General features: G+C 48.6%; 7 protein-coding genes across 15 annotated transcripts; 4 read left to right on the forward strand and 3 right to left on the reverse strand.

Annotated features, from left to right (window-relative positions):
• The first annotated feature begins 5,858 nt into the window (after window positions 1–5,858).
• ARF1 (ADP ribosylation factor 1) lies at window positions 5,859–22,855 on the forward strand. Its single transcript, XM_064703759.1, has 5 exons — window positions 5,859–6,009; window positions 17,764–17,943; window positions 18,913–19,023; window positions 19,534–19,658; window positions 21,245–22,855. Exons 2-5 carry the CDS (start codon window positions 17,796–17,798, stop codon window positions 21,404–21,406), a joined length of 546 nt encoding a protein of 181 aa, XP_064559829.1. The 5' UTR covers window positions 5,859–6,009; window positions 17,764–17,795; the 3' UTR covers window positions 21,407–22,855.
• A 3,565-nt stretch (window positions 22,856–26,420) lies between these two features.
• Window positions 26,421–29,573, reverse strand: C2H1orf35 (chromosome 2 C1orf35 homolog). Of its 2 annotated transcripts, none has more exons than XM_064703761.1 (9): window positions 29,542–29,573; window positions 28,571–28,707; window positions 28,324–28,477; window positions 28,198–28,243; window positions 28,036–28,118; window positions 27,875–27,947; window positions 27,466–27,545; window positions 27,061–27,219; window positions 26,421–26,949 (listed from the first exon to the last, which is right to left on the reverse strand). In XM_064703761.1, the coding sequence occupies exons 2-9, from the start codon at window positions 28,662–28,664 to the stop codon at window positions 26,691–26,693; spliced, it is 948 nt and encodes a 315-aa protein (XP_064559831.1). In that variant the 5' UTR covers window positions 28,665–28,707; window positions 29,542–29,573; the 3' UTR covers window positions 26,421–26,690. The 2 variants fall into 2 exon arrangements, with proteins under 2 accessions (XP_064559831.1, XP_064559830.1); XM_064703760.1 differs by lacking the exon at window positions 29,542–29,573 and adding an exon at window positions 29,320–29,453 and having other exon boundaries at window positions 26,559–26,949.
• Window positions 29,574–29,670: 97 nt separating this feature from the next.
• On the reverse strand, window positions 29,671–32,305 carry MRPL55 (mitochondrial ribosomal protein L55). 2 transcript variants are annotated; one of them, XM_064703766.1, is made up of 4 exons: window positions 32,251–32,305; window positions 31,640–31,716; window positions 30,717–30,900; window positions 29,671–29,889 (listed from the first exon to the last, which is right to left on the reverse strand). In XM_064703766.1, exons 2-4 carry the CDS (start codon window positions 31,660–31,662, stop codon window positions 29,746–29,748), a joined length of 351 nt encoding a protein of 116 aa, XP_064559836.1. In that variant the 5' UTR covers window positions 31,663–31,716; window positions 32,251–32,305; the 3' UTR covers window positions 29,671–29,745. The 2 variants fall into 2 exon arrangements, with proteins under 2 accessions (XP_064559836.1, XP_064559835.1); XM_064703765.1 differs by lacking the exon at window positions 32,251–32,305 and adding an exon at window positions 32,203–32,250.
• GUK1 (guanylate kinase 1) lies at window positions 32,279–44,496 on the forward strand. Of its 5 annotated transcripts, none has more exons than XR_010439053.1 (8): window positions 32,279–32,406; window positions 37,618–37,731; window positions 38,452–38,493; window positions 39,691–39,787; window positions 41,735–41,910; window positions 43,082–43,166; window positions 43,444–43,529; window positions 44,318–44,496. XR_010439053.1 is itself a non-coding variant. In XM_064703762.1 (8 exons), exons 1-8 carry the CDS (start codon window positions 32,364–32,366, stop codon window positions 44,351–44,353), a joined length of 642 nt encoding a protein of 213 aa, XP_064559832.1. In that variant the 5' UTR covers window positions 32,279–32,363; the 3' UTR covers window positions 44,354–44,496. The 5 variants fall into 5 exon arrangements, 3 of the variants coding, with proteins under 3 accessions (XP_064559832.1, XP_064559833.1, XP_064559834.1); XR_010439054.1 differs by lacking the exon at window positions 44,318–44,496 and adding an exon at window positions 42,754–42,879 and having other exon boundaries at window positions 41,735–41,873; window positions 43,444–43,462; XM_064703762.1 differs by having other exon boundaries at window positions 41,735–41,873.
• A 1,335-nt stretch (window positions 44,497–45,831) lies between these two features.
• Window positions 45,832–102,541, forward strand: GJC2 (gap junction protein gamma 2). Of its 3 annotated transcripts, XM_064703767.1 has the most exons (5): window positions 45,832–45,967; window positions 47,472–47,631; window positions 48,112–48,191; window positions 51,502–51,617; window positions 92,958–102,541. In XM_064703767.1, exon 5 carries the CDS (start codon window positions 92,978–92,980, stop codon window positions 94,226–94,228), a length of 1,251 nt encoding a protein of 416 aa, XP_064559837.1. In that variant the 5' UTR covers window positions 45,832–45,967; window positions 47,472–47,631; window positions 48,112–48,191; window positions 51,502–51,617; window positions 92,958–92,977; the 3' UTR covers window positions 94,229–102,541. The 3 variants fall into 3 exon arrangements, with proteins under 3 accessions (XP_064559837.1, XP_064559838.1, XP_064559839.1); XM_064703768.1 differs by lacking the exon at window positions 47,472–47,631 and having other exon boundaries at window positions 45,834–45,967; XM_064703769.1 differs by lacking the exons at window positions 45,832–45,967; window positions 47,472–47,631; window positions 48,112–48,191; window positions 51,502–51,617 and adding an exon at window positions 86,938–87,039.
• Window positions 94,639–95,073, reverse strand: LOC135443525 (protein BUD31 homolog). Its single transcript, XM_064703770.1, has one exon. It carries the CDS (start codon window positions 95,071–95,073, stop codon window positions 94,639–94,641), a length of 435 nt encoding a protein of 144 aa, XP_064559840.1.
• Window positions 102,542–108,829: 6,288 nt separating the features above from the next.
• Window positions 108,830–115,560, forward strand: IBA57 (iron-sulfur cluster assembly factor IBA57). The gene is made up of 3 exons (XM_064703771.1): window positions 108,830–109,142; window positions 110,453–110,784; window positions 113,750–115,560. The coding sequence occupies exons 1-3, from the start codon at window positions 108,892–108,894 to the stop codon at window positions 114,139–114,141; spliced, it is 975 nt and encodes a 324-aa protein (XP_064559841.1). The 5' UTR covers window positions 108,830–108,891; the 3' UTR covers window positions 114,142–115,560.
• The last annotated feature ends 4,775 nt before the right edge of the window (window positions 115,561–120,335 follow it).

A 120,335-nucleotide genomic window follows, 5' to 3' on the forward strand; every position in this document is an offset into this window, starting at 1 on the left:
TTAATTATTCTTTTTAATTATTCTTTTCTCTACTTTTCTTATAGCTTCTCTCTTTTCAGAGGGCACATGAATACCACAGTCCTTGGTGCCCAGCTGGAGCAGGAATTGTTTTGTCTCCCTGCTCTGTGCACAGAGCTCACCATGCCCTGATGTGAAGCTCAGACCCACACACTAAAGCAGCACAGAATCTGAAAATATAAAAGTTGAAGCCTGAGGCATCCCAGCTCCCTCCTGAGGTGCCAGCACCAGCAGTGCTGATGTCAAACATCTCCTCACTGCCAGGTCACCCTGCACGCCACAGAGCCACAAAGAGCAGCAGATTCCAAGTGAAGGAGGATAAAAAATGAGGCAGAGAGAGCTGAGGCAATTTTCCCACCATCCCTGGAGGTGGTGTCAGGAGCACAGAGCTGATCTGCTCCCTCTGCTCTCAAAGGTTCTCCAGCTGAGTGGGTCCTTCTGCCACTTAAGCCAGCTCTGGGAGGAGAAACCACAGCAAAATAAAAGCTCTGCCTGTGAATATTCTTGATTTTCCTGCCTCTCCATGCAGCTGTGAAGAGCTTTTCTTGCTTTTCTCCTCTTTCCACCTTCCTTTCTCTTGCAGGATGGTGAAACACGAGCAGCAACATTAGATCTGTCATCTCTCCAACAGCCCAAGCCCATCTAGAGGTGACCCCAGGAGCACAGATCCCAGGAATCGTGGCTATTTGTGGTAGGCAACACAGCAAATTGCTGGAGGGGGGTGGAGGGTGCTGTAATTTCTCAGCTCCTGTGCGTAATTGCAATTCTCACCTCGAGGTGAGAGACTCAGAGGTGAGAAATCCTCAACCTGACAGCAGCCTGGAGCTCCAGGGCAGCAGAAAACAGAGCAGGGATTGGCTTTGGTGTCCTTCAGCCTCTTTCACCCTTTTGGGATGGGTCTCCACCAATTGCTTTACACACCAGGGATTAGTTGTATCGCTGCTCAGGCTTCCCACAAATATCCAAATATTTCACAAATCCTCACCTACATCACAACCAGGCAGCAGAAATTACTGTGATGGTCCCCATGTCTTCGCCTATCATTTGGGGTCTCCACCCCAAATTACTTTCATAACCACGGGGGTTTATGTGGACATCGCTGCCACCTTCTCAGGGGTCTCCACCATCCCAATATCTCCACCACCCCAATATCCCAAATATTCTCACCAAGAAATCCTCAACCTGACAGCAGCCAGGAGCTCCAGAGCAGCAGAAAATGGAGCAGTGATGGGCTTTGGTGTCCTTCAGCCCCTTCCACTTTTTTGGGGTCAGTGTCCACCCCAAAATTACTTTTCCATCACCACGACTCCAGGCAGCAAAAACAGAGCAGTGATGTCCTGTCTTCACCTTCACTTTTGGGTCAGTGTCACCCAAAATTTTCTCCACCAGGACTAATGTCAGCTTTGCTGCTCAGGGGTCTCCACCACCCCTTTATCCCAAACAACCTCACCAAGAAATCCTCAACCTGACAGAAGCCAGAACTCCAGGGAAAATGGAGCAGTGATGGGTCCCCATGTCCTTCACCCCCTTCCATCCTTTTGGGATGGGTCTCCACCCCAAAATTAATTTTCCATCACCACCAGAAGAGATTTCATGGTTGGAGATTGCTGCCATCTCCTCAGGGGTCTCCACCATCCCAATATCCCAAATATTCTCTCCAAGAAATCCTCAAACTGACAGCAACCAGGAGCTCCAGGGCAGCAGAAAATGGAGCAGTGATGGGTCCTGGTGTCCTTCAGCCCCTTCCACCCTTTTGGGATGGGTTTCCACCCCAAAATTACTTTTCCATCACCACCAGCAGGGATTTAATGCTCGGACATCACTGCCACCTGCTCAGGGGTCTCCACCACCCCAATATCCCAAATATTCTCACCAAGAATCTTCTCAATAAAGGCAGCTTACCCACCAAAGATTATTTTGGGGGACCCTGAAGCAAGAGCAGATCCAGCCTGTGGTGATTTTCCCTGGGGGAAGATGCAGAAGGAAAAGCACAGCTTGGGAAGAGCTCTGAGACTCCAGGTGATATTTTTATAACCTCAGAAACCTCCTTGCACAAACACTTATTTTTTCTTTTTTATTTTTTTAAATCCAAAAGGGCAGCGAGAACAGGGTGTAGCTCAGCTGCAGATTTGTCATCAGAGGCTCCCAGCAGGGAGGAAAACTCTCCAGCTCCAAAGGGGCCTTCCAGGAAAATCCAAGGGGTTTTTCTGGAACCCTGGGAGCACCCAGAAAAATCAGCTGAGCTGCCCTGAGAATGAGCAGATCTGCCCTGTTTTGTCCTTCTCCCAAAAAGAAAAAAAAAATTTTTTTTTTTCTTAGGATGGAGGAAGCAAAGGGCACTTCTGAAGAAGAAACTGAGGCCTCTTTTCCTTCCACGAATGCTGTGAGTCACAGGGCAAAGGGTTCCAGCTAGGAATGAATCAGAGGGATGAGACCTCGAGCTCAGCGTCCACTGAGGACGAGAATAATGAAATCAGAGGATGAGGATAATGAAATCAGATCTCCCTGGTGATGGCTCATGGGTGATAATGTGAAATAACCTCCCCTGAGCTGCTCTGCAGCTGGATTCTCACCCCAGTGGGGTTGAGCATCTTCTCCCCTGAGTGAGCTGAAAGGAGGAGCTGCTCTGGGTTAAAAATAAAGCAAAAGGAAAAAGGAAAAAAAAGGAAAAGAAAAGGAGAGGAGGGTTATTTTTAACTCAGAGCAGCCCTGATCTGGTTCACTGCCCGGGCATGGAGACAGGGCTGTGAAACAAGGGCTGTGAAACAAGGGCTCTGCTCAGCTGCGCCCAGCAGGGATTTGGGGATGTGTGACCGTGTTCACAGGGGTCTGAGGATGAGGATCTGACTCCATGTTTCACAAGGCTGATTTATTATTTTATGATATATGTTACATTAAAACTATACTAAAAGAATAGAAGAAAGGATCTAATCAGAAGGCTGGCTAAGAATAGAAAAAGAAAGAATGATAACAAAGGTTTGTGGCTCGAACAGTGAGTCTGAGCCAGCTGTGATTGGCCATTAATTAGAAACAACCACATGAGACCAATCCCAGATGCACCTGTTGCATTCCACAGCAGCAGAAAATCAATGTTTGCATTTTGTTCCTGAGGCCTCCCAGCTTCTCAGGAGGAAAAATCCTAAGGAAAGGATTTTCATGAAAGATGTCTGTGACACCCCTGGGATGGAATCCCCTTGAGGGACCTGGCAGACACGGAACAAATCAAAGCCATCCTGTTCCTTGCATGATTGAGAGGAGGAACTGTGGTGTTTGTGAGGGCCCCCAGGATGAGGTGAGAGATGAGGATCTGACTCCATGTTTCACAAGGCTGATTTATTATTTTATTATATATATTACATTAAAACTATACTAAAAGAATAGAAGAAAGGATTTCATCAGAAGGCTGGCTAAGAATAGAAAGCAAAGAATGAATAACAAAGGTTTGTGGCTTGGGCTCTGTGTCCGAGCCAGCTGGCTGTGATTGGCCATTAATTAGAAACAACCACATGAGACCAATCCCAGATGCACCTGTTGCATTCCACAGCAGCAGATAATCAATGTTTACATTTTGTTCCTGAGGCCTCCCAGCTTCTCCAGAGGAAAAATCCTAAGGAAAGGATTTCTATTTGGGATTTTGCTGCTGATTTGGAAGCAGCTTCCTCCTGTCACAGACACACAGAGCCTCCCAGCTCAGCTCCTGCCCCAGGGCTCACCCAAAATATCCAGCAAGGACAGAGGCAGCTCCTCCCCAGGAGCCCTAAGCAAGTGCAAAATCTCCTTTTTCTCCTTAAATCTCACTGGGTATTTTTGGTTCAACTCTTACAGCAGGTCCTGGGGGCTGCTGTGTCCCAAACAGGTCCCAAATCCAGGGATAACCAGGGACATCTGTGATGCCAATGGGAGATGTCCATGCCTGGGCATTGAGGTGGGCACCAATCTGTGCCCTGGAACAGCTCTCCTCTACCTGAACCCCCATTTCAGCCAGCTCAAAAACAGGATTAATTTGATTTTTCAGTGTGTCCTTGCTGTCACTTTCTCAGCCCATTGGTGCTGCTGGTGCTGAGTGACCCTCTGGGGAGATTTAATGCAATTTAGGGGCTTTTTTCAGCAAAATAATAATACAAATTTAAACCTGTTGTGCCTGGGGGTGGTGCCTCCCTGGAAGAAGCCCAGGGATGATTTTGCCTCCCGCCCAGGCTCCCTCCTGGCACCTCTCAGCCCTGTTGCTGCCATTTCTCTTGAGTGTAACCCAATTTTTTAAGGAAAAGAAGATTTTGGGCTCACTCCCATCTGCCTGTCTGCCTTCTGTGTAATTCTGGGTGATTTCAGCCCTGTTGGGCAGGGGATGGAGGTCTTTGAGGCACTCATTTCCTATGAGCATCAGGGGGAAATCTGCAAATAAGCAGTTTTGGTGGCTTCCTGCTTCTCATTAACAAAGGATTTAGTATTTAGCCTGGGACAGCACACTGCCTCGATTTATCTCAAAGTTAACCCAAAACAGAAAGGAGATAAACCTAAATTTATTGTGCACAGTTGTTTTTACAGCAACTTCTTGAGCTTTGGAACCATGTGAATCATTCCCTTTCCATGTGGAGTTAAGATTCTGCTGTGCTGACCTGTTCCCTCTGTGCTGTGTAAGGTAAAATGAATCACTATTAGTTTAAATAACAAAAATTAACTGCTTAGGTTAAAAAAAAATAAAAGGAATTTTCCTTGTTTGGGGAAACTGAGGCACAGAGAGGCTGGAGCAGCAGCCAGGGTGGGAGAGCTCAGAGAGGATCATTGGGTGATTTGGGAATGGGGCAGGGAATGGTGTGAGGAAAGTGGGAATGGTGTAGGGAATGGGGCAGGGAATGATGTAGGGAAAGGGGGACAGGGGGAATGCTGTAGGGAAAAGGGAATGGGACAGGGAATGGAGAATGGTGCAGGGAAAAGGGAAATGGTGCACGGAAAGGAGGAATGGGGCAGCAAAAGGGGAATGATGAGGGATGCAGGGAACAAGGAAAAAACGGTGAAGGGAAGTGGGAACAGCACAGGAAAAGGAGAAAGGTGCAGGGAAAGGGGGAATGATGAAGAGATGAGAGGAACGGTGCAGGGAAGAGGGAAGGAATGGGGCAGAGATGAAGGAACTGTGCAAGCAAAGGGGGAATGGTGCAGGGAATGGGGGAATGGTGTCGGGAAAGGGGAATGATACAGGGAATGGGGTAACGATGCAGGGAAGGGGGAACAGTGCAGGGAAGAGGGAAGGAATGGTGCAGAGAAGGTGGAGGAATGGTGCAGGGAAAGGGGAACGGGGCAGGGAAAGGAAGGGTACAGGGAAGTAAGAACAGAGCAGGGAAAGGGGAGGAATGCTGCAGAGAAGGTGAAGGAGCGCTGCGGGGAAAGGGGAACAGGGAAAGAAGGGTGAAGGGAAGAGGGAACAGCGCAGGGAAAGGAGAACGGGGCGCGGAAAGGGGAGGGCACAGTGCAGAGGAAGGGGAGCCGTGCAGGGAGGGCAGGCACGGTCCCGACTAACCCCATCCCATTGATCCGATCCCATCCCATCCCATTCCCGCATTCCCGCGGGATCCCGGCCCCGCTCCCGCTCCGCTCACGAGCTGCAGAGTGGGTGTGGCCATCCCGCAGGCCACGCCCCCGCGCCTTCCAGGAGTGGATACTCCCGCTATAGCCGCGCCCACTCGCTCCAGGCCACGCCCCCGGTGCAACTGATCTGTCACTCTCGTCGTGGCTACGCCCACTGCGTCTCTATGCCACGCCCCCCGCGCATCCCGGCCCTGCGGCAGCCCGGCTTGGCCACGCCCCCCGCGCGCAGGCCACGCCCCCCGCTCCCTCCTCGCCTCCCCGTGGTGCCTCGCGCGGGGCGGGCACTGACGTGGCCGCATCGCGCCGCCATCTTGTGCTCCAGGGCGGATCGCGGCCGGGGCGAGCGGGCTCCGAGCGGGACCCTCCGAGCGCAGCCAGACCCACGGCCCGCGCCTCCCGACGACGCCGGTGGGTTTGCCGACACCTCCTTCTTCCCTCTTTTCGAGCCTCTTTTCCCCACTCCGGCCCGTCGCGCTGCGCCCCCGCCCGCATCCCGCGGCCTTGGCGCTAAGGCGAGGCGGGCGCTGAGGCAGCGGGGCCGGGCTGTTCTTTCCTCTTTTTTCCTTCTCATTCCTTTTAATTCCTTCTCACTCCACCTCATCCTTACTCATTCCTTTTCCCCCACAGACCCTCCAGGAGCGGCGCTGCCCCATCCGTCCCTTCCTGCACATCTGTGGGGCCGGGGGGGGGGGGGGTCGGGCCTTTCGCTTCCCTCCCGTGGGTGGGATGGGGTGGGAAGGGCCGGGATCCGGGATAGGCAGGGCTGGGAAAGGGGAATCGCTCCAGCTCGGCAGCAGCTGCACAAGGCCCCTCTCCGCTCCCTCTAGCGATGGGATCCGACGGGATGGGTTTGTCCTCCCTTCCCCAAACTCGCTCATTCCGGCCCCTGCCCCGCCCGAGCAAGGAGCGGCGTTTCCTCCTTGTGCTCTCCCCCTAAAACCCTCAGTGGGGCGGGGAAAAGCAGCCTCGGATGGAGCTGCTGGGGCAGAGGTTGATTCTCTGTAAGCCCTCGGCTGCTGACTTGGTGCTTTTTTTGCCGGGCAGAGGAGTTGAGCTTTATCGTGGAGCAAACAATTCTTGTTTGCCGTGCATCGCCTTGCGTTCCGTGGTGTGGGAGATCAGCTTTCCTTGGCCCGGCAGCTCCCGGTGGGAGGATAAGGATATTATATTCTGCCTGAAAATACTCCATCGTGCCTCTGTGCGAGGCGAACGTGATACTTCGGGGCTGATAAAGTGATGGAGTGATAGCACAGCGAGGCCAAAACTCAGCCTGGCCATAGAAACTGCCCCAAATGTTGTTGTGGTGTTGGTTTTGACATTGACCTTGTGGCTCTGCCGCTCCGCTCCTGCCAAAGCAAATTCCGCAGGTTGATTACAGTCCCGGCCAGAGGTCTGCTGTTGAAATTGTGGCTTTGTCAATAACGAAAATTCCGAGTATTTGTTTAATACTTTGAGCTCTGTCTTGCACCCCTTGGCAGGGTATTCCATTAACCTGATTTTCCAGGAGGAGAAACTCGAGGCAAAGTGGATTTTTCCAAGGTCATTCAGCAATCTTTCTTGCTATTTTTGCTGCTGATTTAGAGCGCTTCTGGGGGGAAAAAAAAGGAAGTGTGGCTCAAGTGGAGGATTGCTGGTTTGCTTTAATTCATGGGGTTTATAATGGAATAAAACAGGAGTATGGATAAAGGGGTTCTCTGAAAGGAAAGTTTTGGGGGTTGGTTTGATGCCACTGATTTTTCTCTGCTACAAACACGTCTGCAGTGCTGCTGGGCTGCTTTCCCTGTTGGAATAATTGCTTTGGGTGAAAGGGTGAGGAAACTCACCTCGATTGAACCTCTGCAACTCCGCAGCTTTGCCAAGTCCCTTGGTGCTTCCTGCACCGACGGAACATCAGGAATTCAAATGGCTCAGAAGCAGAGCCGCCCTCCCCTCAGAAGAGCTCTGCGTTTGTGATGGAAATCCTGTTAAAAGTCAAAGCCCTGGGTGTAAATGGGCTGAGGAGGAGCTCGCAGGGCGCTCTCCGAGCGTTTCCTCGGTTGTGAAATAGCTGGAATGTGGAAGGGCCTGGCAGGAGCCGAGTTCCGTGTGAGTGTTAGTCACGCTGCCCGAGTGGGGGGAGCACCAGGCACGGCTTTGCGAGCTGTGTGGGAGTCGGGGCTGCGTTCTGCTCCTGGGAATTCACCAAACTCTGCACGAGGTTTGTACAGATAATTATCAGCTGAGCCATTGATGACTGAATCGGTGGAAGGAGGAGAAACTCCAAACGCAGGATTGCAGCTGAAATGGCAGTTGTTAAATGAAATTTCAACAACCACCTTTACACATCCCAGAGGCTTTTCTTTCTGTGCTTTATAAAGATGGGCTTTCAAGCGAGATTTCAGCAGCCTTCCCAAGCATCCAGCTTGCTTTCCAGTGGATAAATTTAGTGAACGTGAGCTAACTTTATCTGAAAAGAAATAGTTCTGATTCTTTTTTTAGCAATCTCTTGGAAGTTCTGCTCCTGGAATGCTACAGAGCTTGTGCTATTCCCTTTCTTTCTTTAACTGATGAGTAAAGAAGTTCAGAATCAGCTTCCTACTAGAGCAGCTGTTTTTTCTGTGTAATTCAGCATTTTTTCCTTTCCGATTTTATTCCTTATTTTGAACGCACGCAGACGTCGGAGGGGCTGTGCTGGAGCTTTGCTGATGTTTCAGTTCTCATCAAACCCTCGTGTCTGACAGCTCTTCTTCACCCCCTGCTCCTCTGCCTCTGCTTTGACATTTCCCCCAAACCAAAGCCAATTTCATTGCTGGATGGAGCTCTCCCGTGAGCTCTTGCCATTTCTGCTAGCAGTGTAAATGTTGATTTAATGCCCAGTTCCCAGGAATGAATAACAGGATATTTGGCTTAAAATTGGAGATTTTGAGCTCAGGAACAATTCAGCCTCAAAACTAAAAAAAACCACCCACCCCAACTGTGCCCTGCTTATCTTAAAGAAAAGAAATTCTCTGTACCCACCAGTTCTCACACCAGTGTACCCAGTGCTGAACTGGTGAGCAGAAAGCAGAAACCCCAAGGCCATTCTTGGGGTTCACAACTTCATTTTTGGCACCACAATATTTCCTGGTGGGGAGAGCATGGATGCAGCTCCCTCTGTGCTTTTCACCTGTCAGCCTGTCCTTTTTCAGATCTTTTATTTGGCTTTTATTCATGAGGTTTATAGTGGAATAAAATAGGAACACAGCCTTGTGGATAAAGGGGTTCTCTGCAAGGAAAGTTTTTGGGGTTGGTTTTAGGCACTGATTTTGTGTGTTGGGCTGCTCTCCCTGTTGGAATAATTGCTTTGGGTGAAAGGGTGAGGGAACTCACTCACCTGTGTCCCCTCTGGCTTGGTTTGTGTGCTCTCAAGTGCATAAATCTGTAAATAATTGGAAGTTTTGTTGTGAAACAGCAGCAGTTCGCTTTCCCTGCTTGAGGGTGAGAATAAGGAGTAATTCTGATTTGGGGTTTGAGTATCAAGTCAAGCAGCCCACTCTGATACTGGAACTTTTTATTCTGGGTGTTTTAGGAGTGAGTTTTGCTCATGTCTGAGAAAATGCATGACCCCAAAGGGAACTTTCCCCATTTTATCCTTGTTTTGAAATGTAATGAAATGTAATTTCACTTGTAAGTGAAATTATTTTCTGTTTTCTGCCCCTCCAAGCCCGGTGCTCCCAGGAGGATGTGGGAAATGTCCTGTGTGGGGAGGGTGTGTACACAGGGGGGTGTTCAACCTCCTTGGGTTACCCAAAGCTGCTGGAAAAGGAACTTTCCTCTCACCTGGAGTCTTGTCCTCCATCTGCCTTGCACAACCACAGTGCTTTTGGACTCTTTTTAGTTTGCAAGCCTTTGGTGGCCAAGTCCAGCAGTTCTGTGTGTTTAACTTGGATTTCACTGCTTTTCCCCTCAAATAACCAGTTGTGATCCTTCAGGACCTTTTCCATACCAAGCACCCCCAGTGTGAACTGGGCAAAACGGTGCCAGTGGTCAGTGTGGATCTCCACAATTAACACTCCTCTGGTTCTAATTATTAAAATTCTCAAGGAGCTAGGACTGATATTAATGAGGAGCTGTGGGAAGATGTTGTTGCCACAGCCAGAGCTGTTTGTGCAGGATCGTGAATCACCAGGTGAGCAAAGGGCCAGCCTGGGAATCCATCCCATCCCTCCTCGTGCTGATATGGCCCAAAGAGCTCAAATCAAAATTATCTCAGCTCCATTTCAGTCCTAAGGCCCCAAAGTGGAAGGGTTTGAGTGGATTTCATCTCTCAGCTTAGCAGATGTGCAAGGGCAGTAAACAATTTCTAAAAATAGTTGAATAGAACTGTACTGGGATAGTGTTGGGCCACCCTGGCTATATATAAAGAGGTGTTTCCAAAATTTGCTGTAACAGAACACTTGAATCTGTAAAGAAATGGTTTCAAGTTGAAGAGAACACATCAGTGCTGTTCCCTGCTGAGTGGGGGTGTGAAACTCTGGGGCTGTGCATTAATCCTGAATTTTAGCAGTGTTCTATTCTCGTTGGATCTCTTCTCACATTCTCCTTTAAATCACATTTTATATCGTTAATAACAAGCTGTCGGGTTAGATTTGCACTTTAAATTATTTGCCAGTTGTTCTTGAATGTTACACCACTAACAGCTGTTGGAGTTGCATGGGTTTTTTAAAAAATGCATTCTCACCTCTTATTTGCACATTGCTTTGCTGATTTCATGTGTGAATATTTTGCTTCTCTTGATAATTTAATTTAAAACATTCTAGAATGCTATAAATGAGAAAGAATGATCCAGTCCAAGTAGTGACAACTGGCTGAATTTCAAATCAATATTTCTGCTAAATAACAAATTGATCCATTTTTATTCCCTGTAACTGATAGAACCTGTATGTTAATACCTGGTTAGGAATTATGGATTTGGGGCTTTTTTAATTGGTTTAGACATGGAGCTGACAAGCAGAGATGGAATTTTGGTAGTGAATCCATTGCTTTTATAAACAGGCCAGTTTTACTTGCCAAGGTGCAGGAAGGAGATTTTTGTTAAACCTGCAGCTTTTGGGTGTTTAATATTTAACATTGAAGCTGTGTAGCTCAGTGTGCTATTGGTGTTTATCTCTCCTTAAAAATGGCATTTAAACAGAATAGGGACAGCAAATGCCCTCTGTCCTGTCCCAGCTGCTGGCCAGGGCAGGAACAGAGACTTGAACTTGCCTTGATTTTATCAGCACCATAAAATCCTGCAATGGTTTGGGTTGGAGAGGACCTTGGAGCTCTGCTGCTTCCACTCCCTGCAGTGTTGGTGGCTGCTGGGATTTTCACATTGCCAAAACCACGGGCCCAGCCAGCTGGATTTTAACACTTGCAGAGTTTGGAGCTTTATTTATTCACTGTGGGAGCCTCGTGTGGTAAGTGCTGTGTGTAGAAGTGAAATAAATTGAATTTTATGCTGCAGTACAGTTTGCAATAATGCATGTGGTATCCTCTCATTTTGGCTCTGGTGTGTTTAAAGAAATGGCGTAAATTTAAATGAAACAATTCCTGTCTTAGGGAAGTTTAATGTCTAACTTTTCCAGAGGTTTTTGGGAATTTTAAGGGTTTTTTTTGCTTTTTGGTCATACACACATGGAGATGTTCACCAGGCTCACCCAAGGAGTTTGCAGGTCAAGCAGCACATTGGACATCTCATGATACCAGCCTGAATGAAATTACTTTAATGCATTTAAATATAAAATTCTGCAGCATGATGAATTGTTTAGTGCTCTTTGGCCTTGAGTTATTCCTCAGAGCTCTTTTTCTTTTTAACCACCTCCAATTCATAAAAGCAGATTCTGCTTTTCCTCATGGGCCATATCACTTTAACAAGCCCGGGCTGCTGCTATTGCAGACTCTCATTCATTTTTAACTCCTCTCTGCTAAAGGCTGCCTGGAAAGGCTGCCTGTTCTCCTCATGGCTCCTCTCAGTTATCACTTACAGCTGAAAACGCTTTTGTTTCATGAAATGAAACTGCAACTTCCCCATTGAAACGCGCTGCTGTGCTCGGCCCAACCTGCCCGACGGGTTTAGCGCTGCTCAGGGGAGGGACAGACAGACGGACACTGCAGTGCTGAGGGAAAATCCTCGCTGCTGTTCGTTCAGATCGCTCCCTTTCATACTCAAATGTTCCCGCTCAGCCTGATGGATCTCTCTTTTGAAGATGTGCTCGAGCACTACAAGCAGCTCACAAATCGGAGTCTTTTATGTTTTCAGGAGTTTTATCCAACTTGTGCTCCTAAAAGGGTCGGTGAAGCAATTACTGACAGCATTCAGGAGCAACTTAAATTCAGTAAGGAATACAGGTATTGGTGAGACAAGGGCTGATAATGCCTGGAAGATAACAGGTTTTTTTGCTTGATAAATAAGAAAATTGAAGGCTTTTCAAGCCGTGCACTTTCTGATGGTGGGAATTGAAGGCACAGGGAGCAGTCCCGTGATCCCTCAGCTGAGCTGAATTAACCCAGGCAGTTCCTGAGGCTCTGCAGGGAGAGGAGGGAGCAGCACAAACCCTGAGTGTGAGTTCCTTCCTGTGGGAAAAGCAGGAATTTCTGCTCAGGGCCCCAGCCCCATCCAACAAAACCCTGATGGGAACCAAAACAATTTCTTTTACAGATGGATTTCTCCTGATTTTTTTCTTCTTTTAGACAGCAAGGATTCAGCTACTTTTTAGTCAACTTGTAAACATGCTTTTCTTGCAGGAGTGGGCTGTAAACTATACTGTGCTGCCTGTAAAAATAAATGTGACTTTTTGTAATGCCACCTACCCTGAAGTACCAAATAAAGTTACAGACTCGGTTTGGATAGCAGGGATGGGGAACAGAACAAGAGGGGAGCTGGAAACCAAGTGCTGAAATAGATCTTAACTTCTTAATCTTCACAAAAAGTAAAAATATAGAGGATGGTGGTGTAAAAGCAGCTTCAATGGCAAAGGGAATGACCTGGAAATTGGTGCCAGGAAAACCAGGATCTATTGCAGTGACCTTAGACGGTCACTGTGGTGAGAGAAGGACGAGAATCTTGTTTCTTGATCAGAAGGCTTGATTTATTGATATAAGATCTATAATACATTATAACTATACTAAAAAGAATAAAGAGAGAGCTTGCAGAGGCTGCTATGCTAAGAATAGAATAGAAAAGAATGAATAACAAAGTTCTGTGTTCAGGGAATCTCCCCTGAGCTGCTCCTGTGATTGGCCCTTGATGGTACACATGGAAAGGGGGCCAATCACAGGAACCCCTGCCACATTTTCACAGCAGCTGATAACAATTTGTTTACATTCTTTTTCTGGGGCTCTGCTTCCCAGAAGAGGGACAAATCCCAAAGAAAGGATTTCTATGAAGAAATGTCTGTGACACAGGATCTGACAGGATTCACTGCTGGTAGCGCCAAGTACCAGCAGCTCCTTCAGCAGCCTGGGCTTCTCCAGTGTGTGCAGAGCTCTCCTGGATGGAAATGACAGGATTTTATAGGACTTTGCTCTTTTTTACTAATTACTGTGATCAGTCCAAGCATCTGATGTAACCCGTTGTCCTGGTTTAGGGCAAATTTGTTAAAGAATCTGCAAAGGAGGCCCCTCCAGAAAGCAAAACCCACACGGCCCCTCCCCACAACCGGTTCGGGAAAAAATTCCTCGGAGAGAGGTGGAAAGAACCTGTTTGTTTGACAGACACAGCACCCCCAGCACACAAAATGAACAATACCCGATGACACCGCTCTGAGAAAGATGGCAAAATCAGAAAGTCTCTGTCGGGGGTGGTTGCTCTGTTCTCAGTCCCTCCGGCGCTGGGGCAGCCGCTGCAGCCGAACCTTCGGTGTTCCCGGGTCCCAGTGCGGAGCAGGTTCAGATGGTCACAGGAACAGGAGAGGAGAAACAATGTGGGCTGTTAGCTAGAGCTAGCTAATAAGCAGAGGCCAAAGCAGAGCAGAAGCAAAAGCAGCAAGCTGAAGCTGGAAATGAAAAACAGGCTCATGTACCACTTGTCTCTGTGTCCCTGATAAGAGAAACCCAAACAAAACTTCCACTCTTCAGAGCCGGTCTGAAAGGCACAGAACAGATGAATGGGGATATAGAAGCATCATAACGTCACCCCAGGACACTGTTATGCTTTTAAACGTGTGCAAAGCAAAGAAAGGCATTCACTGTGCAGCATTCTGAGGTTCCCTGGCTGTGAGAGCCCTTGCAGGCAGTTTGTGTGAGCTCTGCTCAAAGGTCACAGTCCAGGCCTGGCTGCTGCTTTCCAGATGAAGCAGGAGATAGAGGTGGCATGAGCAGCCAGACAAAGGGAAGCTTTGCAGCCTCCCTGCCCTGCAGCACACTGGGATGGGAGATTTCCTGCTGTGGAGAAACCAGGATTGCAGCAAAACTGTTTTCTCTGCTTCCTAATGAACCTTCCTGTTTATACAGCCTTCATCTATTCCAGTGGGGGTGGGATATCCACGGTGCTGTTGCAGAAATACAAAAGGAAATGGTGGAATAATAGAAGTTTGAAACCTCCCCTTTGGTTTTAATCCCCAGTCTGGTTTGTAGAGGAGTTGAGTTTTAAAGCTTCAGTCATACAAAATCAACAGATCTGTGACTCAGTGTGGGGATTGACGGCCTGGAGTGGACTCTGAACTTCCCTGTGCAGCTGGGATTGGTGAATGGGACAGAGTTGAACTTTTGGGTTAAAAATTGTGTCCAGCAAAGCTCCTGAAGTGACAGAGCTGCTGAGCCTCTCCCAGTGCAGGGGGGCAGCCAGGCCTCAGACTGGGCACAGTGGGGAAAGGAAAAAGCTTTGGTGCTGTGCTTGTCAGTCCAAATCCTGCTGTAGTGTTCTTACATAGGTATTCTGTAAAGATAAATAGATAGATGTTGTGTAAAGATCAATAAATAGATGTTGTGTAAAATAAATAAAAATATATTCTGTAAAGATAAAATATATATTCTATAAGGATAAATTAATAGATATTCTGTAAAGATAAATAGAATAGATATTCTGTAGAGATAAATAAATAGGTATTCTGTAAAGATAAATAGAATAGATATTCTATAAGGATAAATTAATAGATATTCTGTAAAGATAAATAAATAGATATTCTGTAAAGATAAATAAATAGATATTCTGTAAAGATAAATAGATATTCTATAAGGATCAATAAATAAATTGATCAATAAATTCTGTAAAGATCAATAGAATAGATATTCTGTAAAGATAAATAGAATAGATATTCTGTAAGGATAAATATAATAGATATTCTGTAAAGATAAATAGATATTCTGTAAAGATCAATAGAATAGATATTCTATAAGGATAAATAAATAGGTATTCTGTATAGATATTCTGTTCTCTTTCTAGGGAGAGTTCTGCTTCATCATGAAATACAGAACATTTCCAGAGATGACTCAAACTACACGTTATGCTTTAAATGTGGTTCGGTTTACAGGAAACTCACGCTTTGAATGGTGCATCTGGTCTGAAACTTGAATTTTCAGTTGGGCTCTATCTTTTCTTACCCTGCCACCTGAGAGCTGCTGTGGCAGCCTCAGGGAGGTGTGAGCTGTCCCTGTGCAGGGCTGAGCCCAGGGCACAGCCATGGGTGGGAATTGCTGGGGTTCAGCCCTGCTGGGACCTTGCAGGAGTGGCTTTGGAAAGGGGGTTTGGGCTGGGTGAGGTGCCAAGGGCTCAGCTGTCCCTGTGCTGTTCTAACGGCCTGGAAAGGCTCTGGGTGGCCTTGGGGCAGCCCATGCTCCAAAGCACGAAAGGAGTCTTCAGGTTTTTCAGTTCTTCAGGGTTGTTTATTAATTCTTATCTACAATATTTTCTCCTGGCCCGACAGAGGTCCCCAGCCATGAGCACACTGACTGCCCTCGGGGCAGTTGCTTATTTTTATACCAAAAACTGTTGCAATCTTCGCTGCAGTGTTGTTCTTGCCTCTCTGCTGGGGCTCTTCTCCATTCTCTGCAGCACAGTCCTTCCTGTCTTCTCAGGGGCTCCTCTTGGGCTCTTGACCCACCTCTATTTATTTCAGTTACCTTCATGAGCTACAGCTGCTGCCCAACTAAGGACCCTGCAGCTGCAGCTCGTTTGGAGCAACTCAGACCCACACAGGTCTTACAATACAACATATATTCAGGCCCCCACAAAAAACTACGTGTAAGATATTTACCTTTTCTCCCCAATACCTTTCACACCCTTATAATACAAGTGCAACATCCAGTAAGTAACCAATTTCACAAAATGCCACCATCACCATCAGAAGATGGGTCACAAGAAGAAGAAGAAGGACCAGAGGACATGCCCTGAATTCCTCCATCTTGTCTCCTAAATCCCCCCCTGATACCGATATTCCAAAAGCTGTGTTTCACTCTATAATTAATCTATCCCTTCACCACTTATCCCCATGTGACCCTCCCATCCTCACACAGGTGCTGTGTCCTGTGCAGGATCAAGGTCTAGGCACCAAACACTTCTGGCAACGTTCCAGGGCTTCTGAGCCCCTCAAGGGTTGTCTTGGCGACTCTGGACATCAGGAGTGATGTGCTGAGTTCCCTCACACAGGGAGGTGTGTGAGCCTTCAGTGCAGAGCAGCTCCTGCTGGTGTGAATCACCTCAAGCACAGGCAGGAGAGCCAAGTGCTCACCTCTGAACTGCTCCTTTCATGTGGCTCTTAATTCTCCATCGTTAACGTGATTAAATGTGGGTTTGTTTCCTACAGAAGCTCTCCCTCCGCTGTTAATTGTTGTAATCTTCACTGCAGTGTTCTCTCCTCTCTGCTGGGGCTCTTCTCCATTCTCTGCAGCACAGCCCTTCCTGTCTTCTCAGGGGCTCCTCCTGGCTCTTACCCCCCCTATTTATTTGTTACCTAGAGACTCTGGCAGGACCCTGCAGCTAGCTCGTTTGGAGCAACTCAGACCCACACAGGTCTTCCACCATATACACCCAATTTCCTTTCCTAGAGGCCACTCCACACCCATTCACTGCCCACTCTTCTTTTAGAACATACATTATATCATATCTAACAATACTGACAATTCAACCAGTCCCAGCTCCCCAAGGCTGCCACAGCTCTCGGCTGTCCAGGGGATTCCATACCTTCTTTCAATGTTTGGTTGTGTGTTCTTCCTCACACGGGGCACCAGTTGTTGTAATCTTCACTGCAGTGTTCTCACCTCTCTGCTGGGACTGTTCTCCATTCTCTGCAGCACAGTCCTTTCTCTCCTCTCAGGGGCTCCTCCTGGGCTCTTGACCCACCCCTATTTATTTGTTACCTTCACGAGCTACAGCTGCTGCCCAGCCAAGGACCCTGCAGCTGCAGCTCGTTTGGAGCAACTCAGACCCACACAGGTCTTACAATACAACATATATTCAGGCCCCCACATTTCCCCCCTTTTCTTTTAGCAGTTACACAATGACAATACACACACAGTCCCAGCTCTCAGGCTGCCACAGATCTCAGCTGTCTTTAACACACAAATCCCTGGATGTTCCAAGGCTCTTTTCCTTAAAGGCCATATTCTTACAGCTTTCTGCTGTTACAGCTCCTTCATTCAAAGGCCATGTTATGTTCTGAAGTCCCAGCTCTCAGCTGTCCTATCTTCTATAGTTAATGAGAGTAACTGCTCTGTGTTTGTGTGCTCTTCACAGACCATTTCCTCGGGATGGAGAGGAAGGAAACTCTTCTGAGTAGGAGAAAATCCAAGCTGTATTCAGAGTTTCCTTCCCAAAAGAATCACCAGCTATTGCTGTGCTAAGCAGAAATGTGTTATCTGCAGGTCAATTGGGAAAAGTTTGTTTAATGGTGACAATTTTCTGCAGATCAATTATCCCATAACAGTGGGGGAGCAAAGTACCTGAAGTGGTCAGCTGGGTGAATTTTGCAAGCAAAAGTTTGAGAACAACAATTAATGCTGAAATCTCTGAAAGAATATTTGAAGCACTTCAAGCTGAGTCATTTCATGAGCACTGAGGTTCATTTTTGTGTTGCTTCAATACAGGAAAAATGTTCAGTGGTGCCTGGAGTGTCTAGAAATGATTCATCTTATCTTTTACTTTGGGGTTTCTTTTGTGGTTTTATGTTGTTATTCTCACAACTGTTGGTAACTCATGAGTGATGCTCTGATCTTTGTTTCCTCCAGACTTCACTGGCCAGTGAGAACACATCTGAACCATGGGAAATATTTTTGCTAACCTCTTCAAAGGCCTTTTTGGCAAAAAAGAAATGCGGATCCTCATGGTTGGCCTGGATGCTGCAGGAAAAACAACTATTCTATACAAACTTAAACTTGGTGAAATAGTAACTACTATTCCTACTATAGGTAAGAGTTTTGTGTTTCTCTGACTCATGGCTTGGAGATTTGGGTCTCAGCTGATTGAAGGACTTGGCTGTTAAACTTGTTAAAGGTGTGGTGTGAAGGTGGCACAGCCAAATATTCTGTCATGAGGGGAGGTTGGGGAGTTTTGTTTGTTTGGTTGCAGGGGGAGTTTGTTTCTTTGGGGTTTAGTTTTTGGTTGTTTTGGGGTTTAGTTTTTTGGTTCCTTTGGGGTTTATTTTTTGGTTGCTTTGGGGTTTGCTTTTTGCTTTCTTTGGGGTTTGCTTTTTGCTTTCTTTGGGGTTTATTTTTCAGTTTTTTCGCGTTTATTTTTTTTGTTCCTTTGGCGTTTATTTTTTTGATTCCTTTGGAGTTTATTTTTTTGTTGCATTGGGGTTTGCTTTTTGGTTGCTTTGGCGTTTAATTTTTGGTTGCTTTGGGGTTTAGTTTTTTGGTTCCTTTGGAGTTTATTTTTTTGGTTGTTTTGGGGTTTAGTTTTTTGGTTCCTTTGGGGTTTAGTTTTTTGGTTGTTTTGGGGTTTATTTTTTTGGTTGCATTGGGGTTTAGTTTTTTTGGTTCCTTCGGGGTTTTTTTTTAGTTGGGGTTGGTTTTTTGTTTAGGGTTTTGTTGTTTGGGGAGTTTGTTTCTTTGGGGGTTTTTTTGGTTTTTTGGGGTTGGGTTTTTTGCTTGTTTATTGGGGTTGCTTGTTTGGGATTTTTTTTTTTTGTTTGTTGGGGTTTTTTTAAGGCAACACAGTTTGTTTTTTGTAGCTGCTCATGTAGCAATTCGATTTATCCATTGGGGTGATTTTGGGAGCAGCACAAGCTGGTTTTGCTTTGAAAGCTTCAATCAGGATTCTGCTGCTTTAAAGTCACTCCAATTTCAAGTGAACTTTTTTAAATGTTCACAATCAGAGAGTGTGCCCTGCTAATCAGCTGTATTTAAGTGAGATTTGTGGCACAATCTCTTTTTTAGGTTTCAATGTGGAAACAGTAGAATACAAGAACATCAGCTTCACAGTGTGGGACGTGGGCGGTCAGGACAAGATCAGGCCCCTGTGGCGCCACTACTTCCAGAACACACAAGGTGAGTGAGCCCCCTCCTCATCCCCAGCTCTCCTGGGGCTAGCACAGCTTTTGGGCTGTCTTCACTCAGTTCATTTTGCAAGTTTCTTGGAGGAGAATGGAAATATTTGTTATTCTAAAAGGTGTGTTTGTGTGCTGCTCGCTGCAGGTTCAGAGAGGGATGGGAAGGATTCCACAAACCAGTCTTCCTTGTCCTTCTGACTCAGGAGTTTGCTGTTTCTTCTGTCAGCATCACAGCTCTGCCCTCATTTCAAAGCAGAGTCTGTGCTTAAAGCTCTGCAGCCCCATGAACTGGGAGTTTGTCACTTGTGTCACTCCTGGGCCTTTTTGTGTGTGTCTGACTCCTGTCACAGCATCTCAGGGGCTGCTGCTCCCTGGAAAATGCCAAGAGGCTTTGTAGAAAAAATACCCAAGCTGCAAAAACAAACGCAAACCAACACCAGTTTTCACCAAGAACAGGCTCTCTCACAGACATGAGAGTTCAAGTTTGTTTATTTTTGCTTATTTCTAGGTCTGATTTTTGTGGTTGACAGCAATGACAGAGAACGTGTGAACGAGGCCAGAGAAGAGCTTATGAGAATGTTGGCAGAAGATGAGCTCAGAGATGCTGTTTTATTAGTGTTTGCTAACAAACAGGTATGCACAAAAAAGGTGTCTGTCTGTCTGTCTGAACCCTTGAGAACTTCCACCATCCTTGTGAGTGCCAGATCTTGACCTTGGTTTTCATATTTTCAGTGTAATGATAAATAACTCAGAGTAAATGGCCATTTGGGTATGTTGAAGGGAGAAAAAATGGATTAAATTCTCATTTGAAAGGATCATCCTTCTAAATAGACTTGGCCAAGAGAATCACATTGGGAGATTTTACAAACTGGGACTTGTAATTATATATGTGTTCATTTGCAGCAACACATATATAATATGTTAGAATTCGAGGTGGGTTTTACAAAGTTTTAGTTCCTACAAGGCCTTGGATGAACAGTCAGGTGTCAGCAGTCATTTGCCTTCCAGGAGTTTTTGAGAATCCTAAAGTCCTTCTCACCCAATTTTCATTATGCTTCAATCATTTTGAAATGTGGACTTGGAATTGTGAGCAGTGGCAGCACTGTGGGAATGGCTGGATAACACTCAAATATTCCATAATATTGATTTAGATTGGGTTCTAAACCTTTGAGGTTTTTTGTCAATATTGGGGAAATAGCTTGAATATCACAGTAATCCAGTGGGGTTTTCTGGAACAGAAATTCTGAGAGCTCTTTAAAGCTGGTGATGGAGACAAGGACCTGACTCCATGTTTGAGAAAGCTGATTTATTATTTTATGATATATGTTACATTAAAACTATACTAAAAGAATAGAAGAAAGGATTTTATCAGAAGGCTGGCTAAGAATAGAAAAAGAAGGAATGATAACAAAGGTTTGTGGCTCAGCTCTCTGTCTGAGCCAGCTGACTGTGATTGGCCATTAATTACAAACATCCAAGATGGGCCAATCCCAGATGCACCTGTTGCATTCCACACAGCAGATAATCAATGTTCACATTTTGTTCCTGAGGCTTCTCAGCTTCTCAGGAGATAAAAATCCTAAGGAAAGGATTTCTCATAAAAGATGTCTGCGACAGGGAATGACTGTTGTTGCTTCCCTCATATTCAAATATTCCATAATGTTGATTTAGATTGGGTTCTAAACCTTTGAGGCTTTTGTCAGTGTTGGGGAAATAGCTTGAATATCACAGTAATCCAGTGGGGTTTTCTGAAAGAGAAGTTTTGAGAGCTCTTTAATGACTTTAAAGCTGGTGATGGAGGAGTGGGGAATTGTGGCCGTGCTCACAGGGGTCTGAGGATGAGGGAAGGGAAGAGACGAGGATCTGACTCCATGTTTCAGAAGGCTGATTTATTATTTTATCATATATATTACATTAAAACTATACTAAAAGAATAGAAGAAAGGTTTTCATCAGAAGGCTGGCTAAGAATAGAATAGCAAGAATGATAACAAAGGTTTGTGGCTCAGCTCTCTGTCTGAGCAGCTGACTGTGATTGGCCATTAATTAGAGACAACCAACATGGGCCAATCCCAGATGCACCTGTTGCATTCCACAGCAGCAGATAATCAATGTTTACATTTTGTTCCTGAGGCCTCTCAGGAGATAAAAACCCTAAGGAAAGGATTTTCCATAAGAGAAGTGTGCCAGGGAATGACTCCCAGTTGTTGCTTCCCCCAGGACCTGCCGAACGCCATGAATGCAGCAGAAATCACAGACAAACTGGGACTGCATTCCCTCCGTCACAGGAACTGGTACATCCAGGCCACCTGTGCCACCAGCGGAGACGGGCTCTATGAAGGACTGGACTGGTTGTCCAATCAGCTCAGAAACCAGAAATGAAACCATAAACCTTCCTCTTCCCTCTTTTTCCACCCTCCCTCTTATCTCCTCCTACTCGCCCTTCGCTTTACTCTAATGTGGCAAACTGTGCTACTTTGTGGTATTGAGTGCCGGAAGCTGTTTTCATTTCTTTTTTGTCACAGTATATATTGCATCATGCTGTAAATGTGGCAAATACAAGCCTGAAAACAGTTAGGTTTCTTATTTAATGTAAATAGTTTTTGTTTCCAATGAGGCAGTTTCTGGTACTCCTATGCAATATTACTCAGCTTTTTTATTGTAAAGAATCGAGTCACTGTTTAGTACCTGGAAGGGAATTCAGTGGGTTAATAACTAAGGGTTGCCAGTGGTCCTTGTGCAGTAGAGCTGGATTCCATCTTGGTTGGGTTGTGAGATCTGTGAGATCCATTTTGGTGGTTGGTTTTTAACCTGAATTCTGTATTTTTTTAAATAGACAAGGAAAAGTAAAAACACTTAAAAACACACAAACGTTTGACATCGCTTCTGCTGCTCCAGCTCTAACGTGGTGACTCTTGATTCTTTTGAGAGGGTGAAGCAATGACTGACACCCAATTAGCTTCATCTGCTTAATGAACAGATCATAATTAGTAGATCTCTGGCTCTTTCTGTAGCTCGTAGTCTGTGCTCATCTCCGTTCACAACCGTTCAAAGATTTGCTGGGCCTGGTTTAGATGAGCTTTGCAGACTCATGCTAAACATCTGACTTTTGGTTCAGGTGAGATTTCTCGTTTCCATTGAACTTGAATCATTTCCAGAAGTCGACATTTTTAGCCTGTCATATTTGTCAAAAAGTGTTTTGTACTTTTCTTGTGCTTAAACCACTCCAGAAGGCAAAACCTTTCCACAGGAAGCACAGCCTGTCCTAGTCCTAAGCTCTATAGGCAGAAAGTACTGTACTTAACGTAAGAATTGCCATGAAAAACACCAAACATCTATGTATAGTGTCTAGGGAAAAAATAAAAACCAACAAAAAGCATGAGAGTTTGGAGAGTCATTCCACTCTACAAGTATTCAATCCCATTTTGGAACAATCTCATATCTGTATATGTGTGAAAACCCTTGGCATCCCTCATACTGCAAGGTTCAGATTTGCCATCAGAAAAATAAAAAAAAGACCTCTTTACTTTTCTTTTGTATTTTGATAAACACTGAAGAAGCTGGAGCTGTTAAACTTTAACTCGAGGAACTATCAGAACTGGTTTATTTAGTGTTGTGGAAACCTTTATTGCTTTCAATACACAACTAGTAATCAACTGTTTTGTATACTTGTTTTCAGTTTTCATTTCGACAAACAAGCACTGTAATTAAAGCTATTAGAATAAAAATCTCTTAACTATTTCATGTTTTTTATGCCTTGCTGTTCATTCGATCATCTTGGCAGAATCATAATTAAATACTTGTTGAATAAAAAGTTTCATGAAACTTGCACTGGTATCGTGTTGGTTTGTATCATCTTTCTGCAGAGGATCCATGTCCGGTTATCTCGGCTGTTTGAGGGGCCTGGAAAGGCCCGAGGTGGCCTTGGGGCAGCCCGCGTATCGAAGGACGAGAAGAGGCTTCAGTTCTTCTTTCTGTTTTTATGTTTATTAATTGTTTATCTAAAAGATTTTCTTTCAGCCGAACAGAGCTCTGCTCAGCAGCCAGCCATGAGCACACTGTCTGCCCTCCGGGGCAGTCACCTATCTTTATACCCATTGTTACGTGTACAATATTTATCATTTTTCCCCAATACCATTTATTCTTATTACTCGGTGCACTCTCAGTAATAACCAATCCAAAAGTGCCACCATGGCCAAAGAAGATGGAGGAGTAGAAGAAGAAGAAGAAGGACAGGACACACCCCAATTCCTCCATCTTACTCCTCTAAACCCCCCTGTACAGAAATCCTAAACCCTGTGTCTCACTCTCTAATTAACCAATCCCTTCACCATTCACCCCGGTGAAACCCTCCTGTCCTCATACAGGTGTCGTCTCCCGTGTAGGGTCAAAGTCCAGCCACCAGACACTTCTGGAACATTCCAGGACTCCCGAGCCCCCCAAGGTGGTCTCGGTGGCTCAGCACCTCAGGACTGAGATCCTGAGATCCGACAGATCCATGAAAATTTGCATGAAACTTTGAGGAAATCTGTGTTTTCCAAGAATGAATCATTGCTGGTTGGAAGCCTGCAGAGGGGGGCGTAAGTGGCCCAGAGTTCAGAGTCCGGCTAGCTGAGGGCGAAAGGCCGACGCCCCTCTGCAATTCCTGGCCAGCTCCCTTCGGTGTCTGAGGGCCTCGGGCTGTGCTGGCTGCGGACTGGCTCACACCGCTGGGATTGGGGAGGAACGGAGCTGACCATTTCCCGGGGGTTAAACATGGGTTTATTGAAGGTGTTGCGGAGTCCAAACGCGGGGAAACCAACCGGGAAAAAGTTTCTCCATAGGGGGTGAAACAGGATTATAAAGGAGGGGTGCAGAGGGGGGCATATGTGGCCCGAAGTTTAGAGTCCGGCTAGCTGAGGGCGAAAGGCCGACGCCCCTCTGCAATTCCTGGCCAGCTCCCTTCGGCGTCTGAGGGCCTCGGGCTGTGCTGGCTGCGGACTGGCTCACACCGCTGGTATAGGGGAGGAACGGAGCTGACCATTTCCCGGGGGTTAAACATCGGTTTATTGAAGGTGTTGCGGGATCCAAACACCGGGAAACCAACCGGGAAAAAGTTTTTTCAATAGGGGGTGAAACAGGATTATAAAGGAGGGGGGTGGGTACAGGCGGAACCAATCGGGAAAGGTGAGGGGATGAACTTCACAGAACTGACACTCCATGGAGACCAATAATCAAAAGGTAAAGGAGGTGTCCTGGGACCCCAGCCAGCCACCATCTCCAGAGAGGAGAAGGTTCTCGAAACCTGGGAGGAGAAAGGGGGTGATTGACTGGACCCAGGGAGGAAACAACTTTCACTTATAAGGGAAACCAGGGGAGGAGCAATTACATATCGGCAACTATGAATAGCGGTTACTATGGCAACTTAGCTGACAGGCTAGCAGTGGCGGGAAAAACTGGGGGAACGAAACCATTTTACACATAATAGGGGAGAACAATACATAAATTGGGGGAATAACACAAGAAACTTAACAACACACTACAACAGAAGCCTGCAGGTGAAATGGTGGCTGGGGTTTGTTGGATCCTGCTGGAGTCACTTTGATGCCTCTGGGGCAGCACAGCTTGAGTTTCTTGGGTTGTTCCTCCTGCTGGTCCCAGTTAATTACAGATCTGTGAATGAGCAGTTTTGTGAGGGGAAAAAAGGCATTCCACCTTGCTAAGTGCTTTGTTTTGCATTTTCCATTTCTGCAGTTGTCTGGATTTGGGACAGAGCTCCTCCTCCTCTGGGTGATCCTGCTGCCTTCCCTGGCAGCTCAGCTCAGGCTGCTGCCAGCTCCTGGCTGCTCTCCTGCTGCAGCAGCTGCAGATCCCCCCTTGCACTGGAAAGGTGGAGGATCAAAGGTCTGTCCTGCAGGTCAGAGAGCAAATTCCCTCTGGGGAAACCTGGGACAGGAGTACAGGGTAAATAGCACTGGGCAAACTGGGATCACAAACCTCCTGCAAGTCAGGAATCCACCTTGGAATTTCAGGCTGTGAATCAGGATATTTGCATCCCTAATAGAGCAGGACAGCTCTTTATTCCTGTTCTGGGAGGGAATTGAACTTGAAGGGCCAGCTGGGTTAGGATGCTGCTGCTCTGCATGCAGGATTTGCTGTGGAAAACGGGGAATGTGGTGATGTTATTGGAGCTGTGGGTGCTGTGCTCTGCCCTTTGCTCTGTCCCAGGCTCTCAGGCTGCAGTTTGGGCCACCCAGCAGCTGGGCAGGAGGTGGCTCAAGCCCAGGGCAAAGGATCCTGCAGTGCCCCAGGGACTTGGCAGCAGCTGGGCAGGGAGGTTTTGGGGTGAGGGATGGGGCTGGGCTCCTTTACCCTCTGCCCCCTCAGTTTTGGCTTCCCCTGTTTCTCAAATGATCTTGGTTTGAGTGTGAGACAGGAACAGGGAGAGAGGAGAAAGCCCAGGAGAGCAGAACTGAGCTGGGCCAGCAGTGCCAGCTCCCTCTGGGCACACCCACCCCCTGTCCCTGTGCTGAGGGGCTGTGGGTGCCCATCACCCTGCCAGCCATCCATCCAGAGCTTGGCACTGAAGGTGGGGTGTGGGAGCCCATGGAGGAGCAGCACTCTGGGCTTTGTGGGGTTTTTCTCTGCTTGCTGTGCTGTTCCACAGTGGGATGTTCCCAGGGGGCTCCAGCCAGTTTGGATGCCATGGAGGTGACCCCAAGCTCAGCCTGGTGAGCACCAGCAGGGGCACAGCTCCTGCCCAGGGAGTGCCCAGCTGTGCCCTGGGGATCCCTGGCATGGCTCAGGAGCTGCCCTGGTGCCAAGGAGCTGCCAGCCCCAAAGATCACATTGGGGTGGGGTGGGGATCACACAGGCTGTGACAGCTCTGCAGCATCTCCCAGTGCTGGGACAGAAGGGCTTTGTGAGCTCCTGAGCACGGTGCCACTGGGCTTTTGTCCACCAAGGCACACAAACCCTCCCTGTCTGCAGTTGCATCATTAATTACACAAATGAGGCCCTTGTGCTTGGCAGCTGCTCTGGAGCTGCTCGGGACAGCCCCTCTCCATTTGGATCAATATTTCCATTTATTGGTGTGAAATTCCCCTTTCAGTGTGCCAAGAACATCAATAATCACGTGCTGAGGGTTGGGAAGGGAGTTTGCTGCTCCCTGGGGTTTGTGGCCAGGGCAGAGCCTATGGAGGCACCTGGTCCCATCCACTTTGTCCCTGTAAATTGAGGAATTATTTATTATTTATTATTATTTAGGTGTCCAGGGCCAGGTTGGGACAGGGGAAGGTGTCCCTAGACAGGAGCTAGATGGGCTTTAAACTCCCACCCATGCAGCTGATGAACTTAGGGAATCTTTAAAGAAAACTCTTCAGCCACTGCACGGGCAGAGAAAGAAGACAAAACCCCATCATAATAACAATAATTATAATAATAATCTCTTCAGAAGTCTCTATCCATAAACACGAGGTATCCACAGCATTTTCAGCCCTCACCCACAGCATCCTCAATCCTGCCTGGATTTCAGGAGTGAGGAGAAGGGCGCTGAAGGGGCTGCAGGCACCGCAGCCTTAATGCCCTTTGCCACCCCGGCACCCGCGGGGCTGCAGCCTTTTTCATTTAATCACTTCAAAAATAGAAATCTCTGCACGATGTCCCTGAAACAGCGCCAGGCTCGCTCTCAGCCCTCCGAGTCGGTGTCGTGGCGCTGCCGGGCCCCGCGGGCCGGGGGGGAGCGGGAGCGGGACCGGCTCCTCTTCCTGCCCTTCCTCCGCGGGGACGGGTGGCGGCCGCGGCCGTCCCGGCTCCGGCTCCGGCTCCGACTGCGCCGCCGGGCGGGGCTCCGGCTCCGGCTCCGGTCGCTGCTGCTCGAGGATTCCGTGCCGGATTCCGTGCGCTGCCGCCGCCGGCCGTGCTGCGGCGATTTCCTGCGGTGGTGCCTGCGGGGACAGCAGTGACAGAGGAGACCCCAATAAGGTGATTCTGGGGGTGAAAAAGGGATTTTGGAAAGCCAGGAGGTGCCAATGACACATCCTGATGCCAGCCTCTACCTCTTATCCCGATCCGGGGAAGAATCAGAGGATGATGGTGCAGCATCCTTCTTGGAATGCTTCTCCTTGTCCTTCTTCTTTTCCTTCTTGTGTTTCTTCTTTTTCTTGTTCTTTTTCTCCTTCTTCTTCTCCTTTTTGGATTTTTTGCTGCTCTCAGGTCTGCAGGATGGATCAAGCAATGAGAATCCCTGCACTGTGCATCCCTCTGGCTCCAAAAGCTCATCCCCATCCCTTTTTCCAGGCACATCCCACCACATCCCTGCCCACAGAGGCTTTTGGGGATGATTCAGAGAGATGCAAAACAAGCCCAGTGCCAAAGAGAGCCATGGAAACATTTTGTAAAATATTTCCCATAAAAGCCAGGAATTTCTGGTGGTTTCCCACCAGAGTGGGAAAAATCCTCACCGTTTCTCCTCCACCTTCTCCTCCTTTTCCTGCTTCTTCTTGGAGACAGATGTGTCTGGGCTGCTGGAGACTCTCTGGTGCTGGGGTTGGAGAGGGGGAAAAATACAGAGTGAATCCACGAGCCCAGAGCTTGTAATTACAAGACAAAAGGTTTTTATCCCTTTAAAAATTAAACTTAGAAAAAAATGTAAATTAAATTCAGGGAAAAATGAGAATAACCTTAACAGCTGCTTCCAAATTAAAGCCCCACAAATGATCTCTGTGCCAACAGGACACAGGAAACTCCTGCAGGTCTGTGCTACAATACCCAGATGGTTTTTAGATGAAATATTCCAGGTGAGGGGCACTGCTTTTTGCCTTTTCCCATCCATTTTTGACCCTTCCAAGGACAGCGTGACCGGCACCGTACCGTGAAGACCGAGAGCCCCATCTTGGCTGCCTCTCTGTCCTCCTTGGAGAGCATCACCCTGCCAGCACTGCCACTGCAGAGAGACCACAGAAAAAGGCATAAAAACACTAAAATCAAACAAAATGTTCAGAAATTGGTGTGGGATCCTTCGCTGTCCTCACCTGGAGCTGCCCAACCCCACCACCCGATCCACGTCCTTCTCGTCCCGCTCGCTGCCGTCCCTCTTGCACACCTCAGCCAGGTCCTGTGGGGAGAGGGGACAGTGTCCTGTGTGTGTCCCCAAAACCAGAGCCAGGGGACACTGAGGGGATGTGTGGTGTTACCTCTTTGCTGAGGCCTGTGGGCTGCCTCTTCAAGCTCTTGTAGCCCCTGTAAGAACAAGAATGGGTGATTTGTGTGTGGGGACACGCACCTGCTGGTTTTGGGGTTTCTGTGGGGTGGGGACTCACAGTGCTGCCATCATGGCCTCCTGCTCGGCCAGGCGGACTGCAGCCAGCTCCTCCTCCCGGGATAACGCGGGCCCCGTGTCCTTCTTGCCCTTGGCATACCAGGTCAGGTCCTTGCCCTTCTGCCACCGCCCCACCGGCGCCATCAGGGAGTTCCCTGTGGGGAACAGCGACCCTCCCTCAACATCACAGCACCCCAAAACCACACAGGGGACAGGGAGGGTGGGACTGGAGCAGGATCAGCCCTTACCCAGGTAATTCTCACGCTGTTTGTCTGTCTTGACATCCTCCCAGCTGAACTGGTCCTGGCCCCCCCGGACCCCGCCCCGGGAGGAGCCGAACATGGTGGGGCCGCACCCTGCAGGGGATTCGGGGCGTTCTGGAGACCTGCAGCGAGATCAGCGCCGGGGTTACCCACTGCAGATCCTCCAGCAGCTCTGGGGGGGCTCCTGAAGGCGCAGGGAAGCAAATTTGGCTGCCCAGGAGTGAGTGGAGTAACCAAAGGCTTTTGTGGGGGTGTTAGAGGGGGATTTATAACCCGGAGGTGGGAGGGGGTGCACAGCTTAGGGAGGGTCCCAGCCTGGGGGGAGGTTGCTGGGCGAAGAGGGGGGCTTAGGGCAGCCCCAAGGGGGTTCATGGACTTGGGGACGTTCAGGGCCTCAAGGAGGGATTAGGGCCAGCAGCGGGGCAGTCACAGCTTGGGGGTTTCAGGCTCTAGGAAGGGGCTGCAGAGCAAGGAGGGTTCCCAGCCTGTGGGGGAGAGTTCAGGACGAGAAGTGGGAAGGCTCTGGGTCTGCGAGGAGGTTGCAGGGTTGATGGAGGGGTTAAAAGCCCGCATAGGGGTTCTGGGCTCCCAGGGGGAGGGTTCATAGAGGGTCTAGGAGGGGTTCACAGCGTGGATGGGATGAGCTGGAAGAAGGGATCATGGCCTGAGGACGGGCTGGGCGGGGAGGTTGCACTGCCCGAGAAGAGGCTGCACGGCCCGGGGTGGGACATTACCTGGGGGAGACTTTCAGGGTCTGGGAAGGGCCGGGGAAGCTGCAGGGCCTGAGGTGGGAGTCTGCCCGTGCCCGAGGCGTGTAAAAGCAGCTCGGGGCGGTTCCCTGCAGTCCGAGCCCCTCCGGGTTGGGGAGGACGAGGACCGAGCGGGCCGGACCTGCGCGGTCACCCAGAGCCCCAAAATCCCAAAATCCCGAAGCCGCCCCCGCTCCCCTCACGCACCTCCGGCCGCCGAGCGCGCCCGCCCCGCCGCTACCACCGCGGGCACGGCCGGGGGGGGGGCGGACGGGCGGTACCACCGGGCCGCCCAGCGCGGGGGGAGCCCCGCAGAGCCGCACCAACACACACGGCTGGACTTGTACAGTTTTATTTATACATTTATTTATACATTTATTTATACATTTAAACACTTCTGCTTTCAGCGCTTCACTTCTTCCAGAACTTCTTGTAGGTGTCCAGGTCGATGCCCTCGAAGGTTTCTTCCTCTTTGGCCTTAGGCTTGCTGGGGAATTGCCGGCGCAGACGAGCCTTGCGCTCGGCTTCGGGCAGCGTGTTGCTGTCCAGGGGCATCTGGGGACACGGGGGACACGGGATGAGACCGCGGGGACACAGTGTGACACCCCAAGGACACGGCATGACACCCCTGGGACACGGTGTGAAATCCCTGGGACATGGTGTGACACCCCCAGGACACAGGGTGAGTTCCTAGGGACAAGTTGTGAAGTCTTGGGACAAGGCATGAGACACCTGGCACACAGTGTGACACCCTCAGGACACAGGATGAGATCCCAGGAACATGGTGTGAGATTCCCCAGGGACATGGTGCGAGCTCCCAGGACATGGGGGCATGGTGTCATGGAGCTTTGGGACAAGGCATGACACCCCTGGGACATGGTGTGACACCCCCAGGACACAGGATGAGATCCCAGGGACACAGTGTGAGCTTCCAGGACATGGTGTGGAGCTTTGGGACAAGGCACGAGACTTGTGGGACATGGTGTGACATCCCTGGGACATGGTGTGACACCCCCAGGACACAGGGTGAGCTCCCAGGACATGGTGTGAAGCCCTGAGACCTGGCATGAGACCCCTGGGACATGGTGTGACATTCCCCAGGGACAGGCATGAGTTCTTAGGACATGGGGTGAGATCCCAGGACATGGTGTGAAGCCTTGGGACAAGGCATAAGACCTCTGGGACATGGTGTGAGATTCTCCTGGGACACGGTGTGACACCCCCAGGACATGGTGTGACACCCCCAGCACACAGGGTGCAACCCCATGGACACGCTGTGACCTCCCAGGCCCCAGGACAGGCTGTGAACCCCCTGAGCCCCCTGGGGACACACCACAAGCCCTTGTGACACCCCTGCTCCCAGCCTGTCACTGTCCCCGTACCATGAGGATCCTCTTGGGCTCTCCGTAGCGCAGGCGCACGGTGGAGCCGTCGGTGCTGACGAGCAGCATTGGGTACAGGCGGCCATAGCGCTGCCGCTGCAGGTGCCCGATGGCCGCGCGGTTGGAATTGCTGCGGGTGCAGGCACAGAGCGGCAGCCGGGACGGGGCCAGGAGGCGCAGGGCACTGCGGGGGAAACGCTGGTGTCACCGTGAGGGTGACGAGAGCTCACACCCGGTGTCACCGTGAGGGTGACAGGCTGGTGTCACTGTGAGGGTGACAGGCCAGTGGAACCCTGAGGGTGACGGGAGTTCCGGCCGGTGTCACTGTGAGGGTGATGGGAGCTCACACCCGGTGTCACCGTGAGGGTGACAGGCCGGTATCACTGTGAGGGTGACAGGCTGGTGTCACCGTGAGGGTGACGAGAGCTCACACCCGGTGTCACCGTGTGGGTGACAGGCCAGTGTAACCCTGAGGGTGACAGGAGTTCCGGCCGGTGTCACTGTGAGGGTGACAGGAGTTCACACCGGGTGTCACCGTGAGGGTGACAGGAGCTCACATGCGGTGTCACCGTGAAGGTGACAGGAGCCAGGTGTCACTGTGAGGGTGACGGAGCTCCAGCCGGTGTCACCGTGAGGGTGACAGGAGCTGCGGCAGGTGTCACCATGAGCTCACACCAGGTGTCAGCGTGAGGGTGACAGGAGCTCACACTGGGAGTCACCATGAGGGTAACGGGAGCACTGGCAGGTGTCACCGTGAGGGTGACGGGAGCTCTGGACAATCTCACTGTGACAGGAGCTCTGCCAGGTGTCACCGTGAGGGTAACAGGAGCTCACATCGGGTGTCACCGTGAGGGTGACGGGTGCTCCATCGGGCCCTTCCCGGCGGGAGAGCCGCCGCTGCCCCACGAGCACCCCGTGCTCACCTCAGCGCACCGCAGGCCGCCATCGCAGCCCGGCTGTGAGGGACGGGCCCGGCACACGGAGCAGGGGACACAGGACACTGTGGGGACAAGGAAAGGTGCTGGAGTGGCTGTGGGGTGACACCGCCGTGTCGCCATCGCTGTGAAGCTTCCACATCCTCCCCTCAGCGCGGGGCAGCCCTATGACAGCTTCGGCCATGGTGTGGCTCCCCCCGCTCCCGCAATGGTTCAGCCCCACGTCTCCCCCGCCCTCGCCATGGGTCAGCCCAACCACGTCCCCCTGCCCAGCCATGCGTCAGTTCCATCACAGTTCCCCCCTCTCCCCGTCATGGTTCAGACCATCACGGTTCAATCCCATCATGCCTCCCCCCCACAACCCTCCCGCCTCTCTCCAACCCCACTATGGCTCCCGCCACCGCACCGTGCTTCGGCCCAAAACCGCCCCCTCTCCGCCCCGCCGTGGTTCATCCAACGTTGCTCTTTCCGTTCTCCCCTAACTCCCCCCTCCATCACAGCCCTGCCGGTGCTCCCCCCTCCCCACCACCATGGTTCAGCCCCTCGCTCACCCCCCCTCCCGGCCCTCCGCGTGGTCCGTCCCGCCGGCCCGCACTCACGTGACGGCGCGCTCTCCCCTCCCCCGGGCCCCGCCCCCTTGGTGACGTCAGGCACGCGGCGGTGGCGGCGGGCGCGCGCGGGGGCTGCCGGGAGCGCCCCCCCCCATCCCCTCATGATCCTCGGGCGGATGCGCGGGGCGGGGATCGCCCGGGCGGGTGAGCGGGGATGGGGCCGGGGCTCGCATCCTCACGGGCACCGCGGGCTGAGGGGCACAGCCGGCCACAGGGGCCGTGGACAGAGGGGGTCCAGCCAGCCCGAGCAGCTCCGTTACTCACAGGAGTCCTGGGCTGAGTGGCCTCGGGGCGTTCAGCCCCTCACGGAGGGCTTGGCTTGAGGAGTCCTGGCCGGGGTTCTCAGCCCCGCATAAGGACGCTTAGCTAAGGGGGCCCAACCTGCGCTGGGTGCCGAGCTCCTCACGGGGTTCCTCTGCTGAGGGGTCCCGGACTGCTCAGCCGCTCTTGGGGGCCTGCATTGAGCAGTCCTGGCTGGCCTTGGGAGCTCTGCATTGAGGAGCCCTGGCTGGTCTTGGGATGCTCAGGTGCTCAGCCCCTCCTGAGGAGTCTTGGCTGGCCTTGGGGACCCTGCACTGAGGAGTCCTGGCTGGCCTTGGGGTGCTCAGCCCTTCTTGGGGACCCTGCATTGTGGAGCCCTGGCTGGCCTTGGGGTGCTCAGCCCTTCTTGGGGACCCTGCATTGTGGAGCCCTGGCTGGTCTTGGGGTGCTCAGCCCCTTTTGGGGACCCTGCATTGAGGGGTCCTGGCTGGCCTTGGGGTGCTCAGCCCCTTTTGGGGACCCTGCATTGAGGGGTCCTGGCTGGCCTTGGGGTGCTCAGCCCCTCACAAAGGCCTTGGGCTGAGGGGTCCCAGCTGGCCCCAGGCTGCTGAGTGCCCCATGGGGGTGCTGGGACACTGAGGTACCGACCTGGGGGTGCTGATCCCCCCACGCAGCCCTGGGGAGGCTGAGCTCCCCCTGCTCTGCCCTGTGTTATCCGTGTGGGATGGCTGAGGGGGTGGCACCGGTCACAGCTCCACACGGGGCTGTCCCCACGCTGGCTGTGTGCCCTTGCCAACATCCACAGCGAGTCCCCATGGCTGAGCTGCTCCAGGGTGTCCCTGGTTGGATAAACCAGACAGGGATGTGGGGGTTTTTGGGTTAGAGGGCTTTAGGGATAAGCATTCCTCAGGTATCCTAAAACAAACACGTGTGGGGAAGGTAAAACCACACCAGTGTGAGCTTTACTTCTAAAGGTTTTCCCAGCTGGGTAAACTGGTTTTATCCTCCTGGTGGGCTCTGCTTTACAGGAGGACATGGGAATAATGGGCTTGGAGCTCCCTGATTGCTGCAGCGACCTCGAGCAAGTGCAGCATCACCACTCCCTGCAAGCCAGGCTGCAGCCAGTGGAGAGCTCATTAGTGCTTTGTAGGTAATTATTTCCAGGAAAAAAGGTGGCTGAGCTGCAGCTCTGCACTGCTGTGGGATGCTCTGCTCCTCACAGAATCACAGGGTGGGAGAAGTTGGAGGGTTGGAACCTCCCTGCAGATAATTCCTGTCTGTGACAGCAGGAGCTCTCTCCCTTCTTGGAAGCTGTCCCAAATCTGTGGGGGTGGCACCTTTATAACAAACCTGCTAAAAATAGGGGCTGGGATTACAATCCTAATCCAGGAGACCTTTCTCAAGGCTCCAGGGAAACCGTGCTTTAATCTTCTTTTCTTCTTCATAAGGTGGCTTTGCCTTCCCTGTAAAGCCTCTCTGCTAATCAGTTTTAATTTGTTTAACTCTTGTGATGTCTGTCCTTTGCTCCCCTGGTGAGGTAAAATCCAGGGTGAATTTAGCAGCACAAGCAGACCAGGAGCCATTCCTTGCCTTGGGGACACCCTCCTGTCACCACCTCTGCAGCCCAGAGGGGTTTGTGTGGCTCAGGAGATAATTAATATTGTTAATTAGTTGGGCTGTTCTTTTGCTGATCAACTCTGCAGTGCTTTTGGTGGGTTAGACTGGATCCCGACCCATTTTTAGGAAACTCTCTGTGCTGGATATTTGCAGATTGGCTGCGCTGAAAATGCCAAAATCTGACAAAAGGGGGGAATAAAAAATTAAGCTTGTCCCAAAAATAAATACATTTTGTGACATTCCTGCTGCAGCCAGCTTGGAAATGTGATGCACCATTCCTGAAGCCAAACAGGAGAGAGAAAAAAGCCCCATATCCACCAGAACTGGGGGTTTGGGGGTTTCTTGTTGCTTTGGCTGTGCTGTTTGGGGAGCAGGGAATGAGGGCAGGGACATCCTGGGAGTTGTGGCTGCTCCATCCCAGGCCAGCCTGGGACAGTGGGAGGTGTCCCTGCCATGGCAGGGCTGGCACTGGATGAGCTTTGAGGTCCTTTCCAACCCCAACCATTCTGGAATTCTGTGAAATTCCCAGTTTGCCAGTGGGATTCCATGGCAGTGGAAATGCTTTTTGTTCCCTCTCAGTTTCCTTTGCAGATCTGCAGCAAGAGAAGGGATCCACAAGGGAGGCAGGAGGAAACACCTGCAAGTGTTCAGGTTTATTTTTAGCTGTTCTGAAAGCAGTGAGACGTGGTCACAACCCAGGTGTCTTTTCTCTTAGTTGGGAGTATTTTGGGATGGAAAAGGGGGTGAGGTGGAGGAGGGGGTCCCAGTGTGGGAGTGGTTTGAGAGAAGGAGGTTTCCTGTCGTGGAGCTGCTCCAAAGGAAGAGCAATGTTCCTGCAGCAGCAAAGTGCCTGAAGTGCTCCAGGCTGGATGGAGCTTGGAGCAGCCTGGCAATTCCTGGTGGGAATTCTCCTTGCCCACGGCAGGGCTGTGGAATAGATGCTCTGGAAGGTTCCAACACAAACCATTCCAGACAAAACCCCTGTGCCTGCAGGGCCAGGAGCAGCTTTGCTGTTCCCACAACCCCATCCCAGCCAGGGCTGGCACCCCTCACCTCCTGGGGGTGCTGCTGCAGCTTTGGCAGCCAGGAGAGCCGAGTGGAGGAGGAAGCAGGGGGAGATTAAAGCTCAGCAGGGTTGTTCTCATTGGCCACCTTCAAATGGCAGCTGGTTAATGAAGGCTTTAGGAGCTCACAAATAGCCCAGCTCTGGCCCCAGTGTGCTGTGCTGCTGCCTCTGCCTTCCTTGGCTGGAAAGGAGCACAAGGGAAAGGTAAGGATGGGTTGGAGCCTCTCCCAGCCCCCTTCCCTGTTTGTCTGGGTTCAATGGATGATTGGAAGTGATTTGGGCAGCTTTACATTTCTGCTGGTGTTTGTTAGGGGCAGGTGAAATTCTGAGGGAGATGAGGGGAAATCTCTTTTCCTTCTGACTGGGATTTGTGGAAGGGAATCTGGAAATCCATGACACCCCAATGTCACTTGTGTGATGGAGCAGCGTTGTTTGGGGCAGATGTTGTGAAGGCTGAAGGGGATGAATTTGTGTCCGTGAATTTCCAAGGAATGCTGAGGGCTCACCTGATGGATGATGTGGGACAGAGAGAAGAAAACACTTTGTGTAACTGCTCTGCAAGCACTGGGTGGCATTTCCCTGGTGCTTTCTTTTGGTATTGACCATTTAGTCAAAACCTGTGTTGTTTGGAAATTACAGAACTTTAAGGACCTGGGGAATGGTAGGAAAGCCCCCAAAGGACTTGGTAGAGTCTGTTTTTGGGGTGATGGAGCCCAACCCGGCTCTGTGGTGATGGGATTGGTCCTTCCACGATTTCATCTCTGAGGCTGCAGCACTCAGAGGGCACTGAGCAAAAACAAAAAAAGACGAATAAAGGAATTTCCTTATGGATGACAATCGCCCGTGGGTGTTTCACTGCCCACCTCCTGATGCTCTGTGCGTTAAACCCGCCTGGGATGAGCTGCGCTCAGCCGAGGCTCCTCGGGAGCAGAGAAAAGTTGTGTAATTCACTCTCCGTGCCGTGCTGCCCCAGGGAGGAGGAGCAGCAGGGATTTAGGGCTGCGAACGCGGGGTCAGCGAGAGGGAGCCCGGCGGGATTAGCCCGCGGCCGCTCTGGTGAGACAGCACCGAGCTTAAGGCTGCTTGAAAAGTGATGTGTAAGGTCAGCGTGACATTGCTGTGAGCGCATTTAAAACGGAAAGGCTTTATCTGCTTCTTGGCTGCTGCCTCCCCGGGCCACACCCAGCCCGGAGGCTGAGGAAATGATTTTATTGCTTGCTGAAACTGAAATGGGAAGAACTTGTTTGATTTGTTCCGCTCTCACCATCGCTTCTGGTTTGGAAGCTGCTGATGGATGAGGGGTCCCTGTGGTACCCCCACACTTTTAAACAGCATTTCTTCTTTTGCACATGTGGATAATTTACCTTTATTCTCTCCAGAGACACGGGAATGTGAAAACTCCTCTCGTTTTTCCCTCTCGTTTTCCCTCTCGTTTTCCCTCTCGTTTTTCCTCTCGTTTTTCCTCTCGTTTTTCCTCTCGTTTTTCCTCTCGTTTTTCCTCTCGTTTTTCCTCTCGTTTTTCCTCTCGTTTTTCCTCTCGTTTTTCCTCTCGTTTTTCCTCTCGTTTTTCCTCTCGTTTTTCCTCTCGTTTTTCCTCTCCTTTTTCCTCTCCTTTTTCCTCTCCTTTTTCCTCTCCTTTTTCCTCTCCTTTCTCCTCTCCTTTCTCCTCTCCTTTCTCCTCCTCTCCTTTTTCCTCTCCTTTCTCCTCCTCTCCTTTTTCCTCTCCTTTTCCCTCCCTCTCCTTTTTCCCCCTCTCCTTTTCCCTTTTCCTCTCCTGTGGCCCCAGGCTGCATTTTTTTCACCTATACCAGGAACTGATCTCTGGATCTCTTTCTTTCTTGCCATGAAACACCTGCAGATGGAGTTGGTGCTTCAGGAAATGTGGGAATAAATCCCTGAGCCCGTTCATGGCAGTGATTGCACCTGAGCTCAGATGCTGTTACAAGGGTTTGGTGATAGAAAGTTTTACCTGCAAATTCTCTCCCTGTGAGAGGGAAGGGACTGGGGTTGTACCTCTGTGCCATGATTCCAGATGCCACCAGGCACAAACAGGATTTTGTTCCTTTTAGAGAGAGTTTTCCTTAGGATTTTGGTCCCAGTGAGACCCAGCTGTGATGGAAAACATCTGGCTTGAATCATCCCAGTTTAGTGGCAGCTAAATCCCAGTTTCCTCCTTCTTTGGGTTACATCCTATGAGTTTAACCTCAGTCTCTTGAGAAATGTTTCTGCACTCTCAGTGCTTTTTATCAGCTCTGAGCTTGTGATTTTGCATCATTTCATCTTTCCCTGCATAACTTTGTACCCAAGGGTAAAAGATTGGTGCTGTTTTGAGGGGCTGAGCACTCCTGGGAATCCACAGCTGCATTTCCATGGCTGTTTCTGACCAGAGCCATTTCTCTGTCTGTCCCCAGTCATGCAGGGACCAAGGCCAGTGGTTCTGAGTGGCCCATCAGGTGCAGGGAAAAGCACTTTGTTAAAGAAGCTGCTCAAGGATTATGAGAACATCTTCGGCTTCAGCGTCTCCCGTGAGTATCCAGGGCTGGCCCAGCTCTGAGCCTGCCTCTATTTATACCTAAATTATGGTTTGGCTGTGTCCCAGTCTGCCTGTGGGATCAGATTTAAAAAACCTGGGGATGTTTCAATAATTCAGGGCACCTTTTACTCCTGGTATTAAATGGTGAGGCCAAGCTTTGTCTGGAGTAGCACCTTGCCAGGTTTAGTGACTCCCCACATCTCTAAACTTAGAGAGTAAGCAAGGTTCTTCTGAGTGATTCTTGATGTGAAAATAACAAAATCCCCCCACATTTCTGCTTCAAAAGCCAGAATTTTTGTGATTTTTTTCCATGGAGCTTTGTAAGGTGTTTTTAGGTCCTTTTCCAAAATGTGTTTTAATGTCCCAACACTGTGTGTACTGCAAGTAAAACCTGTGCTTTGAGGTCTGCATTCACTCCACCATGAAAGAACAAAATATTGGATGTTTAAAAATCTAATGCTATGGGAGGAGAAAAAAAACTTAAAATTATCCATTTTGTGTGTGTTATCCTATGCTCTGAATTCAACTGCATCTCTCAGCTCACTCCAAACTAAACTTTTTCTCCCAAATTGTGTCTTGGTAGAGTTTTTTTTTCCCTAGGGAACCATGTGCTACTTAGACCTTGGGATTTCTTTGATCCTACAGCACCTGTGGGTGATGTACAGAATTTACAAGGCTATTTTTAATTTTTTTGGGTTTTTTTTTCCTGCAGATACCACAAGGCAGCCAAGACCTGGAGAAGTGAATGGCAAAGGTGAGCCTGTTGCAGTCAGGTCTGTCTCATTGGACTCTCCAAATAATTCAGGTTTTCAGTTGGGTCTGTCTCATTGGACTCTCCAAATAATTCAGGTTTTCAGTTGGGTCTGTCTCATTGGACTCTCCAAATAATTCAGGTTTTCAGTTGGGTCTCTCTCATTGGACTCTCCAAATAATTCAGGTTTTCAGTTGGGTCTGTCTCATTGGACTCTCCAAATAATTCAGATTTTCAGTTGGGTCTGTCTCACTGGACTCTCCAAATAATTCAGATTTTCAGTTGGGTCTCTCTCATTGGACTCTCCAAATAATTCAGATTTTCAGTTGGGTCTGTTTCATTGGACTCTCCAAATAATTCAGGTTTTCAGTCTCATTGGACTCTCCAAATAATTCAGGTTTTCAGTTGGGTCTGTTTCATTGGACTCTCCAAATAATTCAGGTTTTCAGTTGGGTCTCTCTCATTGGACTCTCCAAATAATTCAAATTTTCAGTTGGGTCTCCCTCATTGGACTCTCCAAATAATTCAGGTTTTCAGGTCTGGGTTCTCATTTTAGGTGCTGTGTTCTGAACTTGGGTGATTTGATTTTCCAAAGTTCCAGGTGGTTCTGAGGAGGTTTCTCCAATGGTCACTGCTTTGGGAAGTGCAGCTGCTCAATGAGATGGTTTTAGCTGTTAATTAATTGCTTGTGCCCAGCTGTTTTCTCATGTATTTGCATTTTTAAGAAACAACCAAATGAGGTTTGTTCTTCATTTCTAATGGCAGTTTTCCCTCTCTAATGACAAGAAGGAATTTCAACAGAAGACAGATAAATATTTCTTTTTAGTTAGTTTGGTTTTGATGTTCCCTTTTATCTCCCTCGCTCATCCCATTCTGGTCTTTAATTAGAAATCCTTTAAATGAAAGGCCTCACCATTCCTGCTCTAATGTGTCCCACACCTGGAGGCAAGGGAGGAGAAGTTCCCACTGCACCAGGAATGGGAAAGGATGTGAAAAATGGGGTAGAGCAGCATTTTTGGCCACACAGAAAACTCCAGAAAGTTTTGAGCGGGTGTTTGGACAACTGGTGTGGAAGTAGAAAGTGAATCCTTATCTAAAAGAGATTTTTTAGTGTCTTCTCCCCCAAAAACCCATGGGTATCATTTTGACCATGGAGTTTACCTTCAGAATGTTAATTTCTCTCCGTTTTTCCTTCTCCAGATTATCACTTTGTGAGCAGAGAGGAAATGCAGAAGGAGATTGATGCTGGGGAATTTATCGAGCACGCCGAGTTCTCCGGGAACATGTACGGGACAAGGTGGGTCAGGTGTCCCTGCCTGTGCCCCAGGGGCTTGGACATCCTTCCCAATCCAAACTAGTCTGGGATGTTGGAAAATAAATCCAGAATCTCTCCAAGCCCCTGAGGATGTTCCTGCTCAGATGTGAGAGAAATGGAGAGTTGAAGAAGAGTTGAGAAGTTCTCACCAATCCTTTCTGCTCCCTAAGTCAGCAGTGAATTATAATAAATGATGAAAAAGCTTGAGGCAATTCCCCATGCTGGGGAAGAGAAATTGTCTTTGCAGCATAAAAGCCATCACTTGAAAAACTAAATGGAGAATTAAATGCATTTTGTGACCCAGATGTGTGATGGTGTTCACAGGGGTCTGAGGATGAGGGAGAGATGAGGATCTGACTCCATGTTTCAGAAGGCTGATTTATTATTTTATGATATATATTACATTAAAACTATACTAAAAGAATAGAAGAAAGGTTTCATCAGAAGGCTGGCTAAGAATAGAAAAGGAAGGAATGATAACAAAGGTTTGTGGCTCAGACAGAGTCCCAGCCAGCTGACTGTGATTGGCCATTAATTAAAAACAACCACATGAGACCAATCACAGATGCACCTGTTGCATTCCACAGCAGCAGATAATCAATGTTTACATTTTGTTCCTGAGGCCTCTCAGCTTCTCAGGAGAAAAACTCATAAGGAGAGGATTTTTCATAGAATGTGTCTGTGACACAGATGGAGCATCCAGGTCCATCCAGCATCCTTCAGCAGTCAGTGGATCTCTGCAGAAGGGACTTCTGTGGTTTTGCTCTTTGGTGAAGATTATTTCCATGTTTGTCACAGAATCCCAGGATGGTTTGGGTTGGAAGGGACCTTTAAGATCATTGAGTTCCAACCTCCTGCCATGAGCAGGGAACTTCTCTGCAGGTGGTGAAGCTGTGCCAGGCAGGAGTTTATGCACATCCCACCCATCCCTGGGATGGTCCCACTGATCCATGCCCACAGCTTCCAGCATGGCTTTGCCAGCCTCCAGCAGGACACAGCAGCTCCCTGCCCCACCCAGAGCAGTGACACTTGGAGCAGAGCAGGCTCTGTCCCCTCCTGCCACAGTTTGGGGAGCCCTGTGAGGTTTCCCCAATGCTGGAGGGGACACCCCAACCCCCTGTGTCAATGTCATATTTTATCAAAAATCCTTTGCCAGGATTTTCCTCCTGAGAAGTTGAGAAACTTCAGAAATTAAATGTAAGCAATAATTATCTGATTGCTTGGAATGTGGTTTGGAGGTTGCTCACCAACAGGTGCATCTTTGATTGGTTCCATGGGAATTGTTTTTAATTAATGACCAATCCCAGTCCAGCTGTGTCAGGCTCTCTGAATCTGTCACAGGTTTTTATTATCATTCCTTTCTAGCCTTCTGATGTCTCTCTTTTAGTGTAGTTTTAGTATATCATTTCTTTCAATATTATATCATATAATAAAATAATAAATCAGCCTTCTGAAACATGGAGTCAGAATTCTCATCTCTCACCTCCTCCTGGAGACCCACAACAATTAATAACCACACCCCTGTGTCATGGACATCTTTTATGGAAAATCCTTTTGCTAGGATTTTTCTCCTGAGAAGCTGAGAGGCCTCAGAAATGAAATGTAACCAATGATGATCTGCTGCTGTGGAATGCAACAGGTGCATCTGTGATTGGTCTCATGTGGTTGTTTTTAATTAATGGCCAATCACAGTCAGCTGGCTCGGACTCTGGTCAGTCACAAGAGTCCATTTCTATTCCTTGGTAGCCTTCTGATCAAATCCTTTCTTCTATTCTTTTAGTATAGTTTTAATATAATATATATCATAAAATAATAAATCAGCCTCTGAAACATGGAGTCAGATCCTCATCCCTTCCCTCCTCCTGGGACCCCTGTGAGCACCCCCTCACCCTGGGCTCTCTGACCCTTCCCTGTGTGCTGTGTCCCCAGTAAAGGAGCTGTGCAGGCCGTGCAGGCCCAGAACCAGATCTGTGTCCTGGACATCGACATCCAGGGCGTGAAGAACATCAAGAGGACGGAGCTGAACCCCATCTACATCTCGGTGCAGCCGCCCTCCATTGAGATCCTGGTGAGCGCCCGCCTTGCTTTGCCGTTAGCGCTTAGAGGTAATCAGCAGCCTCGGCTCCTTCCCTCTGCAGGGCCCTGCTCTGGCTGGGGACACATCCCCCAACACATCCCTGTAGGAGTGTGCCACAGAGTGACTAAACTGTCCCTTGTCCCCTCACAAAGGAAGGAAGCCCAGAAGTTTCTTTCCTCCATTAGGTTAAAAAGCCATCTCATAGGCTTAGGACACTTTACCTCAAACTTAAGGAGAGCTCATTGGACAGGAGCCAACAAGTCCTGCCTGGGCAGTTTACTAAAAAAGAGGAGAACAAAGCAACAAATAGCTTTTGTGAGGTGTTTTACCAGGAGCAAGAACCTCTGGCATTTGGCTCCTTTTTCACTGTTATCTTGCCTTTTATTAAACCTTTTTGTTTCCAACACTGTAACAGAAGCCATCCTGCTGATTTTATGCCTCCAAGGGTAGCTGAGCTATCTGAGTGTGTTATAGACCTCCAAGAGCTTATGAGACCTGGCTCGAGGAGGCCACTATAACAAATCTCCACCCAGCCCAGCTCCCCAGCCTCTGGCTCTCAGGGATAAATCTTCCTGTGGTTTCTTTTGTGAGTCCTTAATGTTTTCCATGCCTTGGTTATGGACTCCATCTCAGCATGGCCAGTCTTTAATTGCATTAATTGTGCTTCATGCTGTGCTGAGATTTGCCTCCACAGTTAAAACTAAACCCAGGGAGGCTGGTTCTGTGCAGCACCATAAATTCTGTGCCCCTCTGGTCTTGCCCTGTGTAAGTGATTGCAGTGGGACTCTTGCAGCAGTGGAATCACTGTCGTGGTTCAGAGAGGGATGAGGACACATGAGGACAACTCCTGACTCTGCCCTCTTGCTCTCAGTACATCAGGCAGGCTCTGTTTCTCGTTGAGTTTGTGGAGGAGGAAGCCAGCAGCACCAGATGCCAGAGCCCAGCAGAGAGATCTCATTTCCAGCAGTACCTGGAAAAATAAATAAATGAGAGGGAGGTAAAGGAAACCTGGGACCCTGAACTGTGGGTAGGAGATCTCGAGCCCAGTTTGGCCACTGGTTTGCACTGGGCTGTAAGTGAGGCCCCTCAGTCACCCTTGGCAGGGTGTTCTCACAGACAGCACTGCCTGAGGGTGGGGGTGGTTTGTGCCTGCAGCTTTCAGAGCTCTCATTCCCTTCATGTCTCTGTCCTGGCTGTAGGAGAAACGGCTCCGGGACCGAAAGACGGAGACAGAGGAGAGTTTACAGAAACGCCTGAGCGCAGCTCGCGTGGACCTGGAGCTCAGTGAGTCTTGCAGGGGTGCCTGGGGGATTTGGGAGCTGGTTCTGGTGGGAACAGCTCATTTGTGCTCTCCAGCAGGGCTTGCCATGAGCTGACTTGGATCACTGCTGCATTTCCCACTGCAGTTCCTTGGGGCTGCTTGGCAGAGCAGTTCATTAGCAGCAGCTGATCTAATAATAATACTGAAAAATCTTATTAAAATGCCATGGGGCTTTGTGCATGAGAGCTGACACAGGGAAGAAAAATTGTCCTCTAACTCTGTCCTCATCTCCTTCCCCAGGTAAAGAGCCTGGGCTGTTCGACCTGGTCATCATTAATGATGATTTAGAAAAGGCCTATTCTGAATTGAAGGAGGTGCTGCTGGAGGTGAGTGAGTCCTTGGGGATTTTCTCCACCTCAGTCCTGGGCCAGGCAGGTGAGGGGCTCTTCTCAGGCAGCCACAGAAATGTCACCTCATCCCACACCTGGTCTGCTTTGAGCTGCTGAGGGACAGAATGAGTACAAGTGATGGATCAGAGAGTGGGAAATGAATCCAACACAATCCTGAGTTGGGGCAAAATAAACATCCCTGGGTAGCAGAGAAGGGGATTGCTATTTCTGGAGCTTCCAAGTCAAACCTTGCCCTGTCCCTAAAGGTGAACTCAAGGCTTGGTCCTGGGATGTCATGAACTGGTCTGAGTTGTTGGTTGTCACCATGATATTTTCTGAAAAATCCCTTTGCCAGGATTTTTCTCCTGAGAAGCCTCAGAAAAGAAATGTAAACAATAATTATCTGATTGCTTGGAGTGTGGTCTGGAGATTGCTTACCACCAGGTGCATCTTTGATTGGTTCCATGTAAATTGTTTTTAATTAATCACCAATCCCAGTCCAGCTGTGTCACTCTGAGTCTGTCACAGGTTTTTATTATCATTCCTTTCTAGCCTTCTGATGTCTCCTTTCTTTAGTGTAGTTTTAGTGTATCATTTCTTTCAATATAATATAATATAAAATAATAAATCAGCATTCTGAAACATGGACTCAAATTCTCATCTCTCACCTCGTCCTGGGACCCACAACACTGCACCTGGTCACTCCTGGTCTCCTAAGCTGTGACACCAAGAGCTGTTTCCCAGAGAGTGGCAGATCCTCAGCCTCTTTCTTACCTTTCCTGCAGGAAATCAAGAAGACTGAAGAATCCAGGAAGTCCTGAGCTGGCCCTGCTTGGCCGTTTCAATTTTGCACATCATTCCCGAAGCACGTCGCAGCGTTTTATTCCAAGAGACATTCCCTGTAGGCTGCTCCTACCCCCAACTCTCCCTAGGATGTTTATATTAAAAAGGAAAGAAAAGGAAACCTGGTCGTGCTTGTGCTTCTGTTCGCTGCATGCTCAGCATGTGCTCCCTCAGGTTTGTATCTGGATTCTTTGGGAGCTGCCAAAGGGCTGAGCCCCTCTGGAAGGCAGCAATAAATCCCTTTTCCTAGAGGGAATCCTCTGCATCCAGTAGCTGTTGCTTGTGCAGGTCTCTGTTTTGAGACCTAGAGATCTTTGCACTTCATTTCCCAAGTTTTCTGTAGCTTTAACATTGATGTTTTCATGAAACTTCCAAGCCCTTCAGTCCCTCCAGCAGGACATTTCCTGAGTGTCCTTGGGTTTGTTTCTCACACTGTGAAAACTGTGGGGACAAGCTGGGAGGGCTGGGGGTGCTCACCTGGAGAGGAGAAGCTCCAGGGAGAGCTCAGAGCCTGCAGGGGCTCCAGGAGAGCTGGAGAGGGACTGGGGACAAGGATGGAGGGACAGGACACAGGGAATGGCTCCCAGTGCCAGAGGGCAGGGATGGATGGGAGATTGGGAATTGGGAATTCCTGGCTGGGATGGAATTCCCAGAGCAGCTGTGGCTGCCCCTGGATCCCTGGCAGTGCCCAAGGCCAGGTTGGACGGGGCTTGGAGCAGCCTGGGACAGTGGAAGGTGTCCCTGCTCATCCAGGGGATTGGAACAAGATGGGCTTTGAGGTTCCTTCCATCCCAAACCCTTGTGTGATTCCATTCCATGGAATGTCCACACTCTGTCCTACAGGGGGTGACTTCAGCTGCTTCCCCCCAAACCCCACAGCCCACTGGGCCCTGCAGTGCCAGGCTGGGATATTCTCTCACCCAAACCACATCTTACCAGAGCAGGTTTGTACCTAAACACTCTATTTTTGAGTTTTATCCTCTCCACATCCCATTCCTCTGCAGCACCTCTTGGTCCAGGTCATCTCCAAACCTGCATCCTCCGCTTTATGGGGACAACAAGCAGAAACTCTCCTTGGGCCACCCTTTCAGTACCTCACATTCACATCCATGACTTCAGGATTATTTTGCTCATTTACCTTTCTCAGACTGCTTTGATACATCTTTCCTAGAAAATCCTGTTGTGGGTTTCCCACTGCTTGGTTCTGGAATTTGCTAAACAAGCAGGAGAATCCTGTGTGGATTCGTGGTGTGAACCACGCAGGCTTTTCCTGTGCTTTTTCCTGTCCTTTTTCAATGATGAGCTCTGATTATTGAGCTCTGATTATTTTTCCTTCTGATCCGTGGGATTTTATTACAATTCGAGGGACGCGTTTGCAGTGGGGAAGGTCCCCTCTAGATGGCAGGAGCGGCAGCAGGAACGCGCTGGAGTCTCGGAGCAGCGAGCGGGAGGCGCAGGACCCGGCGCCCGCCTCGGTGCGGGGCTCTGCGGCCACCGCGTGGTACCTGCGGGGCTGTCACCCGATGGAAGCGCCCCGCTGCTCCCTGCGGATCCCTCCTGGAGCCCGGCCTCGGCTCATCCCGGCGGCACGGGTGAGTGCAGACCCCGCGGGACGGGAACGGGAGCGGGGCAGCTCCTGGGAACCGGGAACAGCCGAGCCTTTGGATGGTTGGTGTTCCCCTTCCCTGGGCAAGGATGAAATGTCCCAGCCTGGTGGGGTGCCCTGCTGTAGCTGCTGTGTGTGATGGATCAGACAGAAAACGCTTGGAACGCTTGGAATTGTAATATGAGGTGACATGATGCAGGTGACAGGATGGCCATGGGGATGGCAGTGGGAATCAGAGGGAGTGGGTGGTGGAACCAGGCTGGTCCCCAGGCAGGTGGCACAGCTGTGGAGCATCTCCAGAGAGTCATTTTGGGTGCTCCTCTCCAGGTTTGGCGTTTTGGAGGTGCATTGAATCCCAAAGCTGGGTGGGTGAAGGCACTTGTTGAAGTGAGTTTAATTCCGGCATCCCAAAAATGAAATGTCAGTTTGGTTAATTGAGTTTGCAGCCAAAAATGCCTCTCTGGATCTGTGGGTTTGGTGCTGGCTCATTGGGGTATTCCATTCCTACATCCCTGGGGATGATACATCAAGGACCAGGTGTCAAATGCTGGACTCTCCACATCTGCAAACATCTGCTCCCAGTGCTCCGTGTGGGGCTGGGATTGAGGGATCAGACTGGAAATGTGAGGATACAGAAACCTTCCAGCCCAGGGGTTGTCTGATCAAAGATGCTCCTCCTGGAGGAACATTGTCCCACCTGGATCTCCCAGGCAGGAGAGTGCTGCTCCCATCTTGGGGTACACCCCAGTGAAGGAGCAGGCCTGCTCCTGGCTTGCTTCCAGAAATGTCAGAAACAGGGATTTTATGTAACTAAATATTCACTGTTCTGTCAGGCTGAGATAAATTTGGACAGACTTCAGCTTTTTTCAGCTGAGATGCTTTGGGAAACGTGGCAGCACCTACATCCCTGCAGGAGGAGGGTGCTGGGGGAGGAAGAGGAGGGCAGGGGATGGTAAAAGCTGGGATAAAACAAAACCTGCCCTGGGAGCTCCCTTGTCTGTGGCTGAGGATATTGTAGAGCCGATGCCAGGAAAATAACAACACCCTGTAGCACTTTTGCTTCAAAGCTGTTGCTTTGCAGTCATTGCATTGTTTTTTGCTGAATCCAGGCTGACATGCTGCTTTTGGGGCAGGAGCTGATTATTTCCCCCCTATTTTTCAGTTTTCCTGCCTATCCAAGCTCTTTGGAAATAGAAACACTCCTTCAAGGAGTGGGGTTTGAACTGAGGTCACCTCTGCTCAGCACCCAGCAGCATCTGGCAAGGATTTTGTGCAGGGATTCAGGAAGGCAGGCATTCCCCAAAGCCCAAACCACCCCAAAAAAGCTGGAGCCACCCCCCAGGACACCTTGAAGCAGCCAACATTAGCCCAAAGCCCATTTTTATCTATCCTGATGATCCCAAAGCCTTGTCCTTGCCGTGGTTTTCCTCGGCATCTCAGCGCCGTTGGAGGCAGCTCTGATTTTCAGGCTTCCTTCCATTCCACTGCAGAAAGGCACCGCGGGGCAGAGCTGGCCTGGCAAATAATTGGGCAGCTGGCGTAGAGAATGAGCAAGGAGGGGAAGAAGGAGCAGGAATAACCCTGATTTTCCTGCTTGTCCATCAGCGCCCGCCTCGCTCTGCGCGCGTCTCCCGGGATTGAGCAGCCCAGGTATGGGATGTGAGGGGATGTGCTCGTGCTGGGGCATGGGGAGGGTGTGCTGTGGGTGTCTGAGTGCTGCCAGAAGTTATCCTGTGAGGGAAAACTCCTGGGATCTTCTGGAGAGGCTGTAAATTCACACCTTTTTTGGCAAAGACAGCTTTCCTGCTCCATCCGTGAGGGAAAATCTTCTAGGGAATCCTCCAGCAGCCTGCATGGCTTCTGACAGGAGAGCAGGGAGTTGGGGGTGTCATCCTCATCCCTCCACACTGGAGCCACCTGCCTGTGTTCCCCAATGCCCCAGGGTGCAAAAACCTCTGGCAGCTCCCAGCTGCTCCAAAATGGATAAAGAGCAGTGGAACCACTGGGAGGTGGGTTTGGGATGGATTTCCCCAGCCATGTAGATCCTGGGCTTTTTCCAGGAGGCTGCAGCTGGGCTGGCTGGTGTGGTCCATGCTGGGGTATCCTGATGTCCCTTGTGCTCTCCCACAGGACAGGGAGGTGACCACCACGCTCCAGCTGCTGCCACCTCACACTGAAACTCCCACCAGCACCACCAACACCGACCACAGGTAGGTCCCATTATCCCACACCAGCAGAAAACCCTCCCTGGGATAACTGATCCATGTGGGACTCAAACGGATCTGTGCCAGCATCCCTTGGCCATGGCACTGCTCCTCCAGGGCTTTTTGCCCAAGCCAAACGTGTTCTTGACCCAAGCCAAATTTTCTCCTCCAGAGCTTTTGGCCAAGGCACTGCTCCTCCAGGGCTTTTGGCCTGAGCCAAATTTGCTCCTCCAGGACTTTTGGCTCAACCCAAATTTGCACCTCCAGGGCTTTTGGCCCAAGACAAATTTGCTCTTGGCCCAAGCCAAATTTTCCCCTTTAGGGCTTTTGGCCCAAGCCAAATTTGCTCCTCCAGGGCTTTTGGCCATGGCATTGCTCCTCCAGGGCTTTTGGCCCAAGCCAGTTTTGCTCCTCCAGGACTTTTGATCCAAGCCAAATTTTCCCCTCCAGGGCTTTTGGTCTGAGCCAAACTTGCTCTTGACCCAAGCCGAATTTGCCCCTCGAGGGCTTTCGGCCCGCGCCAAATTTGCCCCTCCAGGGCTTTTGACCCAAGCCAAATTTACTCCTGGCCCAAGCCAAGTTTGCTCCTCCAAGGCTTTTGGCCATGGCAGTGCTCCTCCAGGGCTTTTGGCTGGAGCCAAATTTGCTCCTCCAGGGCTCTTGGCCCAAGCCAAATTTGCTCTTGTCCCAATTTGCCCCTCCAGGGCTTTTGGCCAAGGCATTGCTCCTCCAGGGCTTTTGGCCCAAGAGAAATTTGCTCCTCCAGGGCTTTTCTCTGCCAGTGCTGCCCCTGGGAAGGAAGCTGAGTGGGAGGACAGAATTTTCTGCCGGGCATGCCGTGCCTCTGGAGGCTCCAGGCTGCTCGTAGGAGTCCTGCCGTGCCCATGAGCTGCACGAGGCTGAGAGTGGCCCTGGCAGCTGGCTCAGGGGGCCGTGCCTGCCCTGCTGGGCGCTGTATTTGGGTCAGCCACATCGACTGCATGTGCAAGTGTGTCATCCCTGGAGAGCGCGGGACGCCGATCCATACGCGCGGCCGGCTCCGGCCGGCACGGCACGCACAGCCTGCCATCCTGCCCTGCTCCCAGCCTCCAAAACTCAGCAATCCACCACTGCCTCAGCTTTTTCCAGCAGCAGCAGCTGGGATTCTGCTTGTCCAGGATGTGTTCCAGCCCTGTAAATAAGCAGAAGCCATCTGCAATTCCCATTGTGCCGTGGCAACTGGTACGGCCACCGCAAGGACCGGATGCGTGTGGGGTCAGGGGTGCATCCCCCTCCTGACTGATTGCTCTGTGATTCCTGATTCCTCTCAGTCCAGCCACAAAAAAGAGGGAAAACAGGATGTTTTTCTGTGTTTTACTTTCCCCATCTCCAGAGATACAAAGAGGGGATAAAAAGAAGAGAGGCAAAAAAGGCAAAATTCCAGTATCCATGTGGAGCTGGGGAAATATAAATTTATATTCCTCAATTTCCACATAGAGGGGTTTATTTTATTGAAGCCATAAGGGGAATAGGACCCCTGGGAACTGGGTCCAATGGGCACAAGGAAGGTGCCCAAGTCATCCGTCCTGCATTGATTTGCAGATATTCCCTGAAGGATCAGGGGTTGCTGCTCCTGTTTGTATCAATTCCTAATGGAAAACAAGGTGTGTGTGTGGTTGGCCCTGAGTTGTGTCCAGCCACAAAAAGGAGGGAAAACAGGATGTTTTTCTGGATTTTTCTTTCCCCAACTCTGGAGATGCAAGGAGGGGACAAAAAGAAGGGAGGCAAAATTTCAGTATCCAGGTGGAGCTGAGCAAATATAGATACAGATGCTGCTGCTTCTTGGGGTCATCCCACTGCAGCTTCACCCCACAGCGTTGCTGTGGTGGCATCTCTGGGATCTTTATTGGGGATTTTTTGTCTGAAACCCAGCCTGATCCCCTCTGTGCTGTAGGGAAGGCATTCAGTGGTGTTCTTGCAGCACTCCTGGTGTTCCCAAAGGCAGGCAGGACTTTCCCTTGTGCATTGTCACCACTGTGGCTGCCACAGATGTGCTGCCCCTCTGGGCCTTGGGCGCGTCTGAGGATGTTTTGGCTCTGTTTTCTCACCATTTTCCCATGTAAGAGTTGTATTTATCAGTGAAGTCTCCCTGCTGAGCCTCCCCTTGTGCAGCCCATCCTCCAGCCCTGACCCTGCTCCCTGCATTTTCCATTTCCCAGAGCAGATGGGGCTGCTCCATCCCTGCAAGTGTCCCTGGACAGGGCTGGGAGCACCTGGGACAGTGGAAGGTCTCCCTGCCCATGGCAGGGATGGCACAGGCTGAGCTTTTAGGTTCCAACTCAAACCATCTGAGATTCTAAGATTCCTCCAGCTCATCAGTGTGCTCTTCCCCTGGAAGCAGCATCCAGATGGAAACTCCTGCAAGGATCCCAACAAAATCCCCCTGGGAGCATCCCTCTGTTTGATCAGTGAGCTGTGATCCCTTTCTCACCCCAGTCCTCCCAATATTGATTAATTCCCCCAAGATCCCATTTCCTCCCTCTCCTGGAGGAGTCTCACCCCAGTGCTGTTGTCCAGGAAAAACTGAGATCCAAAACAATTTTGATGGGATCCAAAATAATTTGAACAATTATTTCCTCCTGCTCTTCTCCAGGAGTGGCACGAAACCTTTCAGGGGCTCTCTTGTGGGAATTTGTAGAAATATTTTTAAAGTTTGATAGAAGGTTTACATAGTATATATTGGTATGTAATTTTTGAGATAGGAAATGTCAATTTAGAAATATTATAGAATAAGGCAGATATTGTTGAGAGAGAAATGGAATTAGAAATAAGTTTTAAAGGATGGTTTTATAAACAAGACTGGATATTTTAAAGAAATATAACTGTAAAAGCTACAATAGAACTCACAAGAAGTAATTTTAGATGATTGGTTTTAAAGGATTTACAATATAGTGTGGTAAAAGTCAATAAGTTAAGAAACACTTGTATTGTAATTGAAAAATAGTTTCTGATTATAATAGTGTAAATTATAATATAATAGTGTAAATTATAATATCTGTATTATCTTATTCTTCACATAAAATTAAAAATAAATTTTTAAAGTACTTCTCAATTACTCTAGGACTAAAATAAAAGTTTTTTAAGCACTTCTCAATTACTTTAAGTAAAAAACCCCCTGAATCCACACTGTCTAGGAGCAGCAGCTTCTCCCCGTGCCACCACCCGCAGGAGCGCGGCCGGGAGGGGACAATGGTGCCATTGAGGGGACAGTGCCCTGCGCTGCTGTATTGTGCCTGGCACAGATGCCCGGGGCTGACCCTCCTTGCCTTTGTTGCAGGGCTGAGCTGGAGCTGCCGGGCTCTCCCTGCCAGCCTGGGCCCGGGAATGCGCTGAGCTGAGCCGAGCTGAGCTGAGCAGCCGCCGCTCCACGGCTCCGATTCCTGCCTGGGAAAGGTACGGCACCTGCAGGGGATTGTTACTGGGGCAGGGCAGCACAGTTTGGGGGTGTGATAACATCAGCATTTGGGGTTGTGATAACATCAGCATTTGGGGTTTTGATACAGCACAGCATCAGAATTTGGGGTTGTGATACAGCACAGCATCAAATTTTGGGGTTGCGATACAGCACAGCATCAAATTTTGGGGTTGTGATATCGCATAACATCATCATTTGGTACTGTGATATAGCATAACATTGTTATTTGGTACTGTGATATAGCACAACATCATCATTTGGTATTCTTCTATAGCATAACATCATCATTTGGTACTGTGATATAGCATAACGTTATTTGGTACTGTGATATAGCATAGTATCAGAATTTGGTGATGTGATACAGCATAGCATCAGATTTTGGGGTTGTGATACAGTATAACGTTGTTTGGTACTGTGATATAGCATAACACCATCATTTGGGGTTGTGATAACAGCATCAGAATTTGGGGTTGTGATATAGCACAACATCATCATTTGGTACTGTGATATAGCATAACGTTATTTGGTGTTGTAATATAGCATAGCATCAGAATTTGGGGTTGTGATACAGTATAACATTGTTATTTGGTACTGTGATATAGCACAACATCATCATTTGGTATTATTATATAGCATAACATCATCATTTGGTACTGTGATATAGCATAACATTGTTATTTGGTGTTGTGATATAGCATAGCATCAGAATTTGGCGTTGCGATACAGCATAGCATCAGAATTTGGGGTTGTGATATAGCATAACTTTATTTGGTACTGTGATATAGCATAACACCATCATTTGGGGTTGTGATAACAACATCATTTGGGGTTGTGATACAGCACAGCATCAGAATTTGGGGTTGTGATATAGCATAACATCATCATTTGGTACTGTGATATAGCATAGCATCATCGTTTGGGGTTGTGATATAGCATAACACAATGATTTGGTGTTGTGATGCAGCATAACTTCAGAATTTGGTGTTGTGATACAGCACAGCATCAGAATTTGGGATTGTGATAAAGCATAATATCATCATTTGATATTATTATATAGCATAACATCATCATTTGGTGTTGTGATATATTGTGCATAAAATAACAATTTGTTATTATTGTATAACATAATAATTTTTATCATATAACACAACATAGTCATTTGGTATTGTGGCTTAACATAATTTATTATTATGATATAACATAATTTGGTATTATCATATAACAATATTTTGGTATTGTGATATAGCATAACATAATAATTTATTATTATGATATAACATAATATAATAATTTGTTATTATGGCATAAGTAATTTATTGTGATGATATAACATAATGATTTGTTATTAATGATGATATAACATAATAATTTGCTATTATGATATAGCATAACAATAATTCAGTATTACGATATAACATAATACAATTTATTATTATGGCACAACATAGCATAATAATTTGTTATTATGGCATAACATAATAATTTATTATTATGGTATAACACAACTTAATAATTAATTAAAAATCCCTAAAATTTGTTATTATAACATAGCAATTCGTTATTATGATATAGCATAACATAATAATTTGTTATTACAACATAACATAACAATTTATTATTATATAGCATAACATCATATGTTATTATAACATAATAATTTGTTATTATGATATAACATAATTTGTTATCGTGGCATAACATAATTTGTTATTATGCTATAGCATAACATAATTATTATAACATAGCATAATAATTAGTTATTAGGGCATGGCATAATAATTTATTATTATGATATAACATAATTTGTTATTATAACAGCAATTTGTCATTATAGCTTAACATAATAATCTGTCATTATAACATGACAATAATTTGGTATTGTGTTGTTAATTGTAATGGAAGTAGTACTGATTTTTTAAAAAAATTAGCTAATAGTCTAATTGGTTTGTTTTAATGTTATGTTTGAGGTAAGATGAGGCAGAAATAAAGTTGATATAACTCGCTTTGTAGGGTTTTAAGGCTTGAAGTTGTTATTATAGGGTTTTTTTTATAATGATGAGTAAATTTCTTTTAATGTTGTGAGAAACAACTGCTCACTTTGTAAATTTAAAATGTTTATTGAACCTTAACAAAAATACAACAAAAGGAGTACATAAGGAAAAACTTTGTAGCACTGGGAACTGTTCTTGTGGACATCTCATTATATATAAGAATGTTTTATTTGGGGTTTTTTTTGTAATGTTTTTATTTTTTAATGTTTTTTATGTTTTTTCATTGTCACCTCCTCCTAACCAGGATGGGCCTCTTTGGGGGTGGCACTGACAGGGTGGGATTGTGGATTTGGGAGCAAAAAAAAACTGGGGAGGAAAATGAGATTCCTCACCCCAGGAGTCTGTGTCACTGTTTCACTGAACCTTCTAATGTATTGTGCATTTATTATATTTTATATATTGCATGTATCAAGGCAGCCCTGAGAACCATGAAAATGATCATTTCTCCCTAAGCCTGCAAAATGTTTTGCATTAAATATTTGCATAAGGTACAGAAATCCAACTCCATTGGGGTCTGGAGAATCGCTTAACATTTAAATCCAGGATTTTGCTTGGAACCCTTTTACACAAGGCTGAATGAGAGTTTGCTCAGAGTCTGATACAGATCAGGGCTGAGATTTTGTTTAGGAGCATATTTAAGGTTGGTTTTGAGCTGTGTGGTTACAAAAAGGATTTCCCTAGGAATTTTGGGCAAGAAAATTCTTTGAAATCCTCAGATTTTGGCTGAACTTTGGGCTCGTGACTGGGCCAAGGGCAGCAGCAGCTGCAGGAGCAAGTGCTGTGGTGCTTCCTCCCTCCTCCTCCTCCCTCCTCCTCCTCCTCCTCCATCCCTGGAGCATCCCAGAGCTGATTTCCTCTGGAAAGCTCCTCCTGGGATCACATAACCCCTGCCCAGCCAGCCAGGCTGTTCCCAGCCTGTTCCTTCCCCAGAGCAGCTGGAGAGCACAGAACCACTGGAAAAATTAAATTAGGGGATGCAAACTTGGCTGCCCCATCCCAGCTGCTCTGAGGAGCAAGGACATCTCTTAAAATTTCCTTCAGACCAGGAAAAACAAGTTATTTTGAGGAGTTTCACATGGAGGACATGCTGAGGGTTGTGTATGTTTAAAAGATGAAAAGCCACCAGATTTTAAAGGTTTAGAGCCTTCTTCACAGCCAGATTTGTTCAGTTTTGGGGCTTTCTTTAATAGCAGCGAGTAAAACCTCAGCGATTTGGACTCCTGGAAGCCAAATCTCCCCTCACAAACACGGGGCCTTTAAGGAAAACATCAATTTTTGTGAGGTCAGCCAGAAAATCATGCGGGCTGGCAAGGGGAAGGAGCAGATGACAACGTGCCAGGGGTTGTGGCCTCGGCGTGGGGCAATTATTTAATCCCTGCTGGTGGCTTCGAGTCAGGGGCAGCATCCTCCCCCTCTGCAGCAGGGATGTGCACAGGGGGGAGAAAAATCCCTCTGGCAGAGAGCAGGAGGAGCCGGGGGAGAAGGAGGAAAATGTCCCTCTTGTCCCTTTCCAGCTGTTTTTCCTTCCAGATGTTCCCCCCCTGCCCTGAAATGGGGTTGGGAAGGGAGAACAGGGATGAAGAGGGGGAAAAATTGAGAAAATCCCTCTGGCAGAGAGCAGGAGGAGCTGGGGGAGAAGGAGGAAAATGTCCCTCTTGTCCCTTTCCAGCTGTTCTCTCAGATGTTCCCCTGCCTGAATGGGTTGGGAAGGAGAACAAGGATGAAGAGGGGAAAAATGAGAAATCCCTCTGCAGAGAGCAGGAGAGCTGGGAGAAGGAGAAATGTCCCTCTGTCCCCTCCAGCTGTTTTCCCTTCAGATGTTCCCCTGCCTGCAAAACGGGGTTGGGAAGGGAGAACGGGGATGAGGAGGGGGAAAAATTGAGAAAAATCCCTCTGGCAGAGAGCAGGAGGAGCTGGGGGAGAAGGAGGAAAATGTCCCTCTGTCCCCTTCCAGCTGTTTTCCCTTCCAGATGTTCCCCCTACTCTGAATTGGGAAGGCAGAACAGGGATGAGGAGGGGCTGGGATAGGAGCCTCTGATAAACAAAAAACATTCAAATACAAAATTTCACCAACAAGCACTGCTTTGGGCATAAAAATTGAAGGGAAAATGCAGGTTTTGGTGGTGCTGCAGTGTTTCACTCGAAGGGAGAGTTTGTGCCAACTTTCCACCAGGTTTGGTGCAGAAAGGAAAAAGAAATCCCAAACAAGAAGGAAACATTCTTATCCAGCTGCAGCACCTCTGCTTCCCGCCTTCCTCTCCGGCTCCAAGGAGCTCTTTCTGCTATTTTTAGCCCTAAACCCTTCAACTATTTGAATTATTTGATTTTTTTTTTTTTTCCCCCACAAACACCGCTCTGGTAGAGCGAGCGAGTTGAATTCATCTCGCTGTATTTTTTAATGGAGTTTTCCACGCGGGTTGGGAAGAAAAACCCCAAAAACTCGAGGGAAGCAAAGGAATCCTTGGTGTGGCAGGGAGTGCAGATCCAGAGGAGTTTTCCCGTCCCACGTCAGAGCTGTGCGGGAGGGAGGCGGGAGGAGAGCGGCGCTGGGAGCGGCTCCGGACGGGGATCCAGGCACCAAAGCTGGCCAGGATGGGACCATTCTGGGACAGACTGAGCCCAGCGCTTCTCTGTATGTTACTTTCGTGTTTGTTTTGTTTTGTTTTGTTTTGTTTTGTTTTTGTTTCGCTTTGTTTTGTTCTCCCTCCTCCTGGTTTTGCCGGTGGTTTTTAGCTCAGCGCGTTGCGGATCCCCTCCCTGTGCTGCACCCCTTGCTCTGCTCCCACCCCGCTCTTCATTTTCCGCCCTTTCCCAATTTTTGGGGTGGGAAATGCGTTTGCTGAGCCTGGATGTTCCTGTGGTGCCTTTCCTGCAGGGGTGAGAGCCACAACATCCCTATTTGGCGTGGGTTTGTGCACACTTTGCTGCCGTGAATCATCCCCCGGCACGCAGAGCACTGCAGAGCCGTGTCCAGGAAGTTTGGGATTAAACCAAACGTGGTGCAGCTTTTTCCTCATGGAAAAAGGAAGGAATTCTGCGCTGTGAGGGTGGGGAGGGGTGGGATGGAATTCCCAGAGCAGCTGTGGCTGCCTCTGGATCTCTGGATGTGTCCAAGGCCAGGTTGGATGGGGCTTGGAGCAGCCTGGGATAGTGGAAGGGGTGGATTGAGGTGATCCTTAAGGTCTCTTCCACCCCAAACCATTCTGGGATTCTGTGAAACCCCTCTGTGCTCTGGGACCTCCTGCCAATCCCTATCCCAAACCTCCTCTTATCTGAGACCACCCAAGCTGGGGGAGGAACACCAGATTCTGATCTTCCTGCTGATCCTGTGCTCCATTCCTGAGGTTTCTGCAAAATTTGAGATTTGCATCCTCCTGGCTTGGGGATCACCAGCTTAGATCCCCCTGCTCCTGCATCCTGTGAGGCCAGGCATGGAGAGCAGCAGCCATGGGGGCTCATCCAGCAGCAGATGTGGATTTGCAGCTGGTGTCTCTGATCCATGATGAGTTTATCTTCTCTGTAAGGTGTTTTTGGGTTGTTTTTAAAATAAGATCCAAGGCTGTGAGCGCCCTTTTCACCTTCCCATCCCAAACACCTTGCAAAGGCTGTGTTCCCTCCTGTGCAGGGGAAACTGAGGCAGGGGGAGCCCGTGGCTTGGCAATCACCACCAGTGGGAGCTGAACCTGCTCCTGGCTGGCCTCATCCCTTGGCCAGCCTTCCTTGAGAGAAAACTCTCCTTGGGCTACCAAACGCCCAGGATGCTCCTCTGGGCTGGGATCTCCAACTTGGATCCCCCATCCCCACCTCAGGCTCCTGGGATGAACCTCATGTGGAGATGCTGGTGAAGTTCCACAGCTTCAACAAAAATCCTAAAGATCTTCCCTGTGGCTGATGGATGACCCTGGATTGTGTCCCTTTTACCTCCAGATTCTGCAGATTTAGTTGTCCAAAGGATTTCCTGGAGGAGGGGGCTGGAAGGAGCTGCTGACCCCCATTGTTCATGAGGTGGCCTGGGAGGGGAGGGAATTCCTCCCTCTATCTCCTCCCAGCCCAAAAAGCTCTTCCATCCATCCCAAGCACAGGAGTTGGGCTCAATTATTTATTGGTAGAGAGCTGTGTCCTCTCCTGATGAGAGGAGAGCAAATATTCCATGACCCCCCAAAGGGAAACAGAGTCCCTTAAACCCTGGGACCTTCTCCTTTCCCCCAAATCCCCTTGGAATGCCACAGGAGGGCAACCTGCCCTGTGTCCAAACTTCCTTAGAGAGGCACAGGGAGGAAATCCCAGCTGCAGACAATGGGAACAGGAACAGATGGGGAATCTGCTCCTCCTGCAAGCTGGGAGAGCCATTTCCCATCCTTGGGTTTTGTCCAAGACCAAAATACCAGGAGGGTTTTATTTTTGTTTTGTGTGTGTGTGTCACAAGGAAACCCCTCCTTCCCCAGCAACATGGTGTGCACCATATTCCTGATTGACCACAGGGCTGGGGAGAGCTCTCTTCTCCTCTCATTTATGGCCTGGCTGGAGTTCTTCCACCCAGTGCTCACCCCAGCACCCCAAGGGTCACATTTAAGGCTGCCCAGCTCCCTCTGACCTGCTCTGTCCCTTGGACATTGATGAGCAGCCATGAAAATCCACGTGGTTCCTGCTCCTTGCTGCCAGGAGCAGGGAAAATAAAGGAGTTTTTGTGGGATTTCTGCACGTTGCAGCCTGTAGAAGACAGGGAACATGGATAGCAAAGGAGCAGCTCTGTGCTGTAAATTAATTAAGGCACATGAGGATAAACTTTGCTGGAGCAATTTGTTTATCTCCCTGCCTCTCCCATTTTTGGTGCTGTGGGTTGTGCCACTGTTTCTCTGGCTGCATCCTCAGAAGGTGAGGACCCCATGTCTCACCTGAGCTGTGCCTGAGGAATGAAGTTTTCGGGTTTCTGTGGCTGAAATGGCTCCTGAGATATTTGAAAGTCTCTTTTTTCCCAGCCCTGCAACCGAAGAAGTTGAGATTCTTCAGTTCTGCATTTCAAGGCTGTTTATTTTCTCTTATCTATGACATTCTTTCTCTGACCTGCTGAGATCTGTCTGGCAGGTTGGGTTGGGGCACACTGGCCACCCTTGGGGTGGTGTTGGCTTTTTATACTAAAACCTATGTGTACTTTATTTAAAATCATTTTACAATAATTTTACAATAATTTTACAATACCGATCACCTATGTTAGACAGTCTGTCTCTACCCTAAACCAATCCAAAAGTGCCACCATCTCCCACAAGATGGAGGCTAGGAAGAAGGAGAAAGAAGGACAAAAACACACCCAAATTCCTCCATCTTGCCTCTTGAACCCCCATTCTAAATCCCCAAAATTCTACCTTTTCACTTTGTGATAAATTCACTATCATTGTGCTCAAACCCTTGTGGCTTGTACATCTCCATACAAAGTTGGTAATTGTTTCCATGGGTTAAAATCAAAGGCACAGGTGTTTTTAACTCCGTGCCAAGGTCTCTGAGCTCTTTGTCAGGGTCTGGAGTCCTCCAGAGCAGCCAGAGGAATGTCCTGGGTTCTGACATGAAGTGACTTTATAAGGACAAGCCAAGCTCTTGAGCAGGTCAGAAATGCTCCTCTAAGAGCTGCACACTCTCTTTTTTTGCTCAGTTCGACTTTTTGCTCCTTCTCCATGCCCTGGGGGTGGATGCCAACTTTTCCTGGCTCCAGTGGGTGTGGAGGTGTGGGAAATGCTGAGCAAGGAGAGGCTCTGAGGGTGATTTGTGCAACCACAGCCCAGCAGAGGCTGGAGGTCCCTCAGGAGGTGCAGATGCCACCAGCACCCCATGCCAGTGTTTGTCAGGGAGAGTTTTATTTCCTATCCACCTGAAATTCCTCTGGCTGCATCTTGTCCTTCCATGGGGGATTTTTGGGATGATTGTGAGCAGCACAGAGCAGCACAGCTTCCCTATCCCCCCAAACTCAGTCCCATCACCCTGATCGTTAAATGACACCCCACAGCCTCATCCCTGGGAGGTGCCACCACCAGCTGGGCCCTGTCACCATCACAGGGGGGGTCACAGGGTGGCACCAGATGCTCCAGGACACCAGGATGGTATGAGGTCACAGGACCCTATTTTCTGAGGGGTTTACACCCAGAATCCCCATTTTCCATCAGCCACAGGACCCTGTTCTGAGGGGTTTACACCCAGAATCCCCATTTCCCCAGAGATCAGGTCCATTTCTGCAGAGCAAGAACTGAGGGAGCTCAGCCCCTCTAAGGCTGCATTTCTGCTTTGTGTTGTTATTTCTCACCCCTTGTCACACCCTTTTAAGCTGGCTGGGAGCTGTGCAAGTCTGCTTGGTGTGAGACACCTCTCAAACACCGGGCAGGGGGGCAGTCAGCCCCTGATGGCACCAGCAGTGGGATGGAAATGGGCAAAATCACGGGAAAACAGCCCCGAAATGGGGCTTGTCCTCCACTGGGGGGGGATCACTTCCAGCCCAGCCCTGAGCACCTTTGGGTGCTCCCATCCCTCCTCTGGATCGGGGCAGGGTTAATCCATGCCACGACCCCAAATCCTGTTCCCTACCAGTGCCAGCCCCAGACAACACCAGTTCAAACGTGAACCCGAGCCAAATCCCTCCAGGCACGTTTTCATCTTCCTTTTTTTTTTTATTTTATTATTTTATTTTTCCTGCCGGTGACAATGGCTTTGCTCAGGGCTCTGCCCAGCCCTTTCCTCTGCTCTGACAGACAGAATCAGTGAACCAGGCTGGCTCAGACACGAATGTCCTGGTTTCCTTCCCTCCCCCTGCCCGTGTCTCCGCTCTGCAGAGCAGCACCAGGCCATGCCTCAGTGACCCAGTGGTGGCCTGTGCTGGCCCTGCCCCGTGCCCCGGGGCTCTCTGCAGCTCGGGAGCATCGCTTTGCTCCTCCCTGCACCTCAGGAACATCGCTTTGCTCCCTCCCTGCTCCTCCTGGGCCCGGCTTCGCTCAAAGCAGATCAGGCTGGTGATAAAAAGCAGGGCTGGAGGATGCGGCATTCACATTCTCTGAAAAATCCCTTTGTCCAGGATTTTTCTCCTGAGAAGCCTCAGAGAAAAAGGAAAACAATTCTTATCTCATTTGCTTCTCCTGTGTTGTGCTTATCTAGAATGTATTTGTAAATTGTTTACCCACAGGTGATTGTGTCATTGGATTCTGGTGTGAGTTGTTTTCACTCATTGGCCAATCAGTGCCAAATAGTTTTGAGACTCTGGAAAGAGTCACGAGTTTTCATTGTTATCTTTTTAGCCTTCTGTAAGTAACCTTTCTGTATTCTTTAGTATAGTTTAGTTTAGTATTTTTTAAAATAATATAGTATCTCAAAATAATAAATTAGCCTTCTGAGAACATGGAGTCAGATCCATCATTCCTCCCTTTGTCAGGGGACCCAGCAAATACAATAAATACATAATAAAACCATAACCATAATAGTCATGCTAATAACTACAACTATAGACAATAATAAAACATAAAATCATCATCATCATAATCATCAATCATAAGTCTAGAATGTGTTTGGAGATTGTTGGATTGGATTCTGGTGTGAGTTGTTTTGTCTCATTGGCCAATTATGGCCAAGCTGTGTCAGGGCTCTGGAGAGAGTCTGGAGTTTTCATTATTATCTTTTTAGCATTGAGTAAGTATCCTTTCTCTATTCTTTAGTATAGTTTAGTAGAGTATTCTTTAATATAATATAATATTAAAGAATAATGAATTAGCCTTCTGAGAACATGGAGTCAGAATCACCATTCCTCCCTGCTACAGGAATCCCTGCAAATACACCAGGAGAAGAGAAGGGGAGGAGAAAGAGAGAGGGAAAAGATGATGCCAGGGGCGTTGCAAAGCAATCCCTGCTGTAGACACAACCTGGTTTGACAGCCTGGCATCTCCTGGGATACCCCCAGGAAAAGGGGAGACCACCAGGGCTGGGACCCTGTGCTGACCTCAGTGCCCAGAGCCCCTGGGCTGGTCTGGGGAGGTGTTTGGGGTCACCCCTGATGCCAAACCCCATTATTTCTGCCAGGCTCTGGGGATGCCGCTCGCTGCTCCCATTGCCTCTCCTCCAAGGGCATCCACAGCCAGGCTGCCTCCCACGGGGCTGTGCTGCATGCTTGGCTTGCCTTGATGGGAGGTGGTCGCTGTCAGGCTCGCAGAATCCCCGGACAAAGCGTTTTCCAGGCTGCAGGGACACGGGTGAGATCAGCCGCAGCCTCAGCGCCTGCCTGGATGGAGCCAGAGCTTTGCAGAGCATGGAGGCGGCGTGTGCTGGGGAGAGCTGGGCTGGTGGAGCCTGAGACATCCCTGCCTGGGCCATGGACGCCTGCCCAGCATCCTGGTGGGAGTGCAGAGGTGAGGAGCTCTGCTGGGAATGCCGGGACAGGGACTGTGTGCCTCCGGGATTTGGGGAGAAGGGAGGACTTGTGTGCCCTCTCCTTCAGCCCCAGCCTGGGGGATGACCTGGGGCTGGTCCTGCTGTGGGTGGGACCCATGGCAAAATGAGCAGAGTGGGGCTGGACCCTGCTTGGAGGCTGCTCCAGACCCTGGTTAGATTTTGGGGCTGCCAGAGGTTTTGGCCAAGGCTGTTTCTGCCTGGAGATTGGGCAGAAATCCAGTGGCCAATGCAGGGTTTCATCTCCTGTGCCCACCCTCAAATGCTGAGGGGGCTCCTGGAGCTGCTGTGGGGGGTGGTTACAGCACAGAGGGATCCCCTGGAGAACAGGAGAGGCACGTGGCCAGCTCACAGGTTCAGCTTTCTGCAAGGATTTCTGTGTCTAAGGGCAAACACCCGAGGTTTTGTACTCTGGCCAGGACCTGAGTGGGTGTGGAGCTCCTTTATTTATTCCTCCATGGGCAGAGCTCTCCCAGGGTGGGAGGATGAGGAGGATGCTCAGCTCCAGCTTCCTCTCAGTCCTTCTCCCTGTTTGTCTCCCTCCCTCCCTGATCCCGTGGCTGCAGATCCTCCTGGCAGCCCAGAGCACTTTTTTAGCCATTCCAGAGAATTTGAATAGCCCTAGCAAGGGTGAGCCCTGATTTATTGGGAGTGTTTTATGGTGTTTATGTTGGCAGGCTGCAGTTTGTGTACGGCTGGAAATGTTCTCTGAAGCCTTTTATCACCAGGGCTGAAAAACAACAGAGAGCTGATGAAAAGTCCTGTGCTAATTGCAGAGGGGTTGAGTCAGGGCTGGGGCTGTGAAATGCCTGGCTCTGAGGGGCTGCTGGAGAGATGATTTCAGCCATCAGCAGGGTGGGATCCATCCAGGTTGGGTCATTTTGCCACTGAAGGTCACATCTGGCACTGAGAGGGACAGATTGTGCTGGTGCCTCAGGCTCCTGTCCCTGCTCACAGCCTGACAGAACAAGATGATCAGCAGATGTGAGGGGATTCAGCTTGGGGAAAAAAAAAGCAGTTGTTTAAATGTGGGGTTTTTTATGTAACTCAGATGTAGGGCAGCACCTTGTGCTGGTGTTGGAAATGGAATTTCCACCCCATCACTCCATCCTATCACTCCTCTCCACAAGTCTTTGTAGGATCTCAGTGTCCCGGCTCAGGTTTTAGTGAAATCTGTCTTGGTGAGATCCCATCATCCCCTGTGGGATTCAGAGTGACTGAACCTCACAAGCCCCTCACAAGAAACAACCTTCTGCTCTTCATTTTCCATGGATTATCCCCCTCCCATGAGTCCTGCAGAATTAGTCTGAGAGCAGGAAACTTTTTCAGGTGCCAGCAATGGATCATCTTGGAGTACAGGGAAAGAATTTACCCACCTGCCATAAGAAACCTACTTTAAATTCAGCTCCTGATCCCTCCAGCCGTGCCCACCTTCCCTTCTCCACATCACAGGCGCTGAGGAGCAGTGGGTGATCCATGGGGTGTGAGCAGCACCTTGGTGTGGGATGGGAACTCCTGAGGGCAGTGTAAAATGTAAAAAGAGCTGCAGGGGGATGCCACACCTTGGGCAGGGTGTGCTTTGGGTCTCCTGGTTCCTGAGAAGAGTTGGTGACATCTAGAGGAGTGGAGGGAAGAGCTGGAAGCTGAGCTGAGTCCCAGACAGTCCCTGGATGTCACAGAACCCCAGAATGGTTTGGGTTGGAAGGGTCATGGGCAGGGACACCTCCCACCATCCCAGGCTGCTCCAAACCTCATCCATTCCAGGGATGGAGCAGCCCCAGCTCCTCTGGGCACCCTGTGCTCTGTGTGACCGTGTTCACAGGGGTCTGAGGATGAGGATCTGACTCCATGTTTCAGAAGGCTGATTTATTATTTTATCATATATATTACATTAAAACTATACTAAAAGAACAGAAGAAAGGACCTCATCAGAAGGCTGGCTAAGAATAGAAAAAGAAAGAATGATAACAAAGGTTTGTGGCTTGGCCTCTCTGTCTGAGCCAGCTGACTGTGATTGGCCATTAATTAGAAACAACCACATGAGACCAATCCCAGATCCACCTGTTGCATTCCACAGCAGCAGATAATCAATGTTTACATTTTGTTCCTGAGGCTTCCAGCTTCTCAGGAGGAAAAATCCTAAGGAAAGGCTTTTCCATAAAAGATGTCTGCGACACTCAGCTCCAGGGAGGGTTGACCACCCAAATTTAAACAATGAAATCTCACCCCAGTGCCTTAAAACCAGTCTTGGAGGATGCCACAGAGATTTTATCCTTTGGAGGAGACCATGGCACAAGGTCCTGCCTCTGCATTATCACCCCAGAGTTGCTCCATACCCTGCAGCCCTTATCCCAGAAACCTCCACTGGGACTCCCTGCCAGGCAAAAGGGCACTTTATTCCAGGCCAGCAGCTTAGGAAAGGTCCTGGCTGGCATTAGGCACCTCAGGAGATGTGTCCTGCTGGCTGGATCCTAACAAGAAGGGAAGGAAAGAAAGGCACAGCATTACAAGCACATCTACGTGCCTCTAGTCTGGCCACAAGTACAAGAAAATGTAAGGAATTTGGTTCAAAGTGTTTTAGTGAGGCACAGAACCTTCTGTTTTAAGAGGTTTCTGATATCTCCCAGCCTGCACTGAACCACACAGATTGTAAAGGAGGAGGAAAAAAGAAAAACAACACAAAACCAACAAATCCCCCACTTTGCTACTGGCAGTAAAATTTTGGCTGACACATTTGAGCCTCTATTAACCCCTGGCCCTGTGAACGTGCTGCTCAGGGACAGACCTTACAGTAGGAGAGCCCATCCTGCTGTTATTCCAAGCTTCCTAAAAACCAGCCAAAACAAATATTTGGAGGAAAGGCAGGGGCTGCCTGGAGGGAGGGCTCGGGCAGGAATGCTGCTGCCACTGGGCAGGAGGTGACATCACCCAGATTCCTTCACTGAGGAATGCAGGATTTGGTCTTCCCGCCAGGAATTGCTGTTCAAAAACAGGCCTGCCCAGGGAAAGCAGATTCCACCCAGCCCCTTGCATTGCACAGCACAGAGGCTGAGTGTTCCCAAATCCCCTTCTTGTCCCTGGTTTAATATTGTGTGGACAGACCAGGTAAAATTGGTCATCTCCCAAACCACAAGTGCAAGCACCCAAAATTCCAAAAGTGGGAGCTGGACACAGAAATCTGGGCAGGGAGAGCTGGTGGGGCAGAAATGACTTCTTGGGGTGGCCAGGATGGGGCAAATGATGGGCTGGGTTGTGTGTGGGCTTCTGTGCTGGGCATATTTGCTGAGAGCTGCAGGAGGAGCCCATGGTGACCCCATTTCTCAGTCCTGTGAAGCCCAGTGACCACGTTGGGTGTTTCTGAATGTAGAACTTCAGTGGTGACTGGAGAGTGTTGGTCCTTGTAGATCCAATTTGGATTTTCTCTGGTCCCGTGACTGGAATGGGCTGATGCACAGAGCATTCTGAGCAACCAGCTTGAGCCAGGGCAGGGTTTGTCCTCCTGTGCTGGCACTGCTGGGACACCTGAAATTCTGTGTCCATGTGTGGGCTCCTCATGACCAGAAGGACATTGAGGGTCTGGAGCCCCAGGAGGGGCTGAGGGAGCTGGGAAGGGGCTCAGCCTGGAGAAAAGGGGGATCAGGGGGGACCTTGTGGCTCTGCACAGCTCCTGACAGGAGGGGACAGCCAGCTCTGCTCCCAGGAACAGGGACAGGAGGAGAAGGAACAGCTTCAAGTTGTACCAGGTGAGGTGTTGATTGGGTATTAGGGAAAATTTCTTCCCTGAAAGGTTGATCAGGCATTGGAAAAGGCTGCCCAGGGTAGTGGTGGAGTTACCATCCCTGAAAATGTTCAAATACACATTGATGTGGCTACTAGAGACATGGTTTGAGGTGAACATGGCAGTGATGGGTTGATGGTTGGACTTGATGATCTTAGAGCTCATTCTCCCAGCCTTAATTTCCCTTAATGATCAGTCTGGTAGGGCTAAATCAGCCAGGCTGAATTTCATCATATCCATGTAACTCCTGGGAAGTGGATGGGATTGCATGAGTGGAATCAGAGGGCCTGTGGCAGGTTTGGGGAGGGTTATAATGAAGGTAATAAATTTGTGGGTTTGTGTTCTGCAAAGATGCTCCTTCTTTGGGCTTTGAAGCTGTATTCATTTCTTCTCCTTCTGTATAAGGAATTGGTGTTGCATTCATTGTTGCATTTAATTAGAATTGAAGGTGGATGCACACAGAAGGGATTTGCATTAATTTGGGATTAATTGATATTTCTGCCGTGTACCTGTCTGTGGTGTTGTGTGTTTTTACAAGTTTTATTGTTTCTATTACAAAAATAGCTATTCTCTGTTAGTTAGAGAAATGGTTTGATGCTTTGTACCCCCATTCCACCCCCTCAGAATGCTTTCCCCCTAAATTGTTTACTCCCTACCACATCCATTTCTTCTTTTCCATGAAGTTTCAGCTTCTCCTTTGGGTTGAACACCCCACATGCCATCTCCATTCCCTGGAGCTTGCAGCCCTCCACCCAGCCCAGGCTCTGTGGTGGTTCCACAAACACCTCTGGAAATGGATGTCAGCAGCAGCAGAGGGGTCAGTTCCTGTGGGATGGAGGCTGCTGCCACCATTTCAATAGCTGGAACTAGGTGTAGTTCAGCTGCCCCCATTACCAGTCCAACTGGGTGATTTAGTGCCTGGAAAAGACTGGAATATTTTGCTCCCAGTGCCTGACAGAGGATGGCTGGCAGGAAATGAGCTCCAAGGCAGGGCAGGTTTTGCTGGTTCTCTAATTTCCCGCCAGGTTTTGGAAATTCTTGACATTGAGATGGAGAGCAGAAGAGCTTTGGCCAAAGGAGAAATCCCACTTGGTCAGCGGGATTTTTGGGAAGGGTGGAGTGAGGAGCTCTGAATGGGCAGCAGCAGGACAAGGGCTGGATCTGCTCTGCTGAGGTGTGCCAGGAGAAGGCCTGCTCCTTTTTGGGGCCCCAAAAAAAGCGGGGTCTGGGCTCATGGCAGGGTGATAATACTGAATTTTGTCATGACAGAAGAGGCACATCCTGTGATGGTGTCCACAGGGGTCCCAGGAGGAGGGAAGAGATGAGGACCTGACTCCATGTTTCAGAAGGCTGATTTATTCTTTTATCATATATATTACATTAAAACTATACTAAAAGAATAGAAGAAAGGATTTCTTCTATTCTTTTAGTAGGCTTCTATTCTTATCAGAAGGCTGGCTAAGAATAGAATAGCAAAAAATGATAACAAAGGTTTGTGGCTCGTACAGAGAGTCCAAGCCAGCTGACTGTGATTGGCCATTAATTAGAAACAACCACATGAGACCAATCACAGATGCACCTGTTGCATTCCACAGCAGCAGATAATCAATGTTTACATTTTGTTCCTGAGGCCTCTCAGCTTCTCAGGAGGAAAAATCCTAAGGAAAGGATTTTCCATAAAAGATGTCTGTGACACACATCCATGCAGGAGCATTGGGATCAGGTCCCACGTGGGACAGGGTGACAATGCCATGGGAGAAACCTTCTGTGGGACATCCTGGGCTTGGTTTGGATGTTGTCCCCCACCAGACAAGTCCCTTCCCTGTCATATCTCAGCTCCCCTCCACCCCAGGGCTGTGTCTGGTGCTGACAATCCTGGTCTGCAGGACCCTCACAGCTCAAGGGAAGACAAACCCAAGATTTCCCTTGTTCTCCTTGGGAGAGGGAGAAATCACAGGATCCAATGGCGTGGGTTGGAAGGGACATTGAAGATCATGTGGCTTCCAGAAGGAGAAAGCAGGCACCAATCCCATTGCCTCACACATGCTGAGCAAGCACTCCACCACTGCAGCTAACCCCCTGTGGGATTCCACAGGGGTGGAATAGGGAATAAAGGGCATGGAACAGGGATCTCCTGCCCATTTCTGCCTGGAGTCACCCCAGGGACAGAACAGAGCTGGCCAAGCAGGAATGACATGAGCTCCAGAGGATTCACCTGGAGGCTCCAAGGCTTTGAGGCCAGTAAGGACCAAAAAGCAGCCAGGAAAAAAGATGATAATGGATGCAGATCTGCTTTTAAATGACACAAAGAAGCTCAGAGGATCTGTATTTATCACTGCTCAGTGAGTCAGGTGCCACCAGCCAGGTGTGGGGCTGCTCCTCTGGCTCCAGGCCCTCCAGCAGGACATGATTTGGGGGGTTGGTTCATGTTGTTCCTTCAAGTTTCTCAGAAACACAGATGGTGGTGTGGTTTCTTAATTGTTTCTGTCTGGATACTGCAGGGAGGATGACTTGGAGAGGAAGGGAGGGAAAGAAGCAGAGATGGAAAGACTGAATTTTCACGCAGAGCCTCCCACCACTTCATCTTCTTTCCTCAGCTGCTGGTAATGGCCAGGGTCAGCGATGGCAGCTTTTCACTCCAGAAAATTCCCAGGGGGTTTCCTGGAATATGGAAATGTGGTGGGCTGGGTGCCCAGGCAGTGCCCACCACAGCAAAGAGGATGGAATGGATCTCAGCTGAGCAGCCACAAACTGAGACCTGTCCCAAAAGCTGCCTGGAGGTCAGAGACTCTGGCTTGGCATTTTAAGGTCTGTTTATCACTAAGTGAAGGAGAATCAGTTTTTTTTTTTTTTTTCCTTAAATACCCTCTTTCCACAGCGTTTTCTGTGCTGATTGCCTCTTTAAACTTAGCAGAGGAGGCTGAACCAGCCCTGGGCTGGCAGAAAGTGTGGAAGAAATGTGAGCACCAGACCGGGAGCCTGGGAAGGGGCTCGCTGCACGTCATGGAGGGATTTTGGTATTATTGTGAATTAAACCATGACTGCAACATCCTCTGTGTCCCATCCCCAGCCTCACAGAGGAGCTTCAGGCCTCCCTGCCTGGGAACCAGACAAATTCACCCAGGGTGGTGGAGGTTTGGGGTGAGCAGGGCAGGGCTCACCTGAGCTATTGTTTTCTCCAGCCAAATCTCCACCTGATTTTGGGGTCTCCTCGAGCCAGGTCTCATAAGCTCTTGGAGATTTATATCACACCCAAGATAGCTCAGCTACCTTAGATGGCATAAAATCAGCAGGATGGATTCTGCTGCAGTGCTGGAAACAGAAAAGTTTATTAAAAGGCAAAGTAACAAAAGTCTTTATAAAGAAAACCCAGCCAGGGCAAGAGGTTCTTTCTTCTGGTAAAACACCTCACAAAAATGATTAGTTCCTTTTGTTCTCTTCTTTTTCTAGTAAATTACTTAGATAGGACCTTTTGGCTCCTGTTCAATTAGCTATCCTTAGGTTTGAGGTGAAGTCCCCAAGGCCCTATGAGATGTCTTTTCACCTAATTGAGGAGAGAAACTTCTGGGCTTTTCTCCTTTTTTAGGAGACAAAGGATAATTTGGTCACTTTATCAACAGGGGGCACATCCCTACCTGCACCCACAGGCCTGGTGCTCCCTTGGGAAGTGTCGGGATCTTTAGCTGGTCAGAGTGACCCCAAGATGTGTTAGAAAGTCTCTTTTCCCAGCCCAGTGCTAAAAGAAGGAGTCAGAGCTCTTCATTTCTCGGTCTCAAGGTTGTTTATTGTGTCTTATATATAAAATTCTTTCTCCTGTCCAGCTGAGGTCCTCTCAGCAAGACAGTCCAGGCACTCTGCCTGCCCCTGGGCAGTGTTATGTCTTTATACTAAAAACTACGTGTGCAATGTTTACAATTCCTTCCCAATACCTATCACCTATGTTAGACAGTGAGCTTCTACTCTAAACCAATCTGTGAGTGCCACCATCACAGCAGAAGATGGAGGCCAAGAAGAAGAAGGAGAAAGGCTGGACATGCTCAGTTCTCTCCATCTTGTCCCCTGAACCCCCATACCAGAAACCCTAAAATCTACTTTTCCACCCTGTGATAACTTCACTATTATTCTACCTAAACTGTTGTGGCTTGCTGGTCTTCATCTAAGGTTGGTAACTCACTCCATGGGTCACAATCAAACCCACAGGTGTTCTGGGCTCTGTGCCAGGGTCTCTGAGCCCCCTGGCAAGGGTCTGGGCTGCTCAGGACAGCCAGAGGGATGTCCTGGCTCCTGACAGGGAAGATCTCTGCATCAGGACCAACCTAAAAACAAAGACAGAGCCCTCATGTCCCCGTGTCTCAGGCTGCAGATCAGCCCTGAGCATGGAGCGTGGCTGGCTCGGGCCCACAGCCACGAGCTGCAGCTTCCCCTGTGTAACAGGCATGGAAGGGCTCTCTTCCTCCTCCTCATCCTCCTCCTCCTCCACCTTCCTGCCCTCCCCTTCCGCCCCAACGAGCTCATTCATGAAATGCTCTCTGTTGGAAGGATGTGATGAGAGGAATTGGTGTTGGCGCGTTTTTTCCCGCGCGCCGGCCAAGGGAGGTCGTAGGCCCGGAGGGATTCAGTCTTGTTTTCACAGCTGGATTCCACATTATCCTCTCTTCTCTCCAGCTTTTTATTGCTGCTCATTGCCCAGAACAACCTGTAGGGAAGCAGAGTGTGTGCTGGTGTGGGGCACAGGCTCCTGTGGCTGCCCCAGGGGCAGTGAGGGATGCTGTCCCCCCCAGGACAGGACGAGGGGTAATGGCCATGAACAAAAACACAACGAGTTCCACCTCAACGTGAGGAAAAGCTTCTTCCCATGGTGGGTGGCAGAGCTCTGGAGCAGCTGCCCAGGGAGGGCATGGAGTCTCCTTCTCTGGGGAAACCCCAAACCCACCTGGATGAGTTCCTGTGCCACCTGCTCCAGGTGACCTGGAGCAAAAAAAAAGACTGGTGGAAGGCACAGCTGAATGAAGCTTCTCCCCCAGATATGTCCAGCTCTGGCCCCTCAGTTTATGAAGGATGTTGAGGTGCTTGAGCACTTCCAGAGGAGGCAACGAGGCTGGTGAGGGGTTTGGAACACAAAGCCTGTGAGGAACATTTGAAGGAGCTGGGGTTGTTTAGCCTGGAGAAGAGGAGGCTCAGAGGTGACCTTATTGCTCTCTACACCTTCCTGAAGGGAGGCTGCAGACAGGTGGGGTTGGTCTCTGACAGAACCAGAGGACACAGCCTCAAGCTGTGTCAGGGAAGGTATAGGTTGGATATTAGGACAAAAATTTTCACCTAAAGAATAATAAAGCACTGGAATGCTCTTCCCAGGGAGGTGGTAGAATCAGCATCTCTGGATGTGTTTAAAAAAAGACTGGACATGGCACTTGGTGCTATAGTCTGGTTGATGTGTTAGGGCATAGGTTGGACTTGATGATCTTGGAGGTCTCTTCCAACCTCATGATTCTGTAATTCTGTGGTGATTCTGTGATTCTGTGACCCTGCCTGGGGAGGGGGGTTGGACTGGCTGATCCCCAGAGGTCCCTTCCAACCACAACACTTCTAGGGTTCTGTGATTCCATGTTCATTAAGGACTGAGGCTGGAAGGGATTATGTGTTCCTGCAGTGGGGCCATGCGATGGATCCTGTCTGGGGAAGGAGGAAGGTGCCATCCCATAATGGTCCCCTGAGGACACCTGGCTGCAGCCCACATCTCCCAGCTCCTTATCCAACTCCTTGTCCAACCAGCTTGGTCCATCCTGTGGGAGGTCAGGGCAGGGAGCAAGGTTGGGATCATCTGCCTTAGCTTGGAGTGTGATGGGATCACAGCAAACCCTTGGGATCATGGTCCCAGCCTGGGCACACAACGAGTTTGGGGAATGCTCTAGGGTTGGGTGAAGGTGGGCTGTGGATTGGTGGCATGGTGTAGGGTTTGGTAGTGTTGGTGTAGGTTTGGTGATGTTGGGTCATTTTTCATGGTGTTGGTGTGGGTTTGGTGGTGTTGGTGTAGGTTTGGGGCTGTTGGGTTGTTTTTCATGGTGCTGGTGTAGGTTTGGAGGTGCTGGTGTAGGGTTTGGTGCTGTGGTGTAGGGTTGGTGGTGCTTGTATAGGTTTGGTGGTGTTGGTGTAGGTTTGGGGGTGTTGGTGTAGGGTTTGGGGGTGTTGGTGTAGGTTTGGGGCTGTTGGGTCATTTTTTATGGTGCTGGTGTAGGTTTGGTGGTGTTGCTGTACAGTTTGGTGGTGTTGGCATAGGTTTGTGTGGTGTGGTGTGAGTTTAGTGGTGTAGGGGAGAATTTGTGGTGCTGGTGTAGGGTTGTTGGTGCCGGTATAGGTTTGGTTGTGTGGTGTAGGGTTTGGTGCTGCTGGTGTAGATTTTTGTGGTGCTGACATAGGTTTGGGGGTGCTGGTGTAGGTTTGGGGCTGTGGTGTAGATTTTGTGGTACTGGTGTAGGGTTTGGTGCTGTGGTGTAGGGTTGATGGTGCTTTTATAGGTTTAGTGCTGACAGTGTAGGTTTGGGGGTGCTAGAGTAGGTTTGGTGCTGTGGTGTAGGTTTTTGTGCTGCTGGTGCAGGGTTTGGTGCTGTGGTGTAGGGTTTGGTGCTGTGGTACAGGGTTTGGTGCTGTGGTGTAGGGTTGGTGCTGTGGTGCAGGGTTTGGTGCTGTGGTGTAGGGTTTGGTGCTGTAGTGTAGGTTTTTGTGGTACTGGTGCAGGGTTTGGTGCTGTGGTGTAGGGTTGATGGTGCTGTGGTGCAGGGTTTGGTGCTGTGGTGTAGGGTTTGGTGCTGTAGTGTAGGTTTTTGTGCTGCTGGTGCAGGGTTTGGTGCTGTGGTGTAGGGTTTGGTGCTGTGGTGCAGGGTTTGGCCAACAGGCAGGTGTGGGCTCATGCCCATGGTGGTGAGGGGGTGGAGAAGGTGCTGCTGGAGCCCCCCTGGGTGCCCAAAGGACTCCAGCACTGCACATTCAGGGTCAGCCTTTGCTCTGATTAGCAGCATGGCCCAGGACCAGCTGGCACTGGCTCCATTCCCAGCTGGATGCCAGCCTGGGGACACTGCCCCATGGCACTGCCCCACTCCTGAGGGGGGAGAGGGACCCTGACCCAACACCCCTGCAGCCCTGCGGCCTTTGGGGATGACCAGACACGCGGTGTCCTATTTTATTTGTGGGGTGCCCCGTGGCAAGCAGGAATTATGGATCTAACTCCATGTTCTCAGAAGGCTAATTTATTATTTTATGATAGTATATTATATTAAAGAATGCTATACTAAACTATACTAAAGAATACAGAAAGAATACTTACAGAAGGCCAAAAAGATAAAAGAAGGAATGATGAATCTGACTCCATGTTTTCAGAAGGCTAATTTATTACTTTATTACAATATATTACATTAGTGAATACTATACTAAACTATATTAAAGAATACAGAAAGGATACAGACAGAAGGCTAAAAAGATAATAATGAAAACTCCTGACTCTGTCCAGAGTCCTGACACAGCTTGGCCCTGATTGGCCAAAGAGTGAAAACAACTCACACCAGAATCCAATGAAACAATCACCTGTGGGTAAACAATCTCCAAACACATGCCAAAAGAGCACAACACAGGCAAAGCAAATCAGATAATTATTGGTTTCTTTTTTCTCTGAGGCTTCTCAGCTTCCCAGGAGAAGAATCCTGGGCAAAGAGATTTTTTTTTCCAGGAAATGTGACTCTGGCAGTGTCCCTTCTTGGCACGGGGGACCTGGGGCTGTCCAGATGTGAGGCAGGAGCTGCTGACCTCTGCACGTCAGCAGGGTGGGGACCACCTATGTAAGCATGTCCAGGAAGGTTCCTGTCCCTGTTCCACCCTCAGATCAGACCCTCCTTGGATCAGGACCTGCAGCCCTGGCTGATGCTCCAGCCTGGAGCTCTGCAAGGTACCGTGCTGCTCTGGGCTCTCCTCCGGGCTTTTCTCTCTCTTTGCATGCAAACCTGGCTGTCTAATTGAGTCTGTGCCTAATTACCAAAGGGGTAATTAAATATTTGCTGGTGAGATCTGTGTAATGAAATATCTCAGTGAGCAGAGTGGGAACCTGCCCTGGTTGCGCTGGGAACCTGGCCAGGAGGGTAGGGAAGCACTTGTGGAAATGAGGTTTCCTTTTTGTCCTTATTTTCTGTTGTGTCTGTTATCTAAGAACAGTTTGGCAAGAGCACATCTATCCCATCTGCTGCCTTATTTTTCATGCTCGAGTCTCTGTCTTTCCTTTTAACTCCATTTAGGTCTAATTAGTAATGGGGAAATGGGCCACAAAGTCACACCTGAGTGTCCTGGATCTGCTTTGGCATTTTCCTTCTTGCCTCCATAGAATCCCAGAGTGATTTGGGTTGGAAGAGACCTTAAAGATCACCTCATTCCAACCCCTGTCAGGGACACCTTCCACTACCCCAGGCTGCTCCAAGCCACATTCAGACTGGTCTGGAACAGCTCCAGGATGATGGGAGGCACAGCTCTTGGCAACTCTTGTTGTCTTCATATAATTTTCAGTTGATGTGAATTTCTTACATAAAGATGTGTTGCCATGAAGAAAATCTGTGTTCAGGGCTGAGCTCAGGAGGATATTTTGTGATTTGGGTGGTGAATGTGGCAGATTATTGGGGAGGCACAGCCTCTCTGGGCAACTTCTTGTTGTCTTCAATATAATTTTCAAGTTGATGTTGAATTTCTTTACCATAAAGATTGTGTTACCATGAAGAAAATCTGTGTTCAGGGCTGAGCTCAGGAGGATATTTTGGTGATTTGGGGTGGTGAATGTGCAGCAGATTTATTTGGGGAGGGCACAGCCTCTCTGGGCAACTTCTTGTTGTCTTCAATATAATTTTCAAGTTGATGTTGAATTTCTTTACCATAAAGATTTTGTTACCATGAAGAAAATCTGTGTTCAGGGCTGAGCTCAGGAGGATATTTTGGTGATTTGGGGTGGTGAATGTGCAGCAGATTTATGTGGGGAGGGCACAGCCTCTCTGGGCAACTTCTTGTTTTCTTCAATATGTTTTAAAAGTTGGTATTGAATTTCTTTACCATAAATATTTTGTTACCATAAAAAAAATCTGGTGTTCAGATGTTCAGGGCTGAGCTCAGGAAGATATTTTGGTGATTTAGGGTGGCAAGTGTGTGGCAGATTTATTTGGGGAGAGCAGAGGGATGGGTTTATCTGGTGGAGAGAAGGGTTTGACAGCTGTTCCCAGCCCTTGTCCCTGTTTGCACAACACTTGGATCATGGAGCAGCCTCACTGTTATGGCTCTGTCTGACCTGACAAGTTAGAGGCTCCTCCAAAGCCAAAAGATTGGGAAATAGATAAAACAGATATCCCAGCAATGAGTGTTGGAATCTGCAGAAAGATCTGCTATTTCAGACGTGATGGTTTGGGTAAAATTTTGTCTTTTCTCACAAATCCTGCTGCCTGAGCTTCACCTCAGCTCCTGCAAGCAGAACCCTTGTGGTGGGTGGTGGGTTTGAGAAACCAGATGGATGGAGAAGCTCTCCTGGGGGGAAAGGCTGAGAGAATTGGGATTGTTCAGCCTGGAGAAGAGAAGGATTCAAGGTGACCTTGCAGCCCCTTCTTGTGGCTAAAGGAGCTCCAGGAGAGCTGGAGAGGTGTGGGGGCCTGAATACATGTTGTATTGTGAGATCAGTGTGTGTCTAGGTTACTCCAAACGAGCTGCAGCTGCAGGTCCTTAGTTGGGCAACAGCTGTAGCTCGTGAGGGTAACTGAGATAAATAGGGGTGGGTCAAGAGCCCAAGAGGAACCCCTGAGAACAGTGCTGCAGAGAAAGGCCCCGTGTGAAGACGAACAGGCAGCCAAACATCGAGAGAGAGAAGGTATGGAATTCCCCGGACAGCCGAGAGCTGTGGCAGCCTGAGAGCTGGGACTTTACGTGTATGGCAGCCAGAGAACTGGGACTATAAAAGATAGGACAGCCGAGAGCTGTGGCAGCCTGAGAGCTGGGACTGTAGAACATAATATGGCCTTTGAATTAAGGAGCTGTAGCAGCAGAAAGCTGCAAGAATATGGCCTTTAAGGAAAAGAGCCTTGGACCATCTAAGGACAGCCGAGAGCTGTGGCAGCCTGAGAGCTGGGACTGTACAGGGATATGTATATATTCTATGGTTACATCTAAGACAGCCGAGAGCTGTGGCAGCCTGAGAGCTGGAACTGTATGTATATTGTTATTGTGTAATTGTTAAAAGAAAAGGGGGAAATGTGGGGGCCTGAATACATGTTGTATTGTGAGATCAGTGTGTGTCTAGGTTACTCCAAACGAGCTGCAGCTGCAGGGTCCTTAGTTGGGCAACAGCTGTGGCTCGTGAGGGTAACTGAGATAAATAGGGGTGGGTCGAGAGCCCAAGAGGAGCCCCTGAGAAGAGTGCTGTAGAGAAAGGAGAGGAGCTCCTGAGAGAGCTGGGACTGCAGCAAAAGATTACAACAGAGAGGGAATTTGGACAAGGGATGCAGGGACAGGACAAGGGGGAATGGTTTTAAATTAATAGAGGGTAGCTTTAGATGAGATATTAGGAATAAATTCCTTCCTGTGAGGGTGCTGAGGCCCTGGCACAGGTGCCCAGAGCAGCTGTGGCTGCCCCTGGATCCCTGGCAGTGCCCAAGGCCAGGCTGGATGGGGCTGGGAGCAGCCTGGGATGGTGGAAACTCAGGGTTGTCAGGGGTGTTTAGAGCAACAGGACACGAGCTGTGCCCCAAGGATGGTGTAGGACAGGCAGGGCAGTCCTCAGTGGTGCCAGGGTCTGGCCAGGGCAGTGTGAGGGACAATCCTGAGAACCAGGCAGAGCAAACAAACCTGGACCTGATGCAAACACCTGGGCTGGCTCCTGTTCCTGGACAAATTTATGCAGCACTTGCTCACTGCAAGCTCCTGGCCCTGTTAGAGTTGAGAGGTTTATTTTGGTTGGCAAATCACAGATATTTTTGTGTTTGTAAAAAATTAGAATGATAGAATTGTTTAAGATCAGCACCATCATGACCACCCCTAAACCACATGCCCAGGTGTTACATCCATGCAGTTCTGAACACTTCCAGTGATGGTGACTCTACCACTGCCCTGGGCAGTCTGTTCTAGTGTTTTACAACTTTTTCTGTGAAGAATTTTTCCCTAATACCCAATCTAAACCTCCTCTAAACTGCCATAAAATTGGGGCCATTTATTCTTGTCCTGTCACTTGTTATCTGAGAGAAGATAAAAACATTAAATGACTTTGGACCATTTCTGATGGCTGCCCTGGCTGGGTGTGAGCAGCTCGTGCCATCTGCTGCAGTGTAGGACATGGATGAGGTGTGTGGTGACAGAAGTGACACCAATCATTTTTTCCACTGGAACTTCTGGGGGAGAAAAAAAAATAAAGAGTCAAACTCTCAGGGTCAGCAGCTTGGCAGTGACATTGCAAAGCATTTTCCACACACAAAACCACCCCAAACCTGTGAGAATTGCAGGTGTTTGCAGGGGGGGATTGGTGAGGGAAGCTGGAGGAGATGCTGAGCTTTCAGAGAACCATGGAATCATGGAAAGGTTTGGGTTGGAAGGGACCTCAAAGCCCATCCTGTTCCAAACACAGCACAGGAAACCTTCCACTATCCCAGGTGCTCCAAGCCCCATCCAACCTGGCCTTGGACATTCCAGGGATCCAGGGGCAGCCACAGCTGCTCTGGGAATTCCATCCCAGCCCCTCCCCACCCTCCCAGCCAGGATTCCTTCCCAAAATCCCATCTAAACATTCTCTCTTTCACTCTGAAGCCATTCCCTGTGTCCTGTCCCTCCATCCCTTGTCCCCAGTCCCTCTCCAGCTCTCCTGGAGCCCCTTTAAGCCCTGGAGGGGCTCTCAGCTCTCCTTGGAGCTCCTTGTGAGCATTCCCAGCTCTCCCAGCCTGGCTGCAGAGCAAAGCAGCTCCAGCTCTGTCACCTCCATGCCTTTCTTCGTGAGGGTGCCAAGGACAGAACTGCTCCACCTCCACTCTGGGAGTTGCTGTTTTATGCTCAAGTTGTCCCTGAGGTGTTGCTGCTCCCATCCCCTTCCCACACTGACGCTGGGAGTGTGGTTCTCATGCTGCTGAAAAACAGGGGAAAATGTTCTTTTCACCCACTTGGCACCAGTCAGGGACCTCACCCAGCAGCTCAGAAGCTGTGGCTGAGCTTCCACCCTCTCCTGACCCCTTTTCCTGGGGCTTTTCCAAGCTCCCTCCATCCCTGCCCATCCACAGGTGTTGGGGAACAGCACCACCAAACCCACACCTTGCTGGAGCAGCCAACAATGTGTCCATTTCCCTTTTTATTTCCAGCATCCCCTGACCTCTCCCACACACCCTGACCCTTTTCCACCTGCACTGAGGCACTGCTGGATGGAGGAATGTCCACATGGACAACAGAGGGAGGAGGAGATGAGCCGTGAACTTTTGCACGGCCCTGGGATGGATTTCCTCTGATTTTATTTGAATTATTTAATTTTTTTTTAATTTTTTTTTCCACTCTTTTGTGCAAAGTTCAGGAAGGTCTAGAGCAAGTCCAGCCTGGCTTGGCTTCACAGGGCTGGCAGCACCGAGTGGAAATTTTATTGTTTCCTGTTATGAGAGCTGAGGGAGGCGGCAGGATGGGATTCCAGGATGGGATTCCAGGAGGAGCAGGGGCAGCTCCAGCTCCAGGGATGACCCTGAGGGTGGGGTTGGGGATGGCCTTCCATTCCCACTGCTCCCACAGCCACTTCAGGAAAGGGAAGCAAATAGAGGAGGGAATAATGGCTCAGTTTGACCTCTGGCTATGGAGGCAGATGTTTTCTTTGGAGCAGGAACAGATGCTGGGGAAAAAAATGCTATAAAGGGCTTTGCTGAGCCACATCCCAGGGCTCCACCTGAGTCCCATTTGCCACCTCTCAGTACATCCCCTGTGTCATCTCACCACCTCAGACACTTCAGCAGAAAGGTTCCCCTCAAAAAAATTAATGTGTTTTTTTCTCAACACTGAAATTTATCTCAAGAATGTGTCCATGGCAGAGAAATGTTCAGCTGGGAAGGGCTGGAATAAATTGCTTCAGCTCTCCAGCCTGGGTTTAAACATTTCCTCTGGGCTTTTGTGCTTTGGAATTGAAATCTTGTTGTTATTTAAGCATATCAGATAAGTTTTTAGGTCATTTTCAAAATGCTTTTACCTTTCTGCAGTCATCAGCCAGCGATATCTGAGGGAAACTTTTCCTGTTTTGCAGCAAAAATGTTATTTATTCTGCTAACAGCGCTGGCTTCTGGCTCCAGGCACAAACCAATGCAAACTTCACAGAAATTCCATTTTCTGACCTATCTTTGTGCTAACTGAGGCATAGCTGTGGTCCAAATGTCATGGCAGCTCAGAGCCAGAGTTTACATTTTCAGAGTGCATGAAGGAAAACATCCCTCACCTCGCTTTCAAACAGTCTTGCATTATTCAGCCAGAATCCCCACGGGCTTTGGAAAAATGTGTAAGACCAGATTTTCCCTGTTTCATCCTTGCAAAGACCCAGAAATCAACCACATCATTATTTTCCACATCAAAACCTTCCTGGGTTCATCCAACAGAGCTGGATGCAGGATGAAAATCAACCTGATGATTAATAAATAGAGATTTTTGTCTTTCTGTCCTTTAAATGACACATTTGCATTGGGGTTGGCATCACCACTGCCCTGAAAAGTCTGAGCAGAGTTTTGTGATGAAGCAGATTTTAGCACAGCTTTTCCTGCTGCTTGTAAATTGGTTTTTTAAAGAGAATTAAGGTTCTGGCTGAGTTCTTAGGATGCAAGCTCTGATTAGCCCCAAATCTTGGAGAGCACCCAAAGCTCTGTGTGAAGGAGGGGAGAAGTTTGCACAGCTGGGATGGGTTTGGTGTTAAATCAGGGAGTTTGGACTGAAAATGAGCCTGGAACATCTGGGCTGGCATGGGTGAGCCGAGCAGCACCAGGGCCATTCCCACCTGCTCACCCCTGCCTCAGTTTCCTGAACAGCTCCCTGGGACAGCCATGCTTGTCCCTGATCCCTGACCCATGGAATTGTTGGTTGGGTTTCTGTTTCATGAGGAAATGGCTTTTTCTGTGCCCAGCTGTGGCCCCTCCACCCATTAACCCAACCCCTGTCCCAGGATGGGCTTCCCATCCTTGCTGGGAGCTGCTGGCCTGTCCCAAAGCACTCAGGACATGGGGACCAGACATGTCACCAGGACAATGACATGGCTTGGGTTCCTGGGAACACAGCTTGGGTCCTTGGGGACTTGATTTGGGTCCTTGGGGACATAGTTTGGGTTCTTGGGGACACAGCTTCAGTCCTTGGGGACATAGTTTTGGTTCTTGCAGATATATTTTGGGTTTCTGAGGACATAGCTTAGGTTCTTGTGTCCCCAGAAACCCAAACTGGGTCCCCAACTTGGGTTCCTTGGAGACACAGCTTGGGTTCCTTGGGGACACAATTTGGGCCCCTGAGGACACAGTTTGGGTTCCTGGGGACACAGCTTGGCAACTTGGGAGCACAGCTTGGGTCCTTGGGGACATAGCTTGGCAACTTGGGTTCCTTGGGACACAACTTGGCTCCTTAGGGACACAGCTTGGGCCCTTGGGAACACAGCTTGAGTTCCTTGGGACACAGCTTGGGTTCCTTGGGACACAGCTTGGGTTCTTGGGGACACAGCTTGGGTTCCTTGGGGACACAGCTTGAGTTCCTTGGGGACACAGCTTGGCTCCTTGGGGACACAGCTTCAGTCCTTGGGGACATAGTTTGGGTTCTTGCGGATATATTTTGGGTTTCTGAGGACATAGCTTGGGTTCTTGTGTCCCCAGAAACCCAAACTGGGTCCCCAACTTGGGTTCTTGGGGACACAGCTTGGGTCCTTAGGGATGCAGTTTGGGTTCCTTGGAGACACAATTTGGGCCCTTGGGAACACAGCTTGGGCCCTTGGGGACATAGCTTGGCAACTTGGGTTCCTTGGGGACACAGCTTGGTTCCTTGGGGACACAGCTTGGGTCCTTGGGGACACAGTTTGGGTTCCTGGGGACACAACTTGGGCCCTTGGGAACACAGCTTGGGTCCTTGGGGACACAATTGGGATTCCTTGGGGACACAGTTTGGGTTCCTTGGGACACGATTTGGGCCCTTGGGGACACAGCTTGGGTCCTTGGGACACAGCTTGGCTCCTTGGGGACACAGCTTCAGTCCTTGGGGACATAGTTTGGGTTCTTGTGGATATATTTTGGGTTCCTGAGGACATAGCTTGGGTTCTTGTGTCCCCAGAAACCCAAACTGGGTCCCCAACTTGGGTTCCTTGGAGACACAGCTTGGGTCCTTAGGGACGCAGCTTGGGTTCCTTGGAGACACAATTTGGGCCCCTGAGGACACAGTTTGGGTTCCTGGGGACACAGCTTGGGTCCTTGGGGACATAGCTTGGCAACTTGGGTTCCTTGGGACACAACTTGGCTCCTTAGGGACACAGCTTGGGTTTCTGGTGACACAGTTTGGGGTTCCTTGGGGACACAGTTTGGGGTTCCTTGGGACACAGTTTGGGTCCTTGGGGACACAGTTTGGGGTTCCTTGGGACACAGTTTGGGTCCTTGGGGACACAGTTTGGGGTTCCTTGGGACACGATTTGGGCCCTTGGGGACACAGCTTCAGTCCTTGGGGACATAGTTTGGGTTCTTGTGAATATATTTTGCGTTCCTGAGGACATAGCTTGGGTTCTTGGGGACCCAGTTTCGGTTTCTGGGGACACAGTTTGGTTTCTGGGGACACAGCTTGGGTTCTTGGGGACACAATTTGGGCCCTTAGGACACAGTTTGGGGTTCCTTGGGGACACAGTTTGGGTTTCTGGGGACACAATTTGGGCCCCTGAGGACACAGTTTGGGCCCTGGGGTTGCTGAAGGCTCTGGAGACTCCAAGCATGAAGAAGGGGCTCCCGTGGGAGTTGGTGGCCTCTTTGCCACCAGGAAATGCAAATGGAGATGTTCCAGTGGGACACAGCTTGGCCCTCAGGCCCAAGGAACCTGCTGCAGTGGAAGTGTCCCCACCCATGGCCAGGGGGTGGAACTGGGGGCTCTTTAGGGTCCCTCCCAACCCAAACCATCCTGGGATTCTCCACAGGGCTCCATTCACCTTGTCCCATCAGCCAGGCACGTGCTGCTATAAATGTCAAATTCTCAGGGCTGGCTGGAACCAAACTGGTTGAAAATGAGCCCAAATGCTCTTCCAAACCCATGAATCCCCCCACACCTGCGTGCTCCGGGACAGCAGCTCTGAGAGCACAAAAGGGGGTGGAGGAAAAGAGGCCACGTTGAGGAACGGGGTGTCAACCCCTGAAGCCCATCTTGAAGGGGATAAAACCTCAGAGTGCCTCCCCAGATCCCTTTTTCCCCACAACTGCCACCAAATTACTGGCAAATAAGAATAATGCAGTTCAGTGGATTTTTAATCAGTGCAAAAGAAAAATAATACTTTCCAAATCCCAATATTCCTTTTTAGCAGTGCCTTTGACACATTTTCCATCACAAATCCCTTTCAAAGTGGGCAGCACCCACAGCCACCAAAGGTGAGGATGAGTCCTGCATCCCACCTCCAAAAGTCAGGGAAAAAAAGTTTTTGGTGAAGTTAATCCAAGAGAAAAAAGATAAGAACTAAAACTGCTGCTTCACGTCTTGCTCTTGCTTGTGATGTTCAAATATTTTTGCTTCTCAGATGGGAAATTCCATCATCTCAAAAGCCCAAATCCAACAATAATCAATAAGGTAAAAATATGATGTTTTTAATTTATTCCAGTTTTGTCACATTTGTCTCAACACAATGGGCCCTGTTTTAAAAATAGGCTTATCATTTGCACAAAGATGCAAACCTTCATTGCTTTGAGTTTAAAACTGAACAAATGAATATACAAAAGAGGAAAATCAGCAAAGACAATGACCTGTCAGCACAATCCATCCCAGAGCTTTGTAGGTCTGTGCTCAGGGTGAGTAATTATGGTCTCTCCTCATCCCTGCTGTAGCAGGAGATGTTACACCAGGTCTCATTATCATTGGTGACAGCACTCCTGTATTTCCATAGGACATTTAAATAAATATGCACAGATCACTGCTCTGAAACACAAATGGTGCCTGGGGGGGAGAGGTGGCTTGGAGAGGTGACTCCCAGCAGCAGCCACAATTATCCAAAGCTCCATCAGACCCTTTCCCCTCTGTCTCCTCTCTTTTATCCCCATCTCTCCTGGCCAGGCATTGAACTGAGGATGCTGCAGTGTGACCGTGTTCACAGGGGTTTTCAGATTGGGGAAGAGATGAGAATGTTGACTCCATGTTTCGGAAGGCTTGATTTATTATTTTATGATATATATTACATTAAAACTACACTAAAAGAATAGAATAAGAGATTTCATCAGAAGGCTGGCTAAGCTAAGAATAGAAAGCAAAGAATGATAACAAAGGTTTGTGGCTCAGCCCTCTGTCCGAGACAGCTGTGATTGGCCATTAATTACAAACATCCAACATGGGCCAATCACAGATGCACCTGTTGCATTCCACAGCAGAGATAATCAATGTTTACATTTTGTTCCTGAGGCCTCTCAGCTTCTCAGGAGGAAAAATCCTAGGGAAAGGATTTTTCATGAAAAGATGTCTGCGACACTGCAGGGGTGGGTTTTTGTCACAGACATCTTTTCATAAAAATCCTTTCTTTAGGATTTTTCTCCCTTCTGAGAAGCTGTAGCCTCAGCAACACAATGTAAACAATGGTTATCTGCTGCTGTGGAATGCAACAGGTGGATCCATGACTGGTCTCCTGTAAATGTTTGGATTTACTGACCACTCACAGCAGAGCTGCTCTTGCTCTCTGCTGAGACACAGACCTTTGTTATTCATTCCTTTTCTATTCTTAGCTTAGCTAGCCTCCTGAGAACTTTCCTTCTATTTCTTTTTAGTATAGTCATAATGTAATATATATCATAAAATAATAAATCAAGCCTTCTGAACACGAAGTCAACATTCTCGCCTCTCTCTTCATCCTGCAACCCTTGTGACCACTGTCACAGGTTTTTCCCTGAACACCCATTCATGGCTCTGCCTCCTTGCCTGGGTGCTGGTTTGGTGCTGGGAATCCCTCAGAGTGATGGCAGGAGCAGATGTTGCCTGGCCTGCCTGGAGCACAGATGCCCCAGAAACCTTTCCCCAGCCACGAGAGCTGTGTGTATAAATAACCCTGATGGTTAGAAAGCAAAGAGCCTGGAAAATCTGCCTGACCCACAGGGCTGGGACCATGCTGAGCTGCCTTTTATCTCTGAGCTGAGCCTGGGAGTTGTTCTCAGCTGGTTATTTTTAAATAACCAACAGCACTTCCCTGCAGCTCTGTCCTGCACCAGCAGCAGCAGGTGGGGCTTTCAGCAGAGTTCTAGGGTGGGAAAGAGCTCTTGGTGACCATCCCTGAGCTCTGGTGGATGTCACAGGGTGTGGCTTTAGGAAGGAGTAGGTGTGACATGCCCATGCTCCAGCCCTGGGGGAATCTGGAGATCTCCAGCCCTGGGAGAGTTCGGAGATCTCCAGCCCTGGGGGAATTTGGAGAAACCCAACCCTTGGGGTGTTTAGAGATCTGCAGCCCTGGGAGGGTTTGGAAATCTCCAGCCCTTGGGAAGTTTGGAGATCTCCAGCCCTGGAGGAGTTCAGACATCCCCAACCCTTGGGGTGTTTGGAGATCTCCAGCCCTGGAGAGGTTTGGAATTCTCCAGCCCTTGGGGCGTTTGGAGATCTCCAAACTCTCCCAGTGGGAAATTTCCAGCCCTGGGGGTGTTTGGAGAGCTCCAGCTCTGGAGGAAGTTTGGAGATTTCCAACCCTTGGGGGGTTTGTAAATCTCCATCCCTGGGGGGAGTTTGGAGATCTCCAGCCCTGGGAGGGTTTGGAGAAACCCAACTCTTGGAGTGTTTGGAGATCTCCAGCCCTTGGAGAGTTTGGAGATCTCCAGCCCTTGGGAGGTTTGGAAATCTCCAGCCCTTGGGGTGTTTGGAGATCTCCGGCCCTGGGGAGAAATTTGGAGATCTCCGGTCCTGAGGGGATTTGGAGATTCCCAGTCCTGGAGGGGGGTTTGGAAATCTCCAGCCTGGGGAGTATTTGGAGATCCCCACCTTGTGGGGTTTGGAAATCTCCAGCCCTGGAGGTAGTTTGGAGATCTCCAGCCCTTGAGAGGTTTTGGAGATCTCCAGCCCTGGGAGGGTTTAGAAATCTCCAACTCTTGGGGGTTTTGGAGATCCCCAACCCTTGGGAGGTTTGGAAATCTTCAGCCTGAGGAGGGTTTGGAGATCTCGAACCCTGGAGGGGTTTGGAAATCTCCAGCTCTGGGAGGGTTTGGAGATCTCCAGCCCTGGAGGGTTTGGAGATCTTGAACCCTTGGAGAGTTTAGAGATCTCCAAGCCTGAAGGGGTGCTCTCCTCTGGAACCTCCCTTGTCTCCCTTGGGAGAGCAAGCTGCCATTGTGCCACGTGCTAAAGTTGAAACATGAAGCCAGGGTTGTGGTAATTGAACTTTTTTAGAGGTTTATCCCCCAAAAATGCCTCCCAGACCCTGGTTTTCCTGGTGTGGCATATTCCCACTAAGGTGTGTTCATCTCTACACCTCACCCAGCTGATAAGGCTTTTCCTGCCCATCTTGGGTGACTAATTCCAAACAGGGCATAAACTTATCAGTAATGAAAAGTGAGTAATTCATTTATAACAGGAAACCTCAAGGAATGGAGCTGCAATAAAATGCAGATACTGCTCCTTGCAAGAGCATCAAGGCAACAAATTCCAATGAGCAGGAATTGCCCTTCTAGGTCCATTCAGGGTTTTTGGGCAGCCAGAGCTCTGAAAATCCTGTTTGTCAGCATCAGGGATAAAAGCTCCTGATAAACCATATGGTTTCCAACACCCCCTTTAATCCCAGTGCAGATCTTCCCACATTTTCTACCCTCAGGGATCTGATCTTTGCTGGAATTTCTGTCCTGACTGTCCATTTCCACCGTGAGCACAGCAGAAATGTTATTTATTCTGCTAACAGAATAAATTCAGCATTGACACTCTGAGCCCTGGTGCTGCTGGAATGGCAATGCCAAAGCTCCTCATGGATGGAGCAGGTGCTCCTTGGACCATCAGGGTGGAGATTTTCTTCTTGAGAACTTTCCTCAGGCTTCTTGTGCATCTCCATCCCTGATATTCCTTCCTACAGCTGCAAAGAGGCCAGAAAACTCACTGTAGATGCTAAAAACCTTTTTCCCATCCTTCACCTGCTCTCTGCTCCCTCCACCAGCTTGGAGAGAGGGGAACTTTCCTTCAGGGACAGATTTCCAAGCAGGAGCTTCAGGGCAGGTTTTCCCACTAGCGAGCTTCTCCTATTTTATTTTATTTTATTTTATTTTATTTTATTTTATTTTATTTTATTTTATTTTATTTTATTTTATTTTTATTTTTTATTTTATTTTATTTTATACTTTTTTATTTTGTTTTTATTTTTATTTTATTTTTAAATTTTATTTTATTTTTTATTTAATATTTTATTTTATATTTTATTTGAATTTAATTTTTTATATTTTGCTTTGTTTTGTATTTTATTTTTATTTTTTTATTTTATTTTTATTTTTTATTTTATTTTATTTTATTTTTGTTTTTTATATTTTATTCTATATTTTATTTTAATTTTTCACCCCCAACACCCAAGCAGCTTTTCCCAGGATGTGTTTTCCACATGTTCCCTATTAGTCACGCTCTCAGCCTTTCCCAACCTCTCACCAGCGCCACAAGCTGATGCCATTAATTCACTCAAGCAAAATTCCAGGCGGCGTTCCTGAAACCAGCGCCGGCAGCTTGTTTGGATTTAAAACCAGCGCCTTTCTCCATCCTGGCCGGTCTGTGGAGCACCTTCCCAGCTTCTCCCGAGGCTTGGAAAGGGTCGGGCAGGGCTGCGGGCAAAGGCGGGGTCTGAGAGCCTTAAATAGGGAGCCCGGCTTGCCCAGCGCTGGGGAGGCTGGACCGAGCTGGACCGAGCTGCTGGGGCTTTATCCGGGGCAGGGAGGAGGGACTGAGGCACAGGAATGTCGGTGGAGGAGGGAGAGGCACCGCGAGCAGCATCATGTCTCTGTAAGTAGATTTTTCCCCCTTCCCTGTAGCTCAGGCAGCGAGCAGGACGGACTGACATCCAGCTAGCACTGATTTATATATTTTCATTCTCTGCATTTTAGAGTCAGTTTTTAAACTTTTCCCAGTTCCTACAGCTGTGCGGAGGGGTCAGGGGGATTTGGGAAGTCACTGTGGTGAGAACACCTCATTCCTGTACAGCTCTGACTGCTTTAGGAGTTGTTGGTGGTTTGAGCAGTGCAACCGCTCCTTTGTAGCTGTTTTGAAGTGTAGCTTGTGCCCTGTGTGTGTTTAACACACCTCTGGAGGTGATGGATGGCTGAATGAATGGGTTTCAAAGCCACAGGGATGGGGAGTCCTTTCTCAGGGACTTATTTAAGCTACATGAATTTGCACTGTAGTTCAGGCAGTGTGCAGAGTGGACTGATGTTCAGCTAGCACTGACCTCCAGCTAGCACTGATTTATATATTTTCATTCCTTGGTGCATTTAGAGTCAGTTTTTTAAAGTTTCCCCAGTTCCTACAGCTGTGTGGAGGGGTCAGGGGGTTTTGGGAAGTCACTGTGGTGAGAACATCTCATTCCTGTACTGCTTTAGGAGTTGTTGGTGGTTTGAGCAGTCCAACCCCTCCTTTGTAGCTGTTTTGAACTGTAGCTTGTGCCCTGTGTGTGTTCATTCACCTCTGGAGGTGATGATGGATGACTGAATGAATGGGTTTCAAAGCCACAGGGATGGGGAGTCCTTTCTCAGGGAGATAATTCAGCTGCATGGATCTATACTGTAGTTCAGGCAGCATGCAGAATGGACTGACGTTCAGCTAGTGCTGATTTATATATTTTCATTCCTTGGTGCATTTTAGAGTCAGTTTTTTGAAGTTTTCCCAGTTCCTACAGCTGTGCCTGTGGTTGTGTGGAGGGGTCAGGGGGTTTGGGAAGTCACTGTGGTGAGAACATCTCATTCCTGTACTGCTTTAGGAGTTGTTGGTGGTTTGAGCAGTGCAACCACTCCTTTGTAGCTGTTTTGAAGTGTAGCTTGTGCTTTAACACACCTCTGGAGGTGATGGATGGCTGAATGAATGGACTTCAAAGCCACAGGGATGGGGAGTCCTTTCTCAGGGAGATAATTCAGCTGCATGGATCTACACTGTAGTTCAGGCAGTGTGCAGAGTGGACTGATGTTCAGCTAGCACTGATTTATATATTTTCATTCTCTGCATTTTAGAGTCAGTTTTTAAACTTTTCCCAGTTCCTACAGCTGTGCGGAGGGGTCAGGGGGTTTTGGGAAGTCACTGTGGTGAGAACATCTCATTCCTGTACAGCTCTGACTGCTTTAGGAGTTGTTGGTGACTTGAGCAGTCCAACTCCTCCTTTGTAGCTGTTTTGAAGTGTAGCTTGTGCCCTGTGTGTGTTCATTCACCTCTGGAGGTGATGATGGATGGCTGAATGAATGGGTTTCAAAGCCACAGGGATGGGGAGTCCTTTCTCAGGGACTTATTTAAGCTACATGAATTTGCACTGTAGTTCAGGCAGTGTGCAGAGTGGACTGATGTTCAGCTAGCACTGACCTCCAGCTAGCACTGATTTATATATTTTCATTCCTTGGTGCATTTTAGAGTCAGTTTTTAAACTTTTCCCAGTTCCTACAGCTGTGTGGAGGGGTCAGGGGGTTTGGGAAGTCACTGTGGTGAGAACATCTCATTCCTGTACTGCTTTAGGAGTTGTTGGTGGTTTGAGCAGTGCAACCCCTCCTTTGTAGCTGTTTTGAAGTGGAGCTTGTGCCCTGTGTGTGTTCATTCACCTCTGGAGGTGATGATGGATGACTGAATGAATGGGTTTCAAAGCCACAGGGATGAGGAATCGTTTCTTGGGGAGATAATTCAGCTGCATGAACCACCTCAGCTAATCCCTCTGCCTGCTGCAGATCCACCCAGATGGGTTTATTTTTCACCCAGACTGCATAATTTTCACACTGCACAGACGAATTGGGTCTGTAGCAGGTGGAAAGATGCAAAAATCTGTGTTTTGTGCTTTGATGGTTGGGGTTATGAGGAGAGGAGCCTTTTCCTAGTGCCAGTCCTGCACTGTGAACAAGCATTTCCTTGGAAGCTTGTTTAATTTATAATTGATTCCAAAACATCATGGTGCACTAACCCCCAACCCAAGCAATTAAAAGCATTAAAATCCCACAGTTTGGGATTTGTAACCATTGAATCCCACTGGAAGTTTAACCAAACTGGAGTGTAGGGAGGGATTTTACCTCATTTCCTTTGCCTCCTGCTCTCAGATACAGTGCCAGGAGGGCACACAGGGGTGTGTTTTGGTAAAAAATACATTCCAACCCCTCAAAATTATAGGATTTTGAGATTTTATGATCATTTTCCCCACTCAGCCATGCTCACAGGGCTCAGCTCAGGGCTGTTTCCTGCAGATGTTCCTGCAGATCCAGATGTGCTGGGCAGCAGAGGCAGCACCCACAGCTCAAGGTGGAGCTGGTAGCCAGGGATGTTCTCAAAGCAACAACCCCTCACTTCTGTTATTTTATAATTTCCTTTCTATTCCTCAGCTTGAGAGATCTGGGACCACTTCATTAGGTTCTCCTTCCTAAAATCTGTCTCCTAGAGGAGACAGGAGGTGCTTTGCGAACAATCCAGACAAACACCACTTCAAAACTGGAATATTTACTCCAAAATTGGGGAAAACCTTGGTCAGACCCCTCCTGCCCCAGCACACAGCTCCTGGGAGGTGCATTGGAGCTTTGGGAATTGTGTCCATGATTAACACTGGTGAATTATGAAAATGGTGAATTATTCTTGGTGTAAGCTTCAGAAACCCTTTGGGCAGCACGGAAATTTGGATGAACTGCTCTACAGGACATTCAAAGTGCATTTTTAAGAACAGTTTGGGGCTTGCAGCTAATTTGGGGTGCAGATGGCAGCTGGTGGGGGGTTGGACACCTGTGTGGGGCCAGCCAAGGTGGGGCAGCATCCAACCCTGCTGATCCAGCCCAGGATGCTCCACAGGCAGATGCACCGTGCCCCACACCCAGCAGGGCCTTCCCTTCCCAAACCCCATCAGCTGGAGCTTGGCTGAGTGCCTGGACTAATTCTGTAAATCCTTTAACACCTCAATTTTCCCTTATCTGAATGTGAACACCACAGAGAGAGAGTTAAATACAGGGAACTTCCCCATCTCACCCCTGAATAAACCAAATTTCCTCAATAAACAAAGGATATCTCAGTGGGCATCACTTCCATGTCCTGCAGTGGCTGAATTGACCAAGGCATCACTTTTGGGCCAGGAGGATTCTGCTCCCAGCAGCTTTGACGGTCGATGGCAGAGAGGAGAATTTTCCCACTTTTGCTGGTTGATGACCCAGCTGTGCCTCAGTTTCCCCAGCAGGGTCTTCTCTTCCCAGACCCCATCAGCTGGAGCTTGGCTGAGAGCCTGGATTAATTCTGCAAATCATTTAACACCTCAGCTTTCCCATTTCTGAATGTGAAAATGACAGAGGAAGAGTTAAATACCTTTGGGTACCACTTGCAACCCCATCTCTCACCCCTGAATAAACCAAATTTCATCAATAAATAAAGAATATCTCAGTAGGCATCACTGTCCATGTCCTGCAGTTGCTGAATTATCCCAATTATCACTTGTACTGATCAAGGCAGCACTTTTGGGGCAGGAGAGGGGGATTCTGCTCCCAGCAGCTTTGAGGGTCAATGGCAGAGAGAATCTTCCCCACTTCTCCTTCTGGTTGATGACCCAGCTGTGTCTCAGTTTCCCCAGCAGGGCCTTCCCTTCCCAGCCCCTATCAGCTGAGTGCCTGGATTAATTCTGCAAATCATTTAACACCCCAATTTGCTCTTATCTGAATGTGAACACCACAGAGGGAGAGTTAAATACAGGGAACTTCCCCATCTCACCCTGAATAAACCAAATCTCCTCAATAAATAAAGAATATTTACTCAGTGGGCATCACATCCCATGTCCTGCAGTGGCTGAATTGTCCCACCTGCAACCAAGGCATCACTTTTGGGGCAGGACAGGAGGATTCTGCTCCCAGCAGCTTTGAGGGTTGAGGGCAGAGAGGAGAATTTCCCACTTTTGCTGGTTGATGCCCCAGCTGTGCCTCAGTTTCCCCAGCCCCAGGACAGGAACAGCACCATCTGCAGAGCTCTCCCACAGCCCCAGCCCAGCGTGTGAAGACTTGGGGGTTTGCGTTCACAGGGGATTTGTTTGATCTGGAAATAGCAGGGTTAGAAAATTCCATCTGCGCGAACCAAAGCAGCGCTGCTTGGCTCCTCTCCTGGGAAGCAGTGGGAGCAAAGCTGCATTCCAGGAGGGCTGGATGAGCACAGCACAGTGGGGCACGTTCCCCTTCCTGCTGCTGTGCTCCCACCACGGAAACCCTACAGCAAAATTTGTGTCTCTAATGGTGCCAAGCCAGGCTGGTGTCTCATGGCATCACCAAGCCAGGCTGGATGGGGATGGAGCAACTTGGAAGGTGTCCCTGCTCATGGAATAGGATCTTTAAGGTCTCTTCCAACTCCCAAAAATTATAGGATTTTGAGATTTTATGATAATTTTCCCCACTTAGCCTTTTCCCCAACCAGCATGGAGAGTTATGGTTGATGCCCTTCTTGCACATAGGAAAACAGCTCTTCTCTTCTCTTCCCTCCCCTCCTCTCCTCTCCCTCCTTTTTTTGGGGTGCAGGTGCTTTCCCTACTGCTCTCATCTCTCAGTATCTGTGCCAGCCAAGCAGTGAAATTGCCTCCTGCCTTTGGTGCTGCCTGAGGTCACCCAAGGAACTCACTGCACATTAAGCTAAACACAAAATGCTCGTTACAAGCTCTTCCTCCCCAGCTGTCCAGGTCTCCTAATAAATCCACGCTTTTCTCTTGAAAGCTTCTCAAGGTTTATTTTTGAAACAGTCTGTATTTGATTAAAGTTCTGTTTTGTTTTGCTTTGTTTCAAGAGGAACTTAAAAGGGCCATCGGCCTGTAAACATAAATATTCCCATTCTTCCACTGATTCTTTGCATTTTTCTGGGTTTACTGATGAAAAATGTTTCAGCAGGGCAAATCTCTGTGTTGTGGGAGCATCTTCCACTGCTCCAGCCTTGACCACACTTTAAGGGGAGAAATTTTCCCTGATAACCAATCCAAACCTGCATTGGTGCTGATTGAGGCTGTTCCCTCTCCTCCTGTCCTGTTCCCTGGAGCAGAACCCAACCCCAAGGCTGTCCCCTCCTGGCAGGAGCTGTGCAGAGCCACAAGGGCCCCCTGATCCCCTTTTCCCCAGGCTGAGCCCCTTCCCAGCTCCCTCAGCCCCTCCTGGTGTGATGGTGTTCACAGGGGTCCCAGGACGAGGAAAGAGATGAGAATCTTGACTCCATGTTTCAGAAACTGATTTATTATTTTATGATATATTAAAGGAAAATTATATACTAGAACCATACTGAAAGGATTTAATCAGAAGGCTTGAACAGAATAGAAAGGAATGATAATAAAATCTTGTGACTGACCAGAAAGTCTGAGACAGCTGGACCGTGATTGGCCATTATTTAGAAACAACCAGCATGGACCAATCACAGATGCACCTGTTGCATTCCACAGCAGCAGATAATTATTGTTTTTCTTTTTCTCTGAGGCCTCTCAGCTTCTCAGGAGAAAAATCCTGGCCAAGGGAATTTTCAGAAAATATCATGGCTACATCCTGGTGCTCCAGCCCCTTCCCAGCTCCATTCCCATCTCTGGACACTCTCCAGCCCCTCCATGTCTTTCTTATCATGAGGAGCCCAAAACTGACCCCAGCATTTGAGGTGTGGCCTCACCAGTGCCCAGCACAAGGGTCAATCACTGCTCTGGCACAAGATGCGACCTCCCATCCCTGTTTGTTTTTATCTCCCCCCTCTCCGTGCAGGTTCTAACTGAGCAGCCCTTATGACCAACATGAGCTGGAGCTTCCTCACCCGCCTGCTAGAAGAGATTCACAACCACTCCACCTTCGTGGGGAAGGTCTGGCTCACCGTGCTCATCGTCTTCCGCATCGTCCTGACGGCGGTGGGGGGCGAGTCCATCTACTCCGATGAGCAGAGCAAGTTCACCTGCAACACCAAGCAGCCGGGCTGCGACAACGTCTGCTACGATGCCTTCGCGCCGCTCTCCCACGTCCGCTTCTGGGTCTTCCAGATCATCATGATCTCCACGCCCTCCGTCATGTACCTGGGCTACGCCATCCACAGGATCGCCCGCTCGGCCGAGGAGGAGGAGAAGCTCAAGGGCTTCAAGAAGAAGAAGCAGTTTGCCCTCAACTGGCAGGCCGTGCGCAACATGGAGGACGCCATGGAGGCCGACGAGGAGGAGCCCATGATCTCCGACGACGCGGCCGAGCACGACAAGGCCACCAAGGCCAAGCCCAAGTGCAAGGAGCAGCAGAAGCACGACGGGAGGAGGCGCATCCAGCAGGAGGGGCTGATGAAGATCTACGTCTTCCAGCTCCTCACGCGGGCTTCCTTCGAGGTGTGCTTCTTGATAGGGCAGTATCTGCTCTACGGTTTTGAGGTGGAAGCATATTACGTCTGCAACAGGGTCCCATGTCCCCACACCGTGGACTGCTTCGTGTCCCGGCCCACGGAGAAGACCATCTTCCTGCTGGTGATGTACGTGGTGAGCTGCCTGTGCCTGCTGCTGAACATGTGCGAGATGTTCCACCTGGGCTTTGGCACCATCCGCGACGCCATCCGCAACCGCAAAATCAACAGCTTCCGCCAGCCGCCCTACAACTACGCCTACCCCAAGAACATCTCCTGCCCTCCCGAGTACAACCTGGTCGTCAAATCCGAGAAGGCCACCAAGATCCCCAACAGCCTGATGGCCCACGAGCAGAACTTGGCCAACGTGGCCCAGGAGCAGCAGTGCACCAGCCCTGATGAGAACCTGCCCGCTGATCTGTCCACGCTGCACAAGCACCTGAGGGTGGCCCAGGAGCAGCTGGACATCGCCTTCCAGAGCTACAGCAGCACCCAGGCCAACACTCAGCCCTCTCGGACCAGCAGCCCTGCCTCGGGGGGCACCGTGGTGGAGCAGAACAGGGCCAACACTGCCCAGGAGAAACAAGGTGCTAAGCCCAAGGCCTCACTAGAGAAAGGCAGCTCCAGCAGTAAAGATGGGAAGACGTCCGTGTGGATATAATTGTGCCAGGAAGGAGTGAGAGGGGCTTTGGTTTGTTTCTGGTTTTTGGTGTTATCTCGCGTTTGTTTTGCAGGGCGCGGTTTTTGCGTGGAAGTCGAGAAAGTGAGTGTTGGACAAATTTTGTGCTGTCTTCCAGTTAACAAAAGACATTTCTTCCCTGTTTCCAACCTGTTCTCCAACTGGGAACCTCCAGTGTTGTAGTGTGTTCATTAAGTTCATTTAATTCCTCCCCCATTTTATGTATCTGCTCCCCCCCATTTATGCATGATCCAGGTGACCATGCTGATGCTTTAATTTAATACAGAAATAGCCCATCACAGAAAATGGCTGTAATTGCACTCATAGTCCATTGAGGAGAAGGAGGAGGGTGTCCCTCAGAGTTCAAAAAACAAGTTTGATGGCAAAAGGCTTCACCCAGAGCAGCCTCTGCATCCACAGTGAGTGCACTCAATGATTCTGCCCACTTCCAGCTTGCTTTTGGGGACCCTGCAGATGCAGTTGGTGCCAAAGTTGGTGTCCCGAGTCTGGATGCAGCGCAGGCAGCAGAGGTTCTCATAGCCCTGCTTCTTCCACTTGGCTATCAGGTTTTTGTCAGCATAGCCCTCCTTGATGCAGTACTCATAGAGCTCTCTGCTGATTGCTTTCCTCTTGTAGAAGAGATCAAAGATGTAACGTGTTTTCTGGTGGTGGATCCTGAAGATGGGCCAGAGAGACTCCACTTTCCTCTTCCCTTCGTGTGGCTCTGTCTCAGCTTCTCTCATCTTCTGGTCCAGCTCGTCCAGCGTGGGCTCGATCAGCTCCCAGCCATCCGGGGGCGGCTTCCTGCTCCTCTTCACTTTGGGCATTGCCTCGGCAGCGAGAGAGCCAAAGGGCGAGGGGAACTGCCAGCACTCCCTCAGAGTCACGCCGCTCCCGTCGCGCCGCCGGCCCCTGCTCCACTCACTGTCCCCAAGTCTGGGGGTTCACTGGGGGGAAAGAAAGGAATTTAGGTGGTGGGACCTGGCCCCAAGTCTGGGGAAGCAGACCCCACAGGAAAGGGAAAACAAAAAACGATAGGGGTGAGGACTGTCCCCAGAAGAACACCCCGCGCCGAGAGGGCCCCCCTCCCCCGCACAGAGAGGGCAGAGCTTCCCCGCGCTCGCCGGCGCGAATTCTAAATGACAGCGAAACACGCCGCAGAGAAACAACGCAGCTGTGTATACTGCTTTTAAAATTCCCGGGCAGCAGCAACAGCAGGGAGCCGGGACGCGCCCTGCCGAGCCGAGGCAGACACAAAGGCTCCCCCGCCGTGGAACGCAGCCCTCCCCTGCAGAGCCTAGAGAACAGCGGCCCCCACAACACGTGGCAACCCGATAGCCCCCCGCGCCACGTGGCAGGCACCGGGGCCCCCCCGCACCAAGCGGCAAAAAGGCGCGCGAAAAGCGGCGGAGGAGGGGAAGCGGCCCCGGCGCGGCAAACCGCGCGGAAAAGCCGCCCCGCTCTGAAAAAACCGCGGCGGCCGCCCGGCGCCGCGCCGAGAGAGCCCGGAGCTCGCCCCGCCGCGGCGAGCAGGGACACCGCGAGCGCGAAAAAGCGGCGGAGAGAGGAGAACGGTCCGGCCGCGGCGAATCCGCGCGGAAAAACCGCCCCGCGCTGAAAAAACCCGCGGCAGCCCCGGCGCCGCCGAGCGGGGACACCGCGGGCGCGAAGAAGCGGCAGAGGGCGGCGCCTGCCGGGGCTTCCCGCGGCACGCGAAAAGCGGCAGACCGCGGCTCCCAGCGTAGAGCTGTCCCCGCGCCGAGAGAGAGAATTTTCCCCGGCCACGAGCAGCGCCCGGGGACCAGTCCTCAAGGGAAGAAGGGTCGGGAGCGGTCCCCAGCGCACTGAGGGCTCCCAGGGAAAATTAAAAAGGCACGGGGGGTAACCACCGAGTCCGGGGCTCACCTAATCCAGCAGCGGTGCAAACGAAAAGTTCAGGCGGATGGTTTCTCGTCTCGAAGCCCTCCTCAGGTGCGGGGAGTTGCGGCTTCGAATCCCCCGGGAGCGCCACCCCTAAAACAGGGTCTGCTGCCACCGGAGGTAGTCTGACGGCCAGAGGAATTTATAATCCAATCCGCGGGTTCCAGGGACCTGGTGTTCAGTCGTCCAGCTGTCCAGAAACAGCTCCCACGTTGGGCGTCAAACTGCAGCGACGTGTGTTCAGCCTTTTAGAGCAGAGAAGGTCAGAGTCCGGCTAGCTGAGGTTAAGGCCGACACCCAGCTGCATAGTCCACCAGCACCCCTCGGCGTCGTAAGGCCTCGGGCTGTGCTGGTTGCGGAATGGATCGCTGTTAAACGACGAGAAGGAAGGACCCGGACACTCGCCGGAGAGGGGCCAAACAGGTTTATTGGAAAGCCCACGATGTATCAGAGAATGACCAAGAACAAAGGGTGCTTCAGGGTTATAAAGGGAAGGGGTGGACCCGAGAGGGTTTTACAGAAGACCAATAGGGGGAGAAGAGGGTATGAGCTTAACACAAATGACATAGTGGAGAGCCCAATAGGTACCAGGTATGAGAGGGGCCCCGGGACCACAGCGAACCACAACCCCCAAAGAGGAGAAGCTTCTGGAATGCTAGGTGGAGTGGGGGGGGGGGGGGGGGGGTGATTGACTTAGCCCAGGGAGGAGAAAAAGCATACATATAAGGGAAAAAGGGGAGGAGGAATAATATAAGCTAGAAGATTGACAATATAACTGGCAGGGCTGTGGCGGGAAAACTGAGGAGGGTAGAACCATTTTACACAAAATGGGGGGGAGCAGATACATAAAATGGGGGAGGAATTAAATGAACTTAATGAACACACATATGAACACACTACAACACTCCAGTGAGTAACAGCAAACCCTCCTCACCTCCCAGCCCCTGGCTCAGCACCGGAGCCCCCAGTAGAGACTGGACAATGTGCTGTGCTGGGAAGAGGAGCTGCTGGTGGCTCAGGAGAGAAGTGAGGCTGACAGGGATCAGCCACCCTCCTGCATGGCAAGGCTCGAGTGCTGCAGGCCAGGCAGTGTTTAATTACTAAACACCCTTAATCAAATTAATTCCTGATCCTTTGGTAAGAAAACCACTGACATATTGCAGGGACCTTGGTGGCAGGCTCACAGCTGATGGCCTGCCTGGGCTGGCACATGCCAATGAGGGCCTTGTTGGATGCTGTGAACCAGAACTGGCACTGTTATGAACAAAAATTCAGTTGATTTTTTTTTCTGTGAGGAAAAGGTTACCACTACTGCTGGGCTGCTGCCTGTGTTATGGTAATTACGGGTCGTTGTGGTTAATGGTTGTTTTTGTATTAGTAAAAGCCCTGGCTGGGGCGAGGTAATGGCCCTTCTCCGAGACAGTAACGGGTGGGGACCTTCCCGAACAGTGAGGAGAAGAGACCTGGGGGGGGGTTATGCAAAGTGACTCCAGGACCAGCATGCTGTGGGGGACTACGGCTCCAAACGTACTGAGAAAACCCCAAAAACAACGAGCCAAATAAGAGTTGAGAGACTGGAGTGATGTCTGGACGTGAGGAGCCGAGCGCTGAGCCTGCAGAGATGCGAACACCTTCGGAGTCCCTCTCGCCCTGACTGGGAGTCGTCCCCAGCGCCGACTCTGCTCCAAACCCTCAGTGACATTGCATCCTACTGGTGCCTGTGTAGCACTTGCTACAGATGTGATGGGAATTGTTGCAGTTACAGGGTTTTTAACAAACTGCTGCTTCACATCATCAGAAAGTGCCTTTATGCAACCAGGAAAACAAAAGTGTAAAGGGTTGAGGCTCCTTTACTTGCTGAATTTTTGGCAATCGGCGTCGGCAAACTTGTTTTTCTGATCAATTGAGGAAAAACTGTTGGCAAATTTGTTTTTCTGATTAATTGAGGAAAAGCACTGTTGGCAAATTTGTTTGTCTGATTAATCAAACCCTTATAAATAGTGGCAGGAGGCAGATCTATGCATAGTGGTGTGTGTGTGTCCATGTGTAGATACAGGCACTATGAACATGTGAGTGTGAACGTAGACATAGAGAGCTCGGTGTAAATGTGATATCAACCCTCTGCTCCTTCTACAGCCTCCTTTCCACCTCCTCTGAGAGAACCCAGCTGCTCCAGGGCTGGGGCTGGTCCCATCCTGGGCCTGTTATCCTCCAGCCCCACCTGGGGAATGGGAGGGGGTCCCACATTTGCTGGGGGGGCTTTGAAGAAGGTCTGGCTTCCGTGGGGACAGGACCAGGACAAGAGTAGGAAGTTTTTCCTGAGTTATGGGGAATTTTTTTCAGCTGGGCTTGATATTAGGGTGGTTTTCATGCATTTACCTTACTTTGGGTGCATATTAAAATCAAGCTGCTGAGCTCCAAGGCTCCTACTGTTCTTTGTCAGAGGGTGGTTTCATTTCCACCACAGAGAACCCAGACAGGCAGAGCCCTCAGGCTCAAACCTATGGCAAAAGAAGTAAATTCTCCCTGTGCCAAGCTGTTCTCTCAGGCTGTGCCAGGATTTCTCATCCATGGGATATTCCTGATTTCTAGCTGAACAACACTCTCATGTCCTTGAGGTCAGTCCCTAACAGCCCTGGGGATGCCTGTTCCCTAAATGTCCATCCCTTTGGCCATTTTTGGGAACAGGCAGGGAATTTGGATATGCCCTTCATCCCCTGGGAACTTTGGCTGAGCTGTGTGATGCATTAGAGAACAGTCCTGGAAGCAAAAAAAAAAAAAAAAAAGTAGAATTAAAAAGAAAGCAGAGAAACATCCTGCAAGGTATTCGGCAGCAAATATTCACTGTGTGGCTTTGTGTGACTGTCTGGGGAACCTTCCAGGCCTGCTCCTGGTGCTGCTGAAGGCATTGGTAAAATGCCTGGAATGCTGTTTGCTCTTGCAGCTCGAGAAAAGGGTAAGTGGATGCAGGAGGAGGATCAGCACAGCAGCAGCCAGCAGTGCCATCCATCCATCCATCCATCCATCCATCCATCCATCCATCCATCCATCCATCCATCCATCCATCCATCCATCCATCCATCCATCCATCCATCATCCATCCATCATCCATCCGTCCATCCATCATCCATCCGTCCATCCATCCATCCATCCATCCATCCATCCATCCATCATCCATCCATCCATCCATCCATCCATCCATCCACCCATCCATCCATCCATCCATCCATCATCCATCCATCCATCCATCCATCCATCCATCCATCCATCCATCCATCCATCCATCCATCCATCCATCCCTCTGTCCATCCATCCATCCATCATCATCCATCCATCCCTTCTGCTGGGAGTTTTGCAGGAAAGGCTCAGAAGGGTCACACCATGGTGGTGACAAACATATCCAAGTGCTCTGTTTGTCCTTGTCCCATGTTGGGAATATGCTCCCTGCTGGCTGGGGATGTGCTGGGCACAGCAGGAGAGGCTGACTGCTCACAGGGCTGCTGAAACCTGGAAAAAATAAATGCCTGCAGGGCCACAGCCCAGGCTGCTGGGGAGGAGAGAGGTGATCCTGGGTGGAAATTTGTTCCCTGGATGGAAATTTGTTCCCTGGTCACTGCAGCTGTGTGACAGTGGTCACAGGGGTCTCAGGTTGAGGGAAGAGACAAGGATCTGACTCCATGTTTCAGAAGGCTGATTTATTATTTTATGATATATATAATATTAAAACTATATTAAAAGAACAGAAGAAGAGGTTTCATTTCAGAAGGCTGGCTAAGCTAAGAATAGAAAGGAATGAATAACAAAGGTTTGTGGCTCGGACAGAGAGAGAGCCAGCTGGGCTGTGACTGGCCATGAATTCTAAACATCTACATGAGACCAATCACAGATCCACCTTTTGCATTCTACAGCAGCAGATAATCATTGTTTACATCTTGTCTCTGAGGCCTCTCAGCCTCCCAGGAGGAAAAAATCTCAAGGAAAAGATTTTCATAAAAAGATGTCTGCGACACAGCTGTGCAGGGCATGAGCTTGTGCCCCACATCAGTGTGACTTCTCCTTCATTCCCAGCCCTGTGTCCCAGGGGAAACTGTGTGCATTTAAAGCTGTGATCCCAAGGGAGGGATGGAAACTGATGATAGCCATGGCTGGATGCTGCCTGGGTTCTTCTGATTCCTTTTCCATGAGCAACAACAATCCCACAGCCCCGGATCAACTTGTGCTTCCCACGCGATGCTGGGAGGCAGGCGTGCAGGATTTTGGGTTTCTCCTGCCCCTACCCCCCTCACAGCACCATTCATGGCCTGAGCACTTGCTGGTGACTCAGATCTGCCCCTCAGCTCCTGCTGACCTGCAGATCCCCCCTGAGTCACCACACCAGGGATAGGAATGTGACTCCCTTGCTCTTGTTCCAGGAAAAAACCTTGGCCAACGCCTTGGCACGGCGCAGATTTTAAGCTAAAACCTCCCAAAGCCAGGGAAAGGGGGAAAGCCAGGGGCAGATTTTAAGCTAAAACCCCCCAAAAACTGGTCACAGAGACCTGATGAACCCATTAATCCCAGTCTGTACAGCAGGGCTGCCCCAGCAATACCCCAGCAGGAGGAGATTCCAGCTTTGGAGCAGCAGGGTGGGAAAAGACCATGGATCTTCTGGCCAACCTGCCACCATCAAATGACTCCCTGAAGGGTGACATGAACCCCTCTCTGCAACCCCATGGAGACATGGAGAAGCCTCATGCCTTTAACCTCTGTATATTTTGGTTGTTTGGAGACTGTTTTCACCCTCAGATGTGCTTTAAGCTGAACTCCTCCAGTCCCACCAACCTTTCTGCAAGGGCTGATTTTCTAGCATGGTTTTCTCTGGTGTCTTTGGACCACCAGCAGCCACTTGACAAATTCCCAGCAGTGTGGCAGTGCTGCTCCTCGTATCACTTTTCCTCCCTTCTCCTCTTCCTCACTCTGCTCCTCCCCCAATCCCCACTGCTCCCCTCTGCAGATGTGTGGTTGTGCAGTCAGAATCTTCCTGCCCTCCTTCAAACCCCTTTTTATTGTCACACAGTGAGCCAGGGGGGCTCTGAGTGACCTGCAGAGGGTTTGGAGCCTCTCCCCAGCTGGTGTCACCCTCACATCTCACATGCACAGGCTGTTTTCTGCAGGGAGAGTCAATAATTGCATTATTGATGGGTACCAGAGCCAGGGCAGACTCTTGGGGGATCAATAACCCCCTCGCTGGGCAGGGACACGGGGTGACCACTCCCAGCCCTGCTCATCCCTCGGGCCTGGAGTGCTTCCCTGCACAACATCCCTTCCCAAGGGGAGCTGAGCCTGCTTTCCCATGTTTTCCAAGAATTTTGCCAGGGACTCAAGCACAGGGATGCAAAGTGAGGTCCCAGCCAGCCTGGAGGACACTGCTGATCCTCTGAGCATGGGGAGGAGGGATCCAAGCTCTCCCAAATCCCATCTGGGCCACACAGAGGAGCCAGCATGGCTCAGACAACCATGGAACAGAAAAGATTATTACTTATAATTATTATTATTTCTATATATACTGATTTGCTCACTTCCCCCCTTCCTCCTCCACTCTGTAAACCCTTTAGGATGTTGGGTTTCTCCACTGAGTCACTGCCACAAAGGTGACCAAATGCAACGACGATGACTCTGCAGGAATGACTCCTTTCATCCTGTCACTGGGGGCAGGAAAAGGACAGAGCAGCAAAATATTCACAGCCACAAGCAAAATCCCCACCACAATTGTTCCTAACTCAACCAGCAACCAGAGGAAATTCATTTAGAGGGTGGAGCATCAGCCATGTAAGAAATGCCAATGGTGTAATTAATGCTTTGCTATTATTTTGTCTTTTCTCCAGGTAGCAGTTTTGTCCACACACACAAGGGAGGTTTGGCTTTGTGGCTGAACTAATCATGAACGTTGACTCTCTCACTAAACTTGGTCAGATAAAGTGCCCACACTTACATTTCTCTTCTTACCATTCAGGGCCAGGAATGTCCCACAAAAGCCAGATTACCTTCTTGCTTGCATTGCATTCCACTGGGAAATACTTGAACTAAACTCAAGGCCATAACCAGTCTGTGCTGTTATAAATTGTCTGGGATTGGTGGGGTTTTTTTTCTTTTTTCTTTTTTTTTTTTTTTGGTTGTTATTTTTTTTAAAATGTACTAACTGTATTTGTACTAGAAACTTTTGGAGTATGAGGTGGAATCTGTGAGTATTTTGCAGTGTAAATGTTACATCTGGGCTGTAGTTAGAATATGAACCACTGGTCAAAAGGGAAAGGGACACCAGTCCAACTCAACTGTGGCTATTCCACATCCATTACTAATAATAATATGGAATAAAACTTACATTTTGTTACAGTACGTAAAGCGTGTGGTGCTTGCTTGAGCAGGGCTCTGAGTGATGAGGAGAAATCCTTCTCCATCTCTGGCTGGCCTGGTTGGGCCACGTAGAAGCTCTGTTTTCCCTGCTATGGCCACAAACCATCCCAGAATAGTTTTGCCTTAAGAAGCATTTGACCTTGGTGCTGTTTGGGATGCCTTGTCTCCCTGATGAATCACTGCAGATCCCTCAGGCACACAGCTCAGGCTGCTCAGGGAAGCCTGGCCTTTCAAAAGCAATAAAACTTTGGGGAATCTGGGAGAAATTGATGATTCAGGGTGAGCAAACGATGGGAAAACACTTTGTGAGAGGGCCAAAGAGGCTTTCCAAGCACCTCAGTGTGCACTGCTCCCATTAAATCACAGACACTGGGCACTCACAACCTCTCTCCAAATGTCCTCAGGAAAAAAAAATTCTGGACTCAAACATGCATTTTTTTACTGTTTCTCTGGAAGTTGACCTAAGTTGACTGAGTAATATATAAGTAAAATACTGACTGTATTTTCTGATACTGCAAAGAAGGGAGGAATGATGAACCTGACTCCATGTTCTCAGAAGGCTAGTTTAATATTTTATGATCTATAATATATTAAAGAATACTATACTAAAGAATATAGAAAGGATACAGACAGAAGGCTAAAAAGATAATAATGAAAACTCCTGACTCTCTCCTCAGAGTCCGACACAGCTTGGCCCTGATTGGCCATTGAGTCACAACAATTGACATGAAACCAATGAAACAATCACCTGTGAATAAACAATCTCCAAACACATTCTACATGAGCGCAACACAGGAGAAGCAAATGAGATAATTATAGTTTTCAGTTTTCTCTGAGGCTTCTCAGCTTCCCAGGAGAAGAATCCTGGGCAGAGATTTTTCAGAAAATGTGACTTTCAGAAAAGTTGACAACTTCTTTGGCAGGACACAGGACGTGATCCCACCAAGAGACAGGGAAGAGCCAAGGCCAGGCTGGATGGGGCTTGGAGCAGCCTGGACTGGTGGGAGGTGTCCCTGCCCTGAGGATTGATCCCAAATCATAGAAGGAAGAAAGCAAAAGCAGCCCCCATCCAGCAGCATTTTGGGAACAGGCAGAATAATCACAACTATTGTATTTGCAGGGAGCCTCGTGGCAGGGAGGGATGATGAATCTGACTCCATGTTCTCAGAAGGCTAATTTATTATTTTATGATCTATATTATATTAAAGAATACTAAACTAAAGTATACTAAGGAATACAGAAAGGATACTTACAGAGTGCTAAAAAGATAATAATGAAAACTTGTGACTCTCCAGAGTCCTGACACAGCTTGGCCCTGATTGGCCAAAGAGTGAAAACAACTCACAGCAGAATCCAATGAAACAATCACCTGTGGGTAAACAATCTCCAAACACATTCCACATGTGAGCACAACACAGGAGAAGCAAATGAGATAAGAATTGTTATCCTTTTTCTCTGAGGCTTCTCAGCTTCCCAGGAGAAAAACCCTGGGCAAAGAGATTTTTCAGACAATGTGAATGCCACACACAACCCCTCCCATTCCTTTGGAAAGCCACAGTGAAATTGCCAGTGGCTCTCCAGTTCTCTCTGGGGTCACAGAATTCCAGAATTCCAGCCACAGCATCCCCCTGGCTCCCAATCCCTCCTCCCAGGGTTGGAATGGAGCCCCTCAGGGCACAGGGAAAATTTAGGCACAGGGATTGACCTGGAGAAACTGAGATATATGAAGCTACACAGTGAAATAGAAATATAGATTTAGAATATAGATTTTAGCTTTTAGTAGAAACTTACACTAAGTGCCTTGATCTAAAAAGCTGGAGCAGAGAGCAGAGGCCTTTTTGCTCATAGGCACAATTCTACCATGGTAGTGGTATTTCTATAAAGTTACCCTGCCCCAGACAAAATGTAAGCTTAGCTCTTACCTACTCAAAATCCCACTCAATTATTACTATTTCACTTCTACTACCATACCAAAAATAACAATATATCCCCTTAGAACTCTCACCTTCAAAAGATCTTAAAAGAATATAAAATCCTTTGGGACAACACAATAACAACTTAATCCTTTTTACTTTAACCTAGAGTAAATCACCCATCACAAAGCCACATCAAGGAAATGCAGGAAGAGCTGTCCCTTCCTCTGAATCCCCCCAGCAGGAACCACAGAGCCTTTAATTAAGGTTGGAAAAGCCCTCTGGGTTGGATTCCAACCATTAACCCAGCACAACAACCACCAAACCCTGTCCCCAGGTGCCACATCCACTCAGTTTTTAAACATTTCCAGGGGTGGTGATCCCACCACTTCCCTGGGCCACTCTTTCAATGAAGAAATTTTCCCTAATATCCAATCCAAACCTCACCCAGTGCAACTTCAGGCTGTTTCCTCTGTCCCTTGTTCCCTGGGAGAAAATAGTGGTGCCCACACTCCTTTCAGAGCAGCTTTTGGATGCACAAACTCCCTCCAAGCTCAGCTTCCACTTTGCTCTATTCCTGCCTTTTTTTTTTGCAATTCCCCCTATCACCAGTGATTTTGCAGTGCCACAATCCCTGTTTTCCTTTCCAAGGCTGTGGGATATTGTCCCAGGAGTGCTGCTATAGTTTACCACAGCTGCCTGTGGCTGACCTCGCACAATATTTCATGCACAAGGGTTGGGAGGAATAATTGCAGCTCACGTGGGTGTTGTGCTTAAAAACTCAAGAAAAAGCTGGAAAAAAATGAGTTTATGATGGCAGCATTGCCCTGCAGGGCTGGCTGCAGGGGTTATCCCTGGTCAGGATGAGTTATTGACAATTAAATGCCAAGTGGGTTTCCCACTAGATGTGGAATTCTAGTGGATTTCCACTAGAGGTTTCCCGCTAGATATGGGATTCTAATGGATTCCCATTATAGATTTCCCACTAGATATGGAATTCTAGTGGATTCCCACTGGAGGTTTCCCACTAGATATGGAATTCTAGTGGATTCCCACTGGAGGTTTCCCACTAGATATGGAATTCTAGTGGATTCCCATTAGAGATTTCCCACCAGATGTGGAATTCTAGTGGATTCCCACTAGAGGTTTCCCACTAGATATGGAATTCTAGTGGATTCCCATTAGAGATTTCCAATAGATATGGAATTCTAGTGGATTCCCACTGGAGGTTTCCCACTAGATGTGGAATTCTAGTGGATTCCCACTGGAGGTTTCCCACTAGATATGGAATTCTAGTGGATTCCTACTAGAATTTCACACCTCCCAGTAGGAATTAAAGTCGTGGAAGCTCTGGGAATTGTGTTGTCCCTCCCACCAGCCTTCAGGTCCCCCATTTTTAGTGAAGACAGGCACACACTCACTGAGGGCTGGCACAAACCCTCCCAGGGCTCAGTTACACCATGGATTGTCTCAAACCATCCCCTGAGCTCATTTAATGCACCAAACTGGCAGGGTTGTAGTTCCTGACACTGAAATTTTTCAACATGACTTTATTAGCCACTAAATTCTGGACTCAAACATGCATTTTTGCATGAAATAACTGAACAACTCCATGAGAAAAGAAAAGCAAACCCAAAGGGAATGGAATAAAGGCAGTAGGAAGTGGTAAAACAAATAAAGGCTCGAACTGGCTCCCTGATTGTTTTCCATTTTCACTTTTATTCCCCTTGCTGCCCTTTCAGATATCTCTGTGGGGTTTGATACAGCACACCTGTGGTGGTTGGGAATGCAGGGAGATGGCAAAGGGCTGCCTGTGGGATGGACACTGGCCATCCCACAGCTCGGTGTAGTGGTATTTTTATAAGGTAAGATAAGATGTAAGCTTAGCTCTTCAAAAGATAACAATATATAACAATAATATATAAAGCCATGCCAAAAATAACAATATATCCCCTTAGAACTCTCACCTTCAAAAGATCTTAAAAGAATATAAAAGAAAGACTTGGGTGAAGCAGGGATGTAGAGCAGGTAAAAAACCTCACAAATGTGGATCCAGATGTGCCTCCATGGTGCCTGTTGGACTCTGGAGTCCAGCCCAGCTGTGCTTCCAGATTTGTGACTTTCCCCTTTCTCCTTCCAAAAGCAATCCCAGCTCCTGCTCTGGGCACATTCCCACTTCCAGGTAGAGAAAAGAACCACCCTGGGCACCAGCTCTCCGCTCCTCCAGCTGCCCCAGGGCCAGGCAGGTTTGCCAAGCCCCGTTTTGGACACACAGCTGGTGCCAGCAGGTGGGCAGAGCACACACAGGTGCCAAGGTCACCTCTGCCCACACCTTTATTTCTCCAGCCCCAAATTCCAATGGGAATGGATTCCAGGGTGAACACCCCACGTGTCTCAGTGCTGCAGGACACACTGGGGGATGTGTGATAAGGTTATCACTGTGGGGCACAAGGGGACAGCCCAGCCCTGCATTAACTCAGCACATTTCCAGCTCCTGGAAAATGAGCCTCCCTTCACTCAGGGTGGGTTTGTGCTGGTGCTGCCTGTCCTGGAGGTTTTAGTGGGGCCATTGGGGCCAGGAGGCTCCCCCTGCCCACAGAGGGAGGGGGCAGGATGGGCTCAAACCGAGCAGCAGCCACTGGAAAAACAGAGGGAAACAGCATCAGCTCCATGGCTTAACTGGGGGGTTTAACACAGGGATTCCCCAGCCCGGGAAATATTCAGGATCAGTTTGGGGTGAGCAACCCAATGGATTGAACGTGCCCCTGATGGACTGAACCTGTTCCTGATGGATTGAACGTGCCCCTGATGGACCAAACCTGTCCCTGATGGATTGAACCTGTCCATGATGGACTGAACCTGTCCCTGATGGATTGAACCTGACCTTGATGGATTGAACCTGCCCCTGATGGATTGAACCTGTCCCTGATGGACTGAACCTGTCCCTGATGGACTGAACCTGTCCCTGATGGATTGAACATATCCCTGATGGACTGAACCTGTCCCTGATGGACTGAACCTGTCCCTGATGGACTGAACCTGACCTTGATGGACTGAACCTGTCCCTGATGGATTGAACCTGCCCCTGATGGATTGAACCTGCCCCTGATGGACTGACCTGTTCCTGATGGATTGAACATGTCCCTGATGGATTGAACCTGCCCCTGATGGATTGAACCTGCCCCTGATGGACTGACCTGTTCCTGATGGATTGAACAAGCCCCTGTGTAGCTCCACATTTCTCTTCACAGAGAAAAGCAAGGCACAATTCTTCCCAAGGATATTTCTGGGTTTTGCATTCTCTGAACGTCAGAGAAAAGGAAATCTCGGAGTTTCCACCCTGACATCCAAAATGTGCCTGAAGGGGGAGAATGGCTCTGTGTCCTCTCTGTTTGGATTTTAGGGGCAGGAATGGAGATGCTAAGGAACGACTGGCTCTGCCATGCTCTGGGTTGGCATGGCTGGACTTGATGACCCCAAAGGTCCTTTCCAGCCTGGCTGATTCTCCAATTAAACGAGGAGCAGCTGGAACAGGGATGTGAGAGACAACTGCTCACTTTGAAAATTTAAAGATGTTTATTAAACGTTAATAAAAACACACCAATGGACTACATAAAGAAAAAGCTGTAGTGCTGTAACTGCCCCTCATGGATATGGATACCATATCCCCAGTTTATCTTCAAGATGGATGCTCAGTGTTTTATACCCCTGGGGGTTGCATCAGCCAGCCCTGGCCCTTCCCAAAGTCTGTCAGGCAGCTTTTCTTTGCCATTTATCAATGGAAATTGCTTTCTTGTAGCTTGATTTGAGGTCAGGTATTGCCTGCCTCACCCCCTAAGCACCAAGCTTTTCCATTCCCACCTGCCCCAGGTAAGGGACACACGTGCAGCCTTCTTTGTACCTGTCCTAGGTAAAACCTGTCCTGACAACCCAGGCTGTCTGATGGGAACAATACAGGGTGGGAAAAGGGAACTGTGGGGAGAACAGAGGACATTTCACTAAAGCTTTTCTCAATATTCACACAACAGTTATCTCTTAATTGCGAGAGCCAATCATCTCGTTATCCATCTCTAACACGACGGCGTGGGAGTGCTCTGGGCTGTTCCCTCGCTATTCCATGACCGGGGGGGGGTTCCCAAATTCCTCCTTTGGGATCGCGGGGAGCGCCCGGCGCCGCTCGGCACCGGGGGCGTGGCCAATCGCAAGGGGCGTGGCTACGAGGACACGGGCGTGGCCAGCTCAGCGGCCGAGTCTATTGGAGGGGCGTGGTCTGTAGTGAAGGGGCGTGGCTAACTGAAAGGGGGCGGTCCCGTGGCGCCCCGACCCCGCCAGCAGGTGTCGCCCTCCCGGCGGACACACACAAGATGGCGGCGGCAGCGGCGGGCGGCGGCGGTGGGGGGACTCTGTGACGGCGCCGCCATGTTGGTGAGGGCAATAACGGCGCCCGGGCTGCGCCGGTGGTGCCAGGGCCAGCGGGGCGCGGCCGCCGCCTGTTTCCCGCTGGGCCGGGCGCTGCTGGGCGTGAGGGGCGCCGAGGCCGCCGCCTTCCTGCAGGGGCTGCTCACCAATGACGTCACGCAGCTGGTGGCGGAGGGCGACGCCCCCCCCGCGCTCTACGCGCACGCGCTGAACGTGCAGGGCCGCTGCCTCTATGACGTCATCCTGTACAGGTGAGACCAAGCGTTGCGGCCGGGGGGAGGGGGAGGTGGGAGCTGGGAGAGACCGTTGCGGGGTGGCGGCGGGTGGCTCCTGACATTTCCGGCCTAAATGTCAAAAAGTCAAAATTAATGTGCAAAAAAGCGATTCCTCCGTGGGTGTGTGCCATCACTCAGTGCAGAGTTTGGGGATTACCGCAGCAGAGAAGTGTGATGGGTGCGATATCCGCATGTGTGGATGTTGGCTCTGCTCTGGAGCCAGGCTGTGAGGGCTGAGGTGTTCCCCTGGAGAGGAGAGAGCTCCAGAGAGAGCTCAGAGCCCCTGCCAGGGCCACATATGGGATTTTAGGAAGGAATTCTTCCCTCTGAGAGTGCTGCGGCCCTGGCACAGGTTCCCAGAGCAGCTGAGGCTGCCCCTGGATCCCTGGAAGTGCACAAGGCCAGGTTGGACAGGGCTTGGAGCAGCCTGGGATGGTGGAAGGTGTCGGGGTTGGAACTGGATGGGCTTTAAGGTCCCTCCCAACCCAAACCATCCTGGGATTGTGTGACAGTGAATGAAGCTTCTCCCCCAGCTGTGTCCAGTTCTGGCCCCTCAGTTTATGAAGGATGTTGAGGTGCTTGAGCACGTCCAGAGGAGGCAGCGAGGCTGGTGAGGGGTTTGGAACACAAACCCTGTGAGGAACGTGTGAAGGAGCTGGGGTTTTTGACCCTGAGAAAAGGAGGCTCAGGGGTGACCTTATTGCTCTCTACACCTTCCTGAAGGGAGGCTGCAGACAGGTGGGGTTGGTCTCTGACAGAACCAGAGGACACAGTCTCAATATACATCAGGGAAGGTACAGGTTGGATATTAGGAAAAAATTTGCACCAAAAGAATAACAAAGCACTGGAATGCTCTTCCCAGGGAGGTGGTAGAATCACCATCTCTGGATGTGTTTAAAAAAAGACTGGACATGGCACTTGGTGCTATAGTCTGGTGGAGGTGTTAGGGCACGGGTTGGACTCGATGATCTTGGAGGTCTCTTCCAGCCTCATGATTCTGTGATTCTGTGAAATTCCCTTTACTGTAGGTAAGAACAGAGAATTCCACATGGGCAGCCCTGTTTGTGCCCCTGGGAGAAGTGAGGGCAGTGTTTGCAAGGGAAGCTGAAACAGCTCAGGTATTTTCACTGTGGGGACGTGGGTGCTGCTCCCTCTGTGCCATCCAGAAATCTGAACAGAAATTTCTCTGTGGATTTGCACCAGGATCCAAATAAATACCCACCTTTGTCTCCTGCTGCTGTGGGGGTTTATTTTCCTGACCTTGGGGGTGTGATATTTTATTTTAGGCTCCACGGGAGCACAGCAGAGGAGCCTCACATCCTGCTGGAGTGCGACAGCAGCGTCCTGGACTCCATCCAGCAGCACCTGAAACTCTACAAAATCCGCAGGAAAGTCACCATCAGCCCCTGCCCCGACCTGTCCCTGTGGGCTGTCATCCCTGGGGACACCAGCTCCCTCCCCAAACATGCAGACCAGGCTCTGCTCCTCACCCCTGACCCCAGGGCAGAAGTCATGGGCTGGAGACTGATTGCAAAGAAAGGAGCAAATCTGGCAGAGATTATCCCTGGCAGCCAAGTTGGAGATGTTCAGGATTACCACAGGCACAGGTATAAACAAGGTAAAGCCAAGCCCTGGTTTGCAGTATGGGTTTTGGGAGTCCACATGCTGATTTCAGGCAGGAATAAGTTATAAACCCTTCATTCCCATTTTTAATGCATTTAATTTGTTCATTAATAGATATATTAATTGCTGCTTTGAGCATTAAAGTGAGCTGTAATTCTGTCTGGTGGCAATGTTTGGGTATAATTTTCTCTTACTCAGATTATGAGGATTGGTCAGGAATGCTAAAAGAAAGCCAGGATTATTCATTTTCTTAGAGAGAAGCTTCTGTGGTTGGAGTAATTTTGATTATTTTGGGATGACACACAGCCTTGGCACTTTTCTTGTTACTGAGGAAGCAAAAGGAAACACCCAGACTTGGCTTCCTAAAAACTTTGTGGCAGGATTTTTTGAGTTTATTCCAAGGTCAGAGAGACTGTACAGGGATCTCAGTCCTGGGAGCCTCAGTGCCTTTGATTTTAGTGTGTCCATGCTGATAAAGGATTAAATTAATTGGGAAAGAGGGTAAGAGGATGGTCCTGTGCTGAGACTGGGATCCCCTTGGGTTGGAAAATCAAACTGAGAACGAGCCGAACAATTCAGAGCACAAATCTAATGAGGAGCAGCATTTACCTTGATGCCTCAGGTTTTAGCTTTTATATTTTCAGATTCTGTGCTGCTTTAGTGTGTGGGTCTGAGCTCCACATCAGGGCATGGTGAGCTCTGTGCACAGAGCAGGGAGACAAAACAATTCCTGCTCCAGCTGGGCACCAAGGACAAATGATCCAAATCTCAGCCCAGGAGCACAAACCCCGTGGGCTGGAGAGAGAAAAACAAGCAGGGTGGGACTGCCTGGGCTAAAGCTGGAATGGGACAATGAACTGCAAGGTGCAAATGGAGCAGAACTGATCCCAGGGAGAGAGCCCGGGAGCGCTCGTGCATTTTGGGGCCATTTTGGTTCATCTTGGGTGCAGCCCTGGCTGGGCTCTGGTGCTGCCCAAGGTGCATCCATGGAGGCCTTTTAATAAATCTCTGCTTCATTCTTTTTATTCTTTATTATTTCTATTCTGAAATATGGGTGTCCTCAAGCCAGGTCTCATAAGCTCTTGGAGGTGTGTTTCACACCCAGGATAGCTCAGGTACCCTAGAAGGCATAAAATCAGCAGGATGGCTTCTGGTGCAGTGTTGGAAACAAAAAGGTTTTAATAAAGGCAAAATAACAAAACTCTTTACAGAGAAAACCCGAGCAAGGTGCCAGAGGTTCTTGCTTCTAGTAAAACACCTCACAAAAGCGATCAGTTCCTTTGCTCTCTTCTCTTTCTTGTAAGTTGCTCAGGTGGGACTTTTTGGCTTCTGTCCAATCCTTAACTTTGAGGTGAAGTCCCCTAGCCTATGAGGTGTCTTTTTACCTAATTGAGAAGAGAAAATGTCACCCTTAGGTTGGACATGACACACACATGTGATCAGCATCTAAGAAGAAAAAGGTTTTTTTATTCTGCATGTTCTCCAGCTTACATACTCTTAACAAAGCGTGATCTTAAGTGTGGTGGTGTGCACAGGGTCCCAGGATGAGGGAAGAGATGAGAATCTTGACTCCATGTTTCAGAAGCTGATTTATTAGCTTATAATATATATTATATTAAAAGGAAATGATATGTTAAAACTCTACTAAAAGAATAGAAAAAGGGATTTCATCAGAAAAGAAAGGAATTGAGTGGAATGATAATAAAATCTTGTGGCTGACCAGAGAGTCTGAGCCAGCTGACTGTGATTGGCCATTAATTAGAAACAACCACATGAGACCAATCACAGATCCACCTGTTCCACAGCAGCAGATAATCAATGTTTGCATTTTGTTTCTGAGGCCTCTCAGCTTCTCAGGAGAAAAATCCTAGCAAAAGGATTTTTCAAAAAATATGTCCATGACACTTAAGTCATTAACTACATCACAATAACTTATTCTATTCATTGGTGCAAAGCAATTAATGTCAATATAATTGGCAAAATTTTTACAGAAATTTAATAAAGCATGTATACACATCTACTTATGCAGAAAGTCTAGCTTACAAAAAATTTAATGTATTTTTTCTGTTTCCATGCTGACAGCCTTGTCTTCTTCCTTGCTATGGATGCATTCAAAAATCATCAATAGTTATTTATTTTATCAACTCAGCTTTGCTTGCAGGCCAGCTGTCTAACCTCTCTGTGAAAAACACCAATCACTTGTTTTTAAATTTTAAAAGTTTAATAGTAATAAAAATGGTTGTTAAAAAATAGTAATACAATTAGAGTCATAACAATTTGGACAAATTGAATTAGGACAATATGAGACAATAAATACAAAGAGTTATGGACAGTCTGGATACCTTTTTCTGGGCAGCACAAGCCTGAAAAAGGACCCACGTTAACAGAGGATTAACCCTTAAAAACAACAGCCTGTTGCATATTCATACACCTCATACATGATGCATAAATTCCATTCAAACACAGGATTCTGTCTGGGCAGTGTCAACTTCTTCCTCTGAATCCTGATGGCGTCTTCAGGGCTGAGCAAGGCAGGAAGAAGTTCATTTCTCCTGATAATGGGGCAATAAATTCTCTTTCTCTGAAAGATTCAGGTGTCCTGTGGCTGCTGTCTCTCTGCAAGCCCTTTCTTTAAAAAAGTATCCTACATAACAGTTTCTATTTTAACAATTTTTGTAACCTAAAACTATATTGAACACACTACTTAAGAGAATTAATACAGCATTACTTTCTAACACAACACATATAATATTCATTTGAATATTTGTGAAAAGCCAATCATAAAATACACATTTTTCACACCCTCCACGCTAAACTTCTGGGTTTATTTCCTTTTTAAGGGCACAAAGGATAGTTTTGTCACTCTGTCAGCAGGGGCACATTGCTATACTGTTATAGCTCAGTCCAGCCTCTAAATCATCCTTCTCAAGGCACCAATCTCCACCTTTGTTCTCCCCTAGGAATCCCTGAGGGGGTGAAGGATCTCCCTCCTGGCGTCGCTCTCCCCCTGGAATCCAACCTGGCCTTCATGAACGGCATCAGCTTCACCAAGGGCTGCTACATCGGCCAGGAGCTGACGGCCAGGACCCACCACATGGGGGTGATCCGCAAGCGCCTGCTGCCCGTCACCTTCCCGGGGCCGCTTCCCCCTGCTGGCGTCCCCGAGGGGGCCGACATCCTCACGCAGGCCGGGAAACGCGCGGGCAAGTTCCGTGCTGGAGGGGGAGAGCTGGGCATCGCCCTGCTGAGGCTGGCTCACCTCCACGAGCCGCTCTGCATCCCCCTGGAGGGGGCCAGGGTGGAGCTCAGGGCCGCCACGCCCGAGTGGTGGCCAAAAGGGGCTGCTAAGTAGGTGAGGGAGCAGCTTTGGGAGAGGTTTGGGTGGGGAATTTGGGAATGCTGCTGTTCTGTGGGGAGGGTCTTGCAGGATTCCTCACAGCGAGAACCCAAAGCTGTGGCAGATCACTGTGGGTTGGATCTGCATGGAGAGAAAAATCCAGGGAATTGCAGCTTTTCCTGAGGGTGATCCCCAGTTTTTTAGGGGTGCCATGACTTGTTGGGACCCTGTATTTAGGGGGTGCCCTGTGTTGTTGGGTTGGATTCTGGATGGATCTCCAGGCTGACACTCACTCCCTCAGACTCTGCTCTCCCAAACAACGGGATCAGGACTTTCCCTGTTCCATGCACTGATTTCTCAGTTCAGAATTACCATTCTGAGATATTATAATTTTATTGGTTCACAATAACCATTCTGAGGTATTAAATCTTATTGGTTCACAAAAACCATTCTGAGATATTATAATTTTTATTGGTTCACAATAACCATTCTGAGATATTATAATTTTTATTGGTTCACAATAACTATTCTGAGATATTATAATTTTTATTGGTTCACAAAACTATTCTGAGGGATTATAATTCTGTTGGTTTTTTTTTTTTTTTTTGAGTGGAGATCATGCTGCTCTTATTAAGATGTATTCTCAGGCTGAAGTTTTTTGCTGCAAATTGTTCCTTGCACTGAGCTTTTTCAATTTGCTGGTGGGGCTGGTGTTTCTTCCCACCACTGGAATTGTGTTCAGGAAGAGGAACACCTTGTGCTTCACATGTCAGACCTTGATTTTAACTCATCCCTGGGGAAAAAAGGTTTCAAACCTCCTGTCCTGTCCCCTGCTTTGGTGCCAGTGGAGGGAGCAGAGCCAGTTCCTGCCTCCCCTCACTCAAACCATTTTTTGGGAGAGGAAAGGGATATTTTCAGTGCCACAGGTGCTGGCTTGGCCTGGCCTTGCTGAGGGAGGATTTTCACCATGTTCTGTCCCTGCTGCCACCTGCAGCTGGGGTTTTCTCCATCCACCACCCCAGGTTTTCAGAGCAGCCCAATGCCTGGGCATTTCTTTGCTTGAATTTTTCTGCCTGCCAACACTCCTCTGCTTCCCCAGTTTTTCTTCTTGCTGCAACATATTCCTCTTATTATCATATTCCTCTCTTATTCCAAAGCCAACCAGCTCTGTGCCTCCTGACCCTGTAAACTTGCAGTGATTTATAGGAACCCTTTTTATTTTTGTATTGTAATCAATCCATTACACAATGAGAGAGCTGCCCAGGTGAGATCCCATTTTCTCCAAAACAAAACCAAAAAAGCCTTTGCATGAATATTTGTAACAAAACCCGTCCCAAATCACATTCTGCCTTTGTTTCAGTGTTACTGTGAATGGAATTTGTCTGTAAAGAAAATGCTTATATTGATTAAAATTCTATGGTTGTTGTAAAATGATTCTGTGGAATATCTCATTAATTATTGCCTCTGATTTAAATGGGACTCATCTGAAAGAGAAGGTGCCTTTTGTTTGCTTGGTGTGAAGACATGCAACAGAATAAATGCATTTTCAGGTTGCTTGCAGACAAGAACCATGCCTTAGCCTGTTGGTCAGGTGTGGGATTGGTATCAGAGCCTTTCTGCTGGGAAAAGAAATAAAATTGGACCCTTCAGAGGCCACAAAGCTGAAGCAGCTTTTCCTCTCTGCCACCCATTGTGCACAGGCTGCTCAGAATGGTTTTATTGTCCTGGGGTGAGCAGAGGCTGAACAAACACTGAATCAACTCCTCTGTTTGGGGAAGCCCTGCATCCTTTCTGCCTTGGTCACACATTTCTTTTGTTCTCCACAGTGTTTAAATGGCTTTTGTTGCTGCCAGCAGCTGCAGGTGACACAAGGTTAGACATGAGAAGGTGCTGCTGGGGTGAAGAGGTGTTTGATTCTGGAAAACAAAAAAAATGAGGTAGAAATTGAAAGGATGGATGGAGGATAACCCAATCCCTGTTATCCTTAATTTTTTATTCTTCCTCGCAGCCTTTTTCTCCTTTAGTGATTGGAGCCAGGTGAATTTGGGGCTGGAGGGTGCAAGAGTTGATTTTGCCTCCCTGAGAACCATGGAATTATTCAGGCTGGAAATGACCTCTTGGATCATCAATTCCAACCATTAACAGCACTTCCAAATCCACCACTAATCCACATCCCCAAGTGCTACATCTGCCCAGTTTTTGGGGTGTTCCACCACATCCCTTTGCAGCCTGTTCAGTGTTTGACCTTTCCAGTGAGGAAATTGGAAAGGAGAAGGGCTGTGCAGGGAGACCTGGAATGGTTGGATGGATGAGCAGAGTCCAGTAAGATGAAGTTTGATAAATCCAATGTCCAGTTCTGTGTTTTGGCCACAATAACCCCTGCAGTGCTCTAGGATGGGGATGGTGTGGGTTGGACATTGCCCAGGCACAAAGGGACCCTGAAGAATATCACAGAATCCCAGAACAGTTTTGGTTGGAAGAGACCTTAAAGACCATCTCATTCCAACCCTGCCATGGACAGGGACACTTCCTCCAGACCAGTGTGCTCCAAGCCCCATCCAGCCTGGCCTTGGACACTTCCAGAGAAGTGGAATGATGGGGATGGGATTTCTCAAGCTCAGAATATCGGCTGCTATAGAAAATGTCCTTCAGTTGTGCCATTTTTGGACTTCAAGATAGACTAAAATCCACAAAAGTGTGCAATAGATTATAGAGAGCAGTGTAGGTGTGTCACTGGGTGAGAAATTGAGGTTTTGGGGTTTTTAGTGTGTTGTGGATGGCAGCAAGATGGAGGGCACAGGGTGTCATCCTGGGTTTCTTCTTCATGCTGCTTCTTCCTCCTTCTCCATGGGTTTGGGTGGCATTTTGTAATTGGGCAGAAAAGTGCCCATTGCAGCTCTGTGGGATCAGTTATTGGGTTAAAAGGGAAAATAATCCAGGTGTCAGCTCTTAATTGGATAGTTTAGTCTGAAAAGGCCTTGGAACAAGAGATGGTTGGCCATTTTGTGCCTTCTGATGAAAACCTGCCAAACTCACAGTTCTGTTTTACTGATAAGAAATAATAAACAGCTGAGTGTGAACATGAACTACTGTCTCAAGTGCCTTCAATCCAGACCCAGAGAAACCCACACCTGGAACCATCACAAGCTGGATATCAGGAAAAATTTTTCATTAAAAGAATGATAAAGTTATGGCTGCCCAGGGAGGCGGTGCAGTCCCCATCCCTGGGTGTGTTTAACAAAGCCTGGATGTGGCACTGGGTGCCAGGGTTGAGTTGAGCTGTTGGGGCTGGGTTGGTTTTGAAGGTCTCTTCCAACCTGGTCATTCTGGGAATTCTGTGAAATTTCTCCTGAGCACCAACATGGTGCCCAAGGGGGGCTCTCCGTGACCTGCTCAGATTCCAGCCTCAATCCAAACAGCTGGAAAATGTGGGGCCCTTCCTGATCCCTTTTTAATGTGGGTCCCCCCTTGCTGCCTCAGTTTCCCCTTCCTCTGCCTCAGTGATGCTTTGTGAGGGAAAAGAGTGGAGTAAACATTTGGAATAACCTGGAATCCCAGTGGGATAAGACAGGAGTCACTGGCAGAGAATGCAGAGAGGAATACATGAAATGGTTGCTTCCAGGAAAAAGAAGTTTTCCTCTATTTTTCTGCCTTTAATTTAATTTTGTTAAAAATTTTATAGGAGCAGCGCTTGTCTTCATTGTTACATTTTATTTACCTTCTCTGTCATAGTAAAATGCCAATAAAAAGTTGTCTTGGTGTGGTGAGGAGTCCAGAAAAACAACTGCTTATACTTCAGTCTACTCTATTTTATATAAACATAAATACCAATGGAAATAGAAATATATATAGCACAACTTATTTATTTATTTATTTATTTATATATTCTAGTATATATTCTATATATCCTATATATATATTCTATAGATATATCTATATATATTTTCTATATATTCTATGTTTTATATATAGATATATATTTTCTATTTATATATCTAGAAATATATATAATATAGCATACATAGATAGATATTCTACTATGTATAATATATATTCTATATATTCTATAGATATATATATTCTATATATATTCTACTGTGTATTTTATATATAGATATACATTCAATATATAATTATATGTTTTATATATATTATTCAATATATATATGTTATATATATCATTAAATATATATATGTTATCTATATATTCTTTATATTCTATATTATATATACATAGATATATATATTTTCTATTTATATATATAATATAACATATATAGATAGATATTCTACTATATATTATATATTCTATATATTATATATATACACCTATATTCTATATATATTCTCTATATATTCTATGTATAGATTGATATTCTATATATAATTCTATATATATATTTTCTATTTGATTCTATTGAATATTATATATGATATTCTATGTATAGATTGATATTCTATATATAATTCTATATATATTCTCTATTTGATATATTCTATATTATATATGTACATAGAGATATATCTTTTCTATTTATAAATATAGAAATTTATAACATATATATTCTCTATATATATTCTACTATATATATTCTCTATTTGATATATTCTATATATATTCTCTCTATATTCTGTATATATATTCTCTATATATTTTATATATTCTACATTTTCTATATTATATCTATAGATAGAGAGATATTCTACTATATTTTATATTTATAGTCTATATATTATATACATATAGACTATATATGTATATACATAAAAACATAAATAAATAAATATGTATATTCTACTACAGGTTGTTAAAACCACTGCTATTCCCTATTAAAAACATAATTACTCACAGGGATTCACACTGCTGTGTCCAGGTTTTGTGTGAGCATCGTCACTCTGGATGACTTTAAGAACCCCTTTATTAATATTATTAATTAAATCAATATTTGGATTGTTTTTTCCTGCTGCTGAGGCAGTGCTGAGCCCTTTCAGCCCTTCAGGGAGTGTCCAACAACTGCCCAGACAAAGCCACAAATTGGATTTATTCCTCACAGGCTGCCTTGGTGCTGCTTTTCCAGGAGATTCAATTCCTCCAGGGTTTTCAGGGCTGGGAAATTTGGCAGTTTTCATCCCCTTTTCCCCGAAATTCCTGCTGAAACCCCTCTCTGCATGGCCATTGTGGCATTTTAAATGTTATTTTGAGAGGAGGGTGTAGCTCCTGCTACTTCTAATTATTTAATATTTTTGGGAGCACACTTTCTACTGGATAGAGACAAAGACAAATGCAGCATTTTGGTTTTAAATCCTTTTTTTCCCAACCCTTTCCCTGTGTGGTATTTTGCTTTTTTAGACTGTGACCCTTTCAAGGAAAAGTCTTGGTTTGTTTTTTTTTTTTTTTTGCTGTAACCCTATTTTTGAGCCATTTCTGCCTAAACTTTTTTTGGGGATTTGTGTTTGGATTTCCTCTTTTCCCCCCTCTGTCCATCCAGGCCAAAGGATTGTAGAATTCTGCTAAAATCACTAAAATCAGTTTGTGCTTCAGTGCTTTGCTGCCACAGCTCTGGAAATATTTGGGTTTTCTCTCCTTTCCTTCATCCCTGCCTGAGATTTTTGATCTTTCAGGGTTTTGATGGGAAAAAAAAAAAGTAGAAATTAATAGAAATCTTCTTGTTTCAGTTTTAGATATTATTTTATTCTCCAGTTTTGCTGGCTTGGCAGCTGGAGGGTGTCTGAGATTGTCATTGGAAGTTTTGGGACAAACCAGAGGGGGAACAGTAATTCAGCAAATAAAAGTTGGGTTTTTAGAGCTGATCTCATTTCCTACTTATTGCTGTGTCAGAAAAGCTGCAGGGAATAAATTTCATATTTGTGTGCTGTGTGACACTCACATTCTGTTTTATGACAGCAGTTTAATTCAAATTTTGGAGTTTAACTTCAATAAATGCATGTCAAATGTAGCTTTTGTAAATTTTTTATGGGTTTTCTGTGGTTTTTCTTTTTAAATTTCGTGGGATTTTAGCGGTTTCTCTTTTCTCCAGTCTCAAGAATAATAATTCCTGACTGATGGTGGACTCCACTTCCCAGCAACCCAACTAAATTGCATTTTAACTGGGTTTTGTGTCATTTTTTCAGAAAGATGAAGATTGATCTGTTTGTAATTCCCATTCCCATTGTTTCTGGACACATTTATTTGATGAAATTACATTTGC

The sequence above is a fragment of the Zonotrichia leucophrys genome, chromosome 2 (assembly GCF_028769735.1).
Source record: "Zonotrichia leucophrys gambelii isolate GWCS_2022_RI chromosome 2, RI_Zleu_2.0, whole genome shotgun sequence".
Taxonomy (NCBI): Eukaryota; Metazoa; Chordata; class Aves; order Passeriformes; family Passerellidae; genus Zonotrichia; species Zonotrichia leucophrys.

Bases quoted from the DNA above. Each gene is read 5' to 3' on its own strand.
- LOC135443525 (XM_064703770.1), bottom strand. From the start codon at position 95,073: ATGCCCAAAGTGAAGAGGAGCAGGAAGCCGCCCCCGGATGGCTGGGAG.
- ARF1 (XM_064703759.1), top strand. From the start codon at position 17,796: ATGGGAAATATTTTTGCTAACCTCTTCAAAGGCCTTTTTGGCAAAAAA. The intron at 19,024-19,533 runs GTGAGTGAGCCC...GCTTATTTCTAG, and splicing joins CTACTTCCAGAACACACAAG to GTCTGATTTTTGTGGTTGAC. The intron at 19,659-21,244 runs GTATGCACAAAA...TGCTTCCCCCAG, and splicing joins TAGTGTTTGCTAACAAACAG to GACCTGCCGAACGCCATGAA.
- IBA57 (XM_064703771.1), top strand. From the start codon at position 108,892: ATGTTGGTGAGGGCAATAACGGCGCCCGGGCTGCGCCGGTGGTGCCAG. The intron at 109,143-110,452 runs GTGAGACCAAGC...ATTTTATTTTAG, and splicing joins TATGACGTCATCCTGTACAG to GCTCCACGGGAGCACAGCAG. The intron at 110,785-113,749 runs GTAAAGCCAAGC...GTTCTCCCCTAG, and splicing joins CAGGCACAGGTATAAACAAG to GAATCCCTGAGGGGGTGAAG.
- C2H1orf35 (XM_064703761.1), bottom strand. From the start codon at position 28,664: ATGTTCGGCTCCTCCCGGGGCGGGGTCCGGGGGGGCCAGGACCAGTTC. The intron at 28,244-28,323 runs GTGAGTCCCCAC...TTGTTCTTACAG, and splicing joins GAGGCCATGATGGCAGCACT to GGGCTACAAGAGCTTGAAGA. The intron at 27,546-27,874 runs GTACGGTGCCGG...CTCCAACCCCAG, and splicing joins TGGGGCTCTCGGTCTTCACG to CACCAGAGAGTCTCCAGCAG.
- GJC2 (XM_064703767.1), top strand. From the start codon at position 92,978: ATGACCAACATGAGCTGGAGCTTCCTCACCCGCCTGCTAGAAGAGATT.
- GUK1 (XM_064703762.1), top strand. From the start codon at position 32,364: ATGATCCTCGGGCGGATGCGCGGGGCGGGGATCGCCCGGGCGG. The intron at 32,407-37,617 runs GTGAGCGGGGAT...GTCTGTCCCCAG, and splicing joins GGCGGGGATCGCCCGGGCGG to TCATGCAGGGACCAAGGCCA. The intron at 39,788-41,734 runs GTGGGTCAGGTG...CTGTGTCCCCAG, and splicing joins GGGAACATGTACGGGACAAG to TAAAGGAGCTGTGCAGGCCG.
- MRPL55 (XM_064703766.1), bottom strand. From the start codon at position 31,662: ATGGCGGCCTGCGGTGCGCTGAG. The intron at 30,901-31,639 runs GTGAGCACGGGG...TTTCCCCCGCAG, and splicing joins GCGGCCTGCGGTGCGCTGAG to TGCCCTGCGCCTCCTGGCCC. The intron at 29,890-30,716 runs GTACGGGGACAG...CCGTGTCCCCAG, and splicing joins AGCCCAAGAGGATCCTCATG to ATGCCCCTGGACAGCAACAC.